This window comes from Canis lupus, chromosome 2 (assembly GCF_048164855.1).
Source record: "Canis lupus baileyi chromosome 2, mCanLup2.hap1, whole genome shotgun sequence".
NCBI classification, from domain to species: domain Eukaryota; kingdom Metazoa; phylum Chordata; class Mammalia; order Carnivora; family Canidae; genus Canis; species Canis lupus.
Genome location: NC_132839.1, coordinates 14,724,604 through 14,862,844, shown reverse-complemented (window position 1 = coordinate 14,862,844; position 138,241 = coordinate 14,724,604). Strand labels below are relative to the sequence as shown.

The window sequence follows — 138,241 nt, the reverse complement described above, 5'->3', positions numbered from 1 at the left end:
TTTGATGTGGCCACAGTGTGGCCACCCAGGCTTACTCTGGTGCAGCTGGAGCCCATGGTTCAAACTAGGCCTGACTGTCCAATTTCGGAAATTGGGAGGTGTATTCCCCTCTGCCAGGGCTTGGAATTTACCTTCCCTAGAGCATTGAGTAAGAAACTCATGTTTATAAAATCCCAAGCCCCAAGATTTCTTCCTGTCAGGGCTAGAAAAGAAGTAGGCACATAATGTCAAGCAGACCCTGCAACTTCTGTCCCTCCATTCCTGCCCAGCACAAAGTTACCGGGGGAAAAACAGGTCTAGGTGAGGAGAGGGGGTGTATTGGTTGGTTGAACCCTGAAAATGGAATTTTAAAATTGTCACTGCAGATCAAGTCATTAAATTTTTGGTCTGTAATCTTATTACTTCCAAAACTATTTCTAAAAGTTATATATAAAGTCCTAAAAAAACTACACTGTATCTCAAATGCTCTGTGTAACATTTTGTTTTGTTTTCCCCTAAGAAGTGCTAATGTAAGTCCTCTAAAAGATGTACACTCTCCATGTGCTTTATTTTTTGTGCAAATATATATATATAAATATATATATTTAATAAAGTTTTTTTAAAATCAAGCACTCAGTACTTGGCAGTATCTAACAGTTGCTAAATCAACTCCAAATCTTCTCTAGGTCTCTAAATCAACCTTTTGGTGTCACCTTGAGCTGAAAGCCACTTCTGCTCAGCAGCCATGTGCCCATCTGTGTTGATTCTCATGGACATACTGATAAAGAGTTTATCCACCATGATGTGCAAATTACTTCTTATGATTTAGAGAGAGAGCTTGGTTACACAGCACCTCCTAGTTCTTAAAATTAAAAATATCAATGTCCATTTTATATAATGGGACCTAATTAAAATATGCATGTAAGTCTTTTATAAGACATGAGAGGTGTGGGTCGTGCAATATTCTATGGGTGAAGACATAACCATGTATATATTTTGGTGTTCATCAACTCCATGAAAATAAACTCCGTGAAACTCCATGAAAATAAAAATTCCAAACTACCACCCAAAAAAATGTCACTTGGCTTTAAAGATGGAAAGTAGTGAGTTTCTACAGTTTCCAATTATTTGGGCTGTGCAAGGTTAAAGCGAGAGGAGCTGAAAAGTTCACGTTAAGGCAGCTTGAGGCTCACCTAGTCCCACATTTCCAGCAGGATCGAATTCTCTGAGTCACATCAACTCTGGGTGGGAGATTCACTGAGGAGTGGAGCAGGGCAAAACCCAGTCTGTGGGATGCTAGAAGTAGAGGCAAATGGTTAGAGTTCCCACAAATAAAAAATAGTGAGATTCATTCTCCTCCCACCCCACCAGACACAATTCAAAATAGACTAGTCAAAATCACATCATCGTCATGAAAAATCCTCCCATGGTCATTACCTGGTTTGTTAAAATATGTTTAATTTTTCCTTTCTCTTTGAATCGCCACCACAGTAAGCTCGTGCTTGATCTGCCCCTTGGCTACCTTAGCAGACAGCAAGGCGGGGCGGTTGTGGGGAAGGGCAGCTATGGAGGTGGTCATTTGAGAGAACGTAGGGCTCTAAGCCAGAGGGTCGTGCTCCTGCCCAGCCAACGGGGCAAACAGAATAAAGACACAGCCCCAGCAAGAACTCTCGAGTGGGTGGATTTCAGAATGTGTAGAACAGCTCTTCGTAGGTCTCAAGCACTGGGTACTTAGTTTATAATTTGCACACATTCATTTTCTGGCTGGAAGGCTGGAGGCAAACAGACAGCTCATTAGGAAAATAACCGAAGAGCTAAATATAATGGAGGAAGTAGGCAGCAGCTCCCAGACAGATGAGCATGGCTCATAGTCCTTCACGGAGATCAGAGGCCAACCCAAACCAACGTGTGTGTCCCTCAAAGGTCAGCCATCCAGGGCTTTGTCAGACCAGGAAGGGAACAGTTTCAAAGGGCCTTTTGTGGAACACGCACAGCTCTGGCCCCTGAGATTCAAATCAGGATCTGGAAACCTGTGTGGCAACTGCTCACACGCACAATGCTTAGAGACCAACGGGGCCCTCCGTCGTCCTTTTTGTCGTTTGTTTTTTTCCCTTTTTATGAGCACCAAGCTTTCCCTGTAGTTGGATGAGAGATCATAAGAAACAAAATAACCAAGAGTTGTAGTTATTTACTTATTTTTGAATAAAGCCAACATAATCTTCATTGGATATTATTCAGAGAACTATATAGGAAATGGATTTAAAAAACATTTAAAACATCATTATTTGTATCATAGGTCCTGTTGCCTTGTGGGTAATAGAGTATACGTGTATAATATTTCCATATATGGGAACAAAAACCCAACCTTTGAAAAGATAAGCAAGAAACTTGTTAAAAATGGAAATACAACTTAAAGTAGATGCTCAATGGCTTTTGACTTCTACTTTGCTAAATCCTATCTTCTCTATGTATTATCTTTTCTTTCACTTAAAATGGCCAACAATTCTTCTCTGGCCTTTTCTATCTTTGGTGAGTGTTAGAAACAAACAGTGAGGAACAGGGAGTGCTGATGTTTACTGTTTTGCTTCTAGTCTCTTTTTCAGTCAGTACATAGTTCTTGTGTGTTTTGATTAGTTTTTCTCAAGCAGGACCCTCAAGGGCTCTGGGCTTTTCAGATTTTGTGTTGTATGAAGCTCAGACCTCAAGAGAAGAAAGCCTAGTGCCCTGCCCTGGCTCATGCCCCACTTTCTAAGCTGGGGCCCATGGCTGGTCCTTGTTCTCTGAGTTACAGCTTTTGTAACTGTTGGCTGAGTTGTTAAGGACATTGAAATGGAATAATGACTATATAAACCCTACTCACATGTAAATTATGTGCTATTATTAGTAAAGTTACTATTTTATCCCAAGACAGAGGGCCACTGGCAGTCATTCATTTGTTATACAGTTTTCCTTTTATTCCTATCATTCCATTCTACATGTTTTCCCTTCTATTTCTGTCCCTGGTTGCCTTCAAATTTTATAAGTTTAAAATGATGTCATCATTATTGAGCCATGCCTCTGAGTCAGCCACTGAGCATATGAATCAACTGAAATTAAGGGAAGAGTCATCTCAAGTCCAGTAGGACCTGACACTGTGGAGTCAGCTTCTCTTGAAGACAAAGAACCATCTTTTGTTGTAAAGTTCTAATTGAAACCCTGAGTCAAAGGAATAAGCTAGAACTTCTAGGGCAAAGAACCAGGGAACTCAATAGGCAATAAATGAAGAGTTGGAGGAATTTACAAATAGCCGCAGAGGGCAGTTTTGAACCTGTAGGCCTCGTAACCTATAATCATTCTTGAAGACAAGAATATCATAATTTCAGCAAGCTGAATAAAGGAGACCAACCAGCGAATCCAGCCTGTGGTTATGCAATGGCTTACGTTGCAGTTCTGAAAGCTTGCTGACAGCAGGTTCTCTCTCTCTCCACCCTTTCATTGAAGTTTCTTGACCCAGGAGGGTTGAACACTTATTAGAAGCCCATGCCTAAATCAGATTTCTTAAGCATTAGTCATTATCATTTGCCATATTCCTATTGGGATGATGTATTTATAAACCAGCAACTCAAGTTCTCTGTGAAACCCTAGTGCGGGAGTCTCAGTCTTTGGTTTTGAGCCATGGCTCTGTTTGGAAGTCTGGTGGAGCCTGTGGACACTTCTTAGAGTGGCGTTCTTGAAAGTCTGAAGCAAAATACATAGAATGCTAAGGAAACCAATTATATTGAAGAATATATTTTTAAAAATACTTATTTATTCATTCATGAGCGACAGAGAGAGAGACAGAGACACAGGCCAGGGGAGAAGCAGGCTCCATGCAGGGAACTTGACATGGGACTTGATCCTTGGTCTCTAGGATCATGCCCTGGGCTGAAGGCGGCGCTAAACCGCTGAGCCACCTGGGCTGCCCTTGAAGAATATTAAAAAAAAAAAAAAATGATATAGGGCGCCTGGGTGGCTCAGTGGTTGAGCTTCTGCCTTTGGCTCAGGTCGTGATCCTGGAGACCCAGGATCAAGTGCCACATAGGGCTCCCTGCTTCTCCCTCTGCTTGTGTCTCTGCCTTTCTCTCTCTCTCTCTCTGTCTCTCATAAATAAATAAAGAAAATATTTAAAAAAATTAAATGTGTGATATAGTAATATAGGTGCTTCCTTATTAATACATTAAATAAGATCTGGTGGGTTCAGTAAGCGTTGCACCTTTAAAGCAGGGATGAATGTTAATGATATTTCAAGGTGCTCGTAGAACTAATGGTGACAAAGTCATTGGGAACTATTGTGGTTTGTTGCCTACCTTCATAATTAAAAGAAAGCTAAATTTCAGTTATAGGTTAGTGAAAATAGGTATTTTTTTTTCCCATCCTAATTTATAGACCCCTAAAATTTATCCAAGGGCTGCTTGGGGGTTTGTGTGCCCCAGGATAGGCACCCCTGCCAGAGTGGCTTCTTTGCTGTTGGTTCAAAGGACAGCCATGGATACTACGAACAGCATGACTTACATCTTCTTGGTGTATCTACTTATAAAACCCAACTTCCCCAGCTCATTCCCAGATGGCATATTTCTATTTAATGGTGAGAAATGAAGGCTAAATTCATCTGGGAAGTAGAGACAACATATACTTGTTTTGTGCTTTTGCTACAGTGACCAGAGAGTCCTACAATAGGGAGCCAAGATTTTAGAGTACTTGACAAAATAAACTCTTCGGTTCATCTTGACTTTATTTTTATTTATTTATTTTTAATATTTTATTTATTCATGAGAGACAGAGAGGCAGAGACACAGGCAGAGGGAGAAGCAGGCTCCCTGTGGGGACTCCGTCCCAGGACCCCGGGATTACACCCTGAGCCCAAGGTAGATGCTCAACCACTGAGCCACCCAGGTGCCATCTTGACTTTATTTGAGGGTTTCCAAGCCCCATAGGAAAGCCGAGGAGGTTAACACAAGGGTGGGCTAACAGCCAGACAAAGGGGAGAGAAGGCCCATCATAAGATACGACCTGAAAGTGGGAACTGGAAGAGGCAAGAAATGTCAGCTCAGGCATCCACATGAGCCTGGGTTGGGCATTCTCCTAGAACTCCAGCCCCCAGGCCTGGGCAGCCACAGAGTATGGGCCGAGCAGGTATTTTTACCGGTTTCACAGTGAGCACATATATAGTCCCACCCCAGCATGTGTACTTACTAAAAGACCATTGCTTGGTTTGGGAGAATCATTTGTTTTTATGGAGGGGGTGGCTAAAAGAAGTCAGAAATGTACCGATATCCACAATTTGGCGATATCCATATAGAGTGTGTGCTCAAGGAAGCAAAAGAATAGATCCTAGAAGGAAGGTGCTCGATTTCCTCTTTTCAGTGACGTAGTTTTAAATTTCATCATCTTTAGGAGATGTTGCTACTATGCTTTCTTTTAATGTGTATGGTTTTTGCAGCTTATGTTAGCATCGACCAAATTTTATATACGTATGTAAATAGGTGCATGTATGTATATAAGTGTCTGTGTATACAGGTCTGGTCTTTGTTTTCGTTATGAGCAGATGCCTGGAAAAGCACCCCTTTTAGAAAATGAAATAAAGGCTGTCACCCCAAAGGGATGATACCTGTATGCTCCTGTTCACTTGTTCGCTCCTGAGTCACCATACACAGCATTTCCAGACAAACGTCTAAGAGAGTGACACATACTTTGATAGTGGCTGAGTCAATGCTAGGTGAAGGGACTGCTTTGAATAGAAAAAGGGAATTCGAGTTGGGGTGGTAGGTTTAGGCAGTGGGGAAATGAGCTCAGACACAAGAACAACAAATGGTGAAAATAACTGCTTTTCTAAAATGGTGACGGATGTGTGGTCTAGCTAGTAGACGGGCCTCGGGGTGATGGCCCCCACTGCCAGTGGCCCTGGGAGGTGTCCCGGGGTGGCCTCTGCTGCAGGCCGAGGTCTGGGGGCAGCCGGCGCTCCTGGTGAGAAGCAGGTGCTTTGGGGAAGCGAGGCCCAGCAGGCCTGTGGGTGCTGTGCCCACGCCACATCTTCCACAGAGGCCTAGGGGTGCCCCGTGGCATTCACAGGATTTGTCTTCATTTCCAGGTTTCTGAGAAGCGTGACAGACAGTCTCACTTAGGCCCCAGCGCAGTGGTCACTGGGTTTGGTGGCAGCCCTCCAGCTGCTATTGAAACATCCTCTGTGCCCGTGTGGTGACGCAGGCCCGTGGGATCCTCCCGTTTTCCCTGCTCTGTCAGGGGGGTGGGGGTGGTTGGTGGGGGTCACAGCTAAATTTCCAGCCGTGGTCCTATCCAGGGACATCATTTCAAAATCTAACGATAGGAAATAGACATGAGGTTTCCCTAGAACTGGTCTTTGCAGAGTTTTAGATGGAATTGGGAAACATTTAGGGTCCCTTGGTCCCATGAAATATGTGTTCCCTGCTTTTCTTTGCAGAAGCCGTTTCCTTCCTAGAACATTTGAAAAACCATGGCACACAGCGTTCTGGGAGCGGGGGAAGGATTAAGAATGACCTTTAGCTGAGGAAAGAGGCAGCACAGCTACAGGGGACTCTGACCTATTTTCTTCTTGTGTGTATAATGTTGCGTGTCTATGGAAAACGCTGGCAAGGCCCCAAGGCAGCCTCAAGCAGACTGTGAATATTCTCAGAGAAACAGCCTTCAGTCGATAGGGAAACTGTCTAAATACGCAGCAGGGTAAAACCCAGTTCAAATCTATTAGAGGTTTCTCCCCCTCGAAGGAGGGCTGTGATTTCTTTTTGAAGGATGGAACATAAGGTAGATGTTATAAGGTAATGCTGTTTCCTTGAGCTGGCTATTCCTTAACAGTTTGTGGAGCACTTTCATGATGGCCTCTTCTGATTTTTCAGAGATAGAGTTAACAGGGCAATGATGCAGTTAAGAATTACACAATTACATAGCAGATAGAATTACCAAGGGGTTAAGAACACTCATCTTAGACAAAACCCTTCCTATGTGTTAAACAGTTAATATAAAAGATGCGGCAATTAAGGGATGAAACATGAACAGAGTTAATTTGGCAAAAAAATAAACATTTATGAAACACCTATTGTGACCCTGGCACTGTGCAGGGATCCTGACTTGGTTCTTACAACAGGTTGGTAGTATTGGGTATTTTACCAAAGGCAAAACTGACGGTCAGAGGAGTGGTTTCATCGAAAGAGCATAGTAATTGTACAGTCCAAGAGGTGAGCCCACATCTGTATGACTCCGAAGCCCATTGTCTTGCCATCATGCCACCCTACCTCAGGTTACATAGGTAGTAAGTACCTGTCAAGGGATGCTGGAAAGAGCTGAAATGCACCTTTTGGGTTCCAATTAGAATTCAAGGTTTTCTGAAAGTAAGTGTTCTCAGGAGTCCAGGTGATGCTCTTTTACTTAGCACAAGAACTGAGGGGGTTTGCTCTACATTGCAGAGAAGAGAGAGGATGGTCAGACAGATGGAAGGAAGTTACCGGGCAAGACATGTTTATTTCCCGAAATAGAATTCCTCTTTAGGAGGTGAGGCAGGGAGGATGAAAAGGTGGCAGTGGCAGCCAGCTTTGTTGTGGTTGATTGATTCAAACAAGCAGTTACAGATAAACATCAATAACCCAACAAAGGATCAGAGTGCTGGGTGTCTCCACCATGATCCTTATATTTTGCTTGGACCATCTACTCACTCGAGAGGTCAAGAGAATATGGCAAATATGGTTAAAAACTACTGAAGCCCAGTAGAAACCCAGTTTGAAGCCTGCCATTGCTCCAGCTTACCCTTTGACTCCTCTCCGTAGTTAAAGCAAATAGCAAATCAGGAGAGAACTGCATTCCCTTTAGAGCAGGATCTATGTTTTCAAGTAGACGTGCGTCCATTATTAATAACAGCAAAAGCAAATAAAAATAACAAAAATGAGCAAAGAAACTAAAAAAAACCAAAGGGCAAATGAAGAATAATACTCTGAAGAAGAATTATACTAGAAAACCAGAGAATTTCAGATGCATATTTGTCTGCAATCCCAATTTTAAAAATCCACAAGGTCTTTGTGAAATAATTCTGAAGTGAAATATAAGATCAAAGAAGAATAGGCAAAAGACAAAGTAAGCTAACATTCATCAGTGATGAATGGAATCGAAGAAGGTAATAGAAATGAAGATCACATCAGAACAGATGTTGTTGAAAACATATTCAGTGATGCAGAGGTCAGACTACAGAGAATAAAACAGCATTAATGGCGAGGGATCCCCAAATAAATAAAAAGTATAAGATGGACAGCCAGATAGCCAGCAGCCAGTCAGCATATGGGATGATAGTGTTCCTGAAGTAGAGACAGAACAAACAGAGCAGAAAATAAAACTATCAAAAATAAAATGAAAGGAAACACAACAGAAATAAAGTCGGGTCTGACTCCGCACACTGAAAGAGATCTTAGGGGGGAAAACCTGTAACAGAATAATCAACACGAAGACACATACTCAAGTTAGTTGAACTTTAGGGACAATATAAGACTCCCATGGGCATCTAGGCAGAAAAAGCAGGTTTCCTACAAAGGGGGAAAGAAGGCACTGACCTCAAATTTCCCATTGGAGACATTTAATTATGGAAAAAAGTGCGCAACAAAATCTGGTTAACTCTGAGATGAATCAAAATAAAGTCTCAAGAATGGGGAAGGCTTAGAGTCAAAGAATTGAGGCAAAGTCTTGAATCCATTTAATTATAGAACTGAACTGAACACACAAAATTATGGTTAAAGAGCAGAATGTGACTATTGTAAATCCTAAACATAAAGTATAATATAAACATATAATAGTCCAAAGTTGTCAGTAGAAAAATTAGCTTTTCTCTTCTCTCCTCATTCTTAGCACGGAGCCACAGCGACCATCAAACACTGTTGAACTTAAGCAAAATGTACTTGATGGCTTTTAGAAACTGATTAACAATATTTAAATTTTTTTTTTTTTTTGCATTTGTAAATTTCTGAACAAGAGCGCTTCTGGGAATCAAAATGAGCAAAAGTTGGGAAGCAAGGTGGATATTTTCTGAGAGACCACTTTATAGCACACACTACTTTGTGCCTTTTCCAGACAATTTTTTGGCACATGTTCTCAATCCTTCCTTTAAACCCTTTTTAGCATGAGATGGGATATCCCACCAAGGAAAAATAGGCCTAGAGGGGTCACATGGTATAAGCACTAGGACAAGAATACTAACCGTGTCACTCGACTATACCCCACTTCTTGCCAGCATGTCTCAGGAGCTTGCCCTCTTGGCCTTGGTGCTGATCCCTAGGATCTACCTAGTAGTCACTGAGGGGACCCAGCGAGGTCTTCTCCCAGCCTCCTTGAAATTTAGTTTCTCTTCTAAGAATGTTGAAGTAGATTCCTATTTACAGAAGGTAAATTTTCGTCCCTTTCTCTGTGCTCTGAGCCAGATATTCCTAATTGCCTTGTCTTCTTCAACCAGATAATCACCTCGGTCTACTATGACAGTGCCTCATTCTGGAACACCACCCTTAAGTTCACACCATTTCACATCCCAGACATCCTTCCCAGGCTCCCATCCACGACTGTAACCCCCCCTCCTCCCATATTCTACTGGTGGGAACAGAATCTTAAAGGACACTCCTCCTGAGCAAATCAGTTTCACCAGGTTATCTTTTTAACTCTCCAACCATGACTGTTATGGTCATCCAATAAAAAATTAAAATCTGTCCTTTGTCTTTTTCTTAACCTGCTCTTTTTCAGCTTCTCTGATGTTTGGCATCTTTCTCCACCTCTCTTGTTTGGATTTCCTCCGAGCCCACCAATTACCTCCTTAGGAGTCACACTACACAGATGATTTGCCTGGTTGCTGGCAGCCCAGAGAAAAGGCTGGAGATTTTAATAGTATAGGTGTTATTCTTTATCTCAGAGCAACTGCCTCTGGCTGATAGAGCTCTATCCCTGTGGTCAAGACTCCTTGCTGCAACCCCAGAAACCTCCACCAGAAACCACCACCTTGCTGCAACCCCAGAAACACCCACCAGGGCACTTGCTAATCTTGGCTTTCTATGCACTCATTCTGTGCTAGCCTTCAACCTCAGGGGAGGAGGTGGGCTGGTAATTTCTGGGGAAGGCAGTCACTTTCCTCCCCAGTGTAAACGTTGCCATGTAAAAACTCTCTGACCTGGGAGAGATCAACTGGCCACTAAACTGATAACAGTCTATTTTGGAGACTCTCCTCAGAACTATTAGCAACACGAGAAGGCCGCCAGATAAGAACCCCAACTACCAAAATGCCTGTGATAAGGCACTAGACTCCAGCAGAGAATCTTGTCTGGGCTTCATCTCCGCAGAAAAGCTTAGTAAGGGGCAAAGCAGCCATTGAGAAAACAAGTTCAACAACAAAAAAGGCAGATCCTAAATGGTTTTTGTTAATGAGAAGCGATCTGGGTAAACGGGCATTCAATGAGCACCAAAGGCCTTCTTCTCAAGGCTCTCCAATGTGCTCTTTCCGGTACAGTCTCCTCTCATCCAGTTCCACTCATCCCCCAGATAGAAGCTTCCATGCCACCTCCCCAGGGAGACCTGGTCCATTCCCTCACTGCTGTGTTCCCTTATTATTCCTTTAAATAGCTGCTGCCCTTTCATTTTGCAGCACTTAGCATGACTGGAATCAAACAATTTATGGTGTTTGCATTGGTGGATATATTCACACCACATAGCACAGTGCCTGGGCGCACACCTAAATATTTGTTGGATTAATGCACCAGTGCTATGACTGAAAATGCACAGACACATATCATAGGGTTTAACCAGGACTCTGACAGCTTTGGCTGAAGTCACTAGGCATAGACTGCTGTATACCCACAACCATAAAGCAAGATCCGGATGACACGTGCAGGGCCTGCAGTTAGTCAAAATACCCGGTTTTACTCCTCTTAGCTTGTGGACCCTCTCACTGGCATCAGGGCTTTCAGTTGAGAAGTCAGCCGATGTGGTAAATCAGAGGGTTTCCCCTTACCACGGGCTAATGGTAGATAGAGGCTTGACGAAGACTACTTAAGTGTTGGTGTGGACGTGGAGTAAAGGAAATCTGGGCCACTGCTGGTGGGAGTCTAAGTTGGTGCAGCCAGTATGGAAAACAGTAGGCAAGTTCTGAAAATGAGAAACAGAGCTACCATAGGATCCAGCAATCCTGCTTCTGGATACTTATTCAAAGAAATTAAGATCTCAGAGAGATAATCTGCACTCCTTTCAATGCAACACTGTTCACACTAGCCAAGATAAGGAAACAGCCACCTAAATGTCCATAGACTGATGAATGGATAAAGAAAATGTGCTGTGTACACACACACACACACACACACAGGAATATTTCAGCCTTAAAATGAAGTCCTGCCATTTGCAACAATATGAATAGACCAGGAGGACATTATGCTAAATGAAATAAGCCAGACAGAGAAAGACAAATACTGTATTTTTTCACATGTATGATCTAAAAAGCAAAACTCACAGAAGCAGAGTAGAATGGTGATCACTAGGGGCTAGTGGAGGGGGAAATGAAGAGGTGTGATGGTCAAAAGGTACAAAGTTTCGGTTATGCAAGTTTGGGAGATTCAGTATACAGTCTAATGCTTACTACATACACAAAAATGATAATGTTAACAAAGGGCGTGAGAGGGAACTTTGGGAGGTGATTAGGTATGTTTGTAACCTTGATGGTGGTGATGGTTTTATAGGTGTATCCTTCCCCCAAACTCAGTGAGTTGTATCCATCAAATAGATACAGCTTTTTACATGTCATATTTCTTTTTTTTTTTTTAAATTTATTTATTTTTTTTTTTTAATTTTTTTTTTAATTTTTATTTATTTATGATAGTCACAGAGAGAGAGAGAGAGGCAGAGACACAGGCAGAGAGAGAAGCAGGCTCCATGCACTGGGAGCCTGACGTGGGATTCGATCCCGGGTCTCCAGGATCGCGCCCTGGGCCAAAGGCAGGCGCTAAACCACTGCGCCACCCAGGGATCCCTTACATGTCATATTTCAATAATGTGGTTTAAACAAACAAAATGCCCCTGATTAGTGACTACTCAAGCTTGGGGGATACAGAGGGCTGGTATTTGCCTGAAAAAACACACAAAACAAAACAGCCCTGTAGCAGAGTGGAGGATGCCTTCAGGAAGTCGCTACACTCTGAAGGGTGGCAGGCTCAAAGTGCTTATTTTTGTTTATGGCTGGGGTGTGAGCGTGGGTGTGACCAGATAGAACATTTGTAGTTGCCATGTTGGCATGGCCCTCTAGGAAGAGGCCCCAAGCTACTAGCTCCCTACCCAAAAAGGGGTGTGCATGTGTGTGCATCTGCGTGTGCTGTTGGAGGTCTGGCCAAAGGAGATGTCCTGTCGATGCCCTGAAAGGCTGGAGGAGATCAGCGGGGCACTTTCTGAGGCACCCAGGATGGGTTTTGATAACGCCTGCAGGAAGCTAAGGCCAGATTCCAGGGATGCTGGAAGCCCGTCTCTGCAGCCCTTCTCTCTCCTCCATCAACCCTGGGGGTAGCTGAGTGGTGGGTCAGTGGAGAGCGTGACAAGAATCACTTGGCAAGCCTGAATTGGAAGGGGAGAGAGGCTTTAATTTTAAATGAATTTCAGAGTTTGGCTGTTACAGAAGGCTGGACTTACTAGTTATGAAATGAAACTTATGCCGAGAGTGACCACAGGACTTCTCAAGAACAACCTTACTGGAGGAATTGAGATCTGCCAGAGATTCCATTCCTGAGGGCAAGGAAACAGCCACCAAAGTGTGTTTGCAGAGGCACGTGTGAGAATAGTGTTCTTTATGATGGCCCCGCCTAGTCCCTCTCCTTGAATGCCACCTCTGTTTGATCCTTGCATAACTATGGAATATAGGTATTATCCTAATTCATCAGAGATGTTGGAAGGAAGAGCCAGGGGATTAGGCAAATTGCTCTGGGTCACCGGTTGGTGAATCTCAGAACCAGGACTCAAACCCAGGGGGTCGTTCTCTTCTTACTCTGTACCGCATACCAAAGCATTTTCATGTTTTGCTCACATTTGTTCTTGGTTTTGAACTGGCCTTCCCTGTAACCAAAGACAGGAGAAGTGATAAAATATGCAAGTTAACAGAAGGGAGGAGCCATAATAGTTCATTCAGGCGAGAACAGTGAGTTAAGTGAAGGGAGGAGCAGGTGGGGTGGTGATAATTGGCTACCATGGCAACAAAGACTTGTCATCAGGGGCAGAGAGAGGAAGGAAGGGTGAGGGAGGATAGGAGGTGGCTTTGCCAACAGTCCCCAGTGTCCCCTTATAGCCTGTTCTCAGCTGCAGAGCTCTGTGGCTCAGGTGGCCACAAGACCCCTAGAGACCCTCTTGGCACTCGCTTGGCAAGGCTGACTTAAATGAACTCTAACCTTGAGAGAAGGAAAAGCTTACAGGTGTAAGTCATTTCCACAGCAGGCTTTCCCCCAAAGCATCTTACCTGAAATGAACTGTGCCAGCTGCCGCCCCCCCCCCCCCCGCCCCCAGTACCTGCATGGGCAAGAAGCACTCAACCTTACAGACAACAAGGCTCTTTTTAAAACTTCCCTATGAAGACAAGTGGCAGAGGGAATTAATAGAATATTCAAAGTTAAGCTCAAGTTTGGGACAAATGCATCAGCACTAAGTTAATCGGTAGCCTGGATGTTAAGGGAAGCTAAGGTTGATGCTTGGAAAGATTCACAGACAAAGCTTAGCAATAAGGAGCAGAGCCTTAAAAACGTTCTGGATTGTGTTTCTCATACAAGATGGGCTCAATCCCTGCTATGCAAAAATCTAAATGAACCCAGTAGGGTTTTTAGTCCTGGCTGGCTGCTTATTTGTCAGGTATATTGTAACAAAACTCTCCAAATCCAAATATATAGATGGAAAGAAATAATTAGGACATAAACAAAAAATATATATATGGAAAGTTTCCTAGGGGAGGGGCCATGCACCATCCTGCCTATACATTACCCTAACTCTCTGAGGTAGGTACCGTCCCCTTCATGGGTGGGAAACTGAAGCTGCAGGGTTTTACCAACCTGCCTGTGGTCTGCAGATTGAGTGGCAGACCGGAACCCTAAGCCTGGCTGGCTGGCTTGACTGCGCGGAACCACTTGGGTATGGTGTGTCTTGTCTGGCACTGAGTGACTCCATCTTTGTACTGTTTGTCATTAGTGGTTGCTGGGCTGTTATCAGCCCCTCACTAGGAAGTCTGTAAGCTCCTGGGTCTCATCCTGCTCTGTGTGGCCATCATATGAACATCTTCATTTCATCATTGTCTATGAAATCCAGACACTTGTTCTGGATGCTATTAATGGGCTTTGCTAGTCCTATCATTATTGGAATCCCACGGTCCTTCTCCTGTCCTCAAAATGTCTGTGCTTGGAAGGTTACAGAAATGCTAGGCATAAAGGAAGTGTAAACAAAAGCTCATGTCAAATTTAAAGAAACGTCAGGCTAGAGATGCTTTAATGAAGAGAGAAAAATGACATACAACATTGTCTCTAGACTGCTGCCTGCTACCATGTCTTTGAGAAGTGGAGGAAAGCGATAGAAAAAAGGATATGAAATCCAAACCTGTCAGTTATGGTAAATAAAAGTAACTTTTAAAATCATTTAATTTTACATTACAAAGTGTTGTAGACTGTTGAGATGCTCATACTCCAGAGGTGACTAGAGGTATGAATGCCACATTGGAAAGAGACATGCCCTTTGAAGGTGTCCAATTGGTTAATCATAGCAAAGGGACGCCCAAAGGCAAGTCAAGTCAGTCTGCTGTCAGTAACTAATTCCTAAATCATGATTTAATTCTTAAATCATGGTTTATGGCAAGGCACATAAACCTAAGCGACACAGCAGACTCTTGCAGTAATCCAAATCCTCTGGCCACATGAATTTTAAATAGGACATATAAGAATAGCCTGCCTCATTCATTCTTTGGATAAATTATTATTGAGCACCTTCTCTACGCCAGGTCCTAGACGAGGAGCTGGGAGCCCCTAGAAAACAAGAGAAGTCTCTCCTCTCATGGAACCTAATCAATACAACTAGTACTTAGTTATAATTTTGATAAATGCCACAAAGGAGAAGTAGGAGATGAAAGAGAGTGTATACCAGCATGACCGGAGTTAGCCCGAGAGGTTAGGGATGGCATCCTAGAGGCGGGTGATGTTAAGGGAAGATCTTGGGGGTGAGGCAAACTTAGCTGAGTGAGGAAGGGGTGGATGATGAGCCTGGCAGTACAGTAGAGACAAGTATTGAGTAAGGCCTTGGGATAGGTGGAGCACTTCGGGTTATCGGAGAACCTGAAGGCAGGTCTGTGTGATTAGTGTGCAGTAGGCGTAACAGGTGATGAAACTGGCAAAGTGGATCATGATGTCTGTGTCCACCACGGTGGACTTTGGTGAGCCCTGAGAAATCCATGAAATATAGAAAGGCAGGTAGCCATTCCTCTAGAAGCGCCAGCTCTAGAACTCCAGCATGGTGGCTAACCATGTGGGCTTATCCTTAGGAAGCACTCTCCTACGTTTCACAAACCCAGAAATGAAATTCTTATCACCCATCTACAAATGCCCATATTGTAGCAAGGATCTAATTACAGAAAGACAAACCAGCCTGGCTGGCCAGTTGAATTCAGCAGGCAGGAGTTGTAAATGACACATCTCTACTGCCACACATAGCAGGATCATCTGACCCCAGCTTGAGAATTGAGCAATCCTAAAATATCAGAGCTACTTCCTGCCACTGCCAGCCTCCTGTCCCAATCTCAGAAAGGTAAAACCAGTGGAGCAGGTCCATATAGGTCTCAGCATTCAATAAAACAAACCCCAAACACTCCACCTTGAAACCTCAGGCCTCTCTCTGCCTTTGCCCTCTCTGCGACCAGTCAAAAAGGACTCATTCTTGCCAGGAAACTCCAACAAACTCTCTCTTTTGCATTCAGCAGATAATCCATAATTTAGATAGTTTTTCGTGGAACTCGTCAGTGCTTTACAAACTATGATGGAGCCTCTTCCATGCCCCAGTGAGAAGGCAGGTTTTCACTTTATAGCTGAGGAAAGGAGTTAAAAGGCAAGTACAGCGTTAAATGTTAGGTGGGTGGGGATGGGATGCAGACACAATTATAACATTAGGAACGTCATTCATCCGTGAGGTTCCTCCTAAACCTAATTAGAATCATGCCTGGCACTGATCGTCGTTCTAGGTTTTCTGTATCGATGTTTAGTTGAGGATTTCTTCCTTTCGCTTTCCGTTATCCCTTCAGAGAACTTGTAGAAACTGGAAGTTAAGGACCCAGCTAGGAGAGAGATCCTTATGTCTAATTCAGACTGGACAGCTCTTAAGCTAGAGTCTGTTACTGAGACAGCCTTTTAGTATGAAGAGGAGAGGGTCTGATTCCAGGACTGTACCCTGCCCTGGTTTCTACCTGCACTGCCCTGCTCTACCTCAAATAGCCCGCTGTCACCACTGCACACATTCAAAAACAAAGGAAACATACTTTTTCTCAAAGTATTTTGGCTTTCCTTCACATTTATCAATCATTTCTGACAAAATCAACTCATTGAAAATAACCTAAGAGGTATTACCCTACCCCTCCAGCCTAGTCTCCTTTGAGAATCAAGTTTGTGTAGCCGGCGTGGTGGTGGTACTGGAATGATCACTTTGTGAAGCTCACACTAAGGGGCCAGCATTATGAGGGGCAGGATGGAGAAGTGGTTAGGAACACAGATGCTGGGGGCAGGCTTCCTACCTTCCACTGTTTGCTAGCTGTGTCAAGGACAAGTCCCTTAATTCTCTAAGCCTCAGTTCACTCAACTATAAAATGGGGAGAACAGGGTTGTAGGGAAGAGTAATGGGACAATGTATGCATAAAGTGTGTAAGCCACAGGAAACTCTTATTAAATGGTAACTATGATTATTGTTTGAGTAGATATCACCTCTGGAGGGCATGCGATACACTTAGAAAACAGGCAGGATTGGGCAGCCCAGGTGGCTCAGTGGTTTAGCACCACCTTCAGCCCAGGGTGTGGTCCTGGAGACCCAGGATTGAGTCTCACGTCAGGCTCCCTGCGTGGAATGGAGCCTGCTTCTCCCTCTGCCTGTGTCTGTGCCTCTGTGTGTATGTTTCTCATGAATAAATAAAATCTTAAAACACACACACACACACACACACACACACACACACACACACACACAAAACCAGGCAGGATCCTGGAGCAGATACCTGGCCCCGGATTCCTAGAGTCACCAACAAGAAGTATCTCTGTTCTAGGAGGATCATTTACAGTAGAGCATCAGAGAGCACTTTGTTGTGGGGTTTTTTTTTTTTAAAGATAAATTTAAGAGCCTTGAAATGAGACAAAGGAAAAACAATTACCAGAATTGCAAAGTTAACATTTTTATTGAACTGAAATTGGTGTAGAACAAAAGGGACCACCACAGCTGCTGAGCTTTGTAACAACTGAAAAGTCCCTGTGACATTTTACCTTTGAGAGTCCTAACATGGTTTGGGTGTAACAACTGAGAAACAAGTGTGTGTGTGTATACACACACACACTCCACTTCAAAATATTTTGAAATGAGCCTCCCAGCCTTGTTTAGTTTCAGATTACAAAGAACAATGATAACATCTTCTGTTGCCTTCATTTAGTAGTGTCAGTTAATATCCTTTTACAAAAGGTTCCTCGTAATGCTGGCTTTAATTTTTCCCCCATCTGGTATACATAAGAAAAGGATTTAGTAATACTCAGGCAAGAAATAAACCGTATGAACTTCAAAAGTAGTAAGGGCATATACCAAGCATACAGGACTCAACACTCACACTGCCAGAAACACCATGGACTGGTTGAAGGGTTTCAGCCAAGTTCCAGAAGCAAAGAATGCACTAATGGAAGGGATAAGGCAACCAAGGAGAGTGCTGGAACTAATGAACCACTTGTGTCTAATCCTCATTTCAGCGTCTTGCTTCCAACATCCAAGTATGCATTTGTTTTACATAATAAGGTGAAATACTTAAGGAAAAAGAAAACTATAAGGTTTAGAAGATCAATTAGAGATGAAAGGAAAGTTAATACTGAATTTTTTAATGATCGGTGTGCATGGAGCAATGACATAAACTGATCACACCAATTATTTTTGTGAGAGCAAGCACTGAACATCCATCACTAGAGTTGGACGTTACCCCCTCTCAAGTATTCCAAGGGAAATACATGACAAGATAGGAAACAGAATCCCTACTTAAAAAACAAAATCACATCTAGTCAATGTTCCTTTTGGTTTATATTATATAGGCTGCTCATTCAGTCTGGAGTTAATCTGCTGTTGGTAAAAATTTCCAAAAGTGTTTCAAATTATTTTAGATGAAATGTGATAAATAATGCATTCTCTCACCTTGATAATGCTGTTTTATACTTACTGGATCTCTCAAAATGACTAAAGAAATTCTTCTACCAGAGTAACTGGCACTAAGTGGCCACTCATTCCTGCAGCAGTTGCGAGTAAGTTTTGCAGTACTAGGTAAAGGGCGATTTTAAGCATTTTAACAGGCTCATGCTCATCTTCAAAGAGATGCAGCCTCAGGTAATAGCAGATTGAGTGATTCATAACTCAGATTTGCAACTGATACAGATCTTGCAAGGATCTGCCCAATGTGCACATCAGATATCTAAATTAAGGCTTTTATAGGTAGGTTGTCAAGTCTATGAATGTGCAGTGCTGGATTTTCATAACATATCTCCAGCTTCCATTATTACCCAATTTGTAAACCAGAAGATGTGCTGATGTATGTCGGTGGGAGCTCCAAGGACTAAGGACCAACTAGAAGGCTTGTTCCTAAACAAGTTCTGAAATAAGAGTTGGCAGTGAAAGAGTTGAGAGGGTGCCTCACAATCTTGTAGAGGGGAAGAGTGATTTGTACCTGCTGACAGGGATGGGGTTAAAAAAAAAAAAAGCCAATAGTTCAACTTCAAGACTTTGATATCTCAAGACCCAAAGATTTAACACCTTACCTAAGCCAATGGTTCTCATGCCTTCACTTGCAAAAGTCACCTGGAGGATATTTACAAAAGTGTGGATACCTGGGCCCTATACCTAGAGATTCTAATTTGGGTGATGCAAATGGTCTAAGCACCTTGCTTTTGAGAAACACTGCTCATAGCAAATAGCAGCAGAAATCTTTGATTAAAAGGCCAAGATGTCCAAGAAACGACACCAGTGAGGTCATTACCTACAGACAAATCCCTCAGGAGCCTCCACCATAACATATGGAACAAAGTTATCCCCAATTAAGTTTCCTTACCTATCTTTTTACAACTCAAAATTTGAAATCAATGAACATTTAGTAATGATTGTACCCATTCTGAGGTAAAAGGAAGAGCACCAGGGATCTCAGTGTGAAAAGAAACCAATTCCTTAAGAGGTCCACGCTATATAGAAATCTCATTTCTGTAGTGATGTTATAGAGTTATAGTGCACATGGTCTTTTATCAGTCTTTGCATAGTCTGTTTACTTTTGTAAACTCTTCTATAGTATCCACACTTCCAGTTAATGCTTTAGGATAACTGCAAAGAGAACAGTTCATCTATATGCTCTCTCAGGTTTTCTAGATACCAACATTTTCTGGTTTACACTGATACACAACAAAGTTATTTATTTATTATTTATTTTTTGGATGCTGGAGACAAACATCTTTATTAAAGATACTACCAAAATTTTGGCAAACATTTCAAAACAGATTTGTAAACATAATGCTTCCCTTTTCAACTGGCAGCACTTTGAAAAGACAATACGATAAGACAACACAACTTGAATCAACATTAGTTCAAAATCCTTATATTTTTGACCACATAACTTATGTTCCCACATGATAAAACAAATGATAGTTTAAATCAACGTCAACAGATAAACTCCATGAAATGAAAGTTTGTGCTGTTTGATGAATCACAGTATGTTATGGTTAAATATATCCGCTCTCTTTTTTTTTTTTTTTATATATTCCTGGCTCCCAGGATGAAAAAAAAAATCTTTAAATATACATTTCATGTAGGTAATAGCTTCTTTGCATATCTCTCTTCAAAAAATACTTTATAGCAGTATATAAATAGGTTACCTACATGTTTAATTTTTATAATTTTGCCCCAAAACTATAGATCTGTTTCATTTTCATAACATATTGATTTTGCCCAACATTAATAAAGCTGACAGACTGTTGAAATGGAAATGCTTTTGTCTTCTACAATAGAAGTAGCAATTTGACAGGAAAACAAAACAAAACAATACCCCTACAGTAACACTCGTCAGTTGTTTAACCTGAGCGTTTGGCCTACTGAGAGTAGCAGCTTTTTTCCTCCATGCACGCTCACATCCACACCACCTCTGCACACATACAGGTCGAGCACACGCTTTCAGACGCTGGTAGGCCACAGTATGCTTCCCATTGCTCTAACCAAGTGGGAAGCAGTGTAGCTAATGATTAACCACACTATGTACACAACTAGCAAACACCTTAAGGCAACCATTGCAATGGGGGGTTAACTTGCAGGGCGGATTTACTGTCTAGATCAAGTCAGGCTGTATGTACATCTGTGGGTGCATATTTATGCACCCACACATGTACACCTTTCTGTTTCTTAACCCTCCAAAACAATGTTTAAATTTTTTTTTGTATTTTGTGCAAATTTCTAAATATTCTACCATTTAAGGCAAAGAGTTTGCATTAAGAAAGGTCAGAAAATAGGCTTATGTTTATCCAAAAGCATTTCACTTTGCACATGACTTGTTTTTTAAACACACAACTTTGAAGTATGGACATTGGATCCCCAATATCTTAAAAAAATCATTTCTAATGACAAACATAAGTTTTTAAGGAAAAGAACTGATTTAAAGTATAGACACTGGATCCCCAATATCTAAAAAAAAAAAAAAATTATTCCTATTGACAAACATAAGTCTTGGGGGGTAGGGTGAGGGTGGGGAGAGAAGGACCAGAAAAAGCAGCTTCAAAAATGCAGGGAAGCAAAGTAAAGTGGAAAAAAAAAAAAAAGTAAATAACTCAAGTTTACTAATACTGAAACTTTCAACAAGCAAAGTTTCATTTTTTTAGAATCTTAGAGCAACTCATTTGGAATTTTAAATAAATAAGCTTAAGTTTATTCACATCTTCCGGTCCAAGCAGAGATCTAGTGCCATGACTCTGCTTGTTGTTGGTCAAATTCACCTATTAGTCTTTTGATGTGAGCCAGCTTGTTATGAAGATACTCGCATCTATATTTTTCTTCATGATAATTGGGACTGGACTGTAGAGGAAAAAAACAAGGAGGAATTAGGTTGCAGAATTTGTAATACTTCCCAACTATGGGGTCAGGAAACCCACAGTGATGATTCCTACCTGCTTGATCTTCTGATATTCTTGTAAGACTTCTTCGTGAACATTCTACAAAATTAAAAATTAAAATCAGAAGGGAACTTTTTTGTTTTTGGCAATATATACAGCTAACACATTCAGCAAGGGTGTGGGAAATACTGATGATGGGAATGTAAATTGGTACAATCTTTAAAGAAGGCAATTTGGCAACTGCTATCAAAATAGCAAATGCAGAACTGACTCAGCATTTATACTTCTCTTTCAAATGTGCTTGTGCCTGAGTGAAACGCTGTGTGTACAAGGTTACTTGCTGCAGTACTGTTTGTAAAGCAAAATACAGTAAACAGAATCTAAATGTCTGTTAATCCATACAGAGGAATACTAAGAGGTCATTAAAAAGTGCTTCCCATACTTATATAAAGTTCCCTACGGTGCATTATATTGTTTAGTGAAAAAAGCAAAGTGCAGAATGATTAATACAGTTTGATATTATTTGTTTAGAAACAGAATGACATATTCTAAGAACTTCATTACTTCTAAGATGCACATTTCATTTTAATGAGATAAGTAACGTATCACAGTTTAACTTACTGGAACCTAAGACAATGGTACATATTGTGATTGATGACATCCTAAATTTAACTACATATGGCCCACATGTGAATTTTGTGTATATATATCTTACAAACACATACACAGACCTCTGAAAGAATACACTGGAAACAAGTACTATTGATCGCCTCTAGAGAGGAATATTAGGTAGCTGTTAGGAGAACCTGGTTAATACTAATGTGACCTTACATAGTATGGATTTAAGCAGTTACCAAATGCTGACATTTATTCTGCACTTTATAATCACCTTATTTTATGGATGGGGATTTTGATTAAGATTAGATAACTTGCTCAAAGTCACACAAATATTAAATGGTGCAGCTGGGAATCAAACCCAGTCTAGTTCTGGAGCCTCCTCCTAACCACAAGTAGTCCTTGGAATTATATTTTAGTTTAAATATAATCATAGTATACTGGTAAATAAACCAGTATTTTTTATAAAAAAATAAACCCCAAACCACCATATCAAGACCTCCTACACCCTCAAATACTAATTCCTCTGACAAAGTCTTCTATAACTCTAAGTAGTCTGTTTTCCCCATTGTGGGAAACCCATTCTCTCATGTAGATTCCTGTCAGAACAACAGTGGGAGGCCAGAGTGAAGGCACCATCTATGGTTGTGAAGTGCAACAAGTTATGTGGCTTACACAAGGAGGGGAACATTCATTTGTATTAATCCTTTTGCTTATTAACTATGAGAACAACGAGTACATGGGTCTGTCAGTTGTGGTAATACTGCTACTTAAAGTTTGAAAGTGAAAACAGATTAGTATGTGTTAACATATGTCAGTCTCTGGAAGAGCTGGAAATACCAAACTTTTCTTCATTTAAACCCCAAATCTCTGTGGTATTAAACCCTGTTTATATTCTATATCTCTATCTTCCCTATTATATGCCACATTGAGTTTTTTTTTTTTTGTTTTTTTAAAATGTACTTGATATAACAATTTGGGGAACAGCACCAGCTCTAGCAGCTATAGCCTGAGTTGGTAGTGCAATCAAATGTTTCAGTGAATCCCAAATCCAACTTTTTTCCTATTTAGTTGTTTGCTTTTTTTCTCAATACTTTATTATGTCATATAAATATAAAGCATGTTATATATTTTATACATACTATGTTGTTTAAAAAAGTTACTTTTTTCCACTGACAGAAATACAGTTCACTGTATTAACTTATTTCTTTAGTTTTCTAATCTCATTCATTCATTCATTCATTCATTCATTCATTCATTCCTAGCTAATTTTAAATGAAGACCAAAAGCTGCAGAGAGGCTGGTTTGCCGGAAGACATGCTCTGAAGGCCAATAGGGTGCCTAGGGAAGGGCCAGGAGAGAACCAATAGGGTAAAATATGGAAGTCAGCCTATCTAGGAGCAAACATGTTTACCTGATACTCTTTTGAGCCTGGAGAAAGCCGCTTTCGTTGTGCATCTAGTTTGATAAATCTTCTAGCTACAGTCTCCATCCTGGCATGCAAGGCCCTGTACTCATCATACTCAGCATTGAAGTCATCCTTGTAATTTTGGCGTTGCTCATAGGAGACAATAGCAATATATTTTCTAAAAAGAATAAAGAAATGAGAGAAATGAAAAGAGACTATAGTCAACATCATTCACATCTTACATTTAAACCCAATACTTAGAAACTGCATCCAAGCATGTTTCCCTACATTGAATGCTGGTCTGTCACTGTTTGGTGCCATGTCACTCCTTCAGACAACCTCCAGGTGAAATTATCCCACAGGAGAGCTTAAGACCGTCAGTGAAGGAAAGTAAATGTGAAAAAGACATGCTGGCAGTGGAACTGAAGTGTGACTAGAAAACAACACTTACCTAGATTTGGCTTTCTAAGCCTTTCTCTATCCAAAATAATTCACTACTACACTAGCGGCAGAGGCCAACCCATCTGTTTTGCGTCACATGGAAACAGGAGTTGGTGAGTGACATGAAACCAGAGAGTGTCACATAGTCACTAAATGCTGAAGTCAAAGCTCTCTCTAGATCTGCTGCTTTATATGAGGAAGTCTGCCTTTTGACCGTTTACACCTGCTGCCAGCAAGGTGCCTCTGGCTTGTTCCCTCTACTTCTTTCCTCCCACGTTTGACTAGGCAAATGTATAAAATACAAAAGAGTAATTGTCTCTTTTGAAATGAGAGACTAGAAAAAGAAAGAAAAAAAAGCATATTTCTCTAGTTCTTTTTCAACACTTAAGTATCATAGTCTGTAACTGAACAGTGTCTACTATTATTCTAATTTACTTTAATAAAAATGTCATAAACCTGTTTTACTTCAGGTTGTGAATAACTCTACGAAACTGGTGAGTGAAGGCCATTTTCCCAGTGTCAGTTTACTCAGCAGTAAGCAAATTAAAACTGCATTTTATTATTACGACAAAGTTAATATTATTTGTGGTTCTGGGAAGTGGGATCACACCAAAGTCTGGCCTGGGTCTCTGTACTCTGTGTTCCTATTACAGAATGCAAAATTCCCTGGACTTTTTGAGATTAAAAATTGAGATTTGAAAGCAATTTTCAGGCAGGTATCAGGTGGTTCAGCATGCCCCAGGCATGCACATATATTCTTGACTGTGGGAAAACCTTGGAGTTCAGTCCTCTACAAAAATGGTTTTAGACAGCAAAATGTCTGGTTGGAAATGTGAGAAAAGTGATGCAACTGAGCAACCTTAATGTCCCCATTAATATTTTTATTCATGCTGAGTTAGACACTGTGGAGGTTTATTTTTCTAAGTGTAATTGAGACAGCAGTAGTATGCTGATTTAAAGCGTCCTGCTGGTGTCTTTGCTGTAAAAGGAACGTGGCCAGCCAAGCAGCAAGCTGTCCTCTCCTAGACAGGGCTGTCCTGACTACACACCAGAGGAAGCCCAGGGCAGGAAAAGAAGTTCCTGGGGATAAGTGTATGTAAGCAAAATGGCTAAAGTGCTTGTGAAACTAGGCTTAATTTGCTTTATAAAATATCCTGCTTTCTCAAAATCAGACCCAAGTCTATACCCTCATTATTATATTTAATTTCCTTAGGGAAAAATACCAAACTAGCCAACAGCTGTGTTGCTATTATAGAAGATTATTTGGTTATACTGGCATTTTAACGAAAAGCATTTCACTGTTTTTAACAAAAACTGTTACGGTTCTCTAGTTGGTTCCTATGCAGTGATGGAATAAACTTTTAAAGGGTTTGGCTATTTCACAAACAAAAGTAACAGAAGTATTCTTATTATATAAAAATTAGGAATATTGTAGTTTAAGTATGAATTATTCAGAGGCTGATCATTAAGGTTTTATTATGTCCTTTTTAGTTTTCTTACGAAACAACCGGAAGTTTAAGTTCTGTAATTTCAGTGTTTTTTTTTTTTTTAATTCATGGTTTCTCACCATTTTAAGAAAATTTGCTGTTTTTATATCAGTTTCAGGATAAAATAAATTGAGCAATCACAGAGGTTACGTACTTTCATGATTTTTAACAGCCAGAAACATGACAAACATCAAAACACGCTGAAGCAGATGCAGCAACCATCCTTAAGATTAGGGAGTTAAAAACAAGTTTTTAAATATAGAACTAACTGGTTAAGCTGACAAAACACAGCAACATCCTAAATCCATAGGGAAAAGATTAGAATTATTTTTTAGTCTCCCCCTGTGATTTTGTCACATATAATCAATCTATATCACCATTACAAAAAAAAGGGGAATTAAAATCCATCATAAGAGAATGAGAGCACAGTACTGCAGCTGTCATTTGGAGGGGACCAACTTTCATAAGACTTTTAAGGAGAAGTGGGACCCCTCATCGGTGGAGCCACGAGCTGTCCCCCAACCAACCCTTCCTGGGCCAATTCAGTGGCGGCTGCTTTCCAAAGCTCCCTCCCAGAACTCTAAAACCATACCACCTCAGATGAGAGAGTACTCAGCATGGTTTCTTGGGTTCTTTTTAGTTAAGAGATGATAACCAGCATTATGGTTTCATGCTGTATCATTCCCCATTAAGTATAGCTTTCGCACTACTGTTAAGCAAAAGTAACACATTATCAGTATAAAATGTTCTCTACTCTAGAAATGAATATTTCATGGTACATGGAGGGCTAAACGGCATAGTTTAACTTTGTCCACTATGAGATGCTACTGAGAGAAAAAGTGTTCATATAGCTCAGAGTTCATTTTCCAATCTACATTCAAATTATTTTGCCCATTTGTTGATTTTCAAAGCTATCTACAGCCAAATCTGTTTGCTCTTCCAATCTCCATTTTTCCAGGCTCTTGCAACTTAATTATTTCTTCTTCCAGAAGCCTTTGAGTCTATGAAAAAGCTAGAATTATGTGTACAAGTTATAATTTCTGTGATAACCAGTTACAAAAATGTCCCCAGCTCAGCGTTTAGCAACTTGTTGCCATAACAGGACAAACATTATAACCAGTACTGAAGTGGAATGATCAAATTTTACTATTCTCTACTCTTAAAATTAATTCGATGGCAGAGTTTTATTGAAATGAAAATCCATCTATCTCCACTTTGTATGAACTGTGGAGGTTTAAGCTCTTTATCAGTAATAAACTCTCTCTTTGGGGGGAACAAGTGAATGTGCATTGATAGACTGTCAGCTTTGAAGAGTCAGATCCCTGAAATCTTCCATAATCAAATGCCTGGCCTGGCCCCAGAACAAAGGACAGGCTTCTCTATACTTAAAGGCCATGGAGCAGAGCTCAGAGCAGGGGGAGGCGCAACCTGCTCAGGCAGACAGGGGTGGATTTGGGACGAGCAGGCTTAATGGCAGCCTTTCAAATGCAGGGGTGGCTCCAGGACTCTATTTCTGGAACCTCTTTTCTGATTTGCAAATTATGGGAAAAGAATTTGCAAACTTTCTAAAATTAAACAGTTCTCTCCCATTGGCAGACATCTGAACTTACATCAAATAATCTGGGAGTTCAATTGTTGAAGAAGGCTCCGTGGAGGCAGTGCAACCCTCTTTAACTCCTACAACGAAAAAAAAATTAGCTTTCACCAAACAGTATGGTTATAAAATGCCTATAATTCTAAAATAGATCAGAAACATCTGGAACACTCTTCCTCAAATTCTATTCTTCCATCTCAATAAGCAACAGTGAGCAAGGAATACAATTGAACACGAACAATAGAGGCCCTATGACCAGGGCCAGCAGAACTGACGCCAGGCATTGAAAGCGCCCTGGCTACTGCAGTGTCTGCACAATAAAGGAATTCCATCTTAACCCAAGGTCAATCTTCTATTCTTTCCATAACAGTTGTGGCATCTGCCCAGCAATTCAAAGATTGTGGTGGCAGATGCAGCCAGACAATGGAAGATACAAATTTTACATCAACATCTACTTTTCATAGGATTCAAACAAGGCAGATGAGACAATGAAGTCAGGTAGCAGTCTGCTCTGGTCACTGTATTTCATTCCTACCCTTTTTGTATGCAGACAGAGGAAGCAGTGAGCAAGTCTTCCCCTATCAGTTGAAAGTAATTTAAAATAAGTCATTACTGAATCCCGATTTACACTCCTCTCATCTCTACATCTCATAATACTATGGATTCGTTTTTAAGAGGACAAAATAAATAAATAGACAAACAAGTAGACTGCCAGTCATTCAGAGCTATGCTCTGAAAGTGTGTAAAATCCCTCAGTCAGTAGTCTGTTTGTGGGAATGCTCCATTTCCTGAGGGTATATTTAGACTTTTATAGGGTAATTTTTTATCTTTCATGGTAGAATTAATAACTCAAATCCTAACCCTGCCTGCTGGCAAAACATACATGTTCAATGTAAACAAAAATGAAAATTTAGTCATTTCTTGGTTTAATATTTTAAACTAAATACTAAATAAATTATGCAGACTGTGGGCTTATTGTTCATAGTCACATGTATGCGCGCACGTGTATGTGCAACTAAAGCCTGAGTCTGTGTTTTTATGACAGCCTGAGTCTTAAAGGAAAAGGCATTAAGTGTATGTCACCTGGCTTCCTCTTTGTCACAGACATCAGATAAATTTCAACAGATTCAGGGGATGTGGGTCTGGATCCATCCTCAGTATTTTGTGATAATCTCAATTGGCTTTGAGAAGTACTACATTCTCAGGGACAGATTCAGAGAATAGGTCTCACTCAAACTCTACTGTAGGTCTCAACTTATGGGATCCAGTCCTCCCAGCACCACCAGGCTGACTCAGAATCACCACCTCAGGGTAGAAAGTGTGGATATAACCAGGAACACGGCTTGCCAACTCTGAACACAAAGTTTTATTACCTCTTGCCTTTTCCTGACCTGGCAAATTTGAGTACGATAGTATTTGAGGGGAAAAGCTTACAGCTACCTTTTGGGCCACTATACAGTACCCTACTGATCTAAATATTTCAACAGATAAGCTTTGATGTGCAGTATACTCAATCCAGGTCAATGAAGACACTGCATCATACTATTCTGCAAAGTTTCTCTCATGTGGTAAAAATGGTCAGTTAAATCTAAGGATTGCAGACTTCTAGTATTATGGGAAAATTACAGAAATGTAACACTCCTTAAACTCTATTCATTAAAGTAACTTTTCTAAAGTTGCATTTTCCTAGAGAATTTTGCTTTAGTTCAGCTGGGTTTAAAACCGGCAACAACGCTAAATGATGGGCTTGAATCTCTGATGTGCTGGCAGGGGGATATTAAGTTTTAGAGGATAACTTTTAAATAAGAAAAATAAAATTTTGTCACTAGGTGTCAAAGATCATTACACCTCAGGTAAGTGGTCTTTCTGATTAGCTTTCCTTTAGAAATAAAGCATTGTTACAAGCTTCTTTGCATCTCTAGCTATCTGGCTTTTAAAGTTTCCAAAAGCTTGAAATGGTTAAATTTTACTAGTAACAATTAATACTAGTTTACTAGAACAGTGTTCTTAAAATTAAAAAGGAATTTAAGTTCTATCAAGCAAATTGCCAACAGCCTTACATAAGAAAAACTGCTTTCGCTCTGAATAAAGATGATGTGATGGATCTGCATACGCAATCTTACCTTGCCTGTTTTTATAAAGAATTTGACATTTCCCCTGTGTTAATATTAATTAAGGCAGGGGTGACCCTGTTTCTTTGGCAAAGAAGGAAAAGAATTATTTTTATCACTAATTGCATGTCTGGTTAAATTAGTTCAAGACTGGCATATAATAGGTCATGTTGAGGTTGTGCAGTACCCTGACAGGGAAAAAAGCAACATAGCCTACCTTCTAGAAGAGGGTCTCTAGAGGATAATAAAGTCATTTTCAAATGTTATCGTCTTATTCTTAAATATAGAAACTGTTTAATAGTTTGCTAAAAAGAGACAGAAATCCACCACTGTTAAATGCAAGAAAAAAATCTGCTCAAAAGCACAACACTAAGATTAATAACAGAAGGTCATTTGATAAGAAAGCAATACTAGTTATAAACAGCATAATCTCTCACAATCATTAGTCTGCACTGCCCATCCACTGAACACATGCAGTTGGCTTTACAAGTGTAAAACATACCTTCATTGGAATCTGGACTGGAGTTGTTCAACTTGGCAATTTCCTCTTCTCTTTTAAGGTCCTCTTCCTTTTCTTCTGTCATCTCAATGTCATGCTTTTTAATTTGGTCCTTTTCCTTGTGTTTTTTAGACTTCTTTTTGGACTTTTTGTGAGACATTGAATGGTTTTCTTCCATAGGCTTTGGACACTGTAGTAGAACTGAACCAGGGGGTAAGGTTTCCAGAGAAGTCCTAGAGGTATATTTGTCTTGCTGGTCCTCATAGATACTACTGTTTTGACTAAAACTGTCAACAGGTAGGTCTTGAGTCCCCCGGCCTTCTGGAGTGCTAGGGGAATTGGAGTTAGAGTTTACAGTCTGAGGAGGATTAGAGACAGGCAGGTGGGTTGGAGGCAGCGGTGGAGGGGTAGGGATGGCAGCGGCTGCAGGGGGCGGCAGGAGGCCCGCAGCAGATTTCTCACTGGTGGGATTCAAATGGCCGTTTAATGTTGGCGGCACTCTGTTTGTCAGGTGAGATATTCGAGCTTTTTTATTCATTAAAGGATCAATGAAATCTGAATCTAAAAGCCGTTTCTGTAGGGGAAGGGAAGGAGAAAAAAAACGAGCCAGTTTGTATGACAACTCAACACATGCATCACCAGTTACCACATGAACAACGGAACGATTTTATTCATTCTTAAGTTTATCATCGGCATTGTGTTAACCATTCTGCAAGCTCAAGCAGGAACAGACAATCCACAAAAACAAAAGGGAAATAAATTTTCACGTCTAACATAAAAAAACAGAATCTGGCAAATATGTTTCTTGGAGTACTTTATACTTTCTGATCATAGAGCTGCACTCTTAAGTTCTTCGAGAGACTATGCCAATCTATGTGGACTATACCACTTCAGAGAGTATTAAATAGAGGTAACCTCCTTCCTCTGTGAGCCAGAGCTGACCTAGTTATATTGAGAAAGCGGAGAAAGCAGTTTGTACCATTTCACGCTGTCAGAACTAAGGGGAGGCAAAGGGCAATAAAAGCTTACACTTATTTAATCTCCTCTAATGTGTTAAGATGCTCCAGTTATAAATATTTTGGCTGTTATTTATTATTTCACTTGTCTTCAAATGGGAACAGGCAGCACTTTCAAAGGAATTTCTCTAAGTATCTCCATCGTTGATGCAATGCTATTCAGTTTCTTCCTTTGTAAGTATATCTCTTCAAAGGATTGGAAAGTTTAAGTCTCAATGACTAGTCCACTAAAATGATAAGGAATTAATTTCAAAAATTAAAAAAAAATTATGCTAGTGCTAGCCCAATCCAGCAACAATATTTAAATTGAAAAGGAAATTCAGATAGTTGAAAAGTACAAATCATATATCCAATGTAAAGATGTGGCCTAAACTTCAGCTGAAAGAAAATAATAGCTAATCATCCCATTAATTTATTCTGTTTTCAATTTAGTATCATCGATTTGGCAGCCATTACATAATTAGATCAGAGTACAAATAACTTCATGGTAGCTGGCATTAAAAGTGAGGCTTCTATAGACAATGTACACACAAGGACATAATTGCTTTTATTTTGTTCTTCCTCTGCTCCTCACAATAGGTTTCTAACAGTTTTCTTTCTTTCTTTTTTTTTTTTAATTTTTATTTATTTATGATAGTCACAGAGAGAGAGAGAGAGGCAGAGACACAGGCAGAGGGAGAAGCAGGCTCCATGCACCAGGAGCCCGACGTGGGATTCGATCCCGGGTCTCCAGGATCGCGCCCTGGGCCAAAGGCAGGCGCCAAACCGCTGCGCCACCCAGGGATCCCCTCTAACAGTTTTCAATGTATCAATAGCCTTTTGCCCACAGCATGCTTACTGTTCTCACACATGTTTTCAATCTCCTAATCCCTGGGAGGAGGGTCCAGAGAGAGGAGCACTTGATCAATAGCACTGGAGTAGATAGGTCTGTCTCATTGTCAGTCCCCGAACCAGGGAACCAAGGAATCACTTAGGGGAAACTTTAAGCTGGAAAGAGCTGAGGTCTAAATGGAGTACTGTGACTGGGATCTAACTGAAGAAAGTATGTTAAGGAGACCTGTATGAAAGAGAGATTTTTTTTTTTTATTTGCTTGTTTTAAAAACATTTTCCCCCCAAAATAGTTTTCTTGAACATGTTTCAGATAGTATTAAATATCTTCTATTTTCTGTATAATCTGAGATAGGATATGGGACTAGGTAAATCTTCTAGTTAGTGACCTAATAGAAAAGGAGATAATCTTATAATACAATGTAAACTTTAAATATAGAAAAGCAAAGTAGATATTAAGCACTTTGTCAAACAGTGCTTGTGTAAGGAAAAAGAGGTCTGGGCTGTGAGCCGGGACCTGAATTCTAGACGGAGCTCTGCCGTGAACTAACTAGCCATGTGACTTTGGGTAGGCAAGCTATGCTGCTTCTCTGGGCCTCACTTCTCTCGAGCACAAATCAGACCACCTGAAGTAGGTGGCCTCTGAGGTTCATTTCAGGGCTATGATTATATAATTTTATGAATACCTGAGGAGAAGATGCAGTATCTCTACTAGGACATACAGGAGATTCTGAACGGCTGGTGCTGGCAGCATTCTGAGATGGATTTAGTTTTCTGTAAAGGATACACAGGTTCCAATTATGGAGAGAATCTTCAAATGCTCATGATAAAAAGTTTACCTTTGCTTCTCTCTTCCTTCTTAATGTCTTACAATAACGACTAAAATAATTACTTATTTGCACCATTTTTAAAGAAAAAAAAAAACTTACCTTGAGAGCACGGACTCTAATGACCGTCTGTCTAGTTCATTGTATCCAGGCCAGTCTCTTTGAAGCTCTTTAAAAACATAATCCTTTAAAGTATATGAGAGGTCCTTTGGATTCAGATTGGCTACCTGGTACATGGTGTGAAAACACAGCATTAGATCTTTTTGCTACTTTCTAACCCAAAACAGGCAACATTTTTGCATTTACAGTGAAAATAACTGTACCAATTGGTTCCAAAGGGACTGCTAGTTTTGCATATGCCAGATCTCAATAAATGCTGTTTGACTTCATTTGGGAAATTAAAACTTTGTATAAGTAGCTAAGTATTTTTTCCTTGAACATCCACTTCATGTCATATTTCTATTCCAACAGCCTACATTAGGCAAAGAGTGGAGGGAGGTTTATTTATTTTTACTTTTTTAAATCAGGTTTTTCTAGTTTTAGAGTTAGGTTTAACAACTTCATTATTAACTTCTGGTCTTTAACTCCATTACTTTTGAATCACAGTAAAAATCCTTGGTCATTTGTATTAAGTAGAAACCAAAGAGTGCCCAAATGTTGGGTTATAAACTTTCCCTTCAGTAATCAGCAGAAATTATCTCCATAAATAGTATCAATTCTGATGTCCTTGTCTGTCATTTCTTGGCTTGCTAAGGCTGCTTCTTGTAGTTGCCAGTTCTCCTGAAGATCCACTTATTCAAAGTCCTTGAAATTCCCGAAAACCAACAAATGGGAACATACAGCAAAACAACCCCCAAACTACTGTCATTAGTCAGCCAGTTTAATCTTAAGTGTAATCTTTTTCTATCGTGTAACTGCAATTCCTAGAGTGTCCAGGCCTAGATTCCATTAACGATACAAATGTATGAGTTCAGGTGCCAAACCAAGAGTCCTTTTTTAAGTCTGGCAGAAAGGCATCCTTCCTATCATTTCCTACCAGAATGGTCTTTTTAAATAACTTCACTTGTTTCTGTGTCTTTTTAAAAATAAAGTACTATCAAATATATCATGGTAGTTTATGCTTTTCTTACAGCTTAACATTAAGCTAATGTTAATGCTGTTTAATAAAGTAGAAAATAGTAGGCTTAGGATTCAAATTTGCAAATACATTAAGATGAGACACAACCAGATTTCTCAAAGTGGAAAAAATACCAACAATGCTTAGTTTTCTTATTATCCTCAGGACTACATAGACCAACAACACCCAGCCTCATCTCTAAGCTTCATAATGGGGCCTTGCCCTGCTTTCCTCCTCTTCCCTCTTTTTTCCTTATCTTTTTCTGTGCATTCTTCTCTATATGCTGGAATGCTTAGGACCTATTATCTGCCCTGTTTTCTTCATTGTCATCATCTCCTAAGATACTTCCTTCAGCCCTAGGCTTTCTTTTTCTCTTCTTATTTAAGTAATCTCTACACCCAGCGTGGGGCTCAAATTCAAGCTCCTGAGATCAAGAGCCATAGTGCTCCTCCAACTGAGCCAGCCAGGTGCCCCAGCTCTAAAGCTTTCAATAGCCAATTGATACGCTGCTATCTCCCAATTTATAACTCCAGTTCCAACTATCTTCCGAACACCAGACCCTTACATGTAACTAATGAACATCTATCACCATTTGGATATGTCTAAGAGACACCTTCCAAACAGAATTCCTGATTCCCCTCCATACACTTGTTCCTTTGCCATCCCTCTCATCTCAGTCAATGGCTCAGTCTGAGTATCTGGGTATCCCAGACCAATGTATAGTCAGTGGGCTGGGTAAGAGTGCACACACTGGCATTTTTAAAAAGTTCTACAGAAGATTCTAACTTGCAGTTAGGATGAGACTATGCTCTAGATTCTGCCAAATGATCAACACTAATGATACTTATGTCCCATTTGTGGCTGAGTTAAGCACACCTACTTTTAAAAATCTTTATTGTCTACATACATATACATAATCACATAACTACTGACACCAGTAGTAGCCTCTTCGTGAATAAATTGCCTTTGCCAAAAAAAAAAAAAAAAAAAAATTGCCTTTGCCATCATTTTGTCATCTTATCCTCCAACCTAGGAGATCATTTACAACGTTTCTGTAGATTCAGTCACCAGGTATTTTGTGATTTGTAACCTGAACCTCCCTCTGTCCCCAAATAAAAAATTTAAAGAAAACACATGCATTCTCATCTTTATTCATTCTTTCATCCTGTCTTTTGAGCTCTTAAAACTGTTATGTGACATATGGATTTAAATTAAGTTTTTCCAAAAAGTACTCAAGTAATTTAATTAAGATCCTTGAGAATGCCCAAGATGTTGGAGATTGATTAATCCAGAACTGGAAATTTTGGTTTTATTCTTTCAAAACATTTTAGTATCATGACTTGAATGTAAGGGAATAGGTGAAAAAAGGCTTAAAAGTGTTATTTTTTGAATTAATGAAAACCTGTAAGTCTGTATTTTTTAATGGTGAAATTTAAGAACTTTGGAAATGTTACTGCTTTGGAGAAAAGTATCTTTTGATTCGAATGCTAATCAACATTTATGACCAAAAATCAGTATGAAAGTATAGGAAGTTATAGTCTGACAAATTAGTGACTTCAAAAAAAAAAAAAATTCATGATCTGCTTTTACACTTGAAGTTTGCGATATTAAGGTAATTGATCAAAGCTAATACTCATTCATATCCCTTAATGAAGACAAGTGAATGATCTCAGCATTCTCAGTGGTAGGAAAAGGCAGAGTAAAGAAAGAGTGTGCAGGGCAAGACGCATTTAAAACTGGTAGGTAAAAATATTCTAGTTTATACCAACCAAAGACTGATACAACCTCACATACATAAATGAATCAATATTACAGCAATAGTTTAGGTGATTCAAGACCAAAAAACAGACAACAAAAACTTCTTACTTTTTTTTATGGAATTTCAGAGCAAAATTTGTTTAATCCAATTTTAGTATATGTGCTGCCGAAGCAAGCACAAAATTTGTTTAATCCAAATGAAGAAAATGACTTGAACTTAATTTTTTTTTAAAATTCAACAATTCAGTACCCTCTAATTTATAAAACCTACTAGAGATACCTACAGTTCAATTAGTTTTTAATTAAATGTTTAAAATAAGATGACTTAGTATTCAAGAGTTATAATTAATACACCATTGATCAAGATAATCCTGAAATTTCTCTACCTCAAATAACAATAAGAAGACTTTTAAAATGAGCTTCTCAACAAGAAGGTACAGGGAAGGAACTCTCTCCATGTGTCTCACCTGTTGCAGAATTGCTCCGAGGGAGTTCTTGTCTTTTTGATTGACACCATCTTTCTGCAGTCGAGCCAACAGCTCAGGTTTCTTATAGGCCTTCAGTGCCAGTAAGTGAATCACTCTGTCCCTATATGGCCGCTGAGAAACACTGCTGCTGCTGTGTGTTTTTCGAATCGTATTTGCAGGATTCATGGGGGTTGACCGTTTTCTCTCAGGTACTGCATCTGAAACAGCTTGAGGTGCTTTCCGAATTTGCACTCTTTTCCCTAAAGTCCAGGGGAAATGACATTGTTACATATTCGCAGGTAAGAACATAATGAGCATCTCAGTTTCCTCAACTCTGATTTAGGTACTTCTTTATATCTGGAGGGAATTAAGGCTACTTTATTTCAGTTTTTACTTTAAAGAGAGTATACAAACAGAAAGCATTTTGAAAAAATGGCCTAAAATTATGGATTTGACATTGTTTTGATAGAACCATTTATTGGAATAAATATGTATATAGACTTATTCTGGTCACTTAGCTACATATGGTGCATTAGTGAAACACACTGTAGCAACAGACTAGAAATTTTAAAGTCCTAGGTAGTTCATATTAAGTGGAAATAAAGTAATTTCCATGTTTTTCTATGCTATTTACAGAACTTAAATCTACATATTATATGTCATTTCTTTGCCAGACATGAATATAGCAAATGTGAAACATGAGAAATACTTGTATTTCACTAAGAACCTAGTTTTGGCTGAGCTGGGAAATTACTTTAATCTCACGGATTCAGAAACCACAAAGAGGGGAGTCAGGGCATTATTTGAAGTCAACACCCAGAAGGGCATACGCTAGACATACTCCTTTTTAATAAGCCATAACAAATTTTAGGAGTCAAAAACCAAAACCAAAACCAACACCAATCAACCTCAAAACAGTCTGAGAGGGCCAGACAAGCAGACATCTCTACTGCAGGGCTAAGACTACACAGGTGAATTAGAGCAACAGAAAATGGCAAAAAGGAGGCCTTCACATCATTCCTGCCATGCAACTGCCATTTGGTAATTAACCCATTTTCTGCTTATACTTAACATTGGTAAGTGGCAAGTGGCTACTTCTAGAAAATATTTGCGGGCTGAAGTGACCTGGATACTATGTGGATGTGTAGAGCCATTAGGACATAGCTTGTCACTGACAAAACCTGGTAACCATTGCTTGCTGAAGAAAAAACCAGAATTAAAATGTTTAAGACCCTCATTTTATAGTTTCTAAGGTGGAATCTTTTAGCACCTTTAGTACACTCTAAACCTCCAGCTGTGCCCTCTGGTTAAAGAGTAAGGGGAGCTGGTAATGACATACAATGTAGGGCAAGTGCATCTGGAACAATACTAGCAAGTAGAATCAATGGGTAAGTAAAAGCAGTCTCTTAAGTGCTGTGGTCTGTCTGGTCTGGTCTGGTGTGAAAACGGCTTAATGGGGCAGGAGTTTTTACTGAACAGTAATTCTGTCCATACTGGGGTCCTGAGGCCTAGCCAGAGGTGCTGTTTGTTTGACACAATCCTGTCTAGAATAAAGGGGAAAGGAAATATCTCACTGGCTCTTGTATTTCTCTACTGTCCGGACATAATGAATTGCAAGTATCGGATCAAAATAGTGCACAACAAAGGAACTCAAAATTAAAGGAACACTGCCCAGTGATAAGAAAAGTTATTAAGGTACCTAAGATTTAGATCTGGTTTCTGTAGTTTTCTTAATTTAGAGATAGCTAGATCAGTGTCAGATGGGCAGGGAACTAATATTTACCATGAACCAATTACATGGTGGTGTGGGGACACGGTGCTAAAAACCTTTATACACATTAAGCCTCACAGTAACCTGACAAAATAGGCATGGTCATGTCACAGATGAGAAAACTGAGGCTTTCAATGGGATAAGCTCAGATGGTAAAGTGCTCAATTAGCATTTGAAAGGGTTCTGTTATTAGTATCCTAGTTTTCCTACATGTACTTCTTTGTGGGAAAGGTTTTTTTTTGTTTTTTTTTTTTTTTTTTAATGAACAAACACCTGATGTCTGCCATTGCTTCATGTTAGGCTGTAAGCTGCACATGGGCAGGGCTGTGGCTGATTTGTTCCCTAGCAGACTTTGAATCAGTATTTGATGACTAGCAAAGTGTCAAAGTGAATGTCAGTAAGGTAACAAGTAGACAGCAGAGGAGCCAGAATCAATGTGGTATTCCCACATTGCCAGGATCTGAAGAAACACTGAAAGTTCTAATGTGACAAATGCAAACCTTTCAGTCTACCACTTCTCAGTTGTAACGGTATTAACAAACAGTACTGTTCCCTGGAATTTTAATAGGAAATTTGTGTGTGGGGGAATAAAGCCAGGGTCACAAAAGTTTAGGAAATGCCTATAAATTCCACACTTCCCTCCTCTTTGAGACCTGTAGCTTCTACTTCCCCAAACAAAGCTGACTATGGAACCCTCCCCACCACTCTTCTCTAGGGAGGAGTGGACAGAGAATGTTTTTTAGCTAGGCTCACACATACCATGTTTGATCTTTTAGAATGAATTTAAGCCAGAAAGGAAGGCAAATAAAAATAGAAACAAAAACTGACAGTACTACCAGTGTGTTGCAGGCTGCCCTCCCTCCTCTGTGTGTCTGACCCACCTCTGATCCTCAGTCTCAGGAGAGCCCCCAAGGTCTCCTGAGTTTACCCTGGCCCCTCTCTGAAGTAAGCACAGGGCAGACAAATAAGGGAGGCTCATTTTGCCCCTAAGATGGGTGTAAGTATAATGTTCAACAAGAAATTAGAATCTGGTCAGGGATATGACAGCAGTGGAGTCTCACCTGGGGCCTAATGCTAAGCTGTTACTGGTACATGAATCTCCTAAACCCTAGTACCCTCACTCTACCTTTATCTCATTTTTCCTTTTATCTTTTATTTATTTATTTATTTATTTATTTTTTTAATGTAAGCTCTATGCCCAACTTGAGACTTGAACTCAGGACCCAGAGATTAAGAGTTGCATGTTCTACTAACTAAGGTAGCCAGATGCCCCACTCTCTTTTTTCCTTTAAATGGATAGAGCAATCCAGGCACACTGGGCCAAATGAGTTTTATGCAAAGATCACTTGTTTGTTGCCTCCCCATTAGTCTGTGCCTATTCAACCAGGAAGGAGTCCTCTGGTTTAAGGTAAGACAAGCTATAGATGAAAAAAAATCAGTGCTCTAAATAGTTACAGAACTGAGATGCTAAAGGAAAAATAGAAAAGTAAGGCAAGAAAATGTCAGGTTCAAAGTGGGCAGAAAGCTTTATTTTTATTTTTTTACATTTGCCTCAGAAAAGACCTTCTAATAAAGCCGGTGGGAGAACCTAATTCTCTTCCCAGACCCAACTGCTAATCAATTCCCTGGGCTCCTTATATAAACAGCAGCAGTGGGTCTGACAGTTGGGTAACCTGGGACTATATCTGAACCACTGTTTCATAACAAGGAGTCCACTTCTAGCATCTCCATTTAATATGAGATGGTAAAAGTATTTATCCCTCTGTCTAGAGGCTCTGAGTAAACAATCTAAAAGGAAGTTGTTAAAACAGTACAATAGAAAGAGAGCAGGGGCTGTAGCCATCTTCTGCGGTTGTTTTTTCTGTTCTGTGGAACCTGACCAGAAGCCCTGGCAACACTGACCCAATGCTTTAAAAAAAACTGGCAGGACCTTGATGATGGGGTGACTGTCATCATTAAATACATAATCCACTGCAAAGGAAATCATCTCCACCATTTGACATTTATGCTCTTTTTTCCCGTGAAAGGTTCATTATCTAAATATATATATACCTAATAGTCACAAAATGTTAGAAATACAAAGGACCTTCGATGTTATCCAGTTCAAATACCCCTTATATAATAATTGAGAAAATTAAAGTCCACAGATGTTAAATGATTTGTCCAAGGTCATTCACACATGTATCAACCCATTATAAATAAAGAGGATTGGGGGGGGGTGTTGGAAAATTGGAAAAAGAATCCTAGAAATTAGGTTGTTTGGGTTTTGTTTATACACCTAAATAAATATTAGCATGTAATAAAAATTTATAATTCAATAAAGTTCCAGAATTTAGGTAGAAATCAGTGAGCAGACATATTGGTAAATGGAAGCAGTGGTAATTAGTGATAGGAGTTTTTTTTTTTTAAAACAAAGTGAAAGGATTGTAACACAACAGTACTCACCACTGATATAAATGTCACGACTAGAAGTGGAAATATTCTGAAGAACTAATGGTGTTTCCCAGGTTAAAGACTCTCCTGCCCCCCACACATGCAAAATAGAGTTTGTATTTTTTCAGTCTACAAGAGTTGTAAAAGCTCATATTCCTGGGTGACCCTTAGGAGTATAGTCTTTATCCCCTTAAACAGGGCTTGTGCCCTAATTCAACTGCCAGAGGCTTGGCCTGGAATTATGTCAACCACAACCTTTCAGTGAGACCAGAATTATTCCTATTTGTCTTCTACCTGGGCTGACACTGATGAGAGAAGCCTTGTTCTGCTGATATTTCTAAAGGTGGCAAAGGTGAGCTCCTGGTATCATTTCATATTATATACTCAATGATGAGCTAAAGAGGTATCTCCTATTGTCTTAAGAAAATAATACAATTTGTTAAAAGGCCAAATCTGTATCATTTGCTACTTGTTGATACCAATTACATGACACATAAAATGGAGATGTAATCATAACCTCCCTCATGGGATGGTTTTGAGATCTGAGTGAGTAACTTCATGTATAGTGCTAACCAGTGTCTTGTGCACAGCAAGCTCTCCATAAGTGTTGGGTAATAGTACTGAAGGCTGAATGACTAGCATTTAAAAGAAATGAATGAGTCATATAGTCCTGAGGTACTAAAAAAAAAAGCAGGCAGTTACAAATTGAGCCACCTCAAAGGAAAGAAACATGGTAAAGGACTAGCAATGGGTAAGATTAGAAGAAAAAGGTCAAAACATGCCATAACAAAGTAAAAACAAAAAAAAAATCAAAGTTTTGAATTCTGAGGTGAAGAAATGAAGGCAGTCCAGGGACAGCAATAAAAATAATTAAAGGGTTGGTATACAGACCATCTTAAGAAAAGTTAAAAGGAGCTGGGTTATGTGACGCATAGGACAAAAGGCCAAAGAGGTTAAAGACAAGATGGAGGACCAGAGAAGATCGATGTACTGTGCTGGTGAGTGACCAGGGCACCGAGAACCCAGCAGAGTGCAGTATACTGGCTGGCAGGGACTACGGCAGAGACAGCTCATGGGGCAAATGCATGTGTGTGCATAGGAAGGCAGGCTAACCTGTCTGAGAATGGGATGGATGTAATATGGCTCAAGTTTAAAGTTTAGATAACCTCAAATTTTACATGGTCACTCCTAAAAAATGTAAAAAAATTGTAGTGCCTTGAAGAAACCCTGCAAGTTCTACAGTTCCTGTACTATTAAGAAGAGCATGCATTAGATGATTATGGGTGTGGAAAAATCTGCTGTGTAACATGCTGTGCAGATAAACTATACCTGACCCTATCAAAACAGACACATTCGTGACCAGAGGGGATGCCCAAGGGTCATTCAGTAGAAAGATACAGTGGTCACTGCTGATTGGCAAACTTTGGAATAAATCAAGGTAAAGTTTTTCAGCTAGTTCTGTTGAGACAAAAATATCATTTTGATGGCTTCAGTCTTCTATTCCTTTATCAAACACACCAACTTGTCTCACTGTTTATAAAATGGTGGTACTGGACAGAATAAAAAAATACTTTCAAAGCAATAGGGACAGCAAGTTCATTGTTCATACTTAAATTTAACTGTGGTACATCTTGTACATTTCAAAAACAATTTGAGATTTAGCCTATTGCAGAGAAAAGTTACTTGTGAGAATAAAGAGCAAGAAAGGAGGTTGGAAGTTGTTACCTCATTCAGCAGGAAAGGGAAGATGAAAAATCTCACTGCTGGTAACTTACTGGGTTGGGACTGGACCCCGTGGGTACAGATACCTGGGGAAGCCATGAATTGTTGTTAAACCAAACTAAATGTATCTAAGCTAAGCACCAAGTCCCAGGAGCACTGGCTTTGTTCCAAAGAAATACTTATTAAAGACACCAGTGGAGTTTCTCAAAGCTGAATGTACTGTAGCTGGTCAGCAATGGGAAAATACAGAAGTAAAATTATACCAAGCCATGGAATGATGTTGATTAAAGAATTTGGTTATTCAAGAGACTGTTTTTATATGCATTTATATTTTCAAATTACTATCTTTCTATCATTTACCTATGATGACTTATGTTATTAAGCTGACCAAAGCCTCAAAGAGCTCATCTTCACTCCTGATAATTCTTCCTATTACTGTTAATAGTCACTGCCAATCAACTCTAAAATTGTTAGGGTCACTGCTCATAATGGAGAGACTCATCTTGCTGGTCAGGTCTTACTACCCTTCAGTCTGATGGATATTTGAGTGAGTTGATGATAAAGATGATGGGGCTGGGGCAGCTTCTTAATTAATGGAAAGATGAAGATGAGAATCCGTGAATGACATCACAAGCTAGGTACCAAAAAGGCATCACCCTCGTGCTTTGCTATAAGCACGTTTTATATTTTGCAATAAGAATTCCTTGTGCAGAGATCCTCTGAAATTCTACTAATGGAAAAACTCTTAACCTTAAAATCTACTAATAGATTTTACTGTAAAAATAACCCTACAAATATGCCAAACAAGACCTATACAGTCCATCATTGAATACATTGTTCAGTGTCAAAGAACACACAACGGTACCACTATCACAAACTTACATAGCAAAGTAACAGGACCGGATCCCAACATTGTAAAAGTAACAAAGGATTCCAGATTTATGAAAGTAGAACTTTTCTATCTGTTCAGTTTATTATTGGTATAAAGAGAACAGATGATTTTTGACTATGTTATTCAAAATGTTCTGGAAACTAATTCTGTGTTAATATTAAGTTAGTATTACCAGTATTTACCTACAGTGGTCTTGAATTATTCCAATCAATCAGTGAGAAGGAGAACGATATCTATACAAACCTACATATGGTCCACCGGGTTTGATAACTTTTGTGCTTCGGTTGCGGGATTCCTCCTCTGCCTGGGTCATTCTTTCTCGTGTCATCTGATACGAGTCGTTTGTTGCACACACTGTAATTTTATCTTGTATAAATCCCAGGCAATTGAGCTGGGAGGCTCCAGAGCTGTCAAGTAAGACGATGGCTTTGTTATGAGATATCCCTCATTTTCCACAATAAAGGCAAGTGAGAACTGTATAATTCTAAAATCAGTAGCCCTAATAATAGCTTTGCAATTTGGAAGTAACTAATATTAATAATTCAAAATGCTGAAATGTAAAATATTTAAATTCCTTTCCATTCTATAACCACTTCCTTCCCCCTACACTTTTAATAGGTAAAACTCTTAGAAGCCCAATCTGTAAAATTTTGGATAAAATTAGTATTTGTATTGAGGACCACAGACTCAATGAGCACTGTAGATCTTTCATTTTATAAAAAATTATCTACCACTGATATGAAAAATGTTTAAAGTTTACTTTTAGAGGAACCATAATATGCATGCTTTAGAACTGACTAGATGAAACAGACCCACTGTAATGCTATCTTTAATAAGATAATTTATTTTCAGGCAAAATATTGCCAAACATTTACGATTTATTATTAGCCCAAATATCTTAAACATTCGTAGACTCTATTTACCATTTTGTTAAATCTCTACATAAGATGACCTGTTTGTGTGTGTGTGTAATATTAAAGAAAGTACTGGTCAAGAGATTTTTATAAATATTTTTTGAAAAACTCTTATTTAAAAAAATTATGAAGCCCAGAAGATGGCTCTATTTCAAAGTATTACGCTAATATTAAGGGATCATGTTATCTTTTTAAAATTTATATATTTATTTTAAAGATTTTATTTATTTGAGAGAGAGTGAGCAAAAGACAGAGCATGAGCAGCGGCAGGGAGAGATGAGGAGGGGAGAAGGAGACTCCTTTGCTGAGCAGGGGTCCCAAAGCAGGACTCAATTTCAGGACCCTGGGATCATGAACTGAGCCAAAGGTAGACAACTGACTGAACCACCCAGGTGTCCCTACACTGGTATTTTAAAAAGAAATTACTATGGCCTTAAAACAGACTGGAATATGGAAGTAATGAAAATGTCACTATAGCTCTGATACTCTATTTCCAAACTAGCTTTGTTATGATGCTAAGAAATAGGATAAAATTTTTATAAATTTCTAATAACTGTATAAATGCTATTTAAAAAAACAGTTCAATAATCTCAAAGATATTCATTAGGCAGGGAATAAATCTCAAAAGATATTTATTAGGCCAGGCAATATGTGAGGGTCAGACTGAGACCAGGACTAAGACAGATGTGGTCATTTCAAGGGCTGTCTAGTGCGTGACAAGGATGAACATACTGGAAATTATGACACAGTGTGGCAAATGGCAGGGGGGCAGGGAACCCCCAGGAAGGTACTTCACTTGGATCATGGACAAGGCAAAGGCTTCCTAGAGGGAGTGATGCCGAAGCTGATCTAGAGAGATGTCTACAGGGGCTGTGGGGGTGTGGGGTGGGGAGGGAAAGACATTTTCTGGGAGGAGAACTAACCTGTGCTGCCCTAGGAGAAGCAAGGAGGAAGTTTTCAGTTTGGCCAAAGAAAGGTGAAAAGGACAATTAGAGATGAGGCTGAAGGGCATGAGAAGAAGATCACATAGGGCTATGGAGGATTTTGGACTTAGTCCCAAGAAAAACAGAGGCTGAAAACAGGGGAGAGAAAATATCTCATCCTGGATGAAATATCTGGATCAGTTTGGATGAAGAACAGATTGGGAGATAGAGGGCACAAAAGGGAAAGCAGGAGACCACTTAGGAGGCTACTGATGGATTACTGGCAAGGAGAGCTTGAACTGGTGTGGGGCAATATGAATGCAGAAGAGTAAGCGGATTCCAGACATAGTGAACAGAAAAAACTGACAGGGTTTGGAAGTGATTAGCTGCAGGTAGAGATGGAAACAAGTTAAAAGATCATACCCAGTCTACTAGGTGTGTGGCGCTACCATTTATTGAGGCACTGAGGTAGGGCTGGAAGAGAGAAAATGAATGCGGTGTTGGACATGGTGACTTTGAGGAAATGAAGAGAGGTCTAAGGAGGGAACCAACTGTGAAGAACACTAATATTTAAAATAAGCAAGAGGAAGATGAAAAGAAGACCAAGGAGGCTGAAAAGGTATAGCCAAAGAGGTAAGGGGAAATTCAAAGAGTAACGTGTCATGGAAGCCACTGGAATAGAATGCTTCAAGAATCAGAGTGGTCAACAGTGTAAAATGCTGGCAACAAGTCCAGGAGTATAAGGACCCACTAAGCATCCAGTGGATTCAGTGGCAAGGAGGTCAAGGCCCTGTTGGGGGAGCATGTTTCAGTTGAATGAAGCATGAAGCCAGATTTCAGAGTAAGTGCAATGGAAGTTGCTTTTGCTTTTCTTTTCATTTTTTTATGCAACACACTTGAGCATGTATGAATGCTGAAAAATCAGGGAAGCGAAGGAGGAAGGTCTAACCCTCAGAGGAAGCGGGATGGAGGAGGAGAAGTGGGAAGAAAAAGATTACGGTATGAAGTTCTGGTGGCAGGAAGTTTGAACTTCACCATCTCCTCCCCGGAAATTATTAATTTATTTATTGAGTAATTTAAATAGAGAGAACAAGCTCAACTTATTGCCAATCGTGATGAAGTTACAGCTTATACCATTCAAAGTCAAGAAACAGATCTATTAAACAAAATAGAGCTAAACCCTGTAGGCAAGAAGATACTCTCTAGGACTGTCCACTCATCCCCTTTCAACAGAGTTACCTTAGAAGTTTAATTTCTTTGACATATGCATGTAAGCATTCCTAGAGTCTTTATCTAGCCTGGCTCAGTTTCCTATAATAGGCATATACAAGGCTGTGAATGGACAGATTTAAAGAATTTTTGAAAGGTAATTTTAACTTTGGGATTTCCTCCATTTTAGATATGATAAAAGTGAGGTTCAAGGAGAAGTTGAACTATAGCAGAGACAAGATCCATGGGGAAAATAAAAATTCAATTGAACAGAAAAGGTGGAACACAAAATCATAAAAAAAATTTGCTTGCCAGGTTGAGAACTCAAAGTTTCAGGGCTTTTATTTTCACAGTGGCAAATTTCAATTTATACTTCTATAAAACCATTTTATAAAGCATCTTAAATCACACTTTCATAGTTGGATCATACTTTTATAAAACACACTTGGATCATACTACTGTCTTTACCCCAATTTTCTCACAATAACGGTTTCATTTTTCCTGCTGCATCATGTAGCATTTTGTAAGTGACTTTAAATCTTTCTCCAAACAAGCAAGGTAGAAATAAACACACAGGGTGTTTATGATCTAAGGAAGAAACCATATTACCTATGATGCTATTACTTGTTTTGTTTTTTTAAGATTTTATTTATTTATCATGGAAGACACAGAGAGAGAGAGAGAGAGAGAGGCAGGGACACAGGCAGAGGGAGAAGCAGGCTTCCTGCAAGGAGCCTGACGTGGGACTCGATCCTGGGACTCCAGGATCACATCCTGGGCTGAAGGCGGCGCTAAACTGCTGAGCCACCCAGGCTGCCCTATCACTTGTTTTAAAGAGGGGATTGTTCCTCAATAAAATTTCTAATGGGACATAATTGAATTTGAGGTCAAAGTGTTCTCACTATAATAAAGTAATTCTCTAAAGACAAGCATTATAAGTAATAGCACCACAACAATTTGAAATCGGTGTGTCCTGTGGTGTGTAAAGAACACCGGTCAGAACTGGACTCAGTTCTTATTCAGCCTTGTCACCAACTAACCAGCTGTGTAACTATGAATAAATCATCTGTGAAATGAAGGGGTTGAACTACACAATCACCAAGGACCCTTATACTTGATGATTCTGTAATCTTTTGCGATGCTGTCCCACAGTAATTTCTGTAATTGTGAAAATGTTCTGTATCTGTGCTGTCCATTATGATAGCCATTAGCCACGTGGCTATTGAGTCCATAATACGTGGTAAATTTGAGTGAATAACTAAATCTTAAATTTTATTTCATTTTTATTGATTGAAATGTAAATAGCCACATATGGCCAATAGCTATCACAGTAGATAGTATAGAGAAGCCTATATAATCTATAACATACACAATTTATACCAAAAACTTTATTTGGTGGTGGGCAACTTTTAAAAAGCAAAATTAACATTTACTCAGGGAAAATGGCATATAAGATAGAACAGAAACTTATTTAGTTACCCTAAATGGGAGCAGAAATTTAGAACTCTTTTAGTGAAGTATCTTATTTTGTACCTCTGCCTCCCAAGCTCCCTTGCAACATAGATTTCCTTTCCTTTCTCCCACACACACAGCAAGCGTGCACAGTTTCAAGTACTGCACAGATGAGAGATAGGGATGGATAGCCTGGGGCACTTTGGGCCAATTTCAATGTTCTCGGGATGTTGGGGGTTCTAAGGCCTTGTCTTTAACCACTGGCAGAACAAATTCCCCCTACTCAAGGCACCCATTCTTTAATCAGAAACAACCACAGCAAAGATGAGTCAAACAAGTAGCTTATTGTTTACGGAGGACCTAAGTAGATAAGGGTTCCATGGTACCCTGGGATGTGGGTGTATATTCTTGTCTTCCTCCCTCCTTCTTTTTCTTTTTAAATTAGAAGTGACTGCTATACTGAGGTTAATTTCTAGTTTCCATTATGTTGCAGCATGAGCCATTTCTGAAAATCTATCTTAAAACAAGGCTTGCACAGGGATGAAAGGCATATACAAGGTACATATTTTTTTTACTCCTTTACTCTTGAGTATGAACCCTGAGTATATATACTAAGGTACTCTTACATAAATACAGTGAATAAAAACTTAAAAAATTCTTAAGCTTGTTTTTTATTTGAAAAAACTGTTGTATAGATAAAAGAAAATCTATACCTTAAAAATTTCTGAAGGCAAGAACCTTACAATTTTTATGATTGTATCCCACAGTGACAAATATAACTACCAGCACATAGTAGGTGCTCAATTATTTCTAAATAAAAGAACTCTATAATTCAATTCAATAAACATTTATGGAATGACTATTATATATTTTATAGTTTAATTAAAAAAAAACTCTCAAAAAATTACTCTCCCTTCAGCATATCTTGAAAGGCACTTACCTGGAGAATGTTTGCTGGATGCAGTCAAAGCTGCCCTGAGGGTTGTCTTTACCCACATTTGACAAATAGAAGTTAAAAGTATGCACTTCATTGGGGGGATCATTCTTAGGAATTTTGACAAGCTAAAGTGAGGGGAAAAAGAGAAACATCTCAAAATATAAATCTGACAAACAATGATCTGATAACTGACTTAACTGTTTTTCAAGTGACCTTCATTTTTAATATGCAGGCCCTCTTGAACATTTAAATTACCAAATCATTGAAGGAATCAAGCAAGTACACCTAAAAATCACCACATCACTCTTATTTCCATTTTCTACCCTTAAGTGTCAGTAATCACTTCAGATCAATAAGAGAAACCCGCATTTCAAACTAGCAAATGATTACAGTTCACAGGGAAGAGTTATTCATCAATTTGCTAAAAAAGCTCTTTCTCTTTTGAGCTGCAAGGTTCTGTCTCTGGCTAGCATGCTCCTCCTGATGAATAGCTTCTAGATATTTAAATGATCTCTGAACAGAGTCTATGTCCCAATCTTTACCCTCTTATTATATGCACATTTCATTTTAATTCTTGCTTCTTTGAGTAGTATTTTTCAAGAATTACTAGCAGCATAAGGTGAATGCCATAGTTAACATTCACACCAAAACACAGAGGGGTATTTTTCTCTGCCTTAAGATTCTCTTACCCTCATGTTTACAGAATAGGGTCAGCAGCCTGGAAAGATGATTCTGTGGGGTATTCCAAAGCTGAGCCCCATGCAACACTGTGGAAAAGGCAAATGTTTTTTATGCTCTTACTCAAGGTTGTTTCTCTATTAGATGGGTAGCCCCCAAAGTGAAAGGACGGGGTTGCTCTAGATCACTGAGCCCCTGTATTAGGCATATTTTCCTAGTACATAGTAGGACCTCAGTAAACATCTGTGAATAAATGAACTGAAAACTTCTGTCTTTAAATGGCTCCACCCTTTCCAGCTCCTAAAACCTTTCTTTTGGATTTATAGGGGCTACCTTGGTGTAAGGTGATAATTTTATAAAAAGGATTCATTGGCAAGAATATAAAATATGATTTCCTGTTTTCCAGCCCCCCAATACACAGACACAGAGTCTTAGTAATTTAGGAGACGAGGAGGGGGATATTCTCCAGTTCTCATCCCCCCCCCCCCCAAAAGCTGCCCTTTCCATTATGGTAAGATTAAGACTCAGAACTAACTGGCTGCGACAGACAGACATTCATGAATGCACTACTAAGCATTAGCATGTATAACTGGGCCACGCAGGACACCCTACAAGCAACTCTTACTTGCTCATTCTAAAAGACACCTAACCTTTGACCTAAGGAAAAGAGTTTGTTTGAAGTTACCAATTCCAACCACCACTGCCCACCTGCCTTCTCCACCCCAACCAAAACCAAAACCAAAACCAAAATGTAAACTAAGAAGGGAGATAATTTGCAGTGTCTAGTGCATAGCAGACATGCAATAAATGTTTGAAGGAATGAATGAACAAGGGGTAGAAATAAATAAAAAACATCTCTTCAGAGGAGATTTAGAATACTAACATAAAGATTTTACCGTAGGTAATGAATATTACATAATATACTCCATACAACCTCTGTCATCCATGAATTTAAATTATCTTTGACTCCTTATTTTAAATTAGTTCCAACTGCTAGAGTAGTTTTTTTTTTAAAAGATTTTACTCATTTATTCATGATAGTCATACACATACACACACACACACACACACACACACACACACACGCAGAGACACAGGCAGAGGGAGAAGCAGGCTCCATGCACCGGGAGCCTGACGTGGGACTCGATCCTGGGTCTCCAGGATCACGCCCTAAGCCAAAGGCAGGCACCAAACCGCTGCACCACCCAGGGATCCCCCAACTGCTAGAGTAATAAGCTTCTACATTTATCATCTACTCTATAAATTATACCTTTTTTTGGTCCCTAAAGTTACTTTTATTTATTTCTCAAATTTTCCCCTAGCTCTAAAATGGTGGAACTTTGTGAGCAGGTCTTAATTTACTTTTCTCATCAGGCTGTCTTATGAGTTTGAGGGTGTACAAACTGAATGCCTAGTTGGCACACATACACTGGTGAAGCAGAATGGGATGTATTACTTCTTAATCCTATAGAGGTATGGGAGAATGGGAGCTGTGTGAGACATAAGGGAACAGAAAGTCCACCTTCATGCTAGTGTGTAACAGCACTCCCTGACATCTGTCTGCTACTATATTTTGAAGAACAGCAAGGTTCTGCTGATAGAGAAGGAATGTGTATTGTAGGTCAAGCCTCCTTAAAGGCCCAGGAGAGAAGGTGGACAGGTAAAGAAGGTGTGAACACTTGAATGGAATCCTTTCTCCAGCTCTCACACACTTAACTTCCACTTTCCTCCCCCCTTAAGCCTCACATAGATGTGCCTAACCTGGGTGGGGAGATTTCCACAGTAGTTGCAGGCTCCTCTCCAGGCTAGGCTCTGGTTTCACTGGAGGTCTAAGGTCTTAACTCCTGTGCAGCCCAGGCCTGGAGATGCAGAAGCACTTCACCCAGCAAAGTATAGAAGACCGGCCCTTTGAGGAGTTTCTAAATTACATTTTTAAAAAGTGGAATTATACAGTTTTTTTCTATCTTTACTTTTCAAGAGTGACTAGACTTTTTAGTAAAATTCTATAAATGTTCAGTATCCTTTCACTAAAAACTTTTACCTTAATTACAGGAGTCCTTAAGCTTAGACGTATATGAAACAGAACATTTCAAGAAAGCTGTTATCAAACCTTTATAATAATTAAATGTAGACTTTTCCTTTCTTCTCATCCTCTAAACTGTGATTCTTCTGAAGTAATGCTTATACATTTTAAGGTAAAAATTATCTTCCTATACATTAAAAAATTTTTTAAACACACAACCAGAGTATCTTGTGTAAATATGGAAAGTTCAATAACAAAAATATCTTGTGTGAATTAATTATTGTGGGTGCTCCTTAAAATAATAGGGTCTGCCCTGATGGTGGGCATGGAGGGTTTTCATACTTTCTTTAAAAGTGTCTTGAATCGAAAAAACCCAAAACACTGCAGTCATTTAAAAAATATCAGAAACTGAATACAGAAGAATCAGATTTAAAAAGTTAAAAGCGTTTGGATCCCCACTGAAGCTTTTGGAAGTATGTGTTACACATGGATCAGAACAGCTGCTCTCAGTTTTGCAGTTTTGCCCCGCTGGGGACATATGGTCTGGGTGGGTACTACTGGCACCTTATAGTGCACAGGATAGCCTCCACAACAAAGAATTATCTAGTCTAAAATGTCAGTAGGGCCAACATTTAGAAACCATAGATTAAAAACAAAGGTAGATCCCTTAGGAAAGAAGTCAGAGAATTCTGACTTTAGTGACTATTGAATATTAATGAAGTAGAAGGAAAATTAATATCTTAGGATAAAAAGTTCCCAATTCATATCAAATGGAAGGAACCAACTTATTTGCAACACTATACCTTTTTTAAAACTTGTGATCAGACAATAATAAAAGACATATAAGTGCACCTGAGCCATATTTAAATTATATTTAGTCAGAGAGGGAATGAAGATTTAAGTACCTACGGAAAATTAATTTCTTCAACTTCTAAAGATCATAAAGTCAGCAAATAAGCAAAAGTACTTCTTTTGGAATGCCTATTTCATATATCAATTAAAAAACAGTGCTTAGAAAGAGATAATAATTTACTAAGAACTCTCAAAATGAGAAAGGACTGGTTCAGTATAAAGAAAATGAACCTGGGATCCCTGGGTGGCGCAGCGGTTTGGCGCCTGCCTTTGGCCCAGGGCGCGATCCTGGAGACCCGGGATCGAATCCCACGTCGGGCTCCCGGTGCATGGAGCCTGCTTCTCCCTCTGCCTGTGTCTCTGCCTCTCTCTCTCTCTCTCTGTGACTATCATAAATAAATTAAAAAAATTAAAAAAAAAAAAAAAAAAAAAAGAAAATGAACCTTTGTAGTTATGGTCTCTGAGAATTCAGTTTTCCTAATGAGTTCCAAAACCCTCACCAGCAATAACAATGAGAAAAGACTGGTATAGTTTTCCTTCTTTCTTTCTTTCTTTCTTTTTTTTTGTCCATTACCCTACTTACTTAATTTATTTGGTATAGGTTTCAACCTAAAAGAAAAACAAAACAAAGTAACACTAATCTGGAGTGTTTGTAGTCCTCACCATTCCCCCTTAATTCTTATATATACATACCTCACAGGTAGATAAGGGTCTCAGGCTGCTAACTACCAGTGACAAGCAAGCTTTGTCCTCAGGTCTTTGGAAGAAAGGGAGCATGACAGAGAATGACAGCAGGATTCTCAACAATTTCTTCTAACCACTGTTCCACTATTCTATGGTGTGTGTCTAGGTGAGTATTATGCAGATTGGGGCAGAGACAGGCCTCAAAGCAAATCACATTCATTTTGGGACCCAGAGGTGAATTTTGATGTATACCATAGTATTTTTTCCAGCTATGGAACCGGGGTGGGGATGGAGGTTAAGGAATGACGATGAAACAGAGTTCTGAATTTCTATGTCACCTTTCCTCAGTGGTTTTCAGAGCAGCAGCAATGCAGATGGTATAGCCTGACTTAATCTCAGGCTTTTCCTGTAAAAGATCTGAGAGCAAGATGTTGCCAAGCAACTTTCACATCTTTAAAATCTCAAAAGCCTAATTTCCGGAAGGTGGTGTAAATTAGATACAAATTTTATTTCTACCAATAACTATATACTTAAAAATGAAAAAGATATAGGAAGGTGCTCTTATGTTCATAGCTGGTAAGTCTGCATAACAGTTTGGTCCCCATGGGCACTAATGCAAGAGACTTAATAAAAAAAGCAGGTTGTGTATGACAGAGCAGATGAGGGTGGATGAGTGGGAACTTCAGAACTAAATTATGGGGATCTCTGAGTGGACCAGAGCCTGTGGGACTGCTGAAGGCCACAGCTAAAGTAGGATTCGATACCTTGTCAAATCTAGGCCATTTCAGAGACTAGATATTCGGGGGAACTTGGGGATACTCATCACTCCTCTCTCTGTATAGGAGCCTACTCCACAGCTTGTCTAGGTAGTAAAGCAGTAGTCAGTAGTCAGTTCTTTCTTCCAGGATGGTTACAAAGTATTTTCTTATCAACTGGCTTTTAAAATTATGGAATATGAAAGAGAGGGGGATCAATATGAAATGACTATTACTGGAAGCCCTAGGGTCAGCTTTGGGGGACTGGGCTACTGTTACAGGAAAAGAAATAACTGGGGTCTGATTTAGAAACAATCTTGGAAGAGCAACCCTTTGTTTGATAGGAATTTCTCAAGTTTATTTATAGTATTTTAAGCTTTTCCTGCAGGTCAGTGGAATACCATTATATTTTTGGGACACATGGTCTAATTGAAATTTTGAGCTAAATGCCTAATGAAATATTACTTAAAAATATCAAAGACCATGATTCCAAACAGTTTCTTATTCAAGACAATATAAAAATATACCACCATGTTCTGGGCAATTGGAAAAATAAATAATTTTTATTCCAAAAATGAGGGGGCTGAAAATCAAAGGCTTGGGACCATACTCCGTAGCCCTCCTTCCAAACTCCAGTCTGTCTCTGATAAAAAGCTACAAAGAAAGTTTCAGGAAAACTTTCAGACATTTATAATTACATAAACACTGTATACCAAGATGTTTAAGTCAAAACTTCTAATTATTCTGAGATACAAGCTCAGGCATATAGAAATGGAATACTGTCTAGGTCATTTTAACAGCGAGTCACAGACCTCTTATTTACATAAAGATGAAGGGCAGTAGCACAATGTGTACACTGATGCATATTTTCATAGACATGCTAACATCTGCTTAGAGGCCACTGGTATCTTTACAGCAGAGGTTTCTTACCCTTATGTACTATCTACTCAATACTGGATTGAGTTACATGCTAGATTAAAAAGAGGACCATCATGATTTTTTTTTTTGCATTTATTTAAAATGAATGCATTGTTTTTTTGTGGGCATTAACAAATGATTTGAACTTACAGACTTTTCTTTGAATTTTAATATCCACCCTTGGTGATTATAAATGCTCAGGAAGATGCTCATGACCCAGCAGTAACACAGTTGGATATGACAACCCTTGGTGATTAAAGCAAACCCATAGTTCTGGCAGGGCCTTTGAATTTCTTCATTTTATAGATTAGAAAAACAGAGACACTCAATGATTGCTCAAGATTATGACTATTTAAAATTGCAACCCCTGTACTCCTGACCCCCTGACCCTGCTCCATGTTTGTCTAAAACACTTAGTAACTATACTACTTAAAGATGATGTTTATGTCTTTCTCTCCTGACCAGAATACAATCCTTGGAAGGACAGAGGTCTGTCTGGTTTGTTACCTGAATGTATCACCAGTATCCCAAATAAGAGTGTGCCACAAAACAGTCACTCCATACATGTTTGTTGAATGAATAAAAATGTTAATTTTTAACATTAATTAATGTTAATTAATGCTAAGCCAGGACTAGAACCAAAGTATCTGCTTTCTTTTCACCAATATTTCCAAAGTGTGCTGAAAAGTTTCCTTACATGGAAAAGGTTCTATCCTGAAATAAATTTGGGAAATGCTAGGTTAAGTAAATGACTTTCTTTGCTGTAGGTCCTTTCATACTGAATAATAGTTTCCCATTTTCTAAAACCTCGGAACCTACCTACTCCATTTCCTCTAGTATCTTAGTGGAATAGCTGATCTCTTAATATTATTATTACTAATACATGTGTTATTTTCCTATATATAAACTATATGTCTTAGCTTGGATAAAAAAATTGCTACAAACATTTAAACATTAAAATTCTCTGTTGTTTTCATTTTTTTTAAAGATTTTATTTTATTTTATTCTATTCACGAGAGAGAGAGAGAGAGAGAGACAGAGAGAGAAGCAGGCTCCATGCATGGAGCCCGACAGGATCAGGCCCTGGGCTGAAGGCAGCACTAAATGGCTGAGCCACCCAGGCTGCCCTCTCTCTGTTTTCAAACCCTTTCCAGACTCATGATTCTGTGATTTCCTAAAAATCTAGAAAACTCAGTTTAGCTAGAGAAATGTATTTGCATGTACTGTTCCAGAGTTGAGGGGCAAAATGAATAATCTAGAATCAGAACAGAAAATAGAAACCTTAACCTGAAAGCCACAAGTCCTATTTTTCAAATCAGAGCGGCAGTTATGACTGTTGGCCTACCATTATGGGGGTTAGGGAAGGAAAAAAAGCCTGTCAGAGCTGCCCAGATGTGAAAACCAATACCGGGGTGGATGATATGGGGGTGTACGAGGGAAGGGTATCTTTTACTAGCAATAGAAAAAGTTAAGTATTAGGGAAATCAGTAACAGCTAAATATTCCTACTGACAAGGAATAGCAAGGGTTGGAAAGGATCTCACGCATACAAGATAACATCTGAAATTTCCACATGATAGATACTGTACTGAAGAGAGTACTGCAAAATGCTAACTTTATCTAGCACAAAGAGAAATACTGGCAGTTATCCAAAAAAATTCAGGCCATGTAGCAATTAATATGAATAATTCAGGACAAAATAAATCTATTTATTTCCTGCATCCTTCCTCTATCAAAATGTTATTACAGAAAAAAGTAAAGCAGAATAGCTTTCTTTATTTTTCTTCACTTAGCTGCTTTAGATCCAGTATTAGAATTCCTTAAAAAGTAGTCGATGAAGTGGTAGGGTAGGCCAATATTTAGCTCCCTTGGCTCTGTTACTTCTGTGGGATATATAGTCTTATTAGAAAAATCTTTCTTGAGAATTGCATTCTCATCTCTAAAGTGTTCTTTTAAATTTATGGCCATCTTGGGGAAAACACCATTGAGAGTAACATTTCAAAACTAATTTTGATTGGTTATAAGTAAGCAACAACATATTGAGTGGCTACTGTGTTTATGTTTCTGTGACACAATAATGAACAAAAGCTACAAAGATCTCTGCCTTTATAGCACCTATGTCTAGAAATCCAGGAACAAGATCAAGAAATAGGAAGATGTGGAGGGATTTAGGATATATTTTGCAGGTAGGTGCAGCAGGATTCCTAGATATACTAAGTGTGAAGAATGAAAGAGAGAAATCAAGGATGATACCAAGGTGTTTTTCCCTGGTAGAATGGGATTGTTTTAGAATATGAGTGTGTGGGACACCTGGGTGGCTCAGCGGTTGGTGTCTACCTTTGGCTCAGGGTGTGATCCTGGAGTCCCCGGATTGAGTCCCACATTGGGTTCCCTGCAGGGAGTCTGCTTCTCCCTCTGCCTATGTCTCTGCCTCTCTGTCTCTCATGAATACATAAATAAAATTTAAAAAAATGAGTATGTGTGCATGTGTCTGTGTATATGTGTGTCCACATATGCCTATATATATGTATGTACACATATACTCATATATTTATACACACAGTATATGGTATTTGGGATATGATGTGAGTACCTTCATATAACACAATACATACTAGCTAAGTGCACTAAAATACAGCTGACCACTGCTGGTTTCACCAGCTAAAAAAGAGGCTTCACAGTGAGTTTTGTAATGACTCATTTTGTAGCTTCATGGTTAAAAATTTAGAAGAGACCAGGTGGCTGGGTATAGTTGGTTGGTAGCTGGGTATTTCCAAGAATAAAGGGAGGGATGACAGTTATTGGCAGGGGAAAGATGCAAACAGCAGGTACTAGAGAGATACTGTATACAGACTATGAAGCATAACAGAATACAAAACATGGATTTATAAATGACTACAGGGGCACCTGGGTGGCTCAGGTCATGATGTCAGGGTCCTGGGATGGAGCCCCACACCGAGCTCTCTGCTCAATGGGAAGCCTGCTTCTTCCTCTGCCCCTCACCCTGCTTGTGCTCGCTCTAATAAATACAATCTTAAAAAAAGATTACTACAAAATTGAGAAAATGCCAAAGAAGCTTTTAGAAGAAAAGTTAGACAACCACATAGAGAATCTCAGAAGTTTTTCAAACTTCATGGCTGGGCTAATCCATAAGTCTTTCTTTGGCAGCAAAACCTAAAATCTCCCATTGAGTTCCATAACTCTGACCATAAAGCTGCTTTTCATTTTCCTTTTATTAAGTAGTCCCTTCTAAAATTTAAATATATTCCATAGAATCAATGCTAATATAGAAAAGAATTCTCATCTTATCCCTAAATCTGCCCACCCCCCAACTATGTTTATCTCCCAGTTAATAAACCACCATTTAACTGGTTACTGAGGTTGCTGGCATCCTGGGGAGTGAGTCACCCTCTGACTCTTTTTTTTCTCATACCACCTCATGCCCCCCAAATCCAGATAATCACAAGTCCTACTGCTTTCATTTCCTAAATGGTCTCTCAAATGTATGTTTTCCTCTCCCTCCTCTGCTTTGACTCAATATCATCTTTTGCTTGGACAACTTGTCTTTAAGCCTCTACTTTTGTCTGTTCTGGAGCTCCTTCTTTAACCATTTGGCTGCCAAAACTAGTTTCATAAAATGCCAATCTGACCATGTCATTTCCAAGTTTCATTTATTTCTTCATGACTCTCTACTACCACTTTTCTACCTCTTAGTCTAAGCTCTTAATAGGACATATGAGGTTCCTTCCCAACAGACCTGGCCCTCACTCTCCACCTTATGTTTTATGTCCCCACTTCTTGCCTTGGCTTGTGCTAACTTACTCTTTATTTTAAATACTCATCTCAGGAGCCATTCTCTTAGGGAGCCTTTCCTTCTCCAGTTTAAAGCTCCTTTTTGGGGAGCCCGGTGGCCCAGCAGCTTAGTGCTGCCTTCGGCCTGGGCTGTGATCCTGGAGATCCAGGACTGAGTCCCACGTTAGGCTCCCTGCATGGAGGCTGCTTCTCTCCCTGCCTGTGTCTCTGCCTCTCTCTCTCTCTCTCTCTCTCTCTGTGTCTGTCATGAATGAATGAATGAAATCTTTAAAAAAAAAAAAAAAAAAAAAAAAAAAAAGAAAACAAAATTCCTGGCCTAACAAGAGACTTCTATCAGAAAGCGTGTTTACACTTGAGAAAGGAACTTTGTCCTGAGTAATTTATCAGAAATGATTACCATAAAAAAAAAAAATGCTCCTTTTCTGGGTCCCCATAACCTTTTGGGCTTACCTTTAAATGCTGCCTTTACTATGCTGCATGCTAAAGTCATTGTTTATGTGTCTTCTTCCCTACCAGGTTAGTTGGGGGAAAGGACCATGGTCTTACTTTCATATGTATCTGGAACACAATTTATACCTAATAAATATTTGTTGGATTCTTCTGAAGAAACATGGAACAAGATTACATTCATTTAGATGAAGCTTTACACTAGGAATACTAAAAAATTAGAGCTGTATCTGAAATAGTGAAATAGATCACTTAAGAGTCTATGGAAAACCTGGGCTCCCCAGAGCAGGCAAAAATAAATATCAGAATGAAAGGAGGAAAAAAAAAAAAAAGTCCCACACAGCTGCATGCTGTGTGGTACAAACGTCAGGATGAGAAAATTTCTGACCTCTCTTGTGCTATGTTTAGCCCTGAAACCCAGGCCAAGTGGCTGCCCGGATTTGTGGAACTTACATTTACATTATACATTTTTCTTTTTAAAAAGTATCTTCATCTTTATTAAAATACTCACAGAATACTTTGTTCTCACCAAATTCCACTTGAACATATTAGTGGCCTCTAGACCATTTTGCATTTAAAGAATTTACCGAGAGACCACACTAAATAATTCTAAGTTTAGTAATTCTCTTGATCAAGTAGAAAGCAGAATTTTCTTTTAAAAAATTTTCTTTTTCTCAGAAACAAAGCCCAAACTTGAATTCTACAAGAAAAAAAGATCTTAAATATGTCAATTTCCAAATTCATTCCCAATCTTCTCTCCTTTTTGCTCTCCTGAAGCCTTGAGGAAAGCACTTTTTGCAAATGCCAGGAAGAACTGTGGCCAAAATATGAGTGAGAACAGAATCATGGATGGCTATCAGTAATAGCTGTGTAAATCTAGAGGAGACTGTTACTTAGCAGATGTGAATCCTCAAGATCAACATAAACTGCTAAAAGTGGCCAAAGTCCTAGATTTCACAAAACACATGGTTTTCTTCCAAACCAATCAATGTTACCATGAAAGCTCATTAAATTCAATAACATAGGGGCAGCCCCGGTGGCTCAGTGGTTTAGCGCCTGCCTTCAGCCCAGGGCGTGATCCTGGAGACCCAGGATCGAGTCCCACATCAGGCTCCCTGCATGGAGCCTGCTTCTCCCTCTGCCTGTGTCTCTGCCTCTCTTTCTCTGTGTCTGTCATGAATAAATAAATAAAATTAAAAAAAAATAAAATAAATTCAATAACATAAATAATATTAAAGCTTGAGGAATATTTTCATATAGATTTGGAAGTATGTTCAACTCTTAATTCTCTGTTTTTCACCAACAATAATCATACTTTTTTTTTAAAGCCAAATCTTTTTCAGAATAAATATTATGGGAAAACCCACCACGTATTACAAATAGAGTCAGTATTGTTCTGGTTGAAGAAAGGGATGATGAGGGGCTGGGACTGCTGAGACAGTCACTGTGGTGACATCACAGAATTCTAGGCTCTGGGGACCCAAGATACAAAACCAAGGCTCTATGCTAAGGAAAGAGAAACAGCTACAAGATGTAGTACAGTTGGGGGCTATAATTTTATTTATTAAATTTTAGTCACTTCTTAAAAATGACAGTTACAGAAGAGTGTACAGAATATAAACTCTTACATGCCATTTTTAAATGGAAATTAGTGCCAAATATTAGAAGGATACTAAAGATAAAAAATGGTGTTCTGCTGCTTTGTTCTCTTTGCTTTTTAAAATGTTTTATTATTGGATCCCTCTGTACTTCCAGTTCTACGCCAGGTCTTCCTCAATTGTTTGAGAAAAGTGAAAACTCTTACACACAGAGGAAAAAGGGAGCAGTGCAAACAGACCAGCTCTAGTGTGCTACATAACGAGTTCTGGAGCATGGTGCCCAGTTTCCAACTTGGCTCTGCATTCTACCTCTGTGTTACCTTGGGCAAATAACTTAACCAGATTAACCCCTAGGTTCCTCATCAGCAAAATGAGGGCAATGATATTATTTATCTAATAGGACTGTTGTGAAATTTAAAGAAATCACTCTTCTAAAGGTGCCTGGCACAATGTCCAGCCTGTAGTGTGTGCCCCCAAATGTTTGCCCTAGTGATATAAAAGACACCATTGGAGAGCTCCACTGATTTTAGCTTCCTCCAAACACATACATAATGATGTATTTGGTTTTTGAAGTAATTTTCAACTGGCACAGGACGGATAATAAGTGTCTCATGGAACATCAAAAGCTGACAATACTGAAAAAAAAAAAAAGCTGACAATACTTAATCTGAATCCTCAGTATTTATAAAAAGTAAGGAACTAGAAACTTTCAAGGTCAAATTTCAGTGTTAGCTTAAAAAGAAGTCAAACTATCTGGGGAAACAACTAAAAAGACTAGCAGTATTTCTAAATGTTTCAAACTCAAAGTACAGAGAAATTAGGTACAAGAACAAATGGTCCACAACAAGTGTCCATGCAAGCTGAAAAATTACAGATGCCTGCCGCTACTCAAGAAGGGGAGCAAACACTGTTCCCAAATGCCTTATCCATAAAAAAATATGCCACCTTGAGAGCCCTAGATAGTAGCTACAGCACAACAAAGAAACAAAGAAAACAGAATTAAGAGTTCTCGAACACCACAACTTTGCGGCTTGAAAGTTTACAATCTTCATAAATGAAAACATATTTTAAAGTTTGTGATTTTTAGTGTCAAAGCTATAGGTAGCCCTAAAAATGAATAAAGCCTATATAGTATTTTAATTTTTATAGACCTCTTTCCAAATATCTACCCTGAAAATACATTCCTGAGATGGGGTCCACTTCATAAAATTTATTTCTATTCAGTTTTCATAAGTCAAATTCATGTGCTAGTTTTCTTAAGGACTATAATAAAGGAAGTAAAATTATTTAACATGTTTAAAGCTATTGATATAACAGTGCATCAAGAGCTAATAAATTAGAAACTGCAGTTCTAAGAAACTCAACAGGTCTAATGTAAGTAAGAGGACCTATAAAGTCTCAGAAAATTGATTTATAATTCTAAAAAATACAGGGCTAAAAAGATTCATTGTTAAGGACACTATACTTAAGCTATTGGAAAAGCCATCAAACCTCTGCCTTAAAATAAGAGAATGTATGTTGGCAAAAAAGGGCAAAGATTTACATATGGACAATTATTATATTTGGATAGTTTATAACCAAAACTGTTGTTTAATTATCTTCTAGAGAGTTATGTGATTCTAAGAGGCAGAACCACACACCACAGGTTCCTTTAGAACACTAAAATTATATGAAGTAGCAAAACATTTTATCCCCTTGCCAATAATTCACTGCACTGCCCCATAAAAAAGATAATTCATACAAGTAGATTTCATGAAAGTTTGCAATATTCTTTTAAGGAAGAAAGGCATCTAAAGAGGAAAGTGGAAACTCAAAAGCACTAAATTATTACAACTATCAGCAATTGTAAAGAAATAGTAAAAAATATAAAAAAAATAGAGTAATTATTTTAAAAGGTAGAACAGTTATTTCAAAGAAAGTCCCTGAATTACTAAAATAAAAAGCTCTCCACACTATATTGGGAAAAATAAATGAAATTAAATGAAAAACTCAAAACCACTCCTAGCAGTATCAGTGGAGACAGTAAACATTGGATAGTACTTCAACAATATTGCGTTTTACCTGTGCCAGATATTATCAAGCAAGTCACAATGTACAACAGTTTTTAAACATTATCAAATGATTATTTTTGAAATTAAGAAAATGTGTATTGGCCAGGGAAAACACCTAGTGACAGGCACTTTCAAACAGCTGTGGAAAGAGCAGCGGCTTTCTGGGAGTGGGGGGTACATGAGTGCATTAGCCCACAGTCATCAAAAAATCTAAACATTCATGCTTCTGACCTAGTAATTCCACATCTAGGTATCTAGCCTGAAGAAATCATTAGAAACGAAAGTAAAAATTTACACACAGAATTTACCATTACTGTTACATAAAAACTATATAAGTAATAGGAATATAGCTAAAATAAATGTTTATATATAAAATGAAATGTTAGGTAGTTATTTAGAAATAGCTTTTACTATTTAATGACATAGGAAAATGCTCATATGTTAAATGGAAAAAGCAGGATATAAAAAAACAGTAAATACACAGTGACTACAACCTATGTGTGAATATGAAAAAAAGACTAGAAGAAATCCTACACTAGCTGGTTTTCATTATTATTAAGACATGTATTCATCTTTGTATGTACTTTACATACAATGCTAAAATGTATATTCATTAGTTTTTCAATCAAAAAGCAATAAAGACTGCTTTAAAAAGTAATTAGATTTTAAGTAATCACTTTCACATTTGCCTTTCATGACTCAATCAACTTATTTATTTATTTTTTTTTTAAAGAATCAACTTATTTTTTAAAAATTAGAGGTTCTTTGTTTTTTACAGGATCAGAAATTGTGAAACATAAGACTATCCAAAGTTAATCGTGGAATCATGATTATCTTATGCTTCAAGTTTTCTCTGAAGGAACAGAAACACTATCCTACTTAAAAAAACAAAAACAAAATACCAAGCATTCCTAGAACAAAGTTTTTCTTTATAGCCAAATACAAAACCTCTAAGTAGCTGTGGATATATAAGTCAGCATCATCTTACCCTTCAGTGGGAATGGAACACCATCAAGTGTTCTTTCCTAATCTGTGAATACTGATTTCAATGAATTACTAACACAATTAGATTAAGAGAAAACTAAAGAGCATTCACATGAGTCAAAGAATTTCTTAGTATCGATTAGTAGAGTGTTACTACATTCATAAATATAACTGTGCCCTATATTCTCAGTCTAAAATAAGATATCCCCAATATAACTTACTAAATGATTATTAAACACTAAGCTGTTTAAGTATTGTAAAAGACTGCCCTTTTGCTAAGGCTAATTTAAGTACCAACCCTCTAATACTGCGGGCCCAACTTAATTATCCTTCTTTAGTCGTCTTCTGCATTTTGAGTTATATTACCTCTTAAGTCCCTAAGAATTTTATCTTTTTAAATTCAGCTGACTACTTCTTTTCATTCCCATTTGTCCTTTCGAGACGAGACCCATTCCTAGGGCACATCACGGTACCACTGCTCCAAAATGTCAACTGTTAACTCAAAAAAGTGGCCTTTCCTCTCATACCCTTGTTAACAGCAGTGACTCTGCTTGTTACCTTCCTTCTAATGGGGAGAAAGATCACAGACAGGGAGGAAACTTTCTTTTTCCATTGATAGATGACAAAGCAGCTCTATCAAGTAGTTGACTAGCAAGATATTTAGCTGGTGTCCAGCTCTAGATAACTTCTTAAGACGTGCCTTCTCTATGTTCATTGTCAACATAATTTTTTAAACCTTTAGTATTTAGTTTTTCTCCTAGATTCCTGACATATTTAAACTTAGCATCTCAAAACATTTATGTATATAGAGCAATTAGGAAACAGACAAATACATATGTAAAAAAAAATCTCATATAGATTACTAGCAACGACATTTTGGTGTAGAGCATTTCATATTTACTTTGTAGGTTTACATTTGTGTTTTCTGTATTTTTTTAAAATTAGTATAATGGTATATATGATGTCTTATTTCCTATTGATTAATTAAGGAGATGAAACGACAATTTAAAAAGCTTCTTACCTAAATGGACAGTCTTGCCATTTACCACTTATATTTTCTCTTATACCCATCAGGAAAGTAATATAAAGCTCTTTAGACAGGTCTAGAAGAGCATGACCTACACTTAATTTTTGGTATTTCATTTTGGTAATTTTTGGTTGCTATCATAAATGAGATCATTTTTACACTGAAATTCTAACTGCTAGTGTTTAGGGGGACCAGTCAATTTTAAAAAAGAGAGATTCTCTCTTCCTTTCCCCTCCCCCTGGACCGCTCCCACTCTCTAGTAAGTCTTTAAAAAAATAATCCTGTTCTTTCTTTGATTTTGAAAGAAATGTCTTTCTGCTCCAACCGCTGAATATTAAGCTAGATTTTGAAAGTTATTTCTGAAGTGACTACCTTAAGAAATCCTTAAATTTTGCACTTGGTTTACTTGGATTATCTGCAGATATGGGCAAACTTATCTATTACCCATAGCTTTTATTTCATTTTCTTTTCCATTACTGAGCATTCTCAGAACAATGTTAAACTAGAGAGATGATAGTGGGCATGTGTGTTTATTGCTAACATTAATAAAGGTATTTGTATTGTCTTATCACTAAGTATGTAACTGGCTATTAGTTTCATAAAGATTTTTTTTTTTTTTATCATGCTATGGAAGAATTCTTTCTGTTCCCTATTTACTTATGCCCTTAAGTTTTTAAACAGATTTAATATTGAATTTTTATCAAATGCCTTTTTTGACAGCTACTGAAATATGTCTGGCTTTTCTCTTTTAATCCATGGAGATAAGATGACAGATTATATTTAAAGTTAATGAGAACAAACTTTATGTGATACACTTCTACAAAATGCAGCTGGAGTTATGAAACTTGACAATATAATGAATACCTATGAACTCACTGCCCAACTCAGAAATAGAACATTAGCAATAATCTAACCATGTGCTCCATTCCATCCCTTATGCCTGCCTGCCTTTCTCTACCAAACGTAACAACTACTCTGACTTTTTTCACAATTGTTTCTTTTGTTTTCAATAATTTTATCACGTGTGCATACATACAACATATTTTGTTGGTTAATAAAAATTAATTAAAATGGTGCAATGCCATATGCTATCTTCTGCCCACTTGAGTTTTCACTGTTGTATACTTTTCCACTGAATCAATATGCAGAGTTTATCCTCTATTTGCTACCACTCTAAATTGGTGTGAACAAAATTTGGCAAAAGGAGCTTTAAATTCCCGGTTAATAATTAAAAGTACCAACACTCATAAGTCAATCAGTATTTTTAACAGTTGAAAAAAACACCTTAAATATAGCTTAATACCACAATTCCATCTGTAAATAAACCTTTTTGTCTTCTTACTACTGAACTTCCATGTATAATTAAATCCTATAAAATGTCCTTTGGAGTTGTTTCTCAAAAATCCTTTTGTTCCAAACTCCCAGATGCCACTGCCTTCCAGACAGCTCCATCTTGACAGAACAAGGTACAGCGTATCACCTAAACATCTCATGTACAGCATGTCCCAAATTAAACACACCCCTTGCCTCCTGCCTCAATGTTTTTCATCTATTTCAGATTTAATAAACTGCCCAACCAAATATTCATCCTAAATATGGAGCCACCTTGACTCCTTTCTTTCCCTCTTTTCCATATAAAAGGAGTAACTAAGTTAGGGGAGCTACTGGATAAGCATATTAAAATGCAAACTTGACCACGACTCCCTGGTTAAAATTTTTTAAATAGATAATTTCCTGCAGTGCTTTTTTAAACCACAGACTGTGACCCACTGGAAGGTCACAACATTAATTTAGCGGATAATGACCAGGATTCTTTAAAATGAAATAGAATATATCAGACTACACTGATAAAGAAACAATACTGTGCTATGAAACTCCTGTTTTAAGCTGGGTGAATGTGTATAGGTATTGTGTAAAGGGTCACAATGTGAAATGTTTTTCCTTATCATGAATTGTTTCTCAATGTGCTTTGCAAACCTCCTTCAGAGAACAGAATGTACATACACCTATACATTTGCATATTCTTATAATATTCCTAATTAAAGCAAACCTAGCTATCATATTTTAAAGTTGTGCTCTTCAGACTTCATCAGAGACTCCCAGGAAAATTTTACAAATAAGTATTGATCTCCAAAGTGAAATTCAAACTCCTTAAGAAGGTGGGAACGTTTGACAAACCATTTTTGCCACTTTGCTCATGCTGCAGTATGGGATTGAAAAGAATTTTCACCTAGCCAACTCTTGGTAATCCTTCAAAGCCCAGTTCAAACTACTTCTCTGAGACCTTCCTAACTGTTGCTCTTCCTCTTGCTAGTTGGAGAGGTATTCAATAGATGTCTACATGAATGTGAGAATAAGTAAAATGCTTATTGAACATTTGTTATAGGCAGGTGGGGATCACTGTAGTGATGACAACAAGCTCTGGAATCAGAGGCTACAGTGGATTGTAGGCTCCTTTACCCACTAATTGTGTGAGCTTCAAAAACTAACTTCAGAGCCATGGTGTGTATACACATCAGCAAAATGGGAGTATCTGCTTCACAGCATTCCTGTGAGGATTAAATGAGAATGATATATGTAAAGTGCTTAGTACAGAGTTCTTAGCATGTAGTAAATATTTCATTTTATCTGTAATCATTGAAAAATAATTGAATAGATTACTATACATGTATGCTAAATATAGTATAAATTATAAGAGGAGTTAGAGAAATTTGAAAATTCTTAGCCTGATAAGGGCAAATTCATTAGCCTCAAGGCATGTCTCTGGATTTATGAAGTCTTTAGCTCAGTAAAACTCTTCTAAACTTGTTTTCAAAAAACAAACACCACCCCCTCCCCAAAAAAACAAACTTGTTTTCAAAACAAGTTACTTTAATAGGGGAGGTTTTTAGCTTAAAAACAAATCTGAGAACATTATAATTTCATACTTTTGTTCTTTTCAGTTAGATCACAATTCAAGAATAGTTATTAAAGTATACCTTCTCTGTAAATTCTCCCAGATAATCTAACATATGGAGCTAACTTAGCAAGCTAGTCAAGGGTGGGGTCAGGAAAGAAAACTTGAAAAAATTTTATTAGATAAAATCTTATCACAGGACACACAGACTCTCTAAATATTTCCATTGCAGTGCTGTAATTCATTGAATCTACGATGCCAGCAATGTAAGACTGATTTTATGTACCACTGCGTAATATAAAATGCTAACCAACTATGACAATACTAAGATGCCATCCATAATGAGATGCATTCCAATTCCAAAGGCATTAAATGTTAAAATGAAAATTTCAAAATATTGTTTGAAATAAGATCTAGGGCTTGGCCATATTCTAAGTTGTTTTTCCTGTTTATTTAAATTTGACTTTTCTTTTGAATAAAGCTCTTATAAACTCATTTTATGTGCCTAAAATATCATCTTGACACAGTAAGAGGTCAAAAGATACTGAAGTAATGCTCATGGTTCAAATTTAGGCGTGGTTTAACTATAGGAAACACAAGGTACTATAGAATGGGAAATATTATTATCCAAGCTTAAATAAGTGAGTGCTATTAAAGTGAAAATTTCTGTAACACAGGCGACTCAATTTCACAAGTTTCAGTTTTGGTGGGAAGCAAAAAGGCAAAGCCATCAAGGCAGATTTTATTGACAAATAGATGATGTCAGTTAGGAACAAGAGCTGGCATTTCAAAGTCCTATTTACCTTTGTCTACACAGTGTCTATCGTGGAGCATGGTACACAGTGAGTATTCATAAATGCTTGTTGAATGTAGACAGCATAACTCACTGCTAAGAATGCAATTTATGGTATTTGTGGCTGCTTCAGATTTCACTCATAGTTCCAGCTGCTTTCCAAAGTGACTGCAGTGTGGTGAAGGACAGAGCAAAATGCCATCAGTTCCTGTTTGTGCTCGTATTTTGGGAGGCTTGTCCTTTTGTAGCCCACACTGAATCTGTGTGAAGGTGTGGTCAGCAAGTACTTTGAGAGAGTTTCTGCAGGCACCACAGACACAAAGGCAAAGTCATGCTCCCACCCTCTGGCATTTTTGTACTCTTCCAGGACAGGGGATGGGCCGTGTCCCCTGGTGCCTGTCCTGTTACCTACCCAAGGTGTGAAACAACGGACACCGAATTTAGCCCATTGCTCTCCTTCTTTAGAAACCCTGCTGTTAGTTCTTATCCTGAAGAAAAGGAGGGCAGTGTATGGCAGCATAAAATAGACAGATTGGGCAATATACAATAGCTTCAAACTTCAAACTATGGTTCAATTATTTTTTAAGATAAAATGAGTTTCTACAATGTCAGCCCATATTCCTGGCCAAATGAGCTTTTATACATATAAAGTATATGTTATATATTATATGACATATAAAATTATGTTATATATAATATAATCTTGGATATATATTGAAGTTAAATATTTCTTTCAAATTAGGCTATTTACTATTGTATTGATACCTTAGTATATTAATAGATGGATAAGAGTCATAATTCAATGCAAATATTAAAATTTATCTATATACATGTTAACCACCATAATATTAAAAAATTAAAACAGAACTGCCATTACAAAAAGGTATAATTCTAACATCCTTCTAGTATTAATTACATTCAGAGCTGAGTGTCTAAAGGTAACTGTTAGTCAGCAACCTTTGAGCAGACTGACTAAACACAACCATTGGCAAAATCAATGGGGTAGCCAAACCAAAAACAGCAGGGGAAAGCAGTTGGAGCACAGGCATATCATCTACGAAGGAATGGCAGTGTTGGTGATTTATTTTTATCTCTCCTGCTGTTTAAAACGGATAGTTATCTTTGCTTCCCAGGTATCAAGTAGGTTAGAGAAGGGTAGTCTGCAGAAAGTATCTGTAGGTGGGTTGAAACTGCCTACTAATTTCAAATACTGTATAATTTAGTATTTCATACTTGATCTTTTCCCTGATCCTGCAAAGGAAAATAAGCAATTGATAAAATATTTCTGAATGCTTAAAAGAAAAATGCAACCCTCTGTTCTTTTCAGTTAATGACTCTACTGTAAGAGTTTTATAGCATTATTCAAGCCTTTAAAGTTAGCAGTTAAATGCTGATTTAATCTTCAGAAGGTCACAGTGCCTTTTGGAAGACATACATTTAAAACTTGTTTGGCTGGTTATTCCTTGTTCATTCCTGGAAACGTATGTGTGACTCACTATTTTGTAGGAGACACTACACGGTACTTATAGAAAATATTTTCTATTTTCAGTCTTCTTCTTAAAAATAATTTCTGAATTATATATGCCAAACTAAGTTCTATTTTCTAAAGCCTCTGGGATGGCTGAGTCTGAAGTAAGCAATTAAATTAGAAAATTCTGGAACAACATTCTCATAAATACTGAGGTCTGGAATCCCAATTACTGTGACAAAGTTAACATTATTTCTCCCTGCTCTGGGGATAGTCATTCTCTGGACAGGAGTCCCTGAGGCTGCAGGCAAGTGCACTCCGCAAGGCCACCAAAGGCCAGCAGAGGTGGCTGTTATTTACTATTGAAAACCTTGCCATTTCAGTTTTTATCTGAATGATACCACAGATTTACCTTTTTGTATATGTGTACACAGATTTTAATAGGCCTTCAGGGATTTTACTTATCTACCACCAGGACGTATTTTGCACGCACTGAAATCTTGGTCTAAAATGCTGATTCATACCAATCAGAAATACACACCTGAGCCTCATTCCTTCCTGACAGTCTTATTTACACAGAAGTTCTGAGTGGCGAACTCTGGGTTAAGTTCTACATTATTAATTCTTTCCTGAGTACTGGTCTGTGTGTGCTTGTCAGACTCTGAGTTCCCTGAGGGCGAGACTCACGTCTTACACATCCCTGTATCTGCACACTAAGCACTTAGCAAAGTACTTGGCACCAGTGAGGACTAAAAGAATGTTTATGCAATAAGTAAGAAACGAATACAACAACAAACCTATTAGCACAACCATTGATTAAGCACCTGCTTAAATTTATTGTGAAGAATAATTAGGTCAGTAGAAAACTGCCATTACTTGAAAACAATGAGTCTAGTTGCTTCCAGTACCTCTTCTTTTAAAACTGCACAGTATACTGGGAAGAACTTTCCCCTGGTAGTGTGAAGACAGACTGTAATTACAGCTCTGTCTCTATTGTGTCTTTACACAAGAAACCTTCAACAAACATAAAAATACAGTGTGTTTTTTTTAAGATTTTATTTATTTATTCATGAGAAACACACACAGAGAGGCAGAGACACAGGTAGAGGGAGAAGCAGGCTCTGGGCAGGCAGCCTGATGCAGGACTCGATCCCAGGACCCCAGGATCACGCCCTGAGCTGAAGGCAGACCCTTAAGCACTGAGCCAGCCAGGTGCCCTTACAGAGCGTTTTTTTTTTTTTTTTTTTTAAATTTTTATTTATTTATTTATGATAGTCACAGAGAGAGGGAGAGAGAGGCAGAAACACAGGCACAGGGAGAAGAAGCAGGCCCCATGCACCGGGAGCCCGACGTGGGATTTGACCCTGGGGTCTCCAGAGAGGCAGAGACACAGGCACAGGGAGAAGAAGCAGGCCCCATGCACCGGGAGCCCGACGTGGGATTCGACCCTGGGGTCTCCAGGATCGCACCCTGGGCCAAAGGCAGGCGCTAAACCGCTGCGCCACTCAGGGATCCCTCAGAGCGTATTTTTAAAAACTTTACTGGAACACATATTTTTGGCAAATTTCACCCGCTACATTTTCAGTATCCAGTTAAAATACAAGAGGCAGAACTATATTTCTATAAATATACAAATGATTTCTATAAAGCTTACCTGACAGCTTTTGGAAACCAGGTGCATTTTACCAATACAACCCTCACAACACTGTAACACTTCGTTACTGTAGCTCATGTGCCTCTTACCAGCTACCTTTTCAGTTCAATTAGAATGATCTATTGAAATTTGTAATCCTAATAAACCATTAGTCATGAGCATCCTAGATGTGATTAGAACTGTGAGGATAATTTGTTGACCCATACCCTTCAGAATCCACAAGGCATTTTTCACTCATTTATTCAGCTCCTGATATTCATGAGTTTAGAAATCATATTCAACTGCTCCCATTGGTATTTTCTCAATCTTTCTGATTCTAGAAAATACCTTCGATGATCACTCAATTTACTGAGCACCGTCTTCCACTAAGGAAAAGGGGTGAGGATTGTGAAAGATACAATTTACAGTTTTTTAATGCTATAAAAGCTGCAGGCTAACTGCAATGATAAAAATCTAGGTAGTCAATGGTTCTTAGCAGTTTCACTCATTAACAGCATACTGCTATAGTTTGTTTAATGTTCCAGGCTGCATTTATTTAGAGGAAGACTTCAACCTAAGAGAACATGTTCAGGCATAAAAGTAAATATGCTTAAAAGCTAACCTGCCAAGACCCAAATTCTGACCTTCTAAAGACATTACTGAGGCAAGAAAAATCCTATAATTAGTAACAAGGAACAGCAGTAACCATGCAGTGCTTAGCATGAGGAAAATAAAATACTCTTAACACTTTTGAAATGATATTTTAACAGTACTTCAGTTATATTTAAAATATGCCTAAATATGACACCATCATGACAGTTCATGTCCTTTTTTGATTACATTTGATGTAAAAGACATTTGTTAGATTTGCCAAATCCTTTCCAGAAAAACTCAAAATTCCTGAAATACTGTATTAGCATTTCTCATTAAGAAAAACTATCTTTTGTGGGAAACCTAAATTTGAAACAAAGTCTTCTTAAAAGTCCTGAACATTTTCCACATAGGAAAACCGTAAGCATACTTCTTCAGGGCTTTTAAAGCAATCAGCAAGGCAATGTTAAATTATCATGGCTCTCGAGAATAACAGAGGAGCACTGTACAGAAGACCCTCACATTTGTGGCTCTGCGTATTCCCTGTGGGCTGTGCCAACCCACTCTCTCCCCTGTAATGACTCTTTGTTTTTACTAAGTCCCAAAGGGCTGGTGAGAGCTCTGCAAAGAGAAGGGGGGGAAGGGTGGATGGAATGCAGCTGCAGGCTCAGAAACAATGCTGAGTCCATATATTTTGTTCCGAGTTAGAATAATAAAAAGGGGGCTGCGGGTGGGGGTGGGTGTAGAGGGGTAGAGGAGACAGAAAGCAAAGTAAGCAAGGTAGGGCCAAGTATTCCATCGCTCTGGGTCTACAGCCTCCTGCCCCTCCCCCACTCTACTAAAATCTAATAACCATTCATTTGGGTTAAAATAGCTTATCTGTTAAAATTCGAACACCCATTAAGATTTAATCCTATCAGTCACTCACCTCTAAGTTATCTTTATCAGTGAACTACACCCAGGCAAGGAATGGAATAGAAGGGGGAATGGAGCTTGCAAAGATAAACTGAGGAAGCCAGGACACATAAGACAGGAAAGCCTGGGGGAGGTAGGTAAGAGAATCCAGAAAAGGACACGCAAGGTCTCAAATATAAACTGCCAGCTTTACAATGGTGCCTGGGGCCTCTAGGGGGCAAATAGTGTGCCGGAGAAAACTATATTCTAAGACTGCTAAAAGCTGCGTGTGTCTGAATCAAGAGTTTGAAGCCTGTACATGTTGGTTTCTCAATATTCCATCTAACTGATGCCTCCTAGTAAAATGTTCTCTTGCATTTCCCTAGCCTCTGTGTCCTAACTGGGAAAACGGAGATTTAAGGGAAGAGGCAGATCCCAAACAAGGTAACAGCTGCTAGTGAGGGAAAAGCAGCTCAAACCTTCACTATTCTCCTAGGTCTTGACCTCTCATTTCAGATAACCCTTTACTGAAAATCCTTGGAGCCCTCCAGGGTTCATGGACTCAAGCTTGCCTCTGGATCATTGTTTCAGAGATTACCGATGCCATTAAATTTTGTGAGAAAATTTAAGAAGCCTTAAATAAACCACCAAAACTAATACCTCAAAAATAGTGCCAGCAGGTGCTAAGGACTACCTAACAAGCCATAAAACAAAACGCAGAAGAATGCTTGCTGTAATTAGGATCCCATTCATAAACGCTCAGTTACTAGGGGAGAAAAGAAAACAGACTTAATTGTAAAGCTATCACACAGATAGTCTTCTGACATCCACACAAACACCTCCTTCAAGTTAGCAATATTATTTACTAGTACTCTTAAGATGGTATTGAATGATATAATTAAAACTCTTGATGCTTCAAATATTTTCAAGTTATAAAGTTTAGAAAGACTGTACTGATTTACATTGAATATTTTCATTTTGTGACATAATAAAGATTTACAAAGGTAGATTCATAATTAGCAGGAATATGATCTCTCTCCTTCCGCTTGTCTTTTTTTCTAGAGTGCTAAAATCCATTTACAGATATTCCAAAGTTCCATACTACAGTCAATATATAGACACAAATTCAGAAATGCATATTCAGGGAAGGAATGATGGAGACTTTTTATTAATACTAAACTCTAATAGTTAATAATTTTAAAATAATACTGACACTATTCCTATAAAGTTTATTATAAACAAAATTCATAGGTATATTTTGAGTTATTATTTATTATGCTTTTAAATGCAGCAATAAGATACATAATATTTATTCTGTGTCCTGGAAAAACTCCTATTTATACATTTCATTTCTTAGTATGTACAATAAAAAAAATTAAGTCTGCAGACAGCAAAAGTTCAATAGTAACAATAATCACATAATTATAACTTGCTGAAAATAATTCTTTATGGTTGCTTAACTGTGGTTAAAAAAATTTCTCATAATACTGTAACATATTTTACTTCAAAAAAGGTAAAAAAAATGCCATTATTCATGATTTTGGGGGAAAACTACTCTCAATAAGTATTATCTAAATTATTTTTAAATAAATCAGGAAAAGGTAACTCAAATTTACATTTACTAAATTTACATTTAGTCATGAAGTTCACAAAGTACGAGTGACCTTATATTGAGGCACGAGTTAAAATAAATTTTAAGAGATTAAATATAATAGTATGTAAGAAGAATATTAGATTTTCTTGCTGAATCAACAAGAGTACTCACCCCTTGGAGCCCTTGGAACTGAATCGAAGGTCGAAAAGGAATTAAATTCTATTAAAAGAAATATAAGAAACAAACAGGTCAACCTTGTTAATGTGTCACAGAACTAAATTTTTAAACTTTAAATCTGTGCATCTGGTCAGTGCTATAGTCTATGAAAATATCTTTTCATTATGTAATTACCTAGGTTTATATATTTTCATATTAAGATGCCTTAATTAGAGCAAGATCATCTTGTTGACATTTCTCTGAATACGCAACCACAGGTATATTTTGGAAGTGTACTCAGGTTTTTGAAAATGATGCAATTTGGCAAAAAAAATGATTAGCATATTAATTAAATGCCACATTAAAACACATTCTTGCTTAGTTTCTTAATAGGTTTTTAAAAGGGTAGGGGGAGGGAAGAGATAATTGGGGGAACTTTACAAAACTCTAAAAGGATACTATAAATAGAAAATTAAAGTACTTGATAATGAACTGTGGTTTTCCAGATTCTCACATTTTACCACAGGTTAGTTTCTAGCTGAGGGTCAAACAGGTTACCAGTTTTCTTACAAGATTTTCACCAGGAGAATATAATTTTTGAACATTTTATTTTATAACGAGCTTTGCCCTCTTCATAACTTTAATATTTTGTCATAGAGTTATGTATTTAGAAGAAATGCTGTAAGTATCTGCCATAATCCCAGTCATGATTTCCTGTATAGAAAGTCACCATTATGTTTCTCTATGAGAATGCTTTTTCCAAACTCCTTTGAGGCTGGTTATAATTTCCTCTCTGACTTTCTGCAACTCAGAAGCTGTCTTAAGTTCACCACTGGAATTTGAAATTCTTCATCAATTTCATCAATTCTTCTTGGTCAAATGCTAACTTTTCTCAATTTTCAAATTGCTCACTTCTCTGTCATTATCACAATTTCCTTCTACGCAGTCCTCTTAGCTCTTGTACCATGCCTTTCATTTCAAAAGCTAGTGTCCTTCACTTTGCTCTTTCTAGATCCACTCCCTCTTGGAGGCTCACTTCACCTGTTTGATGATGACTTTGAATCTCTACTCTATTTCTCAACTCCCTTTCTCCACAGCCTAGTACTTATTACTATTACTGTCTAGGGACATTTTGCATTCGAAACTCAACAACAGCAAAACTGGCAAACACTATACTTCCCTTTCCCACCCCTCCCTCAACCAAAATGGCACCTCTCTCATACTTTTCTGGCAAGTGTACTTCAATCTTCTTGGCTCCCCAGGGTCACAACTTTAAATTTAATTAACAGCCTGTTTTTCCTTTCCCCCAACCATATTCTATTAGGCCATTCATTACACAATGCTAGAATTAGCAGAATTCCGAATCATAGATAATACAGCCAAGGCCTACCCCCCACAGGCCATGTGTCCCATTAATAACTAAGCTGGGACCAGAACCCAGGACTCAATCCTCCTATTCTGCGAAGCCGCTTTTCTTTTACCTTGTGCTCTACACCATCTGCTCTGGAAGATTCAAGAGTATGGAGGCCTACTCCTTCATGCCAGAGTTCACATTTTAGTCGGGGAACATGTGAGAATGATTAAATACTAGGCTAAGTGCTACTGGGAGGTGCAGAAAGAATTCTCAAAAGGAAGACTATGGGTTAGAGGAAATACTAGAAAAGCCAAAGGGCTTATGGAAAAGATGGTCCTTAGAAGGAATTTTGAAAAGACAAACTCCAGGGAAAGGGAATGCCCTGAGCCAAAAAGCAAGGAGACAGAAATAGACGCTGTGTGAGCAAAGGGCAGGTCTGTGTCTGTGTACAGATTTCTTTCACACTTGAAACACAACACAAAGGATGAGAGTTGGACCTGGCGATCCCTGCCTAATCTTTCCTTGACCTCAAAATTTGTCTTCAGTTTTAGTTTCTATACACTACAGAATAAATAGGACAGTAATTTAAATTTTAGATCTCAGGATTTCAAAAGGTTTATCACCCTGTGAAATAACCCTGCCCTAATCTCCTCCATTACCCCCTTAGGGATGGCCTTTAAGTCTTGCCTTTGACGTGATCAACAATTGGAGGGCCTTCTAATTTTTGGAATAACAAAGTGAGCTGCTGAAAGAAGTGTTTCAGGGAAAGCAGCTCTTTCCGTCATGTGTAAGAAAGAGGGAAAGAGATGGATTGGGGCTAGGGAAAAGGATTAGACATTAGCTCCAGCGGATGCTTTATTTAGAAATACTCTAGTGATAAGGCCTAAATTAGTATGATTTTATCCAGAGCAAACAGGAGATGGGGGAATAGGCTGACTTTCTCAAGAAAGAATGATAAAATGTGCTGAAAGCTTGAATATCAGGCATCAAAGAAAAATGAAGCAGAGGTGGCTTCATGGCTCTGAATCATCATTTTTGGCAAGTCAGCTCCAGATTCCCTCAAATTAGGCTCTTAGTCTCTATTTTGAAAACCTCTGGACTGTTTCAGGCCCCTATCACTGAACACCTAGATAAAGGCCTTCCTTCCTCCCTTCAATTCCTTCCAAATACTGCCCATTGTTCAAAGAGCTAACAGAGCCTCTCTCGGATACCATCCCAGCATGTCACACAGGCTGCAGTGGGTTCCATCAAAGCCAACCAAAGCCGTCCACGTGACAGGACTAACCAAATTCATCTTCTACTTTTTCCCAACTGTGCCTCAGCTGTTGTTAACCCTTTTTGTTATGTAAACATTTTCCTTTTTTTTTTTTTTTTTTTTTTTTTAAGATTTTACTTTTAAGTAATCTCTACATCCAGTGTGGGGCTCAAACTCACAACCCCCAAATCAAAAGTCACATGCTCCACTGACAGAGCCAGCCAGGCACTCTTTCCTCTATTTCTACTTCCTTTCTTTCCTTCAAGCTGGTATGCCTTCTCAAACACTATTTTGTCAATTCATACTAATAACTTACTTAACATTCAAGTTTAAGATCAGTTTCTTCAGGTAGGCCTTCCTTTGGAAAAATCAGGAATCAAAGGCTCAATGTGTTTAAGGCAGGTAAATGTTAAAGAGACTGATATAAAAGCAACAAGGACTGGCAAGTACCTGGAGAATAAATGCCCACCTGAGAAAGGATTCAAATTTTAAAATGTTAAACCTTTCACAGCCAAACCAAACATGGATACCACCATTTTGCTCTCACCTATGCCCACTTTGAATTAACTCTTGTCAGCTGCTGTTTTACCAGATGCCTGTCTAGGATTCCATTACATTGGAGGTGTATTATTTTCATAGGTTGTCTTACTCCTAGTTGTTATGACACAGAGGAGTCTAACACATATTTAACTTAAAGTATTTATCTACATTATGCTCATCTAAAGAAAAAAGTGATTGTAAAATCATTCTGGCCATATTCTTTTTGTACTACTTTATAGCAGCATATTACTATATACATATACTTTACACATTACTATTCATGGTTGTAGACAAAATAATACAACCACACTTCACTTTAGTTTAGGGACTTATAAGAGTAGCTTTGACTTTAACCAGATTTTTTTGTTTCAGGACTTGAATTTAGAATCTAACCTTCCAATATGCTTACAGTTCTATCTCTGTTGTTTGATTCCTCAACAGAAATGATCATTTTTGTTTACATAGTTTTGTAATGTACAGGGCATTTTTATATCCATTGTCTCTAGTGAGCTTCCTAAAACCAGTCCTGGATGGTAGGAAGGCATCATTATCGCCCATTTCAGAGGGAGATAAACGAGTCTCTAACAGGTAAAGGGTATTGTGGAGGAACACCAAACTAGTGATTAGGAAAGCTGGACTTGAAAGGGGGACTTGAAAGCCAGCCCCCGAAGTCCTAAACACAGAACACTTTCCTTTCTTGCCTCTGTAACAGGTTACCTCACAGTGCTGAACATTTAAAAGTCCTTCAATGCTCATTCAATTCTGGCATTTTGTTTCTTTTTCTTTTTTGGGGGAGTGGGGGAGCATTTTGTTTCCAAGGAAAATGAATTTCAAAAAATGATTACAATTTCCAGGCTTCAGTTTCTGATTAAATAAAAACTAAACAATAACTTTTTTTTTTTTTTTTTTTGCTTTAAGGACCATGTATAAGGAATATGTATAAATATGTTACCATTCTTCATTTAAAAAGTAATAAAACCCTCTCTATGAAATAGTTATGCATGCTTAGCCAAATAGGACATACATACTAAGATCACTGTTACTAAAAAACTCCTTTATCTGACAACCCAGAAGAGAAAAATACATGAAAGTCCAATGCTTCATTGATTTTAATCCCAATTTTAGACAAGAAGATGTTACTAGTTCTAGAATGCTTTAAAAATGCACAAGAGACAGCTAGAACTCTATATCACTTATTATGCATCTGACCACTGTGTTAATGGGATAGCTACCAGGAATTCTGAAAGTCAATACCAATATGAGCAAATGTTTCATGCATGTTAGCTCTTTGTCTAAATGTTCTTTAGTCTAAACATGACCTCAACTGATAATATATATATATTTAATTCAATTCTAAAAGATAATGTAATTATAGGTGATAAGGACGTCTATTTTAAAATAAATGTTTGACTTACTAAGTACATTTCTATTACAAATGAGTTTCAACAAAGGCTTCAAATTTTGATTTTTAGCTTTAATTAAATATTGCACCAAATAGCTCCTTTGAAGATCAAGTAACTCTAGAGTTTAACTGAATAGTAGTTGAGCTCTAAGTAAGATAGTGATCTAGCATCTTCATCCAGCAAGAAACACAGCACAGACTGAATGAAACTGACTAGGGAAACTCCTTTTGACAAATGCTTCAACAACCTGATAAAGGTGGTGTTTTGTAGTCAAAAGGTTCTGTTCAACTCTTAGTTGTTTCACTGTTATTAGAGTTCCTTGAATTAACTCTCTGATCTCTTAGGAAATATATGACATTCTTAAGCATAGAAGTGTGGGCAATACTAAAATGCTCAAAAGTGTCATTACACTTTTCACATTTGCCATTACAAGCCAATTCTGCTGCAACAAAAATTGCTCAATGACCAAATAAATCTATGTCCATTTATTTCCAGAAACTATTCCTCACAATGTATCAGGACTATAAAAGTAATTTACTAAGTAATGTTACTAAGTAATCTCAATTTTGCTGAGTAATAATAATTTCTGACATGATAGTGGAAGGAGCAGAGTTAAGGTTTTCTGGGGTTGAATAAAAGAAAGTTACTTATTCTATGAAAGTTGTTATAACTATCTCTTGAATATTTACATATTACTTATCTATGTAGACAAATTAAATATATGATTTACTTTTACTTTACCAACCACCACTGGTTTTATGAATATACAAACATAACAAATAGCATTCTGGGCCTAGAAAAGAGTCTCTTAAGAAACACATTATAGAGATCTAACTTCATTCCCTCAGATTAGATACATACTTGATACATCTTTAGCTTTTCTTCTGAGCCCATCATGGAACTCTGACTCAACTCAAAGTTAACTTCAATTATTTAATCAATCAATAGGCATTTATTAAGTAGTTAGTATTTATCTGAATGCCTAAGTTGCATTTTAAGTCATGATCAAGATAGCGCAAAAAAAAATTTCCAAAGTCAAATATAATTTTGGAACTTTGCCAAAACCCGGAAAACTTTCTAGAAATGGTAATGGGTCAAGAGACTGCTTTAAGTGGAATTGCTTCTCACTACTTAGTTACTATTTACTGAATGCTTAAAACATGTCAGGCACTATAATCATTCTTACTATCACCTCCAGGAATTCTGAGATCACCTTTGTGATTTCAATTCTCTGCTAAGCCCCAGGAATTACCAAAGGTTATACAGCTAGTAAGTAGCCTGGGATTCAAACCCAGTCTCAATTTAAGAAATGTGGTGTTTTTGTTTTTTGTTTTATTTTTTTTTTTAAGAAACGTGGTCTTAACCACCACTTTACAAAGCTAGCCTCTCCTGCCACTCTTTTAACAATGGTTATAGAAAATGTGAAACATCTGAAAGTTAGAAAATTAAGAATTCATAAGAACTGATAAGCACTGACAGCTTTTTTTGTTTTGCACTACAGTTTAAGGATACTATCAGGTACTTGAATTTGTTGTCACTTACACAAATAATAAAAAGTATTTATGAGTTTCCTTGGGATACAATTTGTATAAAAATCGTCTTTCTTTAAAGATTTTAAGAACTTGTGGTTGTGTTTTTTTTTTTCTAATTTAGAAAGTCATTTTATTGTTTTTAAAAACTTAACCTGATAGAGAAACCAAAGACCACTTAATAATTATATTTTAACCAGTGTAATTAAAACCTATCTAGGTAGGGAGAGAAGAGGCAGAAAATAAACTGGAGCAAAAGCAGAAAATAGTGCAGGAAATCAGACACTTGCTCCTAGAGAAATCAAATATATTTAGCCCTAGTCAAAAGCTAGCTACATTCTAAAGTAATGTTTAGAATGATAGCATGCATGCAAAAGTTACTGATAAATGATAATCAAAGCTACCTTAAACAGTATCTCCTTCTTTGCCTCAATATTTTATTAAATGCCAAAAAAGAGTCACTAGGCTTCACAAAATCTAGTACTTTGCTTCATTAGTCAATCCAACCTCACATATGAGAAACTTCTCTACAAATTTGGAAGAACCAGATTAAAGTGAATGTGCAATAAAGAATAATGTCTTTCTAGTCATTGTAGCATAGAAAAGACTCCTAGTCTCTTGAGTCATAGAGTACACAGAAAAGAATGAAATATAAAAGGATTCCCAAAACAGTAGTGAGAAAAGGTTAAAATCTGATTTATTTAATATAATCCTTGTTTTAAATGATAGCTTCTGAAAAACTGTAGCTATCTGATGAGGCAAAAAAAAAAAAAAAATATATATATATATATATATATATATATATATATATATTTATTTATTTTAGTTGCTGCGACCCAGGCTTGTTAAAACAACAATACTTGAAGCCTAATATCCCATCTTTTTTTTTCTTTTCTGACAAAGCTTAATGTAGGCTTTGTGACTATATAAAAAGCTCACATGTCAAATCTGACTATAAATGCAAATGAAGAGTTCTTTCTTGGGATCATGATCTCTAGAACACAAGGAGAAACAGTAAAAGGAACTTGGAATGGAAGATTTATCTTTAAAGTAAAGAAATTTATAAAATAAACCATCTAAAACATTTTTACAGGGACGCCTGGGTGGCTCAGCGGTTGAGCACCTGCCCCAGGCTCAGGGCGTGATCCGTAGTCTCAGGATCCGGTCCCACATCAGGCTCCCTGCATGGAGCCTGCTTCTCCCTCTGCCTGTGTCTCTCTCTACCCCCGCCCCCCCCCCACCCCGTGTCTCTCATGAATAAATAAATAAATAAATACAATCTTTTTTTTTTTTTTTTTTTTTTTTTTTTAACAAACAGAGCCATAAGAAGGCTCAAAACCAGGAACCTGCATGATCATACCTAATGTTTTAAAAAGATCACTGGCTGCTGTGTAGAGCACGCACTATGCGGTTAAGAATGGAAGTTTGGAGGCTAGTTGCAAGTCCATGGAAGTCCTTGAGAAAGAATGGTGGCTGGGACTGAAATATTTGTGAAGGATGGGGTTAGATTTTGGATATTTGGAGATTCACAGGACTTGTTGATAGATCAGTAAGTCAAGAAATTAGGAGACAAATCAAGAATTACTAGCCAATTACTACGCAACTGGTGACACAGGTGCTGCCAATTACTGAGATGGGGAACACTTCTGAAGATGTAGGTTTAAGGAGTGAAATCAAGAACTGTGTTTGGATTTGTTAAGACTGAGATGCCTGTTAAACTTTGATGAGATGATGAAGTGTTGGAAAAAAAAGTGCCAGGAGCTAGAGGAAGGTCAGAGCTGGAGATCAATTATTTGGAAGTCATTAACATATAGATGACATTTAAATCCATAAAACTAAATGAGTTCACCTGGAGAGAATGATTAGCTAGAGAAGGGAGCTGGGATCTCCAACATTCAAAGACCAGTCAAAAAAAGAGGATGGTCAGCAGAGGAGACTGAAAAAGAATGGGCAGAGACGTAGGAAGAAAATCAGCCAACTGTTTCCGTAACAGGAAGGAGTGGTTAACAGATTGGAATGCTGCTGAGGTCAGGTAAGGGAGGAACAGAGAGAGGACCAATGAAGGGACCTAGTCAGGTGCAATCTCAAGAGGTGTGACAGAGACAACCTAGAGTGAATTGAGCAGAGGATGGGAGGTAAAGAAGTAGACACTGCTTTTCAAACACATCCTTAAAACATAATCCTTCTCTCTTTAGGTGTACCCTTGAACGAAGACTTTACTGCAATTATTTGTTCACAGATCTGCCTGTTTGTATTAAAGCACAAGTACTTTCTTGATGGCAGGGACCATCCAGGACTTACTCAGCTTTTTATCTCTAGTGCATAGTTCTATGCCTGGCACGTGCCAGAAAATTACTAAGTGTTTGCTAAATGAATAAATGAATATTTGGCAGTTATAATTCTGACTCTTACCTCTTAATCTTAAAAAAAAAATCTTAAGATACTCAATTGAGTTTCTACTACATGTATATGTTTTCTGGTTCTGAGGCATCATGATTTCTGATAATGGAAATCAAAAGCAATGATACTAAGTTATTTTTAAACATGCCAACACTTAAGTTTCTAGGTAAGCATATCTAGATCCTTAAACATCTCAGTGAATCTTATCAGTAAATTTAAGCCTGGCTTCACCTTTGAATAAGTGGAAATTCTTCTAGACAAGATTATCTCCAAGGACCATGCAACCATACCTAGTCCATTAAAATGTATATGTATAACCAAAGCTTTATGAGGTCACATTATTTTTTTGTTTAATTTTTCCCAGTGAAACTAACAACAAAAAAGAGAATCAAAACACCAAAACAGAAATGGAGGTAAAGTGGAAGTGAACACATTGCCTCCTTTAAGGCCTCCAAAATAATTTCAAAATGATGTTGGAAATGTAAATTCAGGTACTTTATACAGTGTTACTTAATGTTTCTAGTCACTAGGGACAGAAAACACAGGTCTGATCTTCATGTTATAATCAAATTATATTTTCACATTATCTGTGCTTGATGATGGTCTTAAGTGCAATTTATAGAGGTTATTAAATAAAATCTATGAAAATATAAACAAAAAAATCTCTGCTCAAAACCAAAAATTTCTCCCACTTAATAATTTCAGCTTCCTCCCAAATATCACCAATCCCCCAAATTTTCATTCAAATGTCAAAGTTTATAGGATATGTGAACAATTTAGCACTGTTCTAGTCTAGTGTCAGACTCCCGAATATACTTCTTAAATATAAAACACCTAATCAAATCTAAGTCTCTTGGTCACCAAACAAAAGATTAAACATTTACTAAAATGGTACTCATCTTCTCTGTGCCCACCCCACTCTCCCAACTACTTCTGATTTCCCCTTTTTCTACCAAGAATACCTGTAGTCCTGAGGGCTAGAAATCTCAATTCAATCTTACTCCTTTAAAACCTGTTAAAGTCTAGAGACTGTATTCATCTCTAATGTCTTCCATAAGCATCCTAGTTTACTCTGGCCTGGAGTACATACTTCATCCTAACTTGTCTACTTCCTTCCAGATTCATGTTCTATTTATCATGCAACACTGAGGCCAGGATAATCCTAAAATACAGCTCAAATCTCTTTATATTTCTATTCAGTGTCTTCCCAGTGTTGACAGAATAAAATTTAACCTTCTGTAATTTCCCTTTCCTCTCTTAAATTCAACTATATTTTTCTCCTATATTAACTTCAGGTTAAGTAGAATATGGTATTCCTTGGAATTCCTCAGACCCTGCTGTAACTTGTCTTTTTTTTCCTGCTGTAACTTTTCTAACGCTGTCCTTCCCTCTGCTGGAATTGTAGTCCCCCACCTAGTCCTTGCCTGCTAAAATCTTGCAAATATCCTTTAAGACCTGAGGATGCTTTTTAGACCAATAATATATAGGATCCCCAATAAGAAAGGACATTTATACCATTTGTCTAACTAGTTACTATAAAACCAGCAGCCAAATGCTCTGACTATAGAGTTCAATTCCGGGTGCTAATTTGACTCATGAATTTTAAGGAGCAGGCAGCCTAATTAATTATAAGATTCTCTCTTCTTATAGCCTATATTAAACTGCCAGCCACGGAAATGCTAGATTTGGCTTTTGTTGGCAAAGTATTAGTGAAGGCTCTTAAACTCGTTTTTCCTAAATATTTAACAGGGCTCTCAAAGGCTATAATGCCATGACAGAAATTATAAATAGGTAGGAAGAAAGAGAGGGTGAGAGCAAAAGAAAAGAAAGCAATTTTCCTTGGTAAATTTGAGCTGAGTTATGTCTTTTTTTTTTTTTTTTTCAGTTTCAATTTGGCTCTGGAAATATGGCTATTAATTACCATATTCTACTCCAGACCTGCTTTTCTACATTTTTGCATTAAGTCATGGAAAATGTAGTATGGAACTGAGATATGCAAGACAGTCAAATGTGGGGTAATATACACATCGTTTTCTTTATTCTAAAACTTAGCTGATCTTAAATGTACAAATGCCCAGATCATCACATTTCAGGGACATCTTTTCAAATACTCCAAATACATTTGGCCCAGTGGGCAAATACCTGACCTGGACTCTGGTGCCAGGCTCCTGAGCCTCTCTGTGGTCACTGCAAATTGTTAAAAATGACCCAGGATTGGTTCAGCTGAAATTCTAATTTTCCTCTGTTGGCTTTATCACAACTTACCTAGTAAGCACTGCCTTCATGAATTTTTTTTTTTTTTTTTTTTTTACAAGTGCAAATGGAGCAAATGGAAAGGCTGGATCTGGTGATTGTCTTCCATAAGCTTTCCTGTAAATCATTCCAAGAATTATACGCCCCTTTCCTTTTAAACTCTTTTCTTGAACATGTTCCAATCCTTCACATATGTTCTTTCTTTCTCCTTCCAATTCGGGTGCCAAAGTTCCCTGTCTATCTTTTTAGGCAATCTGGCTACTGCTTTTCTCTGGGAGGAGCACTCTTCTTTGCACTGAGCACCTGATCATTTGAATAAAAATTCCAAACACTTAACTGCAACACGAGGTACAAATTTGACTTTACTCAATAAAAAGCATGTAAAATCAAGTTCAGCCTGAAGATGGGTCTAAGGTAGAAGTCAGTAAGATTAATGTTTTAAACTTAAACCTGGCAACAATTAAAAAGTGCAAGAAAAACAATGTGATGATGCAAGCCTCTTTGTTTTGGTTAATAAACATGTCCTATGGCAGTGACAATTCTGTGCTGGCAGGTCTGGATCCTCAAGTAATGCCTTAAGAACAGGGTCTTCTATATTTATAATGCAGATTATTGAACACATACACACTCAAAATTGTTTGAGGACAGGCAGAAAAATGGGAGATGAGAAAAAAGTTTAAGGTAGGAATCTTTTCTATGCCTTAAACCATAAATATAAAATCAAATGCTAAAAAGTTCACCTGGTAGAAAGACCAGTTAAGAGGAAATCACCTGCCTCATGATTTGTGGAATCAGTGATTTTGAAAGATCAAGTAACATACAAACGGAGCTATTGTGAAGGGCAGTAACTTTGGAGGTTTATGCTTTGATTGGAAATAACAGTATCGGGCAATACTGAGAGTTTTTCATGCAAAATTAAATGTAAGTGTATTTGTACAAAATTTCAAAACACTATAATTTTCCTAGAAGACACTTATCAAAGAAGGAAAATTCATTTAAAGCCAATAATTAGAGTTGCCAAGAGAATATAACAGACACCTTCTTAAACACATCCGCTTTCTGATTTTAGGCATGGGGAATGTAAAGTCCCTGCCAAACACACCTATGCAAGGGTTTTTATGTAATAGGTAAACATGATGATATTATTTGAGCCACCATCTTCGAAACAGACTAAATATTAAAAAAAAAAATAATTTGACAGGCTCAGCAACGACAGAATTTGATAACAGTTTGATATTTTTTCTTACTATAAACGTCAGAATAAGCCAGCTACACATTACTGAATTAGCTAAAATATATTGTAGAATCAAGAGCTTTAATTTTAAATACAGTTTTAGGATACATTTGGAAGAAATATGTAATTACAGTAATATATATTCACTTAAAGTATGCAGCGCTTATACAGACCACGCAATCACAAACATCAATTTAGGATGAATATAAAGTTGTAATTTGTAACTTTATTTAGCAACTTTCCTCTCATTTAAAATAACCTGTCTACAGTTCAAAAAAAAAAAAGTAGCTTTGCAATATATCCTAGGTATCTGTATTATTATGCCTAAATTTACTTTCCATTTGACACTTTTTAATATACGATCAATTTGAAACTGTTTCCGCATTCATATTGAGTGGAAAACAACTTTTAGGAGATACTTACTCCAATTCTAACTCCCATTCTTGGACTCACAATTTCTCCTCTCTCCCCTACCCCTAATCCCTGTGTTGAAAGATTCTCAAGATAGCATTTTTCATTTCTCTAAAAATAGAAAACTTGAATAATGATGGTCAATTAGATTTGTCTTTTGAAACAGTGAGGAATTGTTTCCAATTGAAGATTCTGTTGTACCATAATAACCTCATATACTAGTTAAATTAATTATACTAGTTAATTAATTATATCTAAAGAACTTTTGCATTCTGCTTAAATCGTAGTTTACTAAAATCCCCGAATTTACCTCCCTGAAATCTTAGGTCAAGCGGATTAATTTAGAAGAGTAAATCTAGTGGGCAAAGTAATCTGAGTAAAAATAACTTTCTGATGCATAATTTAGGAAACTTGAAATTTCTGGCTCTTAGAAAGTCATCCAAATATGAGGAATAATAGTCATAACTTTGTACAGGCCAAAGTCAGTTGAAGGCCACCTGTCAAGCATCAACCTTCCTATCTGAGCACAGGAATGGTGGGGACAGTTTTCTATGAATATTAAAGCCCAAAAAATAAAAAAATAAAAAAAAAATAAAGCCATTTTTCCTCAAGAGGGAATAGGCTTGACCACCAGAAACTTCTTCCCATTTGGCCAATATGTGCCAATGTATTTCTAAACAGCTGCTACAATTTCAAGTCCTGGGTCCTACTTCTGATAAGAGCGTAAGGTATAAAAAAAACCAAGTAAGTTATCTTCCTATTGGAAGATAAAAGCTTAGCCAGATGCTTACTGCTAGCAATTCCATGATGGGAGAGCCCTAGTCTGGCCTGAAAGGTCACGGAGAACACATCTGTAGGAGACTTAGCTGAACACACTAGAGTAAGTATGAACATTGCAGTCCCCTGAAAGGTCCCTCATTTCTTTTCCTACAGCCTCTTCCCACTTCTCAACCACCTGGGATTAATATTCTCACCCCAATTCCCACTTTTCCAAGACCCTTAAAAAAAGTATTTTGTAGCTGAAATGACAGTGAGGCCTGTGGTCAGAAGCTGGTTAAGTCAGAAACAAAGCAGTGTCCAATTGCAAAGGCCCAGTCGGTTTATTTCTTCTTTCTCTTCTTTTTATTGTCACTGCTTCTGACACCAGCTTTTCAGGAGAAAAGGAATGCCAGGACTAACTCTGTCTACCTGGCTCCGCCCTCAGAAAGGTGGAAGGACTTGGAAAAGTCTTCTCCCTTTCTCTTCTCTGCTTCAATACGCAGTGACCAGACTCGTTAATTTGCATGCAGAGAGATGGAAAAATATAGTAATGACATTAATCGGCAAAGAGGTAGTTAGGACCAAAAAAAAACAAAAACAAAAACAAAAACAAAAAAAACCCCAACAAAACAAACCCCAAAACCCACTGACTTCAGTACCTTTGACTATAAAAAGTAAAAAGAAAAAGAATCAAGAACTAAATGGTGGGTTGAGAGAGAATTTTTGATCTCCTGTTTCTTGGAAGGTACTGGCATATAAACGTGAGGACTTTTGGAGTCAAAGTATTTTAACCTTAATCCCAAGCATATCGCACTAAAATGTAGAAGGCAGATACGAAGGTAGAAAAACAATTATCTCCTTTGTGGGCCTCAGCCTGGATTATTGAGCACTGGATGCTCCTGGCACCTCACTTTCCACCGGCACCATCCCTTCCCATTATGGGTCTCCTCACCGACCTCTTCCCTGCCAAGTGTAGAGCGTCTGTCAATTTTGCTGTAATCAATTGTACAGTTTGCCTTTCGTCCTCTCAAGGTGGTTGGTGACCTACTGTCCCCAGAGATGAATCTCCCTACGCTCCATGTGTCTGTCGGTCTCTGACTGAAAGTTGGCCTTCTCCTGCTGGCTTCTTCCTCTTCAGCCTGTGTGTTTTTCTCTTCACAACCCTGACCTACCTTCTTCCCAGTGTCATTCCTTCCCACGCCCTCCCTTTGGAACTGGCAAGCTTATCTCTCCATCTCGCAGGGCTGAGTTTCTCTCCATTGTCTGCATCTGTCCTTCTGCTTGCCTATCTGGCCTCCCCATATGGGCCTCCCACTCCATGCTGGTCCTGATCTCTCCCCGGCAGGTGTACCTGTCTGGGAGCAGTTACTGACATACGCAGTTTTTTTTTTTTTTTTTTTTAATTTATTTATGATAGTCACACACGGGGAGAGAGAGAGAGAGAGGCAGAGACACAGGCAGAGGGAGAAGCAGGCTCCATATCCGGGACCCCGACGTGGGATTCAATCCCGGGTCTCCAGGATCGTGCCCTGGGCCAAAGGCAGGCGCCAAACCGCTGCGCCACCCAGGGATCCCCTACACGCAGTTTTGTATTTCTGTTTCCTTGCGTTCCTATTAGCGGGTGCACACGCACTCCCCAGCCCCAAATGAGGCTTCTTGCCTGGATTTCTCAGTGCGTCTGAAGGTACTTCCCCCCGCCCCTGTGCACGAACGCCTCCCTCTCCCCCCAAGTCTGAGTGTTTTCCACCTTACACTTTTCTGGTGGATAACATACGTGCCCACTCAATTCTCTGAGTGCCCTCCTGAGCAAGTCCACCTCTGCGCGCCTCTTGTATGTACACCTTACACCCTCAGGAGTCCATGTGCCTCCCTCTGCGCGCAGGGGGCCTCTCGCAAGAGGAGTCTCCCTTCACCCAGCTTCACAAGCTCCCACTGAAAACCACCAGGTTTCACACCTCTCTGGCAGCTCTGCTTCCAAAGCCGTCTTCCTTCTATGCATTTAAAGTACCTGGCACTAGTGGGAGCTCAACAGATGTTAATTCCGTTCTCCACTTTTTATCTGAATAACTATGTGAGTCTGCGTCCGGGTGTCCCTCTGTGCCTGTTTCAGTTAACTGAAGCATGTTGTCTCGTATGGACTGGACTGTCAGTGTGCCCCGTGGGGTGGCTTTTGTTTTTTTGTTTTGTCTTGCTTTGTTTTTTGCTTTTTTCCTCCCTCCTCTCAGTTGTAAGCGTTACCGATCTCTCGGCGGGTCTCTATCCCTCCGCTTTATACATCCATACGCTTCCTGTCCGTAAGCGGCTTCCCCAGGCACACTGGGTCGTGGCGTGTCTTCTCGGGTCTCTCCCTACCCTCCTCCGCCGCTTGTTAAATGCCATGATTTTTTTTCCCTCCCCCAACGAGAAGACGCGTTTCTACGGCTTGTCCTCCGGCGGCGGCGGCCCGCGTGCGTCTCTAGGAGCCCCAGCCGTCCTGGAGCCGTGTTAGGCGTACGCGGGGGGCTCTCCCGAGCGCGGGGTGCACGGGGGGCCGAGACCCGGGGCTCTGCCCCGCACGCCGCGGACCCATCCCCTCCCCCCCGCCCCGCGTCCTCATCCGTCGCGCCGGGCGGGCGCGAGCCCGAGACACAGCCGGTGTCTGGGTCCGAGGAGCCTCCGCGGACCTTTGTGTCGCTCCCGGGGGGAGCGCGGGGTGTGTGTGTGTGGTTCTCCGGGGCACGGTGCTGGTCCCTCTCCGGGGTCCCCGAGTTTCTGCGGGTACAAGGCGTGCCCCCCGCCCGGCGCTGTACCTGCGGCCCCAAGTCCTTGGAGCGCAAGGTGCGTCCCGCCTCCGCGCGCGGGGCTGCGGGGCCCCCGGGCAGCTCGCGGCCGGCGCAGCGCCCGCCCCGCTCCCCCCTCCGTCCCAGAGCGCGGAGTCATCTCCGCCGGCTCTCGAGGGCTCCCCTCCCGCCCCGGGACGCGCAGCGCCAGGAAACCCGCGGGCGCCGTCGGAAAGTCCCGCAGCGGCGGCGCGGCCGGGCCAGGGCTGCGGCTGCCTCGGCCCTGCCGCCAGGGGCCGCCCGCCCGCCCGCCCGCCTCCCGACGCCCCGGCGCCCGGCCGGCCCGGGACGGCGGCGTCAGCGACCCTGCCCGGCCCTGCCCGGCCCTGCCCCGCCGGCCTCGCCGCCGCCGCCGGGAGCGCCGGGAGCGCCGGGAGCGCCGGGAGCCACGGCTCGGCGGCCCCGAGCCCCGGGAGGCGCGGGCGCCCCGGCCGGCCCGCTCACCTTGCGGCCCTGGTAGGTCTCCAGCGCGCGGATCGCCGTCTCGGTGAGCTTCACATGCAGCACCGTGATGTTGTCCTGTCCCAGCCGCCCGCACGACAGCCCGTAGCGCTGCTCCTCCCGCAGGCCCGCCGCCCCCCCCGCCGCCATCTTAAACTCCCCGGGGTGCCGGCGCCGACGCCGCTCGGGCTTCAGCCTCCACTGCGGCCGCGGCTGCCTGGGCTTCTGCAGCCGCCGCCACAGCTACGGCCATCCCGCTGCTGACGTACTATCATATACTGCGCGCAGCCAGACCTCGGGCTGCCACCGCCGCCGCCGGCCCCGCCCCCGGGCGCTGGCCCCGCCCCCGGGCCCGTCCCATTGGCCGCGCTCCCCCTCGGGACCGCCTTCATTGGCCGCCCTCCACCCTCCCGGGGGCGGGGCCCAAAGTCGCCGGAGTTTCGCTCCCGGGACGGGACGTCCGAGGTGAGAGAGGCTGACGTCGAGGTGACGCGCCAACTTAATCACATCTGACGTCACGCGTGGTCGTCTGGGCTCGCGGGCCGCGATTGGCCAGGCTGGCCCGGGGGCTCCCCGGCTAATTGGGTGTCCAGGTGGCCTGGCCTGGTAACCTGGACTCGGAGCCCCGCCCGCTGGGGGGAGAGTAGTGGAGACCCGGGGGAGTAGGGGAGTCTTCCTGCCCCGCTGGCGCCTGGAGAGGAGGACACCCCCACCCTCCACCCCACCCCCACCCCCACCCCCAGAGTGTGACCAAGTAAGCCCTTCGTCCCCCGACGGTCGCGGACGCTTGTGGAGCTTGGTGTGTGCGTGTGAGGCAGGGCGAGGTAGGCGGAGTCCCTGGAGAGCATCTTCTCCAAACTCCGTTTAGTGTTGGAGGGCCGGTGACATTGGGGAGCACGCCCTTCTTGGGCGTCTCACCCGAACCTTGAAATTAGCGAGCCGCCCCTAGGCTTTGGGGGCTGCGCTGGAACACGGGGAGCCCCCGAGGTACAGCACCCAAGGCGTACGTGCCTTTGCTGTGCCGGGCACGGCGCGATGGAAAAAGGGAACTTCTAGGTCTTTCCCACTGTGTGCCCGGCTCTGACCCCAGAGGGACAAATCCCGTCGCTCCGGGGCTCGCCCCAGGGCCAGAGTTGGGTCTTTTTATGGGATGTGTGGAGTATGATCCTTTCCGAGGACCATTTGAGAGTAGAACTGGGATTGACCTAAATTCAGAGAAACGTCGACACCTGTCGTTCTTCGGTTTCTGCTTGAGCTCTGCTCACTTCGCTTTACATGGATGTGGGAAGGCCCAGCTCCGAGGCTCCGCGGAGGGGGCGAGGGCGTGCGGGCCGGGCAGGCGTGGCTAAGCCCCGAGCCTCGTCGGGAGCCCCCTTCAGGCGGTGCTTGCGTGGCCAGACAGGCTTCCTGTCGGGGAGGACGAATTAACCAGGTGATGCAGAACACCAGGGAGAAAGAAAGCATTGGAAGGATCGAAACCCTTACAAGGCAGTATGTAAAAAAAAAAAAAAAAAAAAAAAAAAAAAATTGTTTCCCCCAGATTGAAACCCTTGCTGCGTTTTATAGGGATTCCCTAGAAAAATGGAAAGGCTTTTAAGCAGTAGTGCCCATCCTTTTAAATTGGGTAGGGCTGAGATTTTCCCCAAAGATCCAAGTGGGAGTTGTTTTTTTTTTTAACGATTCATCCCCCCCTCACCCCCCCCCCGAATCAATCCCTTCCCCATCCTACAGATACACCGCCTCTTGATTCTGCCCCGTGAGCATCGCATGTGTGTAATAGGAATTATAGAACTAATTCTCCGTCCACCGAGTATGGGGTAAGTGGAAACATCTGTATTAGCTGCTGGTTACATCACAGGAGACCATTTTTTTTTTAAGTTGACAATTTGCATACACTGGAATTTGCTAGCTGTTAAGACGTGATTAACACGTGTCAATTCCGTTGACTAGAGTGTAAATTACCTTAAATGCATTGACTAAAGAAATTAAGGTTAATTGTCAGGTTTGATCGGGTTGGTAGTGAAATGAAATAGACAGGCCAAAAAAAAAGAAAAAAAAGAAAAAAAAAGAAAAGAAATAGGCCAGGCAAAAGTCGGTGGAGGCAGGCTTTTTTTTTTTTTTTTTTTTAACGTTTTATTTATTTATGAGAGACACAGAGGCAGAGACACACACAGGCAGAGGGAGAAGCAGGCTCCATGCAGGGAGCCCGACGTGGGCCTGGATCCCCGGACTCCAGGTCACGCCCTGGGCTGAAGGCGGCGCCAACCCCCCCCAGCCACCTGGCTGCCCTGCGGGAGGCAGGCTTTTAATGGACGCGCTGTCCGGTGAGGTACGGGGGCCGCAAGGGGGTGAGACAGGGGAAGTCGGGCTTTATATTTATTTTTAAAGATTTTTTAATTTTTTTATTTATTCATGAGAGACACAGAGAGGCAGGCCCCATGCATGGGGCCGGATGCAGGACTCGATTCTGGGGCTCCAGGATCAGGCCCTGGGCCGAAGGCGGCGCTAAAGCGCTGAGGCCCATCCCCACCCTAATCCCCCCCGCCCTAAATGCGGGCTTTATAAGGGAGGGTAAGGGGTTGTGTCTATGTGGGGTGATAGGTTTTGGGGCGTATTACTGGCGGAATCGGTATGGGGCGATAACTGCCCATGCCCTTATATGGGGCCTGGGTAAGGTGCGGGACCGTCTCCTGCTAGCTCCCGTTGTCCCATGATGACATGTCCTCGGGGGTCTGCTGGTGGCGGGAAAGTCCTGAGGCGGGGGTGACAAGATGGAGGGTCCGCCGCCATATTGTTGGTGCCCCCCTCCCCCGGTCCCCCTCGATCCCGCCGGCCCAACAGTAGTCACAAAAAATGTCTTCCTTGAATTATTCTTTCCTCATGTTTGCTCTACTTTAATAGAGAAGGACTGACCGCATAGCTAAGACCCTAATTATTTTGGTGTGTGTGTGGGGGGGGGGGGGGGGGAGGAGGCATCTGACCAGAACAAGCAGAAGCTATATCTCATTACTTTTCTGGTGAAAGTGGGTAAATCCCTGCCCACATGTCACGTTGGTCTGTTACTCAGGCCTTGTGATGACACCCAAGGAATGGGATAGGATCAAGGATGGTTTGTCACTGCCCTTTTTGGGAAAAATATGACTTTATGTATGATCAGCACCTTAGTAGTAGTTGATTTTCTTAATTGTGGTGGGAAAATTTCTCAGGTCCTATTTCAGTGGGTAACATAATCTTTCACTGGGCGATATCTTATTATAGTGAGTTATTGTTTGTTTATAGCTTTCCTCTTTTGAGCTTTTCAGCTGAGGAAGGAAGCAATGATCAGGTGCAAAGTAGTACAGTCCTCTAGTAGTGCGTGTCTTCATTACATAGTACACCTCAGGCCCACCTGAATCAGAGGAGCAAGTTGTGATGCTCATGCGGGTAATTCGTGTGGAGGGATCTGATGAAAGTTGCTCTTTGGGAAGTTTTACAGTTTAGAGATATTTTTTGTATCATTCAGAGTAAATAACAATTATTGAATGCCAATTAAGTGTAAAATGCTGTGGATTTTAAAATTAAACTGTGTAGTCTCTTATTTAAAGGAATGTTCTGTAGGATTATGGCAAATGAACCAAAGGACTCTAAGCAGAGCAGTTAGAGAACTAGAAAATGCTAGTTTGGGGGATTAGTGGTGATTAGCTCAAAAATATAAGAAAAAGAAGTCTGGACAGGTTTTGTAGAGGCGGTTGGACTCAAATATCTCTGGAGGGCTGAGTGGATTCTAGATAAGTAGAGGTGGTATAGATGGGGAGAGGCCAACTGAAATGATCAGAATGATTATGCTAGCTGAACCCTTTCATTTTATGAGTGAGTAAACTGAGGCATTGTTCATTCAAAAGCAACCTGTTTAACCTATTACAACCGGGAGAGGTAAGTCTCTAATTGAGACTTCCTCTTCTAGTCACTATATACATTAAATAGTCTTTTGGAATTAATAAATGAGAAGAAATAAGTCTTATATGATAATTCAGCACAAGGAAAAGGCAAAATAGACTGACATAGGGTCTGCTCCATTTGTGATATCTAGTGTACAAAATGGGCAAAGGACTATGAACATCTGTCTTTGCTGGTCTTCAAATGGTGTGCCACCCCTTATTCCTGGTTGCCATGTATATAATGACCATTTTTCACTTCTCCTTTGGAGCTGAGCTCACTAGTTCAGATGCCTTCAGGGGCTATTAAGTACTCAAAATAAATGAAACGGGCCAGACGGTGCCACAGGGACTGAAGGTGCTGGACTGTGGTAAGCTGAGGGTGTCTAAAGGGTTTAGCAAATTTCCTGGTCCAGCTGATTGTTGCAAGGTGAACATGCAGGGGCCCAGTGTTGTCCAGTCTTCTAATTTTTAAAGAAAGCTGGAAATCACAGATTTTACGTGAGCTTTCTGATTTTTACTTGTTGGCATCCTATCTGAAATTTGCCATAAACATTTTGTGGACATAAAAAACCTCATTGTGCCTGAGTTAACCCCAGCTTTCTAGTTCTCAACCTCTGCTTTAGTGATTTCCAGTGCACAAGGCTGTTCTGTCTTATACTTGTCTTAGTAGTTTTGTTTTTTTAAAGCTGCCTGTAAAAAAGTCCTGCTAATGTCTTCATATAATGCATTGGCTTCTGTTAGGAAAAGAGAACACGGAATCTTATAGAGTTACAGCAGGAACTCTCTGGCAATTCTTTTTCCACATGGAAATTCTTTCTCCCTGGAATTCTCTCTCCTTGATGGCTCCTGTCCCCATTGGGTTTGACCTTGTACCATTATACTTTCAGTTCTGTGCAAAAAAATCTCCTCCTTTCCTTTGACACAAGTTAAATGGGAGTTTGATAGTTTTAAAAGAAATTCACTGAATATTTATAGAGAATAAAAGTGCAATACCTACAAGAAAAGCACGTAAATATTTATTGCCTAAACACAGATTTTAAGCTAAACAATTATTGTAAACCTGTGATTATTATTTACTTCACTCCATTTAAGTATAAGAAATGTCACATTGTGTTATCATCTTAATTATTATTTTTGCTAAATCTGACTCTGAGGTTGCCATCTCACTGTATGGTAGAACAGTAAATCCAGAGGTGCTACAAAGGTCCCAGAATATATGAGGAAGATTGTCTGGTCTATTCCATCACTGCTGATATTATCCACTGGAAGCTCAAGAATTTCCCTTTAGGAATGGTTTGTGATTGCGTGTAATCTAGATAGAAGGAACCAGATGACCTGAATTGAAACTGGGCTTACGTAAAAAACATACTGGTTTTATTATTATTATTTTTTAAGATTTTATTTATTTATTCATGAGAGACACAGGCAGAGGGAGAAGCAGGCTCCATGCAGGAAGCCTGATGCAGGACTCGATCCCGGGACTCTAGGATCACATCCTGAGCTGAAGGCAGGCGCTAAACCACTGAGCCACCCAGGGATCCCCATACTGGTTTTATTTAGATTGTGTGTTTGTTTGGTAGTGAGGTTGACAGTGGCACTGATGGAGATTATGAGAAAGGAGGCTGAAACTTTTTAAGTACTGCTTGGCACAAAACATTTCATGGTGGTAGTCTACATGATTTCTTGGAAGGTATAGCACATCTGGGAACTTTTCCGAGACTGGCAGCTTTGGGTATCGAATCTAGCCTCTCTCTCCAGGTGTGCACTTTCTAGGGATGGTGAAAAGACAGTGGACTTGATTTGCATTCTTCCTGGAATTGGCATCCTTTGCCCTTCCTAATCCTGGGGAAGCTATCCTGACTCTAGACTTCCACCTCTACACTCTCTTAGTCTCTAAAGTTTTTTTCTCTTCTTAGGACAGTCTGATTCTTTTCAAAAATTATGATATGGGAGTAAGGAAACTATCCCCACCCCCCCACCCCTCCCCCCACACACCCATACCCATGTTTTCATCCTCCCCTCCAGTTCAGATCCCTTCTTTACTCTTGGTGGAGCTGAGTAGAGAAGGCTAGGTGAGTAGAGCTATCGTTTATTTTTTCAAATGTATCAAAAACACAACTCTGGCTTCCTAAGATGGTAGTACTCAGTACTCACTAACACTTCTTTGGCCTTCTTTCCCTCTTTATTGTTTGCCTTTCCCTACTTGAGGAGCAGTCTTGGGCAAGTTGTACAATTCTTTGAAAGCAAAAGACTCTGGTTGAATTCTCCTGCATGCCAAGAAAGTTCTCCTTTCCATGCTGATTGAGAAACTTGTCCTGTCCATAGAATTGCACACGATAGTGACCAAAGTATCCCTTTCTTGCACATAATAATTATTTTTATGGCTTTTCATTGTAATGCAAGGTGCCCTGAAAGGTGTTAAATAAGTTCTGAGAATGGGAAGAGTACTAATGGTGACTTCTGTCTTGTTTTGTACTAAAAAAGAACACATGTATTTAAATAAACTGAGGACATGGGAAGACCAGAGGAGACAAAATACCTCTTCAGCTTCTCACTTATAAACATGCTAATGGTGAGCCAAATGCCATCAATATTAAGAACGATATTGATAATAATAGGTTTTCTTTTTAAAAAAGATTTTATTTTCAAGTAATCTCTATACCCAGCGTGGAGCTTGAACTCACAACCTCGAGATCAAGAGCTGTACACTCCATTGACTGAGCCAACCAAGTGCCCCAGTAATAGCTTATTCTTGATGGAACTTTACAGTTTAAAAGCATCCAAGTTACATTGTCTCTGACTTTTCTCTCTACTCTGTGAGGTAGCTTTTGTTTTGTATTGATTTTACCTTTGAGGTAACTGAGACTCACAAAGACTGTGTATCACCCAGTTGTTAAGTGACAGAGCTTGTTCCAACCTAAGATTTTATTTTCCAAATCTAGCACTTCTATCTTTGAACATAGCTCTAAGGTCTGAGGAATTATACTGAACGCTCAGGTTGTCACAGTAAAATTATTAAAGAGAAAAGTGGGGGCATCTGGGTGGCTGAGTAGGTTGAGTGTCTGACTCTTTTTTTTTTTTTTAATTTATTTATTTATTCAGAGAGAGAGAAAGGAGGCAGAGACACAGGCAGAGGGAAGAAGCAGGCTCCATGCAGGGCAACCCGATGTGGGACTCGATCCCGGGCCTCCAGGACCACACCCTGGGCTGCAGGCGGCGCTAAACCGCTGCCCGAGTGTCTGACTCTTGAATTTAGGTCAGACCATGGTCTCAGGATTGGGAGATCAAACCTTGTACCACCTCCATGCTCGTTGCAGAGTCTGCTTGAGATTCTCTCCCCCCCACACCCCATCCCTACTCATGCTCTCTTTTTCTCAAATGAATAAATAAAATCTTAATTTTTTTTAAATGGCTGGTTCTACCATTTTGAGTTGCTTAGGGATTGGTTTTGTTATTGATCTTGAAAGTAAGACTAAGTGATTTGAATCCCCTCCACACCCCCACACAAATATCAAATAACCTAATAGTAAGAAGACAAAGTGATTAATTCATTTTTGGTTTATTATAGCTAGCATATTGACTTTAGTGAGATTTATGAAAGCTATTTTTATATCATCATAGATAATTTGTGATATATTGGAACCCTTGGTATAACAAATATGCATAGTATGTGGATGCCCATTTGAAAATACTCATATTATAATTTTAAATTGTAAAGATTTACAGTTGTTATCCTTACTTTTATTGCATGTTGTTCCTTTCTCTGATTTATTTGATAACGAGTCTTTGTTGAAAAGCACAATCCCCAATAACATCATTCTTCCCATGGGAAAATGATATTTTATGACCTGGTTTCTAGAACATATTATGGCAAAAAATACAGAATAAATGTGTCACACATATGAACACAGAAGGCTTTTGTGTTTCTACTTATAGGATTAGAATTGCAGCTACCCTGATTGCATTTTGTTTTCAATCAAGTATCGTATTTATCATCTTTGATCTTTTGATCTGTTATGGCCTACTGTTTGGGAGCTTTCACTATTGTGTTGAGTTTTGGAAATTTAAGAGTCAACATGACTCTTATAGGTTAAAATATTTACAGAATTGGAAACAAAACAGTATAGTTTAATACAGAATGCAAGATATGAAGATAAGGGATATTAGATGAGAAGTACTATACAGGCACTAGTTCAGTGGTGTAGGAAGTTCTGGATCGCTAGGACATATTTCAGCTCATTTGGGAAAAGCTTCATGGAAGAGTTAGCTTTAGGAAATCCAAGGTTTGTAATTGTGATAATGAGAGCATTGGAGCTTTCTAAATTTTGGGATCCTAGGAGCACTAGTTTGCTATCACAAGGTACTTTGGCAAAAGACTGTAATCTGGTTTAACTGGACTATGGGGCACATGAAGGTAGTTGTAACAGAGATAGAAAAGACAGGTTGAAGACAGATTGTGAAGAGAACTTTCAATATTGGATGAAGGAGTTATGGCCTTTTATCTGTGAGCAATGGGGAACCATTGGAGGCTTCTGACCAGGAAGTGACATACTCTAATCTATATGTTAGGATTAACTAGATGATAGCAGTATGGGTAATGGATTGAAATGGAGGAATACCAGAAAGAGGAAGCTGAATTAGGAGGTGATAGGTAATGAGGCCTGTGTTTGTGTATTGATAATGGGAACAAAGAAGAGGAGAAGGATATGAAAGACTCTTTGAAGGCAGAGTTCACTGATTTGACAGCTTTATTTGAGTATGAGAAGTGAGTGAGCATAAGGAATCAAAAATAAGTACTAGTCTCATGTTTGTTTGCTTGTCGATAGTATTGGTATAAAAAGGAAATAAGGAAACCAGAAAGGGAGCTAGTTTAGGTTAGAAGTAGTGGTATAATATATGAGTGAAAATGTTCAGGCATTTGGAAATGTGGTCCTTCGGCCTCAGAGTCAATCCCATTGAAATAATAGTAGGACTCCTAGAGCTGGACAAGTTTTCTGAGGGACATTTTGAGAAATGAAGAGGAGAAGTGAAAGTACTGGGAAGTTTACCCAAACCACACCCACCATAAGGGCTGTCCACCTCTTTCCCGTTAAGAATCATGACCATGTTGGGCCACTGTTACTGATAGGAATATTTTATTCCTGAGATATGTATGTATCCCTGTATATATTTCTAAGATTTTCCCAATAGTGGCATCATTCTCAGTCACTTGCCTTCAAATATTTTGGAGTGGGAGAAAAAGGGATGGAAAATTAACAGTTGTTTCTTAGGCATTGCATTTATTCAGTGTACACTCATGAAGATGTGTTGGCCTTGCACACTTTGTCCATTGGCTATGTTATGGCAGAAAGTAGGTGATGCAGTCAGTAATGGGGGAGCCTGAAGGCACTTTGATCTGAAATGTACCGGAAACAGGAGTGTACTGGGAGAGGATAAGCAGGAAGACCATGATCAGAGATAACTCTGTATCATTTGGAGGTTTGAAATAGGGTAACCATCAGTGGAAATAATGAAAAGTGTGAAGCTAAAGTGATAATGTGCAAAAAGAATTTAGTAAGAGATCTTTGCTGTTGGTAGTAGCCACATACTCATTGAATAAATTTCACTGGGTGTACATTGGTATTTAAAGTGATAATGCCCCCCTTTAAGTTGTCATAGCAAAATAATTTTAAAGATAATTTATTAACTGAAATGTTTTTGGTTTGTGTTTGTTACCTTGAAATTAGGGCCATTAAAACTGAGAATAAGGCAAGTTGCTCTTTGTTTCTGATTCTGTCCTTCTAATTTTACCTTGAATAAGTCCCTTCTCTTATGTGTAAAATGATTTTAGGTGACTTAAATGCTCTGGATATTTGAATTATGATTTCTCTTCAATATTTCTCAACTGAGCCAACATAAAAAAATGTAAAAAGTATAAGGTATGATATGATTTACCTGCCAAAGAATATTGGGCTCTAACAAAGATACATTTCTTAAAGACAAGAACTGTCCAAAATATTAATGATTTGTTACAACTCTGACTTCTGGTGAAAATACTGGTACTGGAGTCAGCGGATTGTGTTAAACTTCAGTAGTATAGAAAGCCAAGCAGCATGATTTAGCTTTGTCCAATGTTGACAAATCATGCAGGGAGGAAGAGATCTATGTCCTACGTAATCTTGATTGGATCAGTACTTTTGCCTCATTTTTAGGTTCCTGAATCTTAAAAAAAAAAAAAAAAAGTTTTTATTTTGTGACTTTAAAGTTAAGCTTTTTTTTTTTTTTTTTTTTACATACTCACTGTAAGCATATAGGTTTGAACAGATCGATTGATGTTATTTTTGAATATTTGCCAAAACAGAAACATGCCATTGGAAATTTACTTTAAAAATAGATATTTGGGGGCACCTGGGTGGCTGAGTCATTTAAGCATCTGCCTTTAGCTCAGGTCATGATCTCGGGGTCCTGGGATTGAGCCTCACATCAGGCTCTCTGATCATTGGGGAGTCTGCTTTTCCCTCTCCCTCTGTGCTCTCTTTCAAAAAACAAAAAAACAAAAAAACAAAAAAAAAAATTGAGAGCCTTTTTGGTATGCAATGACAATTATCCCTGAAAGTTTACTGTAAAATATTCAAGTGTTAGCTCAGAATAAGCTCTTTAAAATTTATTTTTAACTTATATGCAGTAAAATTTATTCTTTTTGTTTTATGTATATGATAAACAGGGCAGTTCTATCACTGCCGAAAAACTCCTTCATACCTTTCTCCTTGACTCTTCTGACAACCACTGATGTGTTTTCTATCCTTATGGGTTTTGCTTCTCTGGAATGTCACATAAATGGAATCATACAGATGCAGCGTTTTTAGTGTGACTTCTTTCACTTAGCATAATGCATTTGAAATTCATTCATCCATGTTGTTGTGTGTATCTGTAGTTTGTTCCTTTTTATTGATGAATGATATTTCTTTTTTTTTAATAAAATAATTTTTATTGGTGTTCAATTTACCAACATACAGAATAACACCCAGTGCTCATCCCGTCAAGTGTCCCCCTCAGTGCCCGTCACCCACTCACCCCCATCCCCCACCCTCCTCCCCTTCCACCACCCCCAGTTCGTTTCCCAGAGTTAGGAGTCTTTATGTTCTGTCTCCCTTTCTGATAATTCCCACACATGCTGAATGATATTTCATTGTATGGATGCTCCACAGTGTTTTTAGCCACCGATTGAAAAACATTTGCATTGTACCCAGTTTTTGGTGATTCTGCATAAAGCCACTACAAATATTCACAATGGTTTTGAAGTCAATGTAAGTCTTATTTCTCTTGGGCAAATACCTAAGAGTGGAATTAACTGCCTATAGTGAGTGTGTATTTAACTTCATAATAAACTGCCAGATTATTTTCCTAAAGGGTCCGTACCATTTTGCATTTGAGAGTTCAGGTTTCTCTGCATACTAGCCAGCACTTCATATTGTTATTCTTTTTGTTTTTAATTTTAATTATTCTACAGAGTGCATATTAGTATCATATTGTGGTTTAATTGAATTTCCCTCCATGACTAATGATATAGAATATCTTTTCCTGTGCTTATTTGCTTTCCTCATATCCTCTTGGCTGAATTGTCTTTTCACATCATTGGTCCATTTAAAACATTTGGTTGTTTCATATCGTTGAGGTTTGAAAATTCCATATATATATAATTCCACATATTTATAGAAGTTCTTTGTCAGATATGTGATTTGCAAATGTTTTACTCTAGTCTGTGGCATATTTTAAATTCTTTTATATTGTCTTATGCAGAGTAAAATGTGTCTTTTTATAGGACAAAGAAAACATTTTTAATTTTGATGGAGTCCCAATTTATCAATTTCTTATGGATAGTGCTTTTGGTGTTATACCTAAGAATTTTGCCTAGCTAAAAGTCACAAAAATTTTTGCATATGTTTTCCCTAAATGTTTTACAGTTTTACATTTATATTCAGGTCTGTGGCCCATTTTGAGTCAATCTTGGAGTAAGATATGAGGTATATGTCTACGTCCTTTTTTTTGCATTTGGATATGTACAAAAGATGATCTTTTCTCCACTGAATTGCGATATCTATGTCAAAATTAACTGATCATAGTATTTATGTGATTGTATTTCTGGACACTCTATTCTTTATTGCTCTATATGTGTCTATCTTCAATGATATCACGTGATGGCATTATTGTAGCTGTATAGTAGAATTAACTTTCAAACATCTTTGCTAGAAAGAAACCAGTCTTCTGCAGTACACTAGTCAAATTCCTTTGAGACTTTCTTCCAAGCAAATGGATCACTTCTCAACAATTTTAATGTTTTCTGTCTTCATTCAGTTATATACTAATTATAAATTCAGAATAGGCCATAGTCATACTTCTTATATTCCTTCTGTGGATTGAAAAAGACTCCCATGGACTGTGGGATTCAGTTAGGGCTTTCTCTACATCACAATCAAAATACAAAAATTTGGGGCACCTGGGTGGCTCAGTCAAACTTCTGACTCTTGATTTTAGTTTAGGTCATGATCTCCAGTCTCTATTTAAGATTGAACCCCTCATTAAGTTTCTCTCTCTCCCTCTCCTTCTGACCCTCCCTACCTTCTCTTTTTCTCTCTCTCAAATTAATCAGTCAATGAAATATTTTCAAAAGCACCATTTTCTAAGCTACTCCTCTGTAGAAGTTCCCTAAATGGGCTTGCCCTCTTTTTTATAGGACCCACTACCCAGCCTTAGCTGCCTGAACCGTAACACCCATGGACAACCAGCTTCCTGTCTGGTGGAGTGACAGTTGGTGGAAACCAGCTGTTATGATTCATCCCATTTAAGACTTCTGTCTTAGTGACAGAAGTGACACTTATAGAGCCAGGCTGAATGGTGTCTGATTGGGCAAATTTTATGAAAGAGGTTTGATTTTTAGTGACTCAGCAATTGAAATTTTTATTTTTTAACAGGTACATTCCAGGTTCTAGAGTATGTATGAGCTTAGTTATATAGATAAATGTTGTTTTCATCAAGTGTTTATACCAGCTGTTATTTTTTTCCTAAAAAAAAAAACAAACAAGCATGGAAACTTCTATAAAAAAGGTTCTTGCATTACCAATTCTTTAATAGTTTTACAAGCTTTTATATTTCTGATGTCATCCAAAAGGCAAAAATTCTCTGCCCAAGATCTTACTTGTTACATTTTGGATTTGGTGAAAGAAATCTTATGGCCTAAGGGGATAACCTCACATACTGTGAGGACATGACATGGCTTTTCTCTTGGAATGTTGGAGCCAATTTCATCCCTCTTCACTTTTCTTTGGTCAGTTTCTTAGTTCAGATGAACTTATGAATATTATTTATTTATTTATTTATTTTTATTTTTATTTTTTTATGAATATTATTTAAAAGCAGAATATCTGTTAGGAGGTTGAAGAAATTTGCAACCATAGGGACAAGTTTTTGTGCTGGTCAGTAAATACACTGAGAAGAACAATATAAGAAAAATACATTGCAAAATATTGGTAAGGGAAAAGTGTACTAGGCTTTATGAGTGATCTCAAATTAACATCATCCGTACTTCTGGGAATATGAGAGAGCATCCTGGTGAAGGAGAATGACAGTGATTAATTTGGGGACATAGCAGTTGTAGTACCAGTCCTGTGCAGGGACTGGGATAGAGCCTGTTACTGCAGCTTTGTACAGGATGCGCAGATTTCTGTAGCAATGCTGTATAGCATCTGTGCTACATGCTGAATCATGCCCCTAAATATGAGAAAGTCAAATTGTGGCTGGAATTTTTCTAACACTAACAAATGCTAGTTTCCTATAGTTGAAGTCATGCCAGAAGTTCAACATTTTATAACATTTGGTAGTAATAAGTGATTTTTAGCTTTGGATTGGTGATACCCTCGGGCAAAAGTTCTCAACTCAGTGTGCATAAGAATCCCCTGGGGAACTTGTTAAAATTTAGGTTCCTGGGCTCTGGCCCTCAAAGGTTTGATTTAGTAGGTCTGGGAATTGGCCAAGAATCTGCATTTCAACAACAACTTCACTCAGTTTGGCACCCTGAGTCATCTCTCAAGAAGTTGCAAAATTTTCCTAGGGAAAATTGTTGTTTCTCAACTGATTTTTTTTTTTAAGTAGCCTGAACTCACAACCTTGAGATCAAGACTCAGGTTCTTAACTGAGTGAGCCACCCTGGTGCCCCCTCAACTGAATTTTACAATACTATTTCACTTAGCACAGTAGTGTTATGAAATTTAATCATTGAGCTTCAGAGTTCCAATAGATTGGATTAGATTAGATAGATTAATCTCTGAGCTTCAGAGATTAGCAATAACTAGTTTAGATTCCCCAGGTATAAACTAAGTAAGATATAACATGCAATGAAAAAAAAAAACATGCAATGAGCAGTATGTATAGCCTCAAGTTAGATTTATTTCAATTAGAAATTATTAGTTACACAATTTCCATTTCTAGGTCATCTGTGCCTCCACAGATGGTATTGGATAAGGAAGGTAGACCAGGCATAGATATCTAGGGAATTTCACAGGGTTCTTTATAATCATTTATTGCCTACTGTGCCCTTAATGATGTTACTCAGGATCCCATTAAGTTAGCTGTGAATATACTAATTGGTCCCTTGACAATAGCCAGGGAGTGTCAAATCCTGTCCCTCCACCCCATTTTGGCTATGTTGGAGACAAGATAGAAATTGTTGCCTGTGTAAGGGTACTTTTCTTTCTGGGAACAAGGCACCTGTGGGCCAAAGGAAATTTCTTAAAACACAGCAGGAATCCCTAGAGAATCTTTGTCTAATTCAGACAAGCACTTATGACCTACTTTTAAAAGTAATTTGAAAATCCCATCAAACATAAGCAATCAAAATCCCAATTTTCTACCAGGTATTCTATAGACCTAGCATGGCATCATTTCTGCCTGCCCATATGAACAGCATAAATATGTTTTGGACAGGCTTTTTCCCTTCCTTTGTTGATACTTAGGTAAAACGGAGCATTTCTAGTTACTGGACTCAAAGCAACTATAGAAGTGAATACAATGCGATGTAAATTGGTTCTTTTTGTACATAAGAAGGGAATCAAATTTGCCAACTTGGTATTTAAATTCAGACAAAGTACTGCAGTTTACAAAATTAAAACACCTAAGCCAGAGCTTATTTTTCCTTCCTTTGAAGCCTTTAGCTTGTGGTTTATAAATGCATCTGGCTTATATGAAACTTTTTTAACTTTTCAAAGCAAAATTTTAACAAGGCAAAGAGTTTCACAAAATCTTCCAGAGTTGAAAGGTACATTAAAGAATATCCAATACTATTTCTTACCTAATTTTTGAATCTCATCTTGCTTCTATTTTAACTCTCCCACTAAATGGTTAGCTTCATAAGGAAAAGCTTCCTACTCGTTTGCATATTTAATACCATGAGATTTTATTAATAATCAAGTTTAGCTTCTTGAGGAAGAAGGTTTCATTTTGCACAATTGGCCAAATAAATATTTTTGAATTTGATCAATCAATAAGTTGGCAGATGGCTTTTTTCACTCCCTATTTTGCTCTTGCATAGGTTTGGCTGCCATATTGGCTTAGTTTAGATATTTGCCTTGTCTCTTGCCAGGTGTGTGACTTTGGGCAAGTTACTTAGCCTCTCTGTGCCTTAGTTTTCTTTGCTGTAAGATGGCACTCAATAAACGATAGCATGATCCTCATCACTACCAGCAGACCTTGCTGTTTGCATTTTAATCATTTCAGATTTCTGTTATTTCTTCTATTTGCACTGGTGTCTTTAGCTAACCCTACAATCAGTCTGATTTTCTGCATTTATTCATTTCTGGCTATATTTTGTCCAGTAGAATTCTGCAATATGAAGAATTGAATGGCAGTGATCTAGGCTCTGGGAAGGAGGCTTAAAGGGTTGTGAGATTGTGTAACATAACATAGGCTGTGATGCAGCCTGTTATGATCTCAGATTTGCCACTTACTTCACTTTACCTCACAAACCTCAATTTCTTATAGATAGAGTGGAGATGATAATAGTACACTTGGAATGAGGTATAGCATTAAATGATTTAACATATGTAAAAGCACTCAAAATGATGACTAGTACATAAAAGAGATACCATGCCCAAGCTCCATCCTGAGATTCTGATTAAATTGATCTGGAGTGGGGTTCAGGCCTCGGTATATTTAAAAACTCTTAGGGGGACTCTAATGTGCAGTGAGGAATGAGAACCACTAGACTAGATGATTCTCACAGTCTAGCCTAATTAGCAGGGTACAGGCTTACATACTTAAGCTTCCTATCCTTTCATTTCATAGTTTAAGTTCTGTCTAGAAAATACTATGGGAAGACAGAACTTACTTGATGGCTGTTGAGAGTATGACAAATTAATAGTTACAATTATTTAGTGTGTATATATTGGATATACTTTATTATGGTAAATTCCTCATGATTCTGCGTCAAGCAGTTTTTCAACAGAAACTGTAATAAGGAGTTTTTAGGCTGTTTTAACTTATCGTCCTACAACAAAATATGGAAATCACTGTTCAAAAAAAAATAACTTCATGATTCAGTTAACAAAATCAAGATATGTATGCTCATGTAGAGAGAAGAGTAAATTAATTGGTGTTTAGAGTCTGATATGTTATAATGAACTGGGTTATCAAGTGGTGACTTAATTAGCTATTGAATGCATTAACACCCCATAAATGTGGGAAGTTCACACTCAAGTTTTGTCACTTTTGTCAGTGAACTGGTGGCAGTATCCAAAGGATCAAGGTGCATTTCTGAAAAAATCTGAGTGGTTCCTATTAAAAAATAAGTATGAGAGGCATTAGGGACCTATCATGTAATGGAACTAATGTTCCCTATAATATGCACTACAGACAAACTGGGAAAATACAGAGAAATAGAAAGAAGAAAAATAAAACCACCAGCAAGCCCATACCGTAAAACACCCATTACTAAGAACTTTATATACCATCTTTTTATAGCCACAATTATATATAAGATTCAAAGTATGATCATACTACAGATGAAGTTTTGCATTTATCCCATTAAACAAACTCACTGAGAGCATCTTGCCAGACAAAACAGTTTTTAAACTTTGCTTTCTCCCAAGTTATACATGAGATATACTCAACAATATTATTGGTTCAAGATAAAGGATGCAAGTAAAAGGAAGATTGATTCTGCCCAGGGTACAGAAACAAGACAATGAAGAATAATGTGTTTTATTTCTGAATCTCATTTTTACTCATTAATAAATTATTTATGGAAAAAGTGTTTCAGAGGGAAGTGGTTTAAGTTCACTAGTGATCTTTTAGGGAATGGCTCAATAAGTAATAATTGTATGAATGAGTTAAGGAAGAATTAAACATAAATAGTCCTCAAAACCTTAAATTGTTTTTCTCTCCCCAGACTTATTCCAAAGCCCCAGTATTTTCCCCCATTCTGCCGTTTAGGAATTTTAATTTTAAAAAATATAGAAAGTGTTACTCTTGGTCATACCTTCCTTTTTAAAATGTAGAAAATATGGAAGCATACCTGGGTAATAGTAGATATAAACACAAAGAATTAGGAGATAGGTGCTTACAATTCTTAGTCTTGGCTTATATTCCATGGTGGAAAGTCTCCTTTAAAGAGAGAGACAGGCAAAGCTTATCTTGCTGAGGGTTTCTTGGAGCCATCTTGTAATGAAGACTGCTTTTGGGACCCGTTAGAGTTCACCATTGGGCCCGTGCCCCTGCCATGCAGATGCTGGAAGTTCATCTTTTGATTTCTAGTGACCTCTGCAGCACTGATTACATGATTTGCCAGGCCTAGTGCAAAGTGAAAATATGGAGCCCCCTGTTCAAAAAGCAAGAAAATTAAAATATAAAGCTTTTTCCTTTCTTCCACTGTCTTTTTCTCTATCTGTAATGGTGTTTTTATTTTCTATGTAATGTTTTATGGCCTTGGGCATGGGGATACTTGCCCAGCGAATGCAGATTGTCACAGGGTACCATCCTGTGGGTGGTAAGCACACATACCACCCACTGGCTGCTTGGTTTCCCCTCCCACCAGCCGCTGGATGTGCCCCTGTGTCCCCTAGGCCTGCCCTGTGTGGGAACCCATGGCGGATGAGGGACCTCTGAGGGTAGGGCAACCTCCCTACTGGAATGTGGTGGGTACCTGGATCAGCAGTAGGTGAAAGACTGTCTTCCACCCACCAGTTGCCAGTGAACACTCCATTGTGCTGCCAATCTGAGATGCGGATGGTTGCCAGCATACCTCTCTGAGTTGTCTCAGAGAACAAGGGAGCCCTTCTGTTTGTGCCCAGACCCCTGCTGGGGCTGGAGGGCAGCAGCAATTGCTGAATGAGAACCTGAAAGAATAGGATCCCGAAGTGTCAGAGCAGCTGAGAACCCATCCCAGCAAGGTAGGGAAGTATGCTGATTGTAAGCTGAGGCTCCATGCTCCCAGGGCATGCTCTGTGGTCTCATAGGACTTCATTTACAAAATGGAAACTCAAAGATAAAATTATTAAGAATTTCAAGGTGGAGTATTAAACCTCATGTTGGAGGAAGGTCTTCTAAACCAATACTTACATAGTTAAACTGGCTGCATACAAGTGAAGCAGACCCTGAGCTTCATGAATAACCTTCCTGACACCGAAGTGAAGGAACTATTTTTTTTTTGATAGAATGAAAAATACTTGAATATCACTTTTATTTCTTATATAACAGTGCTTCTAAATTTTAATGTGTGTAAGAATTATATATGAGGTTCTTGTTTTCTAATTAGGGAGTTCTGGAGCCTGAGATTTGCATTTCTAACAAGCGGATGCCATCCATAGCTGGTCTGGAAACCACTCTTCCACACCTGACTCCTTTAAAAGCATTTTATTTGGAAATAATTAGAGACTCACAAGAAGTTGCAAAATTAGTAGACTCCTATATAATAAATATTCTCTTAACTCCCGATGGTGACATCTTACATGTAATGCAAATACAATATGTGATAAGACTGTTATTATAATATCAAAACCAAGAAACTGACATTGATACTGTCAAATAACAAAAAAATAATACAATTTAGCAACAAGTTTGATGTCTCTTATTAAAGGGAAAACAGTTCATGAATTGGAGAAATACAATGCCTCACAAGTAGTAGAACATTGTTCCTGAGACACTTTGAGGTAGAGCAAGTTTTATAGAATGTTATGAGAGGCAACATGGAAGCAGGCATGGTTCGCTAGAATTTTGAGGATTTTCTTGTAAGACAAGCAGGTCCTATTTTCTAGCTAGCTAGCTAAAGCAGAGTTAGAGGATTATTATTAATGTATGTTAGGTTTCCTTGATAGGTGTTTCCTATGAATGTAGGCTGACTTAGGTGTATATTTGTGACATGGACTGGGCCCCTGGGATGTCTTCCATTTTATGGGTCCTGATATACAAATTAACTTTATCAGTATGGTATTGTTAACTGGACTACAGACCAGGTTCCATTTTCATCATTTTTTACGTGTGTGTGTGTGTGTGTGTGTGTGTCTGTACACTTATTTATAATTTCATTTCATGTATAGATTTATGTCACACCAAAATCAAGATATGGAACTGTTGTATTACCAAAGAGAATTAATTCATGCACCCCAGACGATGGATATAATTCATTAGGAATTCTCAGTAATTCAAACAATAACAATTCCTATTATTTTCTCATAGTTAGAATTGTACCCATAATCCAACAAACCATGAGCTTGGCAGTTTTAAGTTCAATGAAGCAATAAAGTGAGATGAAGCTTTGGGGGCAAAATTAACAATGTTCATTGGAGGAAGTACAACATTCCTTGTGCTATGACCGAAATCAAATGTAAATTTGGGGGAATCTTTACAAAAAAGAGACATAAGGAAAATAAGAACCAGATATACCCAGTAGATCTCCAGGGCTCAGTATGGAAATTGATAAATATTAATTGATAATGACAGAGTAAGATGTTAATCATCATACTGTTTGGTGGACCTGCTAATTGCTTATTCTATGCATTAGACAGCTTTCAAACTTCACACATCTTTATAATAATAAGCCTACTTTATAATGCCACTGAAATAAGACTTCTTACCTAATACATGCATTGTAAATGGAAACGTTTGTCAGATTTGGTAAATATGGCTCATAATTATCAACTTCTCTTTGTATTTTGGTGGTATAGCATAGTGGTTAAACACATTATTCTTAACAGTGTGACCTTGGCCAAGTGACTTAACATCTCTGTGCCCTAGTTTTCTTTTCTATAAGTTGGAAGTGAGTATAGGCCCTAACACATGGAGTTGTTACATAGGTAAATCATATGCAACAGTGCCTTGCAAAGTGTAAGCAGAGTCAGTTATAGTATCATTAATAATAGGATTAGGCCAGCCTTGGGTGCCTTCTACTAACAATTTCCCCAGATTTTGGTTCTTTATATCCAAATTATTGACCCCAACAACTTTTTTTTTATTGAACATGTGTAGATTTTTAAGATTAGAGTTTCTTTTAAATATAACCATTCACTGTATAAACTAAAGTTAAGCACATAGACTCTGGATTCAAGTTCTAGTACTTACTAACTGCAGAGTAATTGTGACTCTAAATTGTAGTTTTCTTATCTATAAACAGGGGCATAGTAACAGTATTTCCCCCATAAACTTGTAAAGATGAAATGGAACAGTTCATGTAAGGCATTTGGCATGTAATTAGCACTTTGTTGATAGTCACTGTTTTTTGTTTTGTTTTGTTTTGTTTCGTGGATTTCTGGTTTTCTCTGTAAGTGTACGTAGTCCACAGACTTTCAAGGGTACTTGGGAGAAGTGATACAAAACCAAATATGAACAAGCATAGCTTCAGTCACACCTTAAGGACAGAGAAGTTGGAGCTCCTAACGATGTAGATTCCCAGGTGCCACAGAGACTGCTAACTATTCCCTGATATCCATCCTCTTCTTTCTTTCAATAATTGAACCCTGCCCCTTGTCAATTTTAGGAGGGCACATGGCCAATAGAGCTGGAAACTACATTTCCCTGGGCTGTGTTGTAACTATATGTGACCATGTTTTCTGCCAATGGGAGTGTATACAACTTCTGCACTTCCTGACGGATTGATTACTCCCTACTTCCATGTGTTCCCATTCCCTCTGTTAAGAGTGTGATAGTCCATGGACAAGGTAAAGGACAAGTTTTCTACCATGCAAGCAAGACTGCACCCTTAGACTGACAGACCCACAAGGCAACATGAATTTGATTCCTTGAACCACTTTAAATAGACCTACCTTCTTCCCATTGGCCTCCCTGTATAGTACAGGCCTATTAAATGAGAAAGAAGTCAACTTGTATCTTGTTGGCGCTACTGTATTTTGGAGTCTCTTGGTTACAGCACTTTAGACTATATCTTAACTAATTTATGAGGTCCATCTCCAAAGATGTTGAATGCTGGAAAAGATATACTTTAATAAGATCCTCCAGGAACTATGATGCCAGCAATCCAGGGACTATCCTTTGAAAAACCAACACTAATGTGCTTCAAAGATGTCTCATTATCTCTTAGCAAAATAGAAGTTTTGGAAACGAGTCTAGAATTTGGAAGATAGACCTCTTGTTAAAATTTTATTGTATTTGAACTGAAATCTGTTCAAGAATTCTGAAATTATTAACAGGACACCTCATTTTACATTAACAGTATGATTACATTTTAAGTTTAAAAAAAATTTATTAAAATGAATGCCTAAGAGGTTCTTTACAATGTTGTTTTTTATAATGACCAAAAGAGTGAAAATACTTTGGATATCAGGTTGTTTACTTCTATACCATCAAATTACAAGGATGAGGTAATTCTGTATATGTTGACTAAGATACTCAAGATGTATTAAGCTAAAAATATAAAGTACTATAAAAAAAATACGCCAGAGACAAAAGAATACATTTGGTGTGACTCCATTTATTTAAAATCTGAAAACAGTAGAAGTTATAGTTCTTAATGTTGTGTGCTTAGGCAGTAAAATTAAAAGGAAAAATAAGGAATTGGTTAGTGAAAGTCAGGGTACTAGAAACCTTGGAGAAGGATGGGGGAAGAGGGTGGTAATTAGGAGGAGTTACAAGGAGAGCTTCTAAGGGGCTGGTAGTGGTTTACTTCTCAATCCGGGCAGTGATTGGATGGGGGTTCACTTCGTTATTTTGCACACTTATCTATGTATATATTATATTTCATAATAAAAACCACCAAAAACATATTTCATAATTACATTAGGCATATACATATTCTCTCTTTATTTATATTTATATCTGTCTGTCTGTCTATCTATCTATCTATCTAAAATGAGTGTATTCCTGTGTGCTCGTAGAAAACTTCACAAAGGACACACACAAGAGTTGTGGGCATTTGTTATTACCATTGGGTAGTGGGAATGTGGGATAGGAACATTTTACTTTGCATTTTACAATTTGCATTTAATTTATAATTTGGATTTTCTTCATAATCCTTTGTTACTTTATTTAAAAATAATCCCTCAAATATTGTATGTGAATATAGATCATTTTATTTTATTTATTTTTTAAAGATTTATTTATTTATTTTAGAGACAGCAAGATTGCATGAGCAGGAGAGAGACAGAGGAAGAGGGAAAGAAAGAATTCCAAGCAGCCTAACACCAGCTCAATCCCAGGACCCTGAGATCATGACCAGGCCAAAATCAAGAGTTGGACAGTTAACTGACTGAGCCACCCAGCCACCCCTAGATCGTTTTATTTTACATGCTTTTGTACTATTTGAATTTTGTTTATAATCATGTTACTTAAAAAATTCTTTTTCCAAATTTGCATGTGTATACATACGTGTATGTTGTATATACATACTAATATATGCTTGGACAATTGTGGGGTGATACTCATGAAACTCTTAACAGTGGTCACCTCTGAGGGATATACCTGGGTTAATTAAGAGAGGGGAAAACTTTCACTTTTTACTTTATATACTTACAGTTTGTTTGAATATATTCTTTTACAATGAACATGTGCTACTTTTAAATTTATAGCATACATAATAAAAATAAAATAAAATCTTAAAAAAAGAAGGGGGTGTCTGGCCGGCTCAGTTGGTAGAACATGTGACTCTTGATCTTGGGGTCATGAGTTCAAGCCCCCCTTTGGGTGTGGATCCTAATTAAAAAAATAAATAAAATGGAAAAATAGCTGGATCAAGAGGATTGTGTTAAATTTTTTTTTCATTTGAAATAATATAGAACTGTAAATTTAAAACACACACCAAAGGTGGTATATAGCATATTCCAGCATGTTTTGTTTTTTAGGCAGAATGGACTTAGAGGGCTGGAAAGGGTCTACTTAAAAATGTGTCCTATTTGGGGAGAAAGTTCATGTATTGGAAGAGATATGCTGGAATGCAAATCTAAACCCCTGCCCCTTCACACATAGGCCAGAGGCCCTGGGCTAATCTGATAGAAATCTTTGAAATTAAATCACTAAGACACAATTCCTTAAAGTCAAGCATGGCCTGGCCTATGCAAAGTATTCATTAATTATTTGTTGAATTTATTGAAGAACAATGCAGTATTTAAATGATACTTAATGCACTAAAGCTTCACTACTTGTTGATACTTTATTTTATAACACGTTAAATTTTCTTGGTGAGAGGATTGAGAGGTGCAGAACATGATTGATGACATGCAAGTGGGTCATTTCTGGGGAAATAAATACTAGCATTTAGGTCAGCTAGTATTTTAGTCTGGTTTTTAAAACCCTAGGATACTTTTAAGATTGTTAATTGACAGTTTCAAAATGGCAGAAGAGTAGGAGACCTTAGTTTCATCTGGTCCCAGCAGCTAGATAGCTGTCACATCATTCTGAACACCTGTGAAGTCAACCGAGCTCTAAGAATTGCTGCAATTCTACAAATAGAAAACCACCACTTTCTGCAAGGTAGGAAGTACAGAGAAGTGAATCTGAGGCTGATATATTGGAAGATAAACCTTGTGTGGGGTGGGGGTGGGGGGCTCATAAGCCAGCTGCCAGAAAGTGATAGACCAGTTCAGCACAAAATCAGAACTTTTAGCAGTCTGCTCCAGTGAGGGACATCCCTGCCTTGAAAGGCACTCAGGTGGTGAAGTGGCGCAGAATCCTATGTGGGACAGTATGGCCTTGGGAGCCCCAGGATCAGAGAAACACTGGGGGTGCTTGAGTGTGGCAGTTTCCAGCCATCTGAGCAGGGAACTTGGCTACAATTAGCAAGCCCAGGAGTGGGCTCTCACTCGGGGTTGCCATAAACCATGACCTTGGCATGGTCAAGCCACCACTCTCTGAGCAAGGGCCAAGCAAGCAGCAGAACCAGTGAGAACCCTCCCCACCCCCATCCTCCACCAGGAGGAGCGACCCTGGTGTGCAGCCTCTGGAGGCTGCAGGGTTTGGAGACTTGAATCGGGGTTTAGGGACTGAGATAGAAACGCTCCATCACAGGCTGGATGAGCTTGGAGTGGGGATGGAGACCAGGGAGACAGGAGTATTGGCTGCTTCTTCCTGAGGGCGCACTGAGGACTGAGGCCCTGAGCTTTTGGCTCCAGAGCTGGAGATTGGGAGGCCTTCATTTCCACACGCATCCTGTAGAGCTGCACAGAAAGCCTTCAGGGAACAAAAGCCACATAGAGCCATCCGGAGCAGATTACTTAGCCTGGCCCCCTGGCAAGGGTGTTGCAATTCTGCCCGGGGCAACGACACCCGAGAATCAGCACAACAGGCCCCTCTCCCAGAAAATCAGCAAGAACATTTGGCTAAAATCAAGTTTACCTATCACACAGAACTATAAAAATCCAGGACTAGGGGAAAATAGTCTATAGAATTAATGGTATTTTCCTCATGATTCTTTAGTTGTTCAATTTAAATATTTTCTCTTTTTCCTTTTCAACTGATTTCTTATTTTTTCCACCTGTTTATATTCTTATTTTTCTTTCTTTTTTTTTTGTATTTTAGTTTTCATTCTTATAGTTATATTCTATCCTTTCATTGTACTTATTTTCATACATATTTAAGTTTTCTTTCTTTACAATTTTGGGACCTAGTTTTCTAACAAACAGAGCAAAAATACACACAGGATCCAGTGTATTGTTCTGTTCACCTATCTCATTATATTCTCTTTTTTAAATTTTTATTTTTTTGTTTTTTTTTGGGTTTTTTTTGGGGGGGGTCTCTTCTGATTTAGTGTATATTTCTTTGGGGTCATTGTCATTTTAGTATTTTGTTTTCTTGTTCATCAGTTCTTCTCTGGACAGCATGACAAGATGGAAAAATTCATTTCAAAAAAAGAGAACAAGGGACAGTACTGAATGCCAGGGACTTGATCAGTATGAATACAAGGAGGATGTTGGAACTAAAGTTCAGAATAATGATTATAAAGATAATAGCTGGGCTTAAAAAGCAGGGAATACACTAGAGAATCCCTTTCTGGAGAGTAAGAGGCTAAAATCTAATCAAGTCAAAATTAAAACGGAATAATGAGATGCAACAAAACATGGAGGCTTGAACTGCTAGGATAAATGAGACAGAAAGAGAGTTAGAGATATAGAAGACAAATGAAGGAGAATAAAGAAGCTGAGAAAAAGAGAACTACTGGATCTCGAGAGGAGAATTCAAGAGATAAGTGATACAGTAAAGCAAAACAATATTAGGATAATTGGGATCCCAGAAGAAGATGAAAGGAGGGGGAGGAAGTATATTGGAGCAAATTATAGTGGAAAACTTACTTAATTTGGGGAAGGAAACAGCCATTCAAGTCCAGGAGGCAAAGAGAACTCACTTCAAAATCAATAAAAATAGGTCAACACCTTGACATATAATATTGGAACTTGTAAATTTCAGAGAAAAAAGAAAATTCTGAAAGCAGCTCTGGGCAAGAGGTCCTTAACCTACAAAGGTGGAAACATTAGACTGGCACAAGCCCTATTCACAGACATCTGGCAGGCCAGAAAGGACTGGCATATGTTCAGGGTAATAAATGAGAAAAATATTCAGTCAAAAATACTCTATCCAGCAAGACTGTCTGTCAAAACAGGAGATAAAAAGCTTCCAGGACGAACAGAGACTAAAAGAATTTCTGGCCACTAACCTAGTCCTGCAAGAAATATTAAAGAGCATCTTGTAAGTGATGAGAGAGCCCCATCGAATGTAGACCAGAATATACAGAAACATTGGCCTTACAGGTAATAATGGCATTGAATTCACATCTTTCAATAGTTGCTCTGAATATAAGTGGGCTAAATGTCCCAATCAAAAGACATAGAGTATCAGATTGGATAAAAAAGCATGACCCATCAATATGCTGTCTGCAAAAGACTCACTTTAGACCCAAAGACACCTCCAATGGAAAGTGAGGGGGTGGAAAACCATTTAACATGGTAATGGACTTCATAAGAAAGCTGGAGTGGCAATCCGTATATCAGACAAATTAGATTTTAAACCAAAGACTGTAATAAGAGATGAGGAACCACACTATATCATAACTAAAGGGTGTATCCAACAAGATCTAAGAATTTTAAATATTTTTGCTCTCAATGTGGGAGCAGCCAATTATATAAACCAATTAATAACAAAATTAAATACATTGATAATAATACATAGAAGGGAACTTTAACACCCTGCTCACTGCAATGGAGAGGTAGATCATCTAACTAGAAGATCAACAATGAAACAAGGGCTTTGAATGACACACTGGACCAGATGCATTCAGATATATGGATATATTTGGAGTATTCCATCCTAAAGCAACAGAATACAAATTCTTCTCAAATGCACATGGAGCATTTTCCAGAACAGATCATGTACTGGGTCACAAATCAGGTCTCAAGCAGTATTCAAAGATTGGGATCATTCACTGCATATTTTCAGACTACAGTGCTTTGAAACTTGAACTCAATCACAAGAGGAAATTTGGAAGGAACTCAAATACATGGAGATTAAAGACCATCCTACTAAAGAATGAATGGGTCATCCAGGAAATTAAAGAATTTTAAAAATTCATGGAAACAAATGAAAACAAAAACACAACTGCTCAAAACCTTTGGGATGCAGCAAAGGCAGGTCTAAGAAGGAAGTACATATCAATACAGCCTTTCTCAAGAACCAAGAAAGTCTCAAATGCACAACCTAACCTTACTCCTAAAGATTCTGGGGAAAGAACAGCAAATAAAGTCTAAGCCCAGCAGGAGAAGAGAATTAATAAATATTAGAGCAGAAATCAATGAAATAGAGATCGAAAGAACAGTAGAACAGATCAACAAAACTAAGAGCTTGTTCTCTGAAAGAATATGATTGGTAAACCCCTGGACAGATTTGTCAAAAAGAAAAGAGAAAGGACCCAAATAAAATTATGAATGAAAGAGGAGAGATCACAACCAACACTGAAGAAATACAAACGATTATAAGAACATATGAGCAACTATATGCCAACAAACTGTGCAATCTGGAAGAAATGGATGCATTCCTGGAAACTTAAAGACTACTGAAATAGGAAGAAATAGAAAATTGGAACAGACTCATAACTAACAAGGAAATTGAAGCAGTAATCAAAAATCTCCCAAGAAACAAAAGCCCAGGGCTGGATAGCTCCCAGGGGAATTCAACCAAACATTTAAAGAAGAAATAATACCTATTTTTCTGAAGCTGTTTCAAAATAGAAGTGGAAGGAAAACTCCCAAACTCTTTCTATGAGGCCAACATTACCTTGACTCCAAAACCAGACAAAGACCCCAACAAAAAGGAGAATTACAGACTAATGTCCCTGATGAAATATGGATGCCAAAATACCAAGATACTAGCTAGTAGGATCCAACAGTACATGAAAAGGATTATTCACCCCTACCAAGTGGGATTTATTCCTGGGCTGCAGGGTTCAACAATCACAAATCAATCAAGGTGATACACTACGTTAATAAAAGAGAGGACATATGACCTTCTCATTTGCTGCAGAAAAAGCATTTGACAAAATATAGCATCCTTTCTTGATTAAAACTCTCCACAGTGTAGGGATAGAGGGAACATACCTCAATATCAGAAAAGCCATCTATGAAAAGTCCACAGTGAATATCCTTCTTCGTGGGGAAACACTGAAGCTTTTCCCCTAAGATCAGGAACATGACAGGGATGTCACTTTCACAACTGCTGTTTAACATAGTACTAGCCTCAGCAATCAGACAACAAAAAGAAATAAAAGGCATTCAAATTGACAAAGAAGAAGTCAAACTCTCTCTCTTTGCAGATGACATGATACTTTATGTGGAAAACCCACAAGACTCCACCCCCAAATTGCTAGAACTCATACAGCAATTCAGCAGTGTGGCAGATATAAAATCAATGCACAGGAATCAGTTGCATTTCTCTACACTAACAATGAGAGAGAAGAAGGAGCAATTAAGGAATTGATCCCAGTTACATTTGCACCAAAATGTCTTTAAGATTCTTAGGAATAAACCTAACCCAAAGAGGCACGTCTCAAGATGTGTCTAACTTATCACAATCAAGACCCCCAAAATAAATAGTCAAGAAATGGGCAGAAGACAGACATTTCTCCAAAGAAGACATACAAATGGCCAACCGACCCATCAAAAAATGCTCCATAGCACTTGGCATCAGGTTAATACATATCAAAACTGCAATAGATACCGCCTCACACCAGTCAGAATGGCTAAGATGAACAACTTAGGAAGCAACAGATGTGGTGATGATGCAGAGAAAGAGGAACCCTCTTATATTGTTGGTGGGAATGCAAGCTGGTGCAGCCACTCTGGAAAAGAGTATGGAGGTTCCTCAAATAGTTGAAAATAAAGCTACCCTACCACCTAGCAATTGCACTACTGGGTATTTACCCCAAAGATACAAATGTAGTGATCCTAAGGGGCACTTTCACCCCAATACTTAAAGCACCAATTCCACAATAGCCAAACTCCGGAAGGAGTCCAGATATCAATTGATGAATGGATAAAGAAGATGTGGTATAGGGACGCCTGGGTTGCTCAGTGGTTTAGCACCTGCCTTCAGCCCAGAACATGATCCTGGAGACCCGGGATCAGGCTCTGCATTGGGCTCCCTGCATGGAGCCTGCTTCTCCCACTGCCTGTGTCTCTGCCTCTCTCTCTCTTTCTCATGAATAAATAAATGATATCTTAAAAAAAAAAAAAGAAGATGTGGTATATATTGTATATGTGGTATATATATAATACACACACACACAATGGAATACTACTCAGCCATCAAAAAAGATGACATCTTGTCATTTGCAATGATGTAGATGGAACTCTGGGTATTATGTTAAGTGAAGTAAGTCAATTAGAGAAAGATAATTACCATATGATCTCACTCATGTGGAATTTAAGAAACAAAACAGAGGATCATAGTGGAAGGGAAGGAAAAATAAAACAAGAAATCAGAGAGAGAGAGAGAGACAAACCATAAGAGATTCTTTTTTTAAATTAAAAAAAAAAAGATTTTATTTATTTATTTATTCATTTGAGACACAGAAAGAGAGAAGCAGAGACCTAGGAAGAGGGAGAAGCAGTCTCCCTGCAAGGAGCTTGATGCAGGACTCACCCTGGAATCACACCCTGAGCTAAAGGGGGACGCTTAACCACTGAGCCCCCCAGGCATCCCAAGAGATTCTTAATCATAGGAAACAAAGTGAGGTTTGCTTGAGGGGAGTAATGTGGGGGAATGGGGTAACTGGGTGATGAGCATTAAGGAGGGCACATGATGTAATGAGCACAGGGTGTTATATAAGACTGATGAATCACTGAACTCTACTTCTGAAACTAATAATACATTACATGTTAATTAATTGAATTTAAATAAAAATTAAACTTGTTCATTAACAGTGATATTCTATCCTAGTCATTATGAAGCTCAGGGTAATGATTTAAAATTCAGTAAGAAGGACTCAACCAGACAATAAAAATTCACTCAAAGACTAATGGTATTATAGAGAAGCAGCACTGATATTAATCAAAGCTCTGATACTGTACCTAGTGAGTAATCTAAGTAGATTTAACAATTTGTTCCTGGTAGATATTGCCACAAATAATAATAATGTTTTTTTGGTAACAGAGGCGATCAAATATAGAGATGTAGAAGTTAGTTCCACACTGAAATAGAGCTTTTTTGGAATAATGTCCCAATGCCAGTATAAAAATGTGCTGCCTGAGACAGTAGCAACTAATTGACATGTGACTACTGAGCCCTTGAAATATGGCTAGTCTCAGTTAAGATGTCTTGTGTTAAATTCACACCAGATTTGAAGATTTAGTTTTGGGTTGTAAACCATTAATAATAATATTAAAATATTGATGTTTTAATATTGATTCTATGTTGAAATGTTAATAATTTGGATATATTAGGATAAATAAAGAGTATTAAAATTAGTTTAATCTGTTTCTTATTTTTTAATATAGTTACTAAAAATTTTTAAATTATCAGTGTGGCTCACCCTTGTAGCTCACTTATGTTAGATGGTGCTGGTATAGAAGGTTTGAATTAGAGGTGAACCAACAGTCAGTATTTTCGCTTCGCTTATATTCCACACAGGGAAAATAATTCCACAGAGGAAAGAGATTTCTTCAAAGGCACACACATAGTTGGGAAGAAGTACGGAGTAGAACCTCCATCTTTTGATTCTCTATCTCCTTACACAGCTGGCTCCTGATGGAAAATTTGAAAGCAGGCAAACTTCCTTAGGACATCTACCCATGGGACATTATATTTCTTTAACATTTAAGAGCTAGGCAATGATTTAAAAAAAAAAATTCTAGGGATTTGGAATAGGATTGAGAATAGATAGAAGTTAGAATACTAACATGTAATTTTACACACCTCTGTGTTATTTTTAAAACTTGGGCATATAGGGACGCCTGGGTGGCTCAGTGGTTGAGAGTCTGCCTTTGGCTCAGGGCGTGATCCCAGTATCATGCTGGTATTGAGTCCCACATCAGGCTCCCTGCATGAAGCCTGCTTCTCCCTCTGTCTCTGCCTGTGTATCTTATGAATAAAGAAATAAAATATTAAAAAAAAAAAAACTTGGGCTTATATTACTAGGAAGGAAGGAAGAAAGAAAAGAAAAAGGCAGGTTGAGATGGAGGATGAAGCAGATAGATAAGGTTCAAAAGAAACCATGGTTTGAAATTCAAATTTGGAGATATTTGAAGTGGCTTTTTCTACCATTATCTTCTTTCACATCTCTAGATGCCCTTGGTTAATTCTTTCTGCTCTCTCTGGGTGGTTTACTTTTTACATTACTAAAGCAAAATCAACTGGTGCAAACTAATTCTTGATCTGCAGCTGTAGCTTGAAAAACCTACGTTTTCCCTACTTTAATAAGCAGCAGGCCAGCAAGAATGGTTGGTGATTTTGTTTCAAGAGAATTGAAGTCCTCCATTCTAAAGGGCACTTCCCAACAGACTAGATGTTTCTGTTTGAAGCCATTTGCTACAATCATCCTTGAGATTTTTGCTCATGGCATCCAGAGCTATTACCTCTAAAGACAGATTCTTAGAACACAAGTTCATTTAGCTTCAGAACATACACAGGCTCCTTATTGGAGCAGCTGTGCTGAGTTTCTGAATGGAGAGATGATTTCCACAGTGTGTTTTATAGCCACACACCATTCCTGAGCATAATCTCAAACACAGATTATTTTTATTTTTACTCCTTCATTGTAGGAGAGAAAGACATACTTGGCTAGTCTGAGGAGTAATGTTTACAGCAGCATTTTCTATTTTTGTGGCAGTTTCCTTCAGGCCCTTGCTTTGTTGACTTTCTTTCTGAACCCTAGAACTTGATTTTGTTACATACTCCTAGACCAAGCAAGGGTAAATGCAGGTTGCCTGTGCTTGAAAGGCCTCTTGGAATATGTATGGGTATGGTATATATTCCTGTTTAACTTTTTGTCGATATTCTTATTTCTTCTTATTTCATCCCTTTCAAGCTTTTAGCCTCTGAAACAAAAAATAATCCTGTCTTGGAGACTGAGGTCTTCTTCTCTACCCACTTTTCTGAGGCAAGTACAAAGGTTCTAAAGGAACTTTTTTTTTTAACTGTTGAAAACCGGTTTTTATTTTAAAGTACAAAGTATTTTTTTAACTGTTAAAAAGTTACTGTTTGGTGACCGATCTCTTTTGATAATTATACCAGGTACTTTATTTCCAATGTCCTTTCTATTTATATTGGACACTGAATTTCTTTTTTAAAAAATAAAGAATTATTTTTGTTAACATTATTTTTAGTATCGTTGACACATTAAGTTACATTAGTTTCAGGTGGACAACATAGTGATTCTGCATCTCTGTACCTTATGTTAGGTTCACCACAAGTGTAGCTACCATCTGTCACCATAAAACACTGTGCCTTTTATTCTCATGATCTCATTTTGTAACTGAAAGCTTGTATTTCCCACTCCCTCTCACCAATTTGGCTTATCCTCCTATCCCCGTTTTCTGGTAACTGTTGGTTTGAAGGGACTTTTTGACTTGATTTTTTGAATCAAACACATACTCAGATATGTGCACCCGTCTGGAAGCTGAGTGGTCCCAGCCTCTTGAATTCCAAAATCCTCACTCATTCATTTCACAGTTAACAATTTTAAGCACCAGCTGTGTGACAGGTTGGGGTTATATCTGTTGGAAATAACCATGGCTAAGTGAAAAATACTGCACAGAGGACTTTCAGAGTGGCAAACAGGGTGGAGAAGACAAAAGTTGACAAGACTGGGATTGCTGAGTGTTCCCACCTCTAGAAATAGTCAAACAGCACCTGCAGCCTCTGGTTTGCTGCATGGGGCTTTAGATCTTTCTTGACCTTCGCTCATTTGCTGTCTCTACAGCTCCAGAAACTGGAGCATTTACATAGAACCCACACCTGGGTCCCGGTCTCAGCTCTATCAAAACACCAGCTATGTGATATCATAACTAGGAGTTGCTGCTCTTGGTCATTTACTCTGATATGCAATAAAGAAGGAGAACTCTTTTTAAGCATTAAGTGTTAACCATGCCTAAGAGAAGTAGAGGTAGAACTTCTTTGCAGCTCCCTCTTGGAAAAGGCTGTCCAGTAACAGGGGGCTTCAGTCACACCAGTGGTGTTACACACTGGCAGTTTCGATGATATGTATGTGCCTGGACCCTGTCCCAGACCAATTAAATAAATTATGGGAAGTGGGACCTGAGGATGAGTGTTTTTTAAAAGCTTGCCATCTAATATGCTGCTGGTATTAAAAACCACTGGTAATGAAAGTATCAGGCCTTGAGAGGGACAGATGTAGGTATAAAATCCAGAATTTAAATCCATGAGGCTCTCTGCCTGTCAGTTTCCTAATCTGTGAAATGGGGACAAAATTGTACCTTCTTCAGAGGTAAGTAACGCATAGGAGATACTCAATTAATAGTAGGTATTGAGATAAGACTATAGGTATTTTGTCTAATATGATAGTCATTAGCCATATGTGAATATTTAATTTAGAGGAAGTTAAAAATTTGTCCCTAACTCCTACTGCTCAACAGCCACATATCAGATATTAGAAATGTCAAACATTTCCTTCATTGTAGAAAGTTCTATAGATTGGAAAACACTGTTTGTAATGTCTGCTTCAGTAAGGCCTAACTTTGTGCAGAGAAATGTCCTTTTAAACTCTGTTGTGGAAAACCTTTTATATTCGTTTCTGTTAGGTAAACAGCAGGCTTTTTGGCTTGAGCAGAAAAGTGAAAGAAATCCGGGAACCACCTCTTCTATGGAGACTTTTTTCATGTTCCTATATACCTGTAAATGAGTTTACCTCAAGTAAACAAACAAGTGGGAACATCCAATCGATTGTTCAAATAATGGTGTCTCCTCCCCTCCTCACCCTTGCCAGTTCTGAGGCCTCACTTAACCATTCAGTCTACTTTTGAAGTAGAATATTAACTTTTTCCTGCTCTATTTTTTAGTATCACAGGTACTATCAGCAAAGCTACTGCCGGTGTGTGTGTGTGTGTGTGTGTGTGTGTGTGTGTGTGTGTGTGTGTTTGCTGGAAAGTGGAAGAAGAAGGGGCAGTAGTGGGGAGAAAGAGCTGGAAATATCTGTCAGTGGGAAAAGAAAGGCTACAGATAGAGTATGTTTTATGATTTTGTTAGCAGGAATGTTTATTTCAGGTATTTTGATATCCTAAAAATTCTTTAGTGTCATTTTCATTTACCTATAGTGGGTAAGAGCACAGGCTCTTAAATTAGACCTCCTGTGTTCAGACCATACTGCAGTGTGAACTACCTGAGTGACCTTGGGCAGATTACTTAATTTTAGACTGTTTTTCTATCTGCAAAATGAAGATAAATGTTAGTATCTACACTTTTTAGTATTATCACAAGGATTCAATGAGAGTATATATGAAAGTCCTTAGTATAGAGTATAACACCAGATAAAAGATCAATGAATTTTTAAAAATTATTTAGAGAAAAGAAAGAATATTTTCAGTAAACAAGTGGTGTGATACTTTTGACTACAACAAGTATAAGCTAAGTATATTCTCCTCAGGAGTTTTAAATCTGTTTTAAAATTTGATGTTCTTATCCCTTTGTCATATCTTCTAGAATGAGTAGGCCTCTTTGTTCCTCAAAGAACATTTATAGTTTCTGTGTTACATAAATGTTCCACTTGTGCTACTGTACTTGTTTGGTTAAGCATAGGCCTAGCAGCTTGGGAAGTGTCAAAGTCTGAAGAGCAAATGTATTGTTGATTTGAGCTACCATGTGTTAAAAATTGCTAATATAACTAAGCAGTCTTTAAAAATAAGGAAAGTCATGGTTCTTGATAGAAAAGGACCATAATTTGCCTCTTAAACTCACTTTATATTTGTTTTGTCTTCCTGCAATGATGTTTCTATTGGCAAAGTTACTTTATTATTTTTTTAAATCCAGAAACATGGCATGTCTTTTGGGTATTTTATTATTTAGATGTTTCACACTCTTTTGTTTTGTTATGCAGTGTGACAGTGTGACATACCTAAAACTAACTCCCCAGTGAGTGGAAAGTGCTATCATTTATTTTTAGTAAGGAAGCTGTACTGGTTCATATAGCTGCTTTCCCAGCTGAAATAACATAGCAGATTGGTGCTGTTTGAACACTGTTAATTGTTGAAAGTTCTTAAACTTAGTAAATAGACCTGATTAGCCGGAATCCAAACGGTAACCCAAACAGACCAGACCACTTTTGATAAGATAAACACTCTACTAACCCTAAACATTCCATCTAGAGTATCTTCCAATAGTATGAAATGTTAAACTAAAAATGTTATTTATTTATTTTTATATTTAGAGAGGTATCAGGCAAAATTGTTTGGGATATTTATAACCAAGTTAAAAGTCATTACTTTCAGTGTATGATTCAGTAGATAATGAATCAGCAATGCTAGTACTGTATCATTAGCTCATTAGAGTTGAACAGTAAAGGTGGACTAGTTATAACAGAAAGTCCTGATGTAGATCACATTGTACTTTGTCATTTCTATTTGGGCAACTACAAACAAATAGTAGTAACCATAACAAGGGAACAAGGAGCTTTTAATAAATAAAATGTCTTATAGGTTCACTAGGCATCTTAAATCTCATAACTAGAAAAGTACTTAGAATAAAATTCTACTTTTTTAAATTCAGTATTTGAAATATTCACTGTGGGGCACCTGGGTGGCTCAGCCAGTTAAGTGTCTGCCTTCAGCTTAGGTCATGATCCTGGAGTCCTCAAATTGAGCCCAGTATCAGGCTCCCTGGCCGGTGGGGAGTCTGCTTCTCCTTCTGCTTCTGCTTCTCCCCTTGCTAGTGTTCTCTCTCTTGCTCACTCTCTCTCTCAAATAAATAAAAAAAATCTTAAAAAAAAAAAAAGACATTGGAAACATAACTTTAAAATTCTTTCATATTCCAGGTTCTAGACCATTCATATTAAAGTTAACCTTATTTGAGACTAATAATTTAAAAAGCATTTTGATTAAATATTACCAATGTGAACTGTGGCCATTTCCTTAGCCTTAGAAATAGACTCTGGAATACAACAAAAATTTCCTTACCAATGAAGCACAGAGGCTGAACCAGTTTTCTAAATTTTGCAGTTCAAAAATTAAAGAATAAGGTGAATATTTATAAGATTAAAAAAGATTTTTTTTTTTTTTTGGCTCAGTATTGAAAAAGAGCAAGCAGGAAGAAGAAAAAGAAAACGTCTGTAGTTCTACTAGCCATCATTAGGAATACGTTATATTAACTTCTAGGTTTTTGTTTCATACATAAAAAAAATTAAGAGTTGACTTCATACAACATACACATTTGCTTAATTCTATACGGTTACTAAAGCTTGTGGCTTATGAATATACTAATTTCTTATTGGACATTTAAGTACTATCAAGTTTTTTTCACATTATAAATAACACTTTGATAGAAATCTTTGTGCATAAGAGTCACTCTATCCTCTGACTCTATTTAGCGTTATTTCCATAGGGCAGAGTCTCAGAAGTGGGATTACTTGGTCAAAGTTATGAATATTTTTAAGGCTCATATACATTTGCTTTCCAAAATAGTTAAAATTATATTATCATTAAAAATATTATTACTCTATAGGATTATGCCCATTTTACACTGAATAACACTGGATAACACTGAATAATTTTACTAAAATTTTAATATGATTCTCTCATGTTTGATCTTTTAGAGTTTGGAATTTTAACTAAGTATGAAGTCATAATTTCATATAATCAAATTCCTTTGACATAGAGAAAAGCTGTCTTTCAGATAGTAGACTGTATGTCTGCTAATTGGTGGTAAACTTTAAGATTGCAAGTTGATGTAGCACAGATTGTGATTAAGATTCTAGTCTCTCTAGGTATTTTAAAGATAATAATATAAATTATTTTTCCCTGTGTACCTTAAAATGTATCTGAGATAATGTTAGATTTTTCTTTCAGTGGCTTAGATCTTATTGAATTGATCTTTACCAGGTGATAACTATAGACTCTGGAATATGTGGATAATAATAATAAAAAGCAGCTACTGAAGGTACAGGAGAGTAGACAGGCAGACAGATCCTGCTGAGAAATCCATGCTTGGAGGAGGCAAAGGAGATTAAAGAAGACTTAAATAAGTAGGGAGATGGGCAGCCCCGGTGGCTCAGCGGTTTAGCGCCGCCTGCAGCCCAGGGCGTGATCCTGGAGACCCATGAGGTTGCATGACTTCAAGTTTAACCTTCTTTGTAATGCCATGTGGATAGCAGATATCTCCTGACATCATGTGGTGAGTATACTGAGCTTCTGTGGCATTCTTTCTGAAAACCATGAGTGTAGTCTAATCATGAGGAAAAATCAAATAAACCAAATTATGGGACATTTTACAAAATATCTAATCAGTACTCCTCAAGACCATAAAAGTCATGCACGAAAAACAAGAAAAAGGCTAAATACTATCACAGACTAGAGGAGAAAGGGAAGACATGATGATTAAATGCAATGTGATATTCTAGATGGTATCTTGGAACAGGAAGAGGACATTCATTTAAAAACTGGTGGAATCCAAATAAAGCCATCAGTTAATAGCAATATGCAAGTGTTGGTTTCTTAGTTTTGATAGATATACCACAGTAATGTAAGATGGTAACACTGGGAAACAAATTAGGTGAGCAGTATATGGGAACTCTTCATATTATCTTTGCACTTTCCCTGCAAATATAAAATTATTCCAAAATGAAAATTTTATTAAAGAAAATAAGTTGACAAGGTTATTCTAAAAATTATGGAAAGGCAAGGGACCTAGAACAGCCAAAATGATTTTGAAAAAGAAGAATGAAGTATTTGGACTCATTTTAGGACTTATTACAAAACTACAATAACAAAGACCATGTGGTATTGACATACGGGTAGACACATAGAAATGGAAGATAATAGCTTAGAATATATCCCCTTTTATAAAATTAATTGATTTTCTATTTTTTAAAAAGATTTATTTATTTGAGAGAGAGAGAGACTGAAAATGAGAAAGAGCAAGTGAGCACAAGCAGGGTAAGGGTAGAAGGAGAGGGAAAAGTAGGCTCCTCTCTGAGGGGGGAGCCTGATATGGGGCTTGATCCCAGAACCCTGGGACAAGATGCTTAAGCGTCTGAGCCACCCAGGTGCCTCAAGATTAATTAATTTTCAATTAAAGTGCCCAGGTAATCCAGTGGGGGAAAGGACAATCTTTTCAACAAAGGTGTTAGAAGAACTAAATATCTGTGGAAAAAATGAACTTTTCATTTTTTTTCCCTCACCTCAACCTTATATAGAAATTAACTTGATATGGACTGTAGACCTAAATTTAAGAGTTTAATGCTCCTAACCTCCTCCTTCCCCCCAAATAGGGGAAACCCTGGGTTAAGCAAAGATTTTTCTTTTCTTTCTTTTCTTTTTCTTTTTTCTCTTTTCTTTTCTTTTCTTTTCTTTTCTTTTCTTTTCTTTTCTTTCTTTTCTTCTTTTCTTTTCTTTTTTAAGATTTTATTTATTTATTCATGAGAGAGAGAGAGAGAGAGAGAGAGAGAGGCAGAGACACAGGCAGAGGGAGAAGCAGGCTCCATGCAGGGAGCTCGACTTGGGACTCAGTCCCAGGACTCCAGGATCCCATCCTGGGCCGAAGGCGGCACTAAACCGCTGAGCCACTGGGGCTGCCCTAAGCAAAGATTTCTTAAATAGATATAGAAATCATGAATCTTAAAAGAAAACTAAATATTTAAATAAAAATAAATAAAAATTGTAAATACAAATTTAGACCCACTTTGTGAAAGACACAGTTGAGGCCATGAAAAGGCACCATAGACTGAGGGAAGATATTTGCCAAGCATATATCTGACAAAAGGCTTGGATTCAGAATATAAAGAGAACTCTTATGACCAATAATAAGACAACAACCTAACAAAAAATAGGCAAAGGGTTGGAACAGACAATCCAAAAAAGAATATGCAAATATGACCAATAAGCACTTGAAAAGGTGCTTAACATCACTAGTCATCAGGGAAATGCAAATTAAAATCATAATGAGATACCACCACACATTCATTAGAAAGACTAATATTAAAACCCTGGCAACCTCAAGTATTGACAAAGATTTGGAGCAACTGAAACTCTTCATACATTGTAGGTAGAATTGCAAAATGGGTCAGCTACTTTGGAAAACAACTTGACTGAAAACAGCTTGATTGCTGTCTTAGACAGTAAGCATATACTTATAATAGGACCTAGCATTGATACTTCATAGTAATATACCCAAGAGAAATGAAAGTATGTATTCATTCAAAGGCCTATATGCGAATATTTATAGCCACATTTATTTATTTATTTATAGCCTCAAATGAAACAATCCAATTATCTATCAACTGGTTAATGGATAAAGAAGTTGTGATATAACCCTGCCATGAAATGCTGACAATAAAAAAGAAACAAAATGCTGATAATACAACAGCATGGATGAATTTCAAAAACTTTATGCTAAGTAAGAGAGGTCATAAAATTATATTCTGTATTATTCTGTTCATATGAAATTCTGGGAAAGATAAAACTATAGTAAAGTAGATCAGTGGTTGCTTGAGGCTGGGAGGGGATCAACTGCAGAGAGGAAATTTTTTTAGGCTGATTGGAAATATTCTACAACTTGATTGTGGTGATGGTTTATATGATTACATACAATTGTGAAAACGTAAACTACATTTAAAGTAAGTGACTTTATGTTAAATTCAATAGAAATGTAAATTGAAAAAAAGAATTTGAGCCTTTGAAATTAATAACACACTATTAAAAGAATAGAAGCAAAATAATAAAGGAAAAAGTTAATTATATCTAAAAACCAGCTAACAGTAATTATTGCAGTTGAGCACTAATTTTAGCTTCAAGTTCCCTAGTAGATAATACAAAAATGAAAACTTCACGTGCTACTTACTTTTTATTATGTCATAAATGGAAGAGTATTTGCCTGTCTGAAGACTACATGGGAAAAAGTAATTATTTTTGAGGATCTTCACATCAGAACATTAAATACCACACTGGACAGTATTTTTTAGGACTAGAAAAAGTTGAAAAAGTTGAAAATATTCTTTATATGATTATATATTCTTTATATGATTGTATGGTTGATTCTTAGTTACATTGATCATGAGTTATCCATTTTTCCCCCTAGGAGCCAAAGTATCTTCTTGTTATTCTACCCTTAGGAGCAGCTTTTCAGATATCAGTAATCTGACCAAGACAAGTTTATGTGAGCTCAAGGGTGAAGGAGGTATGTTGAAGTTCACAGAGGAAGACTGTGTATAATCTATGAAACTTGCAGATGTTGACATTTTTATAAGAATTCAACACCTAACCCCAGGAGAACTCATCCCACCCTGCGTAGAGTTTATGTCTTTAAATGTTTAGACAAGCATTCTGTTGAATTCTGAATTTTTATTTTTTTAATTTTAATTTTATTTTTTAAAAAGATTTTATTTATTTATTTGACAGAAAGAGAGAGAGAGAGAGAGAGAGAGAGAGAGAAAATGAGTACAAGCAGGGGTGTGGCAGGCAGAGGGAGAAGCAGGCTCCCTACTGAGCGGAGAGCCTGATGGGAGGCTCTATCCCAGGACCTTGAGATCATGACCTGAGCAAGCAAAGGCAGACAATTAACCGACTGAGCCAATCCAGTGTCCTGAATTCCTAGTTTTTATATCACAAGCAGAGAAGACAAATTCCACTGATAAGAATCAATGGTTAGAACTTGTTCGATAGAACTCTAATAAGGACCATGTACAATGTTTTGATTTGGGCTGGTCTGCAGCCTAATAAGCTTGCCAAGTTATCTTCAAGATATAACCTTAGGTAATGACATTGGTTGACCTGTTGAATTATTTAGTATTTTCCATTTGAGTGCTGCTGAAATTTACATGTGAAAAATGAAGATTTGGGTCCTAGCATACTTGATGTTGGATTGTTGTTGATTTCTGAAGCAGCAGATCAACAGATTCAGTTACTTCCTGTGGGAAATATTCTCTCATTCCTACCTCCTGTGTCAGGACCCAGTTGAGACTATTTAGGTAGAGGTACAGGATTTGGAAACAGTTACATTAAATCCCTTTGAGGTTTGGAATATGCTTTGTGAAATCTTCATCCCTGCCACTTTCAGATGCCTCTGCAATGGACTGAATGGTTATGTCTCTCCAAAATTCATATGTTAAATCCTAATCCCCACGGTGATGGTATTAGGAAGCAGGGCCTCTGGGAAGTGATTAGGTCATGATGGCTGCATTGGATTAGTGCCCTTATAAAAGAGACCACAGGATGATCCCTCATCGGTATGAGGACATAGCAGAAAGACAGTCTGAATACTATGAAGTGCACTCTTAATTGGACACCGAATCTGCTGGTGCCTTGATCTTGGACTTATTAGCTTCCAGACTGTGAGAAATAAATTTTTGTTGTTTATATGGCACCCAGTTTATGGTATTTTTGTTATGACAGCTAGAATGAGTAAGAAAAACCTCTTAATTTCTATGCATGACTCAGATCTGGTAAATGAGACAGTTGCTTTCCCCTGGCTCCTTGGCCACCATCATAAACAGGACAGCAGAATGGCTAAAAGCCTAGGTTCTGGAAATGGACTGTGTGGTAGACAAATGACATCAAGGCAGCTTAGTATCTCTTGACCATCCACTCCATGTTTGATAGTTTCCTGTGTTGTGAATTTTACCTCTCCCACGGTAGCATAAAAACAAGCTGCTTTCCCCAGTTTTCCTATAGCTAATGTCCAGATAGGTAACTTAAATTTAAGTTAGGAATTTGATGCCCTAAGGAAGACCTTGAGTCATAAGTGATCTGTAGAAGGAAACAGGCTGGTCACAAGGCATTATTTTGCTGGCTTTAGAGTGGATGGCAGAAACCAACCCTTTGTAGGATCAGTGGTAGCAGCAGTTTCATTCATGGAGTTCTTGAGTGTGCTACTGGCCCAGCTTAAAGCTCTAACTTAAGACCCAACTCAAAATTTTTTTCGAAATTTCTTGACTCTGGTGAGTCAGTCTCATCCTCTTTTGTGCCTTCCTTTAACAGTGATAATTAATTTTATAATATTTATAATTTTATATTAGTTTCTTTGAAAACTTTATTCTAAAAGCTCATGTAAAAATTATTGGAACTGAGAATACTATACAAGATCATTCTGGCACATAATTACCACTGAATCTAATGGAGACATCTATTTTTCTACTGTATCATACTTGTTTGTGATATGAATGAGTCTTTCTAGGACTCAGCCCAGTAATGATTCTTAAAACTCAGTGTGTACAGTCACCTGTAGAGCTTGTTAAGATGTGTATTCCTGAGCTCTACCCAGAGATTCTGATTCGTTTGGTTTGATGTGGGGCCCAACAATCTGCATTTTAATAACATTTCAGCTGATTCAGAGGCAGCTAGCCCACAGACCATACTTTTATAAATATTGGACTATAGTTGAAACTCCTTACGCATCTTTACCTGTATCTACCCTCATTCATCAATGTTAGTCCCATGTCTGATACATGGTAGATACTCTGTAAGTATTTGCTTAATGGCTGAATCTCTTTACTGCATAACGAATAACAAAGGACAGAAATATTTAAAACAGTCACACTTTACATATACATGTTGCTCAAAATCTAAGAATGCTTTGTTTTTTTTTTTTTTTTAAAGATTTTTTTATTTTTTAATTCTTATTTATTTATGATAGTCACAGAGAGAGAGAGAGAGAGAGAGAGAGAGAGGCAGAGACATAGGCAGAGGGAGAAGCAGGCTCCATGCACCGGGAGCCCGACGTGGGATTCGATCCCGGGTCTCCAGGATCGCGTCCTGGGCCAAAGGCAGGCGCCAAACCGCTGCGCCACCCAGGGATCCCCTAAGAATGCTTTGGAATTAAGCAAATTGAATAATATTTTTCTGTACAGGGATTCAACAGATTCTCTATCATTAAACTTCTGGTTCAGTGGATTTCCCACTAAAACCAGGATTCAATTTTAATGTATGATCAAACATAAGATTCTACATACTAATTTTTGGTTTGCATATTTATCAGGGAAGATTGTATCCATACATCTGATTTGTTTATTATTGAACAAGGTTTTTTTTCCCTAGAACTTTAATGCTTGAGTTCTAGCAGGACTTTGCCTCCTGCTGTTCTTCTAGCCCTCCCCTCTGTGACACTTTCTCTGGGTGTCAGGAGCTTAAGTTTGAGAAAAACAGCATTTGTGAAATAGTAACTTCTGAGGTACCATTAATGTATTGATGTGGAGATGACAATCACAGGGCTCAGATGAAAGCTTATTTATTTCTTTAGCTTTGGTTCTTTGTCTGCTGAAGTTTGACTAGTTAGGCACAATAACAGCCAATAGCAGGTGAACATGGCTTGAGAAGAGAAAGATCAGGAACTATAGCTGAAAGCACTCAGAAATGGGTGTACTCACTGTTGTCCCTGGTCATGGAAGTCTTATACTGTTCATTTCCACTTGTAGAGATTCTGACCGTCATGCATTGTCTCATTTGGATGGCACCTCTTACAAGAAAGACTTTTTAAATATTTTTCCACATCTGTATCCAGTAGGATCTTGTCAGAAACCTCTATTTCATAGTTATTTCTATGAATCCTTTATCTGTTCTGCCAAACTGTTAGCATCCTGGGGCAAGGTAAGTGAACTGAATAAGGACTCCACAAAAATGTGAATGGGCTTCTTGCAAAGGGCCCATGTTTTCCTGCTATGAAAGGAAGGAATAGGACAAATATGCTAAAATGTACTAAGGGCTTTTGAGAGAGGGTTTTTTTTTTTTTTTTTCTTTTTTTTTTGGAGAGCTGGGGAGAAGGAGGGTAAGAACCTTAAAAATAAGAGTAGAGAACTTCTGGGAATTGGTGATGTACCTATTTAATGAAATACTAAACAACAATGAAGAGAAGGATCTTTGCAAGGGGTATAAATGAGGCAATGATTCATTCACTTTTCCTACTTAAAAACAACTTGCTAAGATGTATTTTACATATTAAATCCATCCATTTCAAGTGTACAATTCAATGATTATTAGTAACTTTACTGAGCGGTGCAACCATCACCATACATCAGTTTTAGAGCATTTTCATTTTCCCAACAAGATCCCTTATGGCCATTTATAGTTAATCCTATTAATACTCCCAGGCCCAGGCACCTACCAATCTGTTTTATGTCTATAAATTTGCCTTTTCGGGCACTTCATATAAATGGAAGCATGCAATATGTGGTCTCTTGTGTCTGGCTTCTTTCTCTTTGCATAATGTTTTTGAGGTTTTTGTGTGATGTAGCATGTGTTGGTAGTTCTTCCTTTCTATTGTGAAATAGTATTCTATTATATGGATGTACCACACTTAGCATATCCATTTACTGGTTGATTGACATTCAGGTTGTTTCCAGTTTGGGACTATTATCAACAGGTCTGCTATTCAGCAATGAAAATTTCCTTTTCTTTTTTTTTTACTGAAAATTTCTATACTAGTCATGGTGTAGACATATGTTTTAATTTTTCTTATACTGATATCTAGGAGTGGAATTGCTGGGTAATTTGGTAGTTTTATGTTTAGTTTTTTGAGAAACTTCCAAAGTGTTTTTTAAAGTGTCTGCAGCATTTTATATTCTTACTAGCAGTGTATGAGGGGTCCCATTTCTCCACATCCTCACCAACATTTGTTATCGTCTGCCTTATTTATATAACCATCCTAATGGGTGTGAAATGGTATCTCATTCTTATTTTAAGTTACATTTTCCTAATGACTACAGATGCTGCACATCTTTTCATGACTTTATTAGCCATTAACCACTTGCATATCTTCTTTATAGTGAAAAACCAACTCATATATTTTGCCCATTTTAAAATTGGGCTGTCTTTTGGAGGACCTGGGTGGCTCAGTTGGTTAAGTGTCTAACTTTCAGGTTTAGCTCAGGTCATGATCTAGAGGTCATAAGATCAAGCCTCATGCTGAAAGCGGAGGCTGCTTGAAATTTTCTCTCTCTTCTCCCTCTGCCCCTCACACATCCCACTCACATGCACATACTGTTTCCCTCTCTTAAAAAAAATGAGTTGTCTTTTTATAATTGAATTGTATGAGTTATTTGTATATTTTGGGTATAAATTCTTCATCAGATATATGTTTTGTAAATATTTTCTTATAGTCTAGTCCTTGTCTTTTTTTATTTTCTTAAAGCTGTCTTTTGTAGTGCAGAAGTTTTAAAGTTGGTTAAGGTCCATTTATCAATTTTTTCTTTTATGGAATGTGCTTTAGCATAATATCTAAAATTCTTTTCTCTTACTCAAGGTCTCAGAGATTTCCTCCTACAGTTTTTCTATTTATTTCTTACATTTAAGTCTGTGATCCTTTTAAGTTAATTGTTGTATATGGTGTGAGGTGGGGGTCTAAGTTCATCATTGGGCATGTGGATAACTAATTGTACTAACTTGTCTTATAAACTGACTTCTAGGGGTGCCTTCAGTGGTTGAGTGTGTGCCTTCAGCGCAGGTCCTGGGATCGAGTTCCACATCAGGCTCCCCACAGGGAGCCTGCTTCTTCCTCTGCCTATGTCTCTGCCTCTCTCTCTGTGTCCCTAATGAATGAATAAATAAAATATTTAAAAATAAAATAAAAATAAACTGACCTCTATTGAGTACTTGACTTTAAGGTAGGCACTGGTGATACAAAAATGGATGATATGATTTCCAATTCCCAGTACATTCTAGGGAGGAATATAGCATAACCAAGGAGTATAGAATGGAGGAACACATCATCTCAAGATCTGGTGACTTCAAGAAGAATAACTCAGAGTTAAAATCAAGGAGATGGCTCTGATGTCCTTAGGGAAAAGACCTGTACATATTAGCCCAGTCTAGTGTAATGATTTCTACTTCTTTGGTCTCTTAACACACTAGTTTGTCACCATCTGTTTTAAGATGTATCTCCAAAAATTTATGATTAAGGAAAAGTTCAGATACAGATGTGTTTGCTAATTATTTTTTTAAAAAAACATTTGATATTTTTATAGTGGGGGTTATAGTGAGTGATATTTTAGAATTCATTACATCTCAGTTTATACCCTGAGAACATGTTTCCCATTTGGACATTATTTTTAAAAAATGTCCACAAATTCTGGTTTAGTGGTTGAACATTAGATTAGGAATCGAGAGTTAGTCTGGGACTAGCCTAATGGCTTTGTGTTGTTGGAACATTACAGAACATCTGAGACCTTCAGTTTGCTCCCAGTTTAACATGGCAGTTCATTTTCAAGCTCTTTACCTTGGAATGTTCTACTTGTTCATTTAGTTAACATTTATTGAGTACTCACTTTGTGCCAGGCACTGTGAGGCACTATTAAGAAAAGGTAAGACAAAGAAGCCAGATGCTTTTATAGAGAGAACTGAGAAAACAAATTAGAAGATAATGTTGCACATCTATGATTTCCCTGGTCTAGAATTACATATCTCTCCTGACTGGGGAGTTGACTGGGGAAAATAAAACAAGACAGAAAACAACTCCAAAAATCAGCTTCAAGAATGTGCTCTATAGGAAAGAATTCACGTGTTAGACATGTGACAGGTGAGTTCCAGACTCTATAACTGCAACCTATCTTTGTACAATGAGATTTCTTTACATTGTGGTAAAAAAGTATATTTATTTCCCTAAGAGAAGTAAAAGGGAAAGGTATATAACACTCAGGACTACATAAAGAACTTGGTAGACATTGGTATGTAATTCTCTTTATTGTACTAAAGATTATAATGGGAACTTCTTGTATCTCAGGTTTTCCTAAAGAGCAAATCTATAGTATGAGACATTTTGTTAAGAAGTATGTTTTTAATGTAGTGCAAGAACATGAATGTGATATAAATCAACTTCATGCCCCTGTTTTCAAGACTTGTCTTTTAGCTTCTGAGTTGCATTCTTCAGTAAATTTTCTAAACTTCTCTTTATAACTACAGTACCTTCAGACTTGAACCTAAATTATCTAATAGTCTTTTGCATAATGTAAAGACATGAAACCTCTGACTTTTGAAAAGTTTTCCAGATTAGGGGTGTCTATGCTCTTTTGGCTTGAGTTTATCATCCAGTTTTCCAGTTTACCTCCACACACATGTATGTTTTCTCTTTTTGACAGTAGATAGTCTGGGGCTGTTTGTATGTAATTAGTGAAAATGTTTGCAAAGTTATAAAATAAATAAGCTAACATTCCATTCCATTCATATAACTTCATAATCTTTACTTGGTAGATGTACTATTTAGGGGCAACCATAGTTCAGGTGTACTTAGACATGCCTTACCTATACATTGTGTTTTGAAAAGGCCTTGCCATTGTGTGTTAGTCAGGCTGCTTGGTTACAATACACAGAAAATCAACTCAAATTAAGTCCATCAAAAAGAGAACTTATTGGCTCTTTTCACTAGAAAGTCCCAGTGTGGAACTAGCCTTGGCACAGCTGAATCCAGGGACTCGACAGACTTCTTGGCTCTCTTGACCCGTCACTCAATTCATATTCCTCTGGGTATTGACATCATTCTTTAGCAGATTCTGTGTGTGTGGTAGTCAGTGATGGCCACTGGCACGTCCAGGCTCCTCTGGTCTTTTATAAGTTGAGTTCAGAGGAAGACTCTGGAGTCCATATATTGCTTCTCATCAGGGGACTCTGGTTATTCTTGGGTCATATGTTCATCCCCATGTACCAATTTGTGAACACAGAAGGTATAAAGATTGACTAGCCCTGGAGCTGTCCCAGCTCATGAAGTCAGGTCAGAGTAAAGCCATCTCTGACAAATTCTCCAAATCCACATGGGGTGAGAGAAGAGCAGATCCCTAGTAGATGCCAGGTAGGCACAAACAACAGATGTCCACTGCATTTGGTAAGGTGTTACTAAACACTTTTAAGTGCAAAGAGCACTGGCTTTTGTTTGCCACAAAAACCTAAAGCTGCTACTAATCATGTTGCAATACGTATTTATCTTTGAAACCATCTCAAACATTCTAGAGATCTATATAACTCAAGAGAGAACTTGATCTTACTTACAGTACTTACTTGATCTTACAAACAAATGCCTTTTTACTGAATTAACATTCATCATCAGTTCTTGAAATTAACTTTCAAATCATCAAATTTTTGTACATATTCTCATTGTGATTACTTGCACAAACTATGTTTATTTCACAGTAAAAATCACAGGTATTTTAGTTGAGAGAGATTATTTAAAAGGCAGTTCTTAGATTATTTGGGTGTGTTAATGGTGTT

At 38.5% G+C, this 138,241-nt stretch overlaps 1 protein-coding gene across 3 annotated transcripts; it reads right to left on the bottom strand.

Moving 5' to 3' along the window:
- Positions 1 to 17,400: 17,400 nt before the first annotated feature.
- Positions 17,401 to 90,310, bottom strand: ELL2 (elongation factor for RNA polymerase II 2). Of its 3 annotated transcripts, XM_072790570.1 has the most exons (12): positions 90,028 to 90,309; positions 73,642 to 73,689; positions 47,776 to 47,897; positions 42,581 to 42,744; positions 35,520 to 35,779; positions 32,280 to 32,404; positions 32,037 to 32,124; positions 29,509 to 30,079; positions 26,912 to 26,978; positions 23,380 to 23,551; positions 21,405 to 21,449; positions 17,401 to 21,312 (listed from the first exon to the last, which is right to left on the bottom strand). In XM_072790570.1, exons 1-12 carry the CDS (start codon positions 90,172 to 90,174, stop codon positions 21,196 to 21,198), a joined length of 1,926 nt encoding a protein of 641 aa, XP_072646671.1. In that variant the 5' UTR covers positions 90,175 to 90,309; the 3' UTR covers positions 17,401 to 21,195. The 3 variants fall into 3 exon arrangements, with proteins under 3 accessions (XP_072646671.1, XP_072646680.1, XP_072646681.1); XM_072790579.1 differs by lacking the exon at positions 73,642 to 73,689 and having other exon boundaries at positions 90,028 to 90,310; XM_072790580.1 differs by lacking the exons at positions 73,642 to 73,689; positions 90,028 to 90,309 and adding an exon at positions 48,462 to 48,482.
- Between the last annotated feature and the right edge of the window lie 47,931 nt (positions 90,311 to 138,241).

Coding starts and splice junctions, on each gene's coding strand:
- ELL2 (XM_072790570.1), bottom strand. CDS start 90,174: ATGGCGGCGGGGGGGGCGGCGGGCCTGCGGGAGGAGCAGCGCTACGGG. Junction 47,898..73,641: donor AGTTCCAAGGGCTCCAAGGG/GTGAGTACTCTT, acceptor CCCTCACTTTAG/CTTGTCAAAATTCCTAAGAA. Junction 30,080..32,036: donor ATACTGCATCTTCTCCTCAG/GTATTCATAAAA, acceptor CTTCCCCTACAG/AAACGGCTTTTAGATTCAGA.